Below are 113974 nucleotides of genomic sequence, written 5' to 3'. Positions count from 1 at the left end.
TAGGCCGGTAAGCTTAACATCTGTTGTGGGTAAAATTTTTGAAGGGTTTCTAAGTGATACCATTATGGAATATCTCAATGTTAATAAATGTTTAACTCCATATCAACATGGATTTATGAAGGATCGCTCCTGTCAAACTAACCTGATCAGCTTCTATGAGGATGTAAGCTCTCAAATGGACCAAGGAGAATTATTGGATGTCATTTATCTCGACTTCTCTAAAGCATTTGACACTGTCCCACATAAAAGATTGGTAAGTAAGATGAGAAAGCTTGGGCTATGGAAAATGTGTGTAGAAGGGTAGGTAGCTGGCTTAGTGATAGAAAACAAAGAGTGGTTATTAATGGGGCATACTCAGATTGGGCCAGGGTTACTAGTGGGGTACCACAGGGTTCTGTATTGGGCCCCCTACTATTTAATATATTTATTAATGATCTAGTGGATGGCTTACACAGTAAAATATCAGTATTTGCAGATTATACAAAACTATGTAAGGTAGTTAACACAAAGGAGGACAGTTTGCAACTACAGACAGATTTGAGTAAATTGGAGAATTGGGCTGAAAAATGACAAATGAGGTTTAACACAGATAAGTGTAAGGTTATGCACATGGGAAGGAGAAACAAATGCTACAATTACTTACTAAATGGGAAACTGCTGGGGAAATCAGACATGGAAAAAGACTTAGGCATCTTAGTCAATAAGAAGCTAAATTGGAGTGCCCAGTGTCAGGCAGCTGCCACCAAAGCAAATAGGGTCATGAGATGGATTAGAAGAAGTCTGGGGACACGAGATGAAAACATAATTCTCCCTCTGTACAAATCACTCGTCAGACCACACTTGGAGTATTGTGTGCAATTTTGGACGCTGGTGCTCAAGAAAGACATTACTGAACTTGAAAGGGTTCAAAGGCGGGCTACTAAAATGATAAATGGGGTTGGTTCACTACAATACCCAGAAAGGTTATCAAAATTAGGTCTATTTACTCTAGAAAAGAGAAGACTTAGGGGAGACTTAATATATATGTACAAGTATATCAGAGGGCAATACAGAGATCTCTCCAATTAACTGTTTGTATCAAGGACTGTGACAAGAACAAGGGGGCATTCTCTTCGTTTGGAGGAAAGACAATTTCTGCACCAGCATAGAAGAGGGTTCTTCACGGTAAGAGCAGTGAGGCTCTGGAATTCTCTTCCTGAGGAAGTGGTGATGGCCAACTCACTGAATGAATTTAAGAAAGGAATGGATGCTTTTCTTGTGAGTAACAGTATAGAAGGTTACGAATAACAGAATATTATAGGTAGATGGTTGACCCAGCTTAGGGGAAGGAATTTTTTTTCCCTATGGTGAAAATTAGCTTCTACTCTGTGGGTTTTTTTTTCCTTCCCCAGGATCAACAATGCAGAACAGCTGCACTAAAAATAGGCTGAACTAGATGGACATAAGGTCTTCCTTAAAACTATGTTACTATGAAGTGGAGTCTATTCTGATGGATTTCTTGTGTGGGCTTCACTTTGGTGGAGAAATAACAAAAATTGCAATCTTTCGTGAAAATTTTAGTTTGGCCTAATGCAAACAAACCATACAGATATAGTAAATCATGTAACCTGGCCCAGCCATACAGTGAGAGGGCAGAGCAAGGAGCCCTACAGTGAATCCAAAGGATTTATCCCAATATTACAGACTGTGCAGGAAACCATGATATTAATAAGGTGAAACCATCCTGCTTGGTAATTGGGGCACTATGGTATCAGCACAGCAGTCAGCCTGCCGGCTCACACTACAAGCAGTAGTATGGACAAACGCTCTTACTAAAAATGGTAGCCGCGGCTCCCGGAAGTGCTATGTCCGCACTATTATCCTTTCCGCCTCCAAGTCTATTTGGTTCCACATGGTGTGGCGGGCCCTGCAGTCCCGCGCCGTCCATTTGCTCTTCCGCGCCAGCTTCTCCATCGCTGCAGGCGGATTCACTCCACTCTTGATGCCTGAAGACCCAAAGCGGCCCCGGCGGGAGGAACGACTCATGGCGCCGAGAATTGGCACCCACAACGGGACCTTCCACTGCGACGAAGCGCTGGCGTGTTACCTGCTGCGGACGCTGGAGCCCTATAGAGTAAGACAGTCATGACATATCGTGACAAGTGTGGGGAGCCGGGCGTGACTGTAAATAAAGTTTATTGCAATGAGCAGTGTATGATTCCGGGCTGTGTCCCGGGTGCTGCCGCTTAGCCTCGGTGTGGGCCCTCTCATGCAGCACAGCGCCCCGTGGTGGCCCATGTAGCAATTGCAGTGCAGTGTGCGCCATGAGGACACCACAGGTGTACACATTAGTGATGGGGGCTACAGGGTGTCTTTGGGAGACATGGTTGGGGTATACATCTTGTCCTGTAGTGGGCAATGCCTTATACCCACTACCACGTCTGCCGTACAAGTACAGGACGTGTTTGGAGCGGAGTATCTGAGCGCTCTCCACACATGACAGGTGCTGGCGGTGTCATACAGCAGCGACCCTTATTAGTGTTGAGCATTCCGATACTGCAAATATCGGGTATCGGCCGATATTCGCTGTATCGGAATTCCGATACCGAGTACCGATATTTTTTCAATATCGGAATCGGAAGTTCCCATAATGCAAAGAGCCACTGCTGTGGCTCTGATTGGCTGCCAAAATGACGTCATCATGATGCGTGGTCTGTGCGCATCATGATGCACCGTCAGTTCGGGCCTTCCGGGGGGTCTATGCCGACTTCCCGGGGTTCTGTACCGGCCTGCCGGGGGTCTGTGCCGGCCTGCCGGTGGTCTGTACCGGCCTGCCGGGGGGCTGTGCCGACTGTCCGGGGGTCTGTACTGGCCTGCTGGGGGGCTGTGCCGGCCTGCCGGTGATCTGTACCAACTGTCCAGGGGTCTGTGCAGGCTGCGGGGGTCTGTACCGGCCTGCCGGGGGGCTGTGCCGGCCTGCCAGGTGGTCAGTACCGACTGTCCGGGTGTCTGTGCTGGCCTGCCGGGTGTCTGTGCTGGCCTGCCGGGTGTCTGTGCCGGCCTGCCGGTGGTCTGTACCGACTGTCCGGGGGTCTGTACCGGCTTGCCAGGGGGCTGTGCTGACTGTCCGGGGGTCTGAGCGGCCTGCCGGGGGTCTGTGCCAGCCTGCCGGGGGTCTGTACCGGCCTGCCGAGGGGCTGTGCCGGCCTGCCGGTGGTCTGTACCGACTGTCCGGGGGTCTGTGCAGGCCTGCCGGTGGTCTATAGCGACTGTCTGGGGGTCTGAGCAGGCTGCGGGGGTCTGTGCAGGATCGTCCGATGGGACTACAAGTCCCATCGGGAGATGCCTGCTACCATGACGGTGATTGACACATTAGCCAATGATGGGACAGTAGTAGTCCCATCATCCGGCCTATGTGTTGAATGTACAAAAAAAATACATACTACATATATGCTACATACATGCTACATACATACTACATGCATGCAACATACATACATACTACATATATACCACATGCATGCAACATGCATACTACATATATACCACATATATACTACATGCATGCAACATACATACAACATATATACTACATGCATGCAACATGCATACTACATATATACTACATGCATTCAACATAGATACTACATATATACCACATGCATGCAACATGCATGCAACATACATATATACTACATGCATGCAACATGCATACTACATATATACTACATGCATACTACATATATACCACATGCATGCAACATACATACTACTAGTGTTGAGCATTCCGATACTGCAAATATCGGGTATCGGCCGATATTCGCTGTATCGGAATTCCGATACCGAGTACCGATATTTTTTCAATATCGGAATCGGAAGTTCCCATAATGCAAAGAGCCACTGCTGTGGCTCTGATTGGCTGCAGAAATGACGTCATCATGATGCGCGGTCTGTGCGCATCATGATGCGCCGTCAGTTCGGGCCTGCCGGGGGATCTATGCCGACTGCCCGGGGGTCTGTGCCGGCCTGCCCGGGGGTCTGTGCCGGCCTGCCCGGGGGTCTGTGCCGGCCTGCCGGTGGTCTGTACCAACGCTGCCGGGGGTCTGTGCCGGCCTGCCGGTGGGCTGTGCCGGCTGTCCGGGGGTCTGTGCAGGCTGCGGGAGTCTGTACCGGCCTGCCGGGGGGCTGTGCCGGCCTGCCGGTGGTGTGTACCGACTGGCCGTGGTCTGTGCCGGCCTGCCGGTGATCTGTGCCGGCCTGCCGGGGGTCTGTGCCGGCCTGCCGGGGGGCTGTGCCGACTGTCCGGGGGTCTGTACTGGCCTGCCGGGGGTCTGTGCCGGCCTGCCGGTGGTCTGTACAGACTGTGCGGGGGTCTGAGCGGCCTGCCGGGGGGCTGTGCCGGCCTGCCGGTGGTCTGTACCGGCCTGCCGAGGGGCTGTGCTGGCCTGCCGGGGGTCTGTACCGACTGGCCGGGGGTCTGTGCCGGCCTGCCGGGGGTCTGTGCAGGCTGCGGGGGGCTGTGCCGGCCTGCCGGTGGTCTGTACCGACTGTCCTTTGGTCTGAGCGGACTGCCGGGGGTCTGTACCGGCCTGCCGGAGGGCTGTGCCGACTGTCCGGGGGTCTGTGCAGGCTGCGGGGGTCTGTGCAGGCATCGTCCGATGGGACTACAAGTCCCATCGGGCGATGCCTGCTACCATGACTGTGATTGACACATTAGCCAATGATGGGACAGTAGTAGTCCCATCATCCGGCCTATGTGTTGAATGTAAAAAAATAAATAAATACATACATACATACTACATGCATGCAACATACTACATATATACCACATGCATGCAACATGCATACTACATATATACCACATATATACTACATGCAACATACATACAACATATATACTACATGCATGCATGCAACATACATATGTACTACATGCAACATGCATACTACATATATACTACATGCATGCAACATACTACATATATACCACATGCATGCAACATGCACACTACATATATACTACATGCATGCAACATACATATATACTACATGCATGCAACATGCATACTACATATATACAACATATATACTACATGCATACTACATATATACCACATGCATGCAACATACATACATACATATTACTAGTGTTGAGCATTCCGATACTGCAAATATCGGGTATTGGCCGATATTTGCTGTATCGGAATTCCGATACAGAGTACCGATATTTTTTCAATATCGGAATCGGAAGTTCCCATAATGCAAAGAGCCACTGCTGTGGCTCTGATTGGCTGCCGAAATGACGTCAGTCATCATGATGCGCGGTCTGGGCGCATCATGATGCGCCGTCAGTTCGGGCCTTCCGGGGGGTCTATGCCGACTGCCCGGGGTTCTGTACCGGCCTGCCGGTGGTCTGTGCCGACTGCCCGGGGGTCTGTACCGGCCTGCCGGGGGGGGCTGTGCCAGCCTGCCGGTGGTCTGTACCAACTGTCCGGGGGTCTGTATCGGCCTGCCGGTGGTCTGTACCGGCCTGCCGGGGGGCTGTGCCGGCCATCCGGTAGTCTGTACCGACTGTCTGGGGGTCTGTGCAGGCTGCGGGGGTCTGTACCGACATGCTACATACATACTACATGCATGCAACATACAAACTACATATACCACATGCATGCAACATGCATACTACATATATACCACATATATACTACATGCATGCAACATACATACAACATATATACTACATGCATGCAACATACATATATACTACATGCATACTACATATATACTACATGCATGCAACATACATACTACATGCATACCACATATATACTACATGCATGCAACATGCATACTACATATATACCACATATATACTACATGCATGCAACATACATACAGTGCCTACAAGTAGTATTCAACCCCCTGCAGATTTAGCAGGTTTGATAAGATGCAAATAAGTTAGAGCCTTCAAACTTCACACAAGAGCAGGATTTATTAACAGATGCATAAATCTTACAAACCAAAAAGTTATGTTGCTCAGTTAAATTTTAATAAATTTTAATCATACAAGTGTGGGTCAATTATTATTCAACCCCTAGGTTTAATATTTTGTGGAATAACCCTTGTTTGCAATTACAGCTAATAATCGTCTTTTATAAGACCTGATCAGGCCGGCACAGGTCTCTGGAGTTATCTTGGCCCACTCCTCCATGCAGATCTTCTCCAAGTTATCTAGGTTCTTTGGGTGTCTCATGTGGACTTTAATCTTGAGCTCCTTCCACAAGTTTTCAATTGGGTTAAGGTCAGGAGACTGACTAGGCCACTCCAACACCTTGATTTTTTGCCTCTTGAACCAGGCCTTGGCTTTCTTGGCTGTGTGCTTTGGGTTGTTGTCTTGTTGGAAGATGAAATGACGACCCATCTTAAGATCCTTGATGGAGGAGCGGAGGTTCTTGGCCAAAATCTCCAGGTAGGCCGTGCTATCCATCTTCCCATGGATGCGGACCAGATGGCCAGGCCCCTTGGCTGAGAAACAGCCCCACAGCATGATGCTGCCACCACCATGCTTGACTGTAGGGATGGTATTCTTGGGGTCGTATGCAGTGCCATCCAGTCTCCAAACGTCACGTGTGTGGTTGGCACCAAAGATCTCGATCTTGGTCTCATCAGACCAGAGAACCTTGAACCAGTCTGTCTCAGAGTCCTCCAAGTGATCATGAGCAAACTGTAGACGAGCCTTGACATGACGCTTTGAAAGTAAAGGTACCTTACGGGCTCGTCTGGAACGGAGACCATTGCGGTGGAGTACGTTACTTATGGTATTGACTGAAACCAATGTCCCCACTGCCATGAGATCTTCCCGGAGCTCCTTCCTTGTTGTCCTTGGGTTAGCCTTGACTCTTCGGACAAGCCTGGCCTCGGCACGGGAGGAAACTTTCAAAGGCTGTCCAGGCCGTGGAAGGCTAACAGTAGTTCCATAAGCCTTCCACTTCCGGATGATGCTCCCAACAGTGGAGACAGGTAGGCCCAACTCCTTGGAAAGGGTTTTGTACCCCTTGCCAGCCTTGTGACTCCACGATCTTGTCTCTGATGGCCTTGGAATGCTCCTTTGTCTTTCCCATGTTGACCATGTATGAGTGCTGCTCACAAGTTTGGGGAGGGTCTTAAATAGTCAGAAAAGGCTGGAAAAAGAGATAATTAATCCAAACATGTGAAGCTCATTGTTCTTTGTGCCTGAAATACTTCTTAATACTTTAGGGGAACCAAACAGAATTCTGGTGGTTTGAGGGGTTGAATAATAAATGACCCTCTGAATAAACTTTTCACAATTTAAAAAAAAATTAAACAAAGAAATAACATTCTTTTTTGCTGCAGTGCATTTCACACTTCCAGGCTGATCTACAGTCCAAATGTCACAATGCCAAGTTAATTCCGAATGTGTAAACCTGCTAAATCTGCAGGGGGTTGAATACTACTTGTAGGCACTGTATATACTACATGCATGCAACATACATACTACATATATACCACATATATACTACATGCATGCAACATGCATGCAACATGCATACTACATATATACTACATGCATGCAACATGCATACTACATATATACTACATGCATGCAAAATACATACATACTACATATATACTACATGCATGCAACATGCATATATACTACATGCATGCAACATACATACATATATACTACATATATACCACATGCATGCAACATGCAAACTACATATATACCACATATATACTACATGCATGCAACATGCATACTACATATATACCACATATATACTACATGCATGCAACATGCATACTACATATATACTACATGCATGCAACATACATACATACTACATATATACTACATGCATGCAACATGCATATATACTACATGCATGCAACATACATACATATATACTACATATATAACACATGCATGCAACATGCAAACTACATATATACTACATGCATACTACATATATACCACATGCATGCAACATACATATATCCTACATGCAACATGCATACTACATGCATGCAACATACATACATACTACATATATACCACATGCATGCAACATGCAAACTACATATACCACATATATACTACATGCATACTACATATATACTACATGCATGCAACATACATACTACCTATATACCACATATATACTACATGCTTGCAACATACATATATACTACATGCAACATGCATACTACATATGTACTGCATGCATGCAACATACATACCACATGCATGCAACATGCATACTACATATATACTACATGCATGCAACATATATACTGCATGCAACATGCATACTACATATATACGACATATACTACATGCATGCAACATACATATATACAACATATATACTACATGCAACATACATATATACTACATGCATGCAACATACATATATACTACATGCATGCAACATACATATATACTACATGCATGCAACATGCATACTACATATATACCACATATATACTACATGCATGCAACATACATACAACACATATACTACATGCATGCAACATGCATACTACATATATACCACATATATACTACATGCATGCAACATACATACTACATGCAACATGCATACCACATATATACTACATGCATGCAACATACTACATATATACTACATGCATGCAACATACTACATATATACTACATGCATGCAACATGCATACTTCATATATACTACATGTAACATACATACTACATATATACCACAAGCATGCAACATGCATACTACATATATACTACATATATACTACATGCATGCAACATACATATACTACATACAATACATTCATACAATACATACATATAGACATACAGTACATATAACATAGAGTACATACTCACGATCACTTGTCACTTTGATCCCCGAAGCCATTGTCGTCTATGGAATAAATATTAAAATAAAGCACCAATATACTCACCCCTGATCTGCAGAAGTCCACGAGTGTCCCACGACGATCTTGCGTGGAGAACAGCAGCATCAGCTGATGCTACCGTTCTCTACGGGCTCCAGGAAACCAGTGTTGGGAGGTAGGTATCCTTCCGCCCTGTATTCCTCCACCACTGTAATAATATAAAAAAAAAAAAAGTCCCTAGTCTCATTTTATGGCATTGCTGTGTGAGAAATTTCCCATGCAGCTTTTGCCATAAAGTGTAGTATATATGTAGTATGTATGTTGCATGTAGTATATATGTTCAGGGCTGTGGAGTCGGAGTCGGTGCTCATTTTGGTGGAGTTGGAGTCGGTATAAAATGGACCGACTCCGACTCCTAAAATATATAATAAATTGGGTACAGTAATTCAATGCAGGATGTGCTGAATATTTTTTCATAGGAGTTTGGGAAAGTTATGAAATGTCCTATAAATGGCTGTTCTATTCCTGATCTAAGGCTACATTCACACAGCGTTTTTCCTGTGTTTTTTGAGGATACGTTTTTCAGCTGCAAAAGCTGATCATCTTTTTAAAAAACTGTATCACCTGAAAGGTTTTTGAGCTCATAGATAATGTTTTCAATATCAAAAGCAGATTAGAAATCTGTTCTATCTATCCATTTATCCATATCTGTCTATCCATATCGTATCTGTACCAAAAAGAATGAAAACCGGGTAGTACACCAATATATATTCTGTTCTATCTAAATATCTTGATTATTGGATCATAAAAATGATTAAATGTCTGAGGTTCACATTGTACTACAATAAATTTTTCACTTAAATATAAGCAATATGTGTGGGAGTCGGAGTCGGAGTTGGAGTCGGTGTAAGGGAAATTGAGGAGTCGGAGTCGCAGGTTTGGCTTACCGACTCCACAGCCCTGTATATATGTATGTTGCATGCATGTAGTATATATGTGGTATATATGTAGTTTGCATGTTGCATGCATGTGGTATATATGTAGTATGTATGTTGCATGCATGTAGTATATATGTGGTATATATGTAGTTTGCATGTTGCATGCATGTAGTATATATGTAGTATGTATGTTGCATGCATGTAGTATATATGTAGTATGCATGTAGTATATATGTATGTTGCATGCATGTAGTATATATGTGGTATATATGTAGTATGCATGTAGTATATATGTTGTATGTATGTTGCATGCATGTAGTATATATGTAGTATGCATGTGGTATATATGTAGTATGCATGTAGTATATATGTGGTATATATGTAGTATGCATGTTGCATGTAGTATGCATGTTGCATGTAGTATGCATGTTGCATGTAGTATGCATGTTGCATGTAGTATGCATGTTGCATGTAGTATGCATGTTGCATGTAGTATGCATGTTGTATGTATGTTGCATGCATGTAGTATATATGTAGTATGCATGTGGTATATATGTAGTATGTATGTTGCATGCATGTAGTATGTATTTTATTTTATTTTTTGTACATTCAACACATAGGCCGGATGATGGGACTACTACTGTCCCATCATTGGCTAATGTGTCAATCACCATCATGGTAGCAGGCATCGCCCGATGGGACTTGTAGTCCCATCGGACGATCCTGCACAGACCCCCGCAGCCTGCTCAGACCCCCGGATAGTCGCTATAGACCACCGGCAGGCCTGCACAGACCCCCGGACAGTCGGTACAGACCACCGGCAGGCCGGTACTGACCCCCGGCAGTCTGCTCAGACCCCCGGATAGTCGGTACAGACCACCGGCAGGCCGGCACGGCCCCCTGGCAGGCCGGTACAGACCCCCGGCAGTCCGCTTAGACCTCCGGACAGTCGGTACAGACCACTGGCAAGCCTGCACAGCCCCCCGGCAGGCCGGTACAGACCCCCACAGCCCCCCCCGACCACCGGCAGGCCGGCACTGCCCCCCCCCCCCGGGCAGCCGGCACTGCCCCCCCCCCCGGGCAGCCGGCACAGACCACCGGACAGTCGGTACAGACCACCGGCAGGCCGGCACAGCCCCTCAGCAGGCCGGTACAGAGACCCGCAGCCTGCACAGCCCCCCCGGCAAGCCGGCACAGCCCCCCCGGCAGTCCGCTTAGACCCCCGGGCAGTCGGTACAGACCCCCGGAAGGTCCGTACACCCCCCCCCCCGAGAGGCTGTACAAGGACAGAAAAGGGTTTTTCTTATTCCGATACCGGAAGTCACATAGACTTGAATGGGACTTCCGGTATCGGAATCGTCGATACCCGATACTTTTTTCGTATCGGGCCGATACCCTCTGATATTTTAGGGTATCGGATGGTATCGCTCAACACTAGCCCTTATTACTGCTGTTCAAATCTTAAAAGTAGCTGTCAATCACTGACCGTGGCGCGATCCCACCCCATCACCTCCAGAAGGGTGCCAGCAACAGTCAGCACTGTTGGGTTGCCATGACAGGGGCGTCTGGAAGGCCCCTATCTGCCATCTTGGTATTCCTATGGGAGGCTGATTTTCACAATATATTGTGTTAATCAAAGTGATTGTCCATAGCGCAGCGCGTTTCAGCCATTTTTGGTGCCGCCAGGGCTCATGTGACACCGTTATGCTGCGTGACGTGATCCCTGTAGCCAGTTAGCAGCTGGTGATTGGCTGCAGGGCTCAATGATATCATGTAAAGCTTATCACCCAATTGCGCGTCTCATAAGGATTCTATTAGGATTTTTTATTCCCCCTGAGCCCCCACCTTTGAGGCATAAATACCTTTTTCTTATCTTGGTGGAGATGTATGCAAATCGCCGCAGTCCGATGGGGGTGGCTGTCGCCTCCCCTCCCCCCCCCCTCTCCTCGACTTGCTGAACGTAATCTTCATCTGTGAATATCACAGATAATGTTGTTTTCCGTGCTTGCGCATTGCAAAGGCCTCCGGCGCTTGTGCATATAATCGGGACTGTGCATGCGCCGGTATTTTCCAGCACGGTCTATGCCCCGGAAGTCTTCACATGCAGGACACCCTTCCAGGGCATAGACCGCGCTGGAAAATATTGGTGCATGCGCAGTACCGATTATATGCTTTGCCCACAGTTGGGCAAAGCATACTGCGCAAGCGCCGGAGGCCTTTTCAATGTGCAAGCGTTGAAAACAACATTATCTGTGATATTCACAGATGAAGATTACGTTCAGCAAGCCGAGGAGGGGGGAAAGAAGGCGACTAAGCCCCGCCCATCGGACCGGACCGCGGTGATTTCCATACATCTCCACCAAGATAACAAAGCTATTTATGCATCAAAGGTGCGGGGTCGGGGGGAATCAGAAGTCCTAATAGAATCCTTATGAAACGCACAATTGGGTGATATCTTTACATGATATCACTAAAAATGGGTGACAGATTCCCTTTAAAAAGGGGGGGATCCTGATGGCGGACAACACCTCTAGTATTGCAATATAGGGAGCGGGAACAAGTGAGTGCAGGTTCAACTCTCTTGTAGGACTGAATAGAAAATGAAATTTCAAAAATAGGAATTAACTGCATCATTAAGGGGTTAAAATGGAAATCCTTGGTACACGGTGGGACTTGGAAGCTAAAGGTTGTGGTATAGGCGCCTGGACTTTACCAATGTGACATTCAGAATGTACGTCTTCCTTCAACGTGCAATAATGCAATGCAAGAAGCTCGTTTTCTTTGAGGTGGTCGTCACATGAAAGAAACGTTTTTAGCTAATTCTGATTATATAGATCTTACTAATACTTGAATTTCGAAAAGTGCCCTGATCTTCAGATATTAATAATGGATTCGAGTCCCAATAGGAAACTCTCCTTCCCATATCTACACCTAAGGGGACTGACATTTCAGCTGCTAATCCAGTGTCCTTTTGTCTTGACTGCTGTATAGACATAGAAGAGGCTGGCTTAGGTATTGAAATAAGTCAACCAGTCCCCTTTATAGACTGCTCTGCTGATGCAAGAAACAATTTTAGTTTACTGGACCTCAACGATGGTGGCAGCAGCCTTCACCGGTCACCGCATTGATACCCCACCCTCTACAGCCAGTGAGTGACTGGGGCCTGTGGTGGATGAGCTTGTTTGAACCAAACTTTTCTAAATAATGGTGAAAATTTAGTTCTTTCCACATCAATATTGTAAATCTATTTGATGACGTGATGTCGCGTAACGGAGTGCTGTTCGTCCTTGCAGGCAACTAGGCTGGGGTAAAAAAGCTTTTTTGGGGGAAAGTCTGCAACAGGGCAAATAGCAGTGTAAACTTAACATTATATCTTGCTTTTTCTGTAAGTATTATTAATAAATATTTGTCCTGTTTATTAGGAAGCGGAGATAGTCAGAACCCGGGACCCTCAAATTTTAGCCCAGTGTGATGTTGTCGTTGATGTGGGTGGAGAGTATGATCCCTCCCGAAATCGTTTTGACCATCATCAGAGGTAAAGTTACATCTATCAGTTTTGTATTTTACTTTGTTTTGTTTTTTTTTTTTTAATTCTTTTACTTCATTAATTTATTGAAATGTTGCAGATCTTTCTGTGAAACCATGAACAGCTTATATCCTGACAAGCCATGGGTTACCAAGCTGAGCAGTGCAGGCCTGGTATATGCTCACTTTGGCTCACAGATACTTGCCACACTTTTAGGAACAGATGAGGAGGACCCCATTATACCCATTCTATATGACAAGGCAAGTGTTAAGTGTATGGTGTGGTTTTTTTTTTTTGTTTGTTTTTTCTTTTGTATAATTTCGATCAGTTACTGTTGACATCCTTAAGAGAGAGCTCTTGGCCGATCGATCGCTTATTCCAACTAGCAGTGTGGGTGCTTCCAAGGCTGTGGTGTAATGGATATGCCAAAGTTCTGACTTCTCTATTTTTCCAGACTCTGACTCCATTATACAGTGGTGTGAAAAAGTGTTTGCCCCCTTCCTGATTTCCTATTCTTTTGCATGTTTGTCACACGTAAATGTTTCAGATCACCAAACAAATGTAAATATAAGACAACGATAACACAAGTAATCACAAAATGCAGTTTATAAATGAGGATCTTTATTATTAAGGGAAGAAGGAAATCCAAACCAACAGGACCCTGTGTGGAAAAAGTAATTGCCACCTACACCTAAGAACTGGGTGGGTTACCCTTAGCAGTAACAACTGCAATCAACCGTTTGTAACTGGCAGTGAGTTTTTTACAACGCTCATGAGAAATTTTGTCCCAGTCCTCTTTCAAAATTGTTGTAATTCGGCCACATTGGAGGGTTTCTGAGCATGAACCATCTTTTCTTAAGCCATTCAGAGGTGATCTTGCTGATGTGTTTTGAGGTCACGAACAGATGGCCAGACGTTCTCCTTCAGGATTTTTTGGTAGACCGCAGAATTCATGGTTCTATTTACCACAGCAAGTGTTCCAGGTCCTGAAGAAGGAAAATGACCCAAGACCATCACACTGCCACCACCATATTTTACTGTTAATATGAATTAGTATGATGTTCCTTTTCTGAAATGCTGTGTTACTTCTACATGAGATGTAATGGGACATACACCTTCCAAACATTCAATTTTTGTCTCGCCAGTCCACAGAGTATTCTCCCAAAAGTCTTTGGGATCATCAAGATGTTTTCTGGCAAAACTGAGAGGAGCCTTTATGTTCTTATTGCTCAGCAGTGGTTTTCATATTGGAACTCTGACATGCAGGCCCTTTTTGCCCAGTCTTTCTTATGGTGGAGTCATGAACACTGACCTTAACTGAGACAAGTGAGGCCTGCAGTTCTTTGAATGTTTTTGTGGGGTCTTTTGTGACCTCTTGGATGAGTTGGCGCAGCGCTATTTTTTGTTGGCCGGCCACTCCTGGAAAGGTTCACCACTGATCCATGGTTTTCGCCATTTGTGGCTAATGGCTCATTGTGGTTCTCTGGAGTCCCAAAATGGCTTTATAACCTTTTCCAGGCTGATGGATCTCAATTATTTTGTTTCTCATTTGTTCCAGAATTTATTTGGATCACGTCATGATGTCTAGCTTTTGAGGATCTTTTGGTCTACTTCACTTTAAGACAGGTTCTATTTAAGTGACTTCTTGGCTGAGAACAAGTGTAGCAGTAATCAGGCCTAGGTATGGCTAGGGAATTTGTACTCCGCTTCCAAAAGATGTGATAAACCACAGTTAATTTATGTTTTAAGGGGGCAATCACTTTTTCACAACGGGCCCTGTAGGTTAGGGATTGCAGAATTCAGATTGAAACATGACTATTAGATGAGGGGATCAGGCAAAATTCAAATTCGCCTGTTCACATATTTTCTCCTTCGTCTCATTGGGGGACACAGAGACTGTGGTGTGTGCTTCTGCCGTCTGGAGGCTGACACTAAGTATACAAAAAAAGAGTTAGCTCCTCCTCCGCCGCATACACCCTCGCCCCCAGACCGGGCGTAACTCAGTTTTTGCTTAGTGTCTGATGGAGGCACACGCAGTCTGGAGCTCCAGACAAGTTTTTTTTTTGTTTTTTTTTTCCCTTCTTTGAAGATAAGACAGGGGCGACGGATCCTATAGAGAGGGTCCGATCTCCCCAAATCATCAACGGGCGACCACGTGTGAGTAGTCCTCCACGTGTTTTCTCTCCCGCACCGAGGGACACATCTGGGACTTTTCCCCAGACAACCATTTTTCTTTTTTATTTTGTAAAGAGGGGCAACGCATCCTGATGAGAGGATTCGATTTCCCCATGAACTACAACGGGCGAGCACGTGTGAGCGATGGGCGATCCCCAACGGACTCCACGTTTTGTTCCTCTCCTGCAACGCGGGATTTCAGGTTGGCCCCCTCCACCCCTAGGTAGTGACACCAGGGGTGCAGTTGGAGGCGCAGGTGAGCCAGGGGATCGAAGCATCCACCCCCAGTAGCCTCCCCCTCCCCGCCCAGGGATGGGGTTGAGAGCACCCCAAGAGAGCCCCCCGGCGGCCAGGCTCACCTTTTGTTTGTAGGGTCACCCCCCGGAACGGGACCCTCCAGAATGCGCCGCGGGGCTGTCTGTTCCCCCGCCCGACGGGGTTACTTTTTCTCACGGGGCCCGACTCTCTCCCCGGTGGAACCCGGTGCGAGTAGTGCCACATGCGGAGTGCGGCCAGAAGTCCCGCCGGCGGCCGCGGTCCCCGCGGTATGGGGAGATCCGCAAAGCCCCGCGCGGCCTGCCCGCCCCTTCCGGTGGTAGCCGGAAGCCCCGCCCACGGACTTCCGGCAGCCCGGGGGGCGCGGCAGGCGCGCAGTGACTGGGGAGCGCGCGCCCTCCTCCCCCTCCTCGCAGGTTCCCGCTGAAGCTCCGCCGGCGGCCGCGGTCCCCGCTGTATGGGGAGGGCTGCGAGTTCCGCGCGAGGCCCGCCCGCCGCTTCCGGTGGGGGCCGGAAGCCCCGCCCACTGACTTCCGGCGGCCCGGGGAGCGCGGCGGGCACGCACAGTGACCGGAGGCTCCCGCCCCCCTCCCCCTCCTCGCATTTCCTCGCCGGAGTGCGGTCGGAAGCCCCGCCGCCTCTCTCCAAAGTGCACCGCAGTGCCCCCGGCGAGTAACGGCACGTGAAGCAGCTCGTCCACGTCTCAGGGTTTTCGCTGCGTCCAGAGCAGGAGCCCCCCATTGCACCCCGTGGAAGAGGTGGGACGTTACCGGTGGGTGAGTGCAACCCCGTTTCGAGTGCCGCACTGGTTGTCAAGGAAGGGGTTACCCTCCTCCTCCTACCCTACCCTGCAATATGTCTGGCAAAGGGAAAGCTCACTCTTTCCTATACGCTGTTTGCGTTTCCTGTGGGGTCAGGCTGCCTAAGGCGCAGCCGGGTAAATTTTGCGAAGCCTGTGAGTCGGAGCGAGCCCAGGAGCCCCCCATTGTTGCAGAGCCCAGGGGTCAGGACCCCCCAGAATGGGCAGTGTCTTTATCGCATTCTATGATGTCCCTTACTAAGGCAATTGAGTCCCTTCGGGGCCCGGGCAGGGTCAAGGATGGTGGTCTGCCAGCGCAAGACAGCTCGTCCACGTCTCAGGACCCTTCGTCCGTTAGGGGCCGCTCCAGCACCAGACAAGCTCATGGTAAGAGAGCTCGTTCTCCGTCGGCCGGGCCCTCTGGGGAGTCGGCGGCGATTTTTAGGGCATCTCGTTCCCTGTCGCCAAGCTCAGAAAGCGATCAGGACGAGGGCGAGGAGGAGGAGGAGGAGGAAGCCTGGAATCCAGAAAGCCTGGGATACCAGGACTCGGTGGACAGCCTCATTGAGGCGGTCAACCAGACTTTAGAGATCGAGGATGATGTGTCCACGACCTCAGGTCACAAGGTCTCCTTCAAGAAAACCAGGCGTCCGCATAGAAGGTTTGCCACATATCCGGAGTTCGAGGAGCTAGTCCAGAAACATAGGGAACACCCGGATAAGCGCTTTGCAATGCAAAAGGCGCTGCAAGCAAAGTATCCGTTTCCTCCTGAACTCCATAAAGGGTGGGTGGAGTCGCCAGTAGTGGACCCACCGGTGTCACGTTTAGCATCAAGATCGCTATTGTCGATACCCAGCGGTTCTTCTATTAAGGACCCAACTGATCGCCTCATAGAGGGGCTTGCCCGCTCAGTGTATGAGGCAGCAGGGTCGGCTCTGGCCCCCTCCTTTGCGGCTACCTGGGTGGCTAAGGCCATGGTTTCATGGGCAGACACTCTGCATAGGGCCCTCCAAGACAGGGATCTGCCCGCGGAAATCTTGGAGGTGACAAATCAGATATCAGGAGCGAGTGATTATCTCGTCGGCGCCGCTCTGGATGCGGCCGAGTGTTCTGCTGTGGCAGCAGCAAATGCGATCGCTGTAAGGCGAGCATTATGGCTGAGATTATGGAAAGCGGATTCTATCTCTAAAAAATCCTTGACCTCATTGCCTTTTCAAGGCAATCGGTTGTTCGGTGAAAAGCTTGATAAGCTTATCTCAGAAGCCACAGGGGGGAAGAGTAGTTTTCTACCGCAGCAGAAGAGTTGGCCGGCATTCAGGCAGACGCAGAGGCGTTTTCGGCCCTTTCATAGCTCCTGGAGGTGGACTTCGGCCAGGGCATCCACCTCCGCAAATGATGGTCAGATTAGAGAAAGGCAAGTTTCTTACAGGGCCAATCCGCTGGGTAGAGGCCGAGGCCGTTTGCCCAGAGCGAGGGGGGCCAGATCACAAAATCCTCCAGCAAAATGACTCGAGGCACTTCGTACCTACGGACGACAGAGTGGGCGGACGCCTACTAAGGTTCAGCCACGTTTGGGTCGCAGTGGCACGCGACGCTTGGGTGGCAGAACTGATATCGTCCGGGTACAAAATAGAGTTTGTCGGACTCCCGCCACGGCGTTTCTTCCGTTCCCGGCTCTCCGGAACAGAATCGCAGGCGGAAGGTCTGTTGCAGGCTATAATGACGCTACAGCGCAACGGGGTCATTGTCCCAGTGCCGAAAAGCGAAGAGACGCAAGGTTTTTACTCGAACCTGTTTTCAGTCCCCAAAAAGGACGGGACAGTAAGGCCAGTACTGGATTTAAAGATCCTGAACAAGTTTATCAGGGTCAGGCGATTCCGGATGGAATCCCTCCGTTCGGTCATTTCAGCCATGGATCCAGGGGAATTCCTGGCCTCGATCGATGTGCAGGATGCATATCTACACATCCCGATTTTTCCTCCACACCAGAGGTTCCTGCGTTTTGCGATCGGAGGGCGACATTTCCAATTTGTTGCTCTGCCTTTCGGTCTGGCCACTGCCCCCAGAGTCTTTACAAAGATTATGGCATCCAGAGAGAACGCCAAGATTCAAAGGTTCGTCGCTCGATCCCTCGACCCGCAGGATGGTTATGGCCATCCTGCATGCTCGGGGCATAACGGTATTACCCTACCTGGACGACCTTTTGGTAAAGGGGCCGTCGTTTCAGGCGTGCCAGGAGAATATCGGTATCACTCTGGATACCCTGGCCCGCCTAGGTTGGCTGATCAATCGGAACAAGTCGTCCTTGGTTCCGGCTCAGAGAATCGTATTTCTAGGCATGGTTTTCGACACCTCCCAGGGGCTGGTGATCCTCCCTCAGGACAAGGCGCAAAGGATCAAACAGGGGGTACGGAACCTTCTTCAGCCGGGCTCCAGATCCATCCGGTACGGCATGAGTGTGTTGGGCAGAATGGTGGCGGCGATGGAGGCAATCCCGTTTGCCCAGTTCCATCTCTGTCCGCTTCAACATGCGCTCTTGTTAGCATGGGACCGAAGGCTGCTTTCCCTCAATCATCGGTGCAGTTTGTCTCCACCGGTCCGACGGTCACTCCAGTGGTGGACTCGCGACTCGTCTCTGGTTCAGGGGAAACCCTTTCCCCCGGAACAGTGGTTGGTGGTGACGACCGATGCAAGCCTGCAGGGTTGGGGAGCAGTTTTCCAGAGTCACACAGCCCAGGGGCGGTGGTCCTTTCGGGAGGTAATTCTCCCGATCAACATTCTGGAGATACGGGCAATACGATTGGCCCTGCAACATTTTCAGCGTTGGCTGACAAACCGGCCGGTGCGCGTTCAGTCGGACAATGCTACAGCGGTAGCGTATGTGAACCATCAGGGGGGCACGCGCAGCCAGGCAGCCATGCGCGAGGTCGGGCTGGTACTGCGTTGGGCCGAGAAAAACCACGTGGTAATTTCAGCAGTGCACATTCCGGGAATCGAAAACTGGGCGGCGGATTTTCTCAGCCGACAGGGGGTCGCGGCAGGGGAGTGGTCCCTGCACCCCGAGGTTTTTCAACAGATCTGCCAACGGTGGGGGACACCAGACGTGGACCTTATGGCATCCAGAGAGAACGCCAAGATTCAAAGGTTCGTCGCTCGATCCCTCGACCCGCAGGCAATCGCAGCAGACGCTCTGGTGCTTCCGTGGAGCCAGTTTCGGCTCCCGTACTTGTTCCCCCCGCTACCTCTGCTTCCAAGAGTCATCAGAAAGATAAGGAGAGAGAAGGTTCCAGCAATTCTGCTGGCCCCAGACTGGCCTCGGCGGGCCTGGTATGCAGATCTGGTTCAACTAGTGGTGGACGTACCCTGGCGTCTCCCAGATCGGCCGGACTTACTGTCCCAGGGGCCGATCTGCCATCCGAACTTAGGGGCCCTGTGTTTGACGGCGTGGCCATTGAATCTTGGCTGTTAACACAGGCAGGATTCAGGCGCGATGTGGTGGCCACGATGGTGAGTGCCCGAAAGCCTTCCTCGGCGAAGGTATATCATCGGACTTGGGAAGTGTTTTTCCGTTGGTGTAGGGATCGCGGAGTGGCTCCTCTGGTTTTTTCGATCCCCAACGTACTGGCTTTTCTGCAGGCAGGGCTGGACGCGGGATTGGCTCCGAGTTCGCTCAGAACGCAAGTCTCGGCCCTGTCGGTGCTTTTCCAACGAAAGGTCGCTTCGGTCTGGCAGGTTAGGACATTTATGCAAGGGGTCGCACATTTAGTACCCCCCTATAAGGCACCGATGGAACCATGGGACCTGAACTTAGTGCTCAGGGCCCTTCAGGAGCCTCCCTTCGAACCGTTACAAGAAGTCTCCTTACCTTACCTGTCCAGGAAGGTCGTTTTTCTGGTAGCGATAACATCTATTAGGCGGGTTTCGGAACTGGCGGCTTTATCTTGTAAACCGCCGTTCCTGACTTTTTATAAGGATAAAGTAGTTTTAAGGCCAGCTCCCCCCTTCTTGCCGAAGGTTGTCTCTGCATTCCATATCAACGAAGACATTGTCTTACCCTCGTTTTGCCCGGCACCGGTGCATAGGGTAGAAAAGGCATTGCACACCCTGGATCTGGTAAGAGCCCTTAGGAGGTATGTGACAAGGACAGCGCCATTCCGCCAGACAGACTCTCTATTCGTGATTCCAGAAGGGCGGCGGAAGGGACTCGCTGCGTCCAGAGCGACTTTGGCCAGATGGGTTCGTCTGACAGTCCAAGAATCATATCAAATCAGTGGCACGCCGGTTCCGGCAGGGATCAAGGCACACTCGGCTCGAGCAGTGGGTGCCTCATGGGCACTGCGACACCAGGCTTCAGCGGAACAGGTGTGCAAAGCAGCTACCTGGTCCAGTTTGCATACGTTTGTCAAACATTATAACGTACATACCCAGGCATCCTCGGATGCAAGCCTGGGAAGAAAGATTCTCCAGGCAGCAGTTGCGCACCTCTAATCAGGGGCGCAAAATAGCATGGATTGGGTGAGCTAAGATCCCGCCCAGGGACTGCTTTAGAACGTCCCACAGTCTCTGTGTCCCCCAATGAGACGAAGGAGAAACATGGATTTTTGTGAGTACTCACCGTAAAATCCTTTTCTCCGAGACGCTCATTGGGGGACACAGCACCCACCCTATTAGCCAGTTGGCATCTGTTTATTTTGAATTATACAAATCCTTATGTAAGGATCAGGGTGGTCCCTTTTTCAGACGTATAATTTCTTGCCTGAGTTTAAGGCGCGTTCTCCTACTGCTTATGCACTAAACTGAGTTACGCCCGGTCTGGGGGCGAGGGTGTATGCGGCGGAGGAGGAGCTAACTCTTTTTTTGTATACTTAGTGTCAGCCTCCAGACGGCAGAAGCACACACCACAGTCTCTGTGTCCCCCAATGAGCGTCTCGGAGAAAAGGATTTTACGGTGAGTACTCACAAAAATCCATGTTTTTCCCTGAAAACTTGATTTGCGAAGAAATTATTCTCCATGAATTTATTAATATCCTTTATTATGTTCTGGGCTCTCTCCAAATTTTGGAACATAACAAATGTAATATGCAAAAAATAAAGAAAGTACTTGGCCACCTTTCCAATCCTCACCATCATTCATCCAGCCTATTGCCAACGCTTGCACTGAAATCCTTGGTCCTCTTATGTTGGGTTAGGACTTCTGGCTTTCACGCTTGGGGATTATTACATACACGAGCATGTAAAGTCATGCGGCACAGTTGGTCTCCTGGAGTTCTGTCTTTTTGTATCAGCTGTTCTCAGTTGGTTACTCTCCACATGTTTAAGAAACCTCCTCCTTGCTGCTTTTTTGCCAGTGATAGTTAACCACTTCCTGGTTTGGAGTTGAAGGAGAGTTCAGTGTTGGTAGCAAGCGGTAGGAGTTGTTTTCAGAAGATTTCTGCGTGGATTTGGTTTGTGTTTCTCCTAATCCTCTTACTATTTGGATTATCCCAACTATTTCTCCCTTGATTCCCACTTGGTTCTTTTGTGAGTGTATTTGTATGACTCTGGTTTTCTTTTATCCCTATCTGTCAGGTTTGTGTTATTTCATTTGCTTCTGTCCCATACCTCCTTCTATTGGGGAGGAAACAGACAAGCATGCACAAAAGAGCATAGCGAGGTACGAGACCCCGGAATCCTCACCATCAGGGGTAATCTGGGGGACATGGATACCCTAGGGTCCGCCTAGATTAAGAGACAGGTAGGATCCCATTGTCCATGTAAATTCTACAGCAATATCGTGACAGATGCATTGCAAAGTTACTTGTCTTTTAAAGTTATTTAATAAGATGAGTCAATTCCCTTAAAATTCAACATACCTGATTTTTATTGCCCTCAAAATCCTCTGTCAGATGAGCCTAGATGCCCTCCTACACATCAGATATTAAGCCAGACCCTCTGAAATCTGCCTGTGCATCCAACATTGCTCTAATAACTGTGGCCAATATAAATCTTTCGTTAGAGAAGTCAAAACATGGATGTTTTGTGTAAACCCAGGACATTTCTATTTTCCAGATGTATGAGAATTTTGTTGAAGAAATCGATGCAATCGACAATGGTATATCACAGTTTGATGGGGAGCAGAGATACAACATTACCACCACCCTGAGCTCCCGAGTGGGACATCTGAACCCACGCTGGAATGAGCTGGACCAGGACACAGAAGTAATAAATCTCATAGGGATCCTTTATATGGGGTTACCTTCGTAAACTGAGGCACTGATGTCTGTTTTCCGTGCTCGAAGTATAAGGACCTCCTGTTATGGAGACATTTTCGAGAATGTATCCAGTGGGAATGTAAGGTGACACGATCCTCCACCGTGATCACACTCCAAAAAAGTGAGAGAACGTACATAATGGTGTACAGGGACATTGTATGGAGTCATGTCACAGTTTAGGCGTGAAACCAGTAGCGACACTGTAGTGGAGTGATACACTTTATGTCGTAGTACAAGGGCGATGCAAGCAATGATGTCACCGTGCTCTCTGTGATGTCATAGCGTTGCGATGTCTCAGCTCAAATGTAACGTTCTTTCCTTGCTTTACCAGTGAGTCATTACATTGTCCATGGTCCCCTTCCATAATCCATAGTCATTGCTTCACCCCATATCTATCTGTAGCTGAACTCACATGTTGAGCCTCACAGAAGTTTTTTAATAGCTTAGCTCCCATTTATTCATTAAGGATCTGTTCTGAACATGGTGGATATTTGTGCCGTAACTTTTCATAAAATTTGTGGCAAAATCTGTATGTGTTTTTTCTATAGTAACTTTAGTTGAGGGGAGGTCGCCTCAGGGTTAATTCTTTGCAATATGTGGTTTATTTGTTTTTTTTGCAAGAATGAGAATGCTGTGGATTAATAAATTTGAAGCCTGGTTTTCTGTAGGGATCTTTTAGGACTTGTTCTAGAGGATTATTATGAATTAAAAGAAGAGCACATAGTCCATCACCCAGCTTTGCACATAGACTTGCCTCTGCACCTAGCATTCACATGGTATGTTCATCCACCCAGCTCTCCTGCTGTCTGTCTATGAAGAGCACATAGTCCATCACCCAGCTTTGCACATAGACTTGCCTCTGCACCTAGAATTCACATGGTATGCCTTTCAGCTAACCCCAGCTTACCCCAGAGTTATTTATGACCTTGTTTACTCTGGCTTGATCATATGCATCTGGTCCACTCTTAATTGTCTGACCAAGATGAGCAGAGACCACTCCTCTCTGCTTCACACCTAACTGCACTTAGTTGTACATATATTGCATAGCTCAAGTCTGCATAGACTTCAGTCTGCAGTGTGATTCCTATAAGTGTGTTCTAGAAGTGTGAAGATAAATTTTAGAATTAAAACCAGAATTGGAACTGAAGGTAACTGTACACAGTCACTGTAAACAATGTTTCTGTTTGTTTTCACTTTCACCCCAATAATCCTTCACTTTCTGCTAATTCCCCTAATCCCTACTCCTAGTAAGGAACTGTTCATCTCTTCTTCAATCCTCCCCATCCACCTCTCCTCCACCTCAAAACTGTACCTTAACATACAATCCTCTGTCACCAAACACAGACAGCCCCTCATGCCCTCTCCTGCTCCCACCTGCTCCCACTTTCTCTGCTCCTTCTCACTGCTGGTGATATCGCTCCAAATCCTGGTCCTCCTCACCACATTCCCACAGTCATTTCTACCTCCCATCCACGCTCTATCACAACCTTCCGTAACCACTCCAACCTTATACCCAATTCACCCAGCCCCCGCTTCCCCAGTCCCACTAACAGGAGCTCTGTGGAACGCTCGCTCTGTCTGCAACAAGCTTTCCTACATCCATGATCTTTTTGTTACTACCAAACTTTCCTTCCTCGCCATCACCGAACCCTGGCTCACCCCTTCTGACACAGCCTCTCCTGCTGCACTTTCATATGATGGCTTCCACCTTTCTCACACCCCCCCGCCCCAGCAGCAAACATGGCGGAGGAGTTGGGTTTTCTCCTTTCAGATACCTGCTCCTTCACCCCAATCCCACTGCCACCCTCTGTAACCCTCCCTTCCTTTGAGGTGCACTCTGTGCACATCTACTCCCCCTCCAACCTACAACTGGCTGTCATCTACCGGCCCCCAGGGCCAGCCACCACCTTCTTTGACCACTTCACCACCTGGCTACTTCATTTCCTTTCCGCGTACATCCCTACTATCATCATGGGCGACTTCAACATCCCCATTGACACTTCTCTCTCAGCTTCCACTAAACTTCTATCTCTCACTTCCTCCTTCGGCCTCACTCAATGGTCTTCTACAGCCACCCACAAAGATGGCCACACACTGTACCTCATCTTCACCTGCCTCTGCTCCCTATCTAACCTCTCTAACTCACCTCTTCCTCTCTCTGACCACAACCTTCTCACATTCTCTTCCCTCTTCACTCCATGTCTACAATCCGCACCCCACAAACTTTCACACCCTCGCAGAAATCTTAAACACCTTGACCTACACTCATTCTCTGAATCCCTCCTCCCTCTCACAGATATAAGTTCCTTACACAATGCGGATGACGCTGCTGCTCTATATAACACCACAATAGCTGTAGCTTTGGAATCTGCTGCCCCACTTACACATACCAAAGCTCGCAAAATCAACAGACAGCCCTGGCACACCAGCCTGACCAAAGAACTGAGGCAAGCTTCCAGGGCTGCTGAGCGCAGATGGAAAAGATCCCACTCCAACGAGCACTTCATCGCATTCAAACAGTCTCTCACTACTTTCAAGACCACACTCGCCACAGCTAAACAAACCTACTTTTCATCGCTCATATCCTCCCTGTCTCACAACCCTAAACAGTTATTCAACACCTTCAATTCTCTCCTCCGTCCCCCAGCACCTCCTCCCTCCCCACTCATCTCAGCTGAAGACTTTGCCTCATTTTTCAAGCAGAAGATTGATAACATCAGAGACAGTTTTGGTCAACAAACCCCAGAGCCCCTCCTCCCGACTTCCCAGCCCTCCACCTCCAAAACCAACTTCTCCACCATTACAGAAGATCGACTCTCCACTCTACTCTCAAGATCACATGTCACCACTTGTGCACTTGACCCGATCCCTTCCCACTTCATCCCAAACCTCACCACAGTCTTCATCCCAACCTTAACCCATCTCTTCAACCTATCACTAACTGGTGTTTTCCCCTCAAGCTTTAATCATGCCTCAATCACACTTATCCTCAAAAAGCCCTCTCTTGACCCATCCTCTGTATCTAGCTATCACCCTATATCACTTCTCCCCTATGCCTCCAAGCTACTGGAGCAACACGTCTACCTTGATCTGTCCTCCCATCTCTCTTCTTGCTCCCTCTTCGACCGCTTACAATCTGGCTTCCGGTCACACCACTCCACTGAAACTGCCCTTACTAAGGTCACCAATGACCTCTTAACCGCCAAGAGCAAGCGCCACTACTCTGTCCTCCTCCTCCTGGACCTGTCGGCTGCCTTTGACACAGTGGACCATTCCCTACTATTACAGACCCTCTCATCCCTTGGCATCACAGACTTGGCCTTATCCTGGATCTCATCATACCTAACAGACCGGACATTCAGCGTCTCCCACTCACACACCACCTCCTCACCTCGCCCCCTATCTGTCGGAGTCCCACAAGGTTCAGTCTTAGGACCCCTGCTCTTCTCCATTTACACCTTTGGCCTGGGACAGCTTATAGAATCTCACGGCTTTCAGTATCATCTCTATGCTGATGACACACAGATCTACATCTCTGGACCAGATATCACCTCCCTGCTAACCAGAATCCCTCAATGTCTGTCCACTATTTCATCCTTCTCTGCCAGATTTCTGAAACTTAACATGGACAAAACAGAATTCATCATCTTTCCCCCATCTCACGTGACCCCCCCCAACGAACCTATCCATTACAGTAAATGGCTGCCCACTCTCCCCAGTCCCACAAGCTCGCTGCCTCGGGGTAATCCTTGATGCTGATCTCTCCTTCAAACCACATATCCAAGCCCTTTTCACTTCCTGCCGACTTCTACTCAAATATTTCACGAATCCGTTCATTCCTCAACCAAGAATCTGCAAAAACCCTAGTCCATGCCCTCATAATCTCTCGCCTTGACTACTGCAACCTCCTGCTCTGTGGCCTCCCCTCTAACACTCTCGCACCCCTCCAATCTATTCTAAACTCCGCTGCCCGACTAATACACCTGTCCCCCCGCTATTCCCCAGCTTCTCCCCTCTGTCAATCCCTTCACTGGCTCCCCATTGCCCAGACACTCCAGTACAAAACCCTAACCATGACATACAAAGCTATCCACAACCTGTCTCCTCCATACATCTGTGACCTCGTCTCCCGGTACTTTCCTGCACGCAACCTCCGATCCTCACAAGATCTCCTTCTCTACTCCCCTCTTATCTCCTCTTCCCACAGTCGCATACAAGATTTCTCTCGCGCATCACCCCTACTCTGGAACTCTCTACCACAACATATCAGACTCTCACCTACCATCGAAACCTTCAAAAAGAGCCTGAAGACCCACCTCTTCCGACAAGCATATAACTTGCAGTAACCACCGATCGACCAAACCGCTGCATGACCAGCTCTACCCTCGCCTACTGTATTTTCACCCATCCCTTGTAGATTGTGAGCCTTCGCGGGCAGGGTCCTCTCTCCTCCTGTACCAGTTATGACTTGTATTGTTTAACATTATTGTACTTGTTTTTTTTTTATGTATACCCCTCCTTACATGTAAAGCGCCATGGAATAAATGGCGCTATAACAATAAAAAATAATAATAATAAATAATTAAAAGGGCTGTAAGGCCTATAGAATTGATGACCTATCCCTAGCCTAGGCTCTCAATATAAGATTGTTCTGGACCCAACTTAGGGCACCCCCACTTAATTGGGTACGGCAACTAGATAAAAATAGTGAACGGAGCCAGAATAGTGCACCCATTTTTTTTTTTTTTGCCCCAAATGCATGTATTTAAGTAAAAAGTAATTACAAAAAAATTACCCAAAGGTGGGTAACCCCTTATTGACAGCTAGTGGGCATAAAAAACAAAAACCTTCCCTGGCCGATGCGGTTGCTCTGTCGGCGCTGAGTCTCTTGGTGGTCATGTGACACTGGCTGCAGCGGTTATGTGAAATAGTCCGTGACCGATGATCAGCAGCAGCCTTTAAGTACTCAGCAGATGTCCGCTAATGCTGCGCCGTCTGCGCTTATTTTTCCTTGCATCTGAGGAGTGAGGGTGAAGGATTGCTGTGTGGGGAAACTAGGTAAGAGGACGCAGCACTAACACAGAACTTACCCCCTTCGTTCTCGGGATCAGTGTTGATGACTGGCTATAGGTCCTTGTCGCTGAGAACACTGCAGTAGTTTTTGCATGGTGTGTATGGGTACTTTATTATAGGCTTCCCTTTCTATAATTGCACTTATGTCTGTGTCCGTATGTTTTGTTATTTGTGACTCTCAAATTTACCTTGTAGATTGGATTTAGAAAGGCAATGGACATGGCAGGAACGGAATTTGTGTCGCGCTTGGACTTTTACCACAGATCTTGGCTGCCGGCTCGTGCTTTAGTTGAAGAAGCCATCAGACAGCGATTCCAGGTTTCATAGCCATGATTGTTGTAATTTGCTGAGACTGAAAGCGAGACTAAGGCCTCATTCACACGTCCGTATTTTGCTTAAGACTGCTGTCCGTTTTCCCGGATATCACTCATGCCTGTGATGGTGTATGGGGCCCTTCACATGTCCATGACGTCTAGCAGACTGCGAGGTCTGGGGAAAATCGCGGAGACCTGTCTGATCAAAATTTTCATTGCAAGTTAATGAGTCTGTGAAAAAAAAGTGGACCGCACTCTGATGATATACAAGTGTGGTCCGATTTTCACGTCTGTCAGAATGGAGAAGGTTCAGAAAATATCTTTGTCGTATCGGTCCATTTTTCTCATACATGGAAAAATCTAACGTGTGAATGAGGCCTATTGCTGGGTCGGAGGGGGTTTGTGCTTGTCAGTCTACCTCTCGGGGCAGTAATCATTGCAATGTCTCTTGCAGGTGGATGGCAGTGGAGAAGTGGTGGTCTTGGCCCAGGGTGGATGTCCTTGGAAGGAACACTTATTTCAGGTTGAAAAGGAAACCAGTCTGGATAAACAAATTAAGTATGTGATCTATGCAGATCAGAGTGCTAAATGGAGGGTGCAGTGCGTCCCCACGGGTCCCAACACTTTTCAGAATCGGTAAGTATTACTCTCTCATAACCTAAACTGATCAAAGAGATCGCATAAACGGCAGAATCCTAAACTATAGGCTTATGTGATAAAATTCCAGCCATCTTCCAAGAGATTTATCATGCATGTCAGCTAGACATAGTGGTCAACTAGTTATATTAGTTGAGCCATGTCTGTTTCATTCTCCAGATGGTCACCACCATTGTGATGGCACAGTATGGTAGACTAAACGGAGAATAATTGTTGGGTATTCTAGAATAATAAACTGTTAAAGGGAACCTGTCACCTGATTCGTGAAAACCCAACCATGGAAGCCAGAAGTCGATGGTTCAAGGGGTTTTGGTAGAATGAATCAACTGACAGGTTCCATTAAAAGGTTTACTCTAATGTTCCCTTTTCAGGAGCGCATTTCTCTTTTGCCTCCCAATTCCCTGCTTTGCTGAGGGGCTGTACACCTGATATGTGACAGTTCAGAACAGTGGCAAGGCTGCTATCAGGCGCAGCATAGGTGAAGTGTAGTGGGACTGATGCTGGTGGCATCCACAGCCTCAGAGCTGTGTGAGGAGGCTGTTAACAATGGAGTCTATGCAGAAAAAGAGGAGTGTGGTGGCTTAGAGTCCGCGCTGCCCAAGGTTCAAAGGTGTAGTCACAAACCAGGTTAAAGCATGAATGCGGCTTATTGTGTCGACGCGTTTCAAGGTTTCCGAACCTCTTCATCCGTACCCAACCACAATGATGAATGAAGAATGCAGCCTACACTTTATGTGCTCCATACCTAGGCAACCAGCCACTCAGACTTTGGGGTGGCCGACAACTTGTGTAACGAGCTTTACACTATTACATTGAAAATCCTCTACCAAGAACATAAGGATTTTTAAATAAGAGTCAGAATGCGAAGTTGCTTGTTTTTCACTCAATGCAATACTTGAAGGTTTATTCTAGTTGTGGTATTTTGGGGGGAACAATAGGTAACATTGTTTCTTTTCTTTCTTAGGCTTTCTTTACCAGAGGACTGGCGTGGGCTTCGAGCAGATGACCTCTCCTCTGTCAGTGGCATTCCTGGTTGTATTTTTGTTCATGCCAGTGGCTTCATTGGCGGAAATGAGACACAGGAAGGAGCTCTGGAAATGGCACGGAAAGCACTGACGTCCTAAAGCAGTTACTTTGTGTTTAAGGCGAGGTTCCAGCCACAATCATCATGCAGAGCGGGGAGTCTGGCGATTTTGTATTTATACCATGCGACATCAGTAAATATTTTTGTATTGAACACTTGTCTGTAGTATCAATTATTTTTCCCACTCCGTCTACATGTGGTTGACAGTCTGATAATATACAGTATTAACCCCTTCACTACCAAGGGTGGTTTGCACGTTAACTCCAGGGCCAATTTTTACAATTCTGACCACTGTCCCTTTATGAGGTAATAACTCTGGAATGCTTCCATGGATCCCGGTGATTCTGACATTGTTTTCTCGTGACATATTGTACTTCATGTTAGTGGTAAAATTTCATTCAAATAACTTGCGTTTATTTGTGAAAAAAACGGAAATTTGGCGAATAATTTAAAATTTCGCAATATTCCAAATTTGAATTTTTAATTCCCTTAAATCACAGAGATACGGCACACAAAAAACTTGATAAGTAACATTTCCCACATGTTTACTTTACATCAGCACAATTTTGGAACCAAAATTGTTTTTTGGTAGGAAGTTATAAGGGTTAAAAATTGACCAGCGATTTCTCATTTTTGCAACACCATTTTATTTTTACGGACCACATCACATTTGAAGCCATTTTGCGGGGTCTATATGATAGAAAATACCCAAAAGTGACACCATTCTAAAAACTGCACCCCTCAAGGTGCTCAAAACCACATACAAGAAGTTTATTAACCCTTTAGGTGCGTCACAGGAATTTTTTGAATATTTAAAAAAAAAGTATTTTTTTTGTGAAAAAAAGTTAAATGTTAATTTTTTAACATTTAACTTTTTTTCCCAAAAAAAATACTTCAGGTTCAATTTTTTTTATTTTACCAAGGGTAACAGGAGAAATTGGACTGCAAAAGTTATTGTGCAATTTGTCTTGAGTACGCTGATGCCCGATATGTGGGGGGAATCACTGTTTCGGTGCATAGCAGAGCTCAGAAGGGAAGGAGCGCCGTTTGACTTTTTCAATGCAAAAGTGGCTGGAATTCAGATCAGACGCCATGTCGCGTTTGGAGAGCCCCTGATGTGCCTAAACAGTGGAAACCCCCCCACAAGTGAACCCATTTTGGAAACTAGAACCCCCAAGGAACTTATCTAGATATGTGGTGAGAACTTTGAACCCACAAGGGCTTCACAGAAGTTTATAACGTACAGCGGTACAATTAAAAAATCATTTTTTCCACAAAAATGATCTTTTCACCCCCAATTTTCATTTTACCAAGGGTAACAGGACCCTAAAAGTTATTGTGCAATTTGTCCTGAGTACGCTGATACCCCACATGTGGGGGTAAACCACTATTTGGGCGCATGGCAGAGCTCGGAAGGGAAGCAGCGCCATTTGACGTTTTTGGCTGGAATTGAGATCGGACACCCTGTCGCGTTTGGAAAGCCCCTGATGTACCAAAACAGTGGAAACCCCCCACAAATGACACCATTTTGGAAACTAGACCCCCCCAAGGAACTTATCTAGATGTGTGGTGAGAACTTTGAACCCCCCAGTGCTTCACAGAAGTTTATAATGCCTGGGCGTGAAAATAAAAAAATCGTATTTTTTCCACAAACATGATCTTTTAGTCACCAACTTTTTTATTTTCCCAATGGTACCAGGAGAAATTGGACCCCAAAAGTTGTTGTCCAATTTGTCCTGAGTATGCTGACACCCCATATGTGGGAGAAAACTACTGTATGGGCACATGTCGGGGCTCGGAAGGGAAGTAGTGACGTTTTGGAATGCAGACTTTGATGGAATGGTCTGCGGGTGGCATGTTGCTTTTGGAGAGCCCCTGATGTACCTAAACAGTGGAAACCCCCCACAAGTGACCCCATTTTGGAAACTAGATCCCCTAAGGAACTTATTTAGCTGTGTGGTGAGCACTTTGAACCCCCAAGTGCTTCACAGAAGTTTATAACGCCCGGGCGTGAAAATAAAAAAATCATTTTTTTCCACAAAAATGATAGTTTTGCCCCCAATTTTTTATTTTCCTAAGGGTAACAGGAGAAATTGGACCCCAAAAGTTGTTTTGCAATTTGTCCTGAGTAGGCTGATACCCCATATGTGGGGGTAAAACACTGTTTGGGCGCATGGCGGAGTTTGGAAGGAGCACCATTTGACTTTTTCAACGCAGAATTGGCCGGAATTGAGATCAGACGCCATGTTGCATTTGGAGAGCACCTGATGTGCCCAAACAGTGGAAACCCCCTAATTCTAACTCCAACCCTAACCCCAACACACCTCTAACCCTAGCCCTAATGGGAAAATGGAAATAAATAAATTTTCTTTTAATTTTATTATTTTTCCCTAACTAAGGGGGTGATAACGGGGGGTTTGATTTACTATTTACGGCGGTTTTTATGTTTGGCAGCTGTCACACGCTAAAAGACGCTTTTTATTGTAAAAATAGTTTTTGCTTCACCACATGTTGAGAGCTATAATTTTTCCATATTTTGACCCACCGAGTCATGTGAGGTCTTATTTTTTGCGGGACGAGTTGACGTTTTTATTGGTACCATTTTCGGGCACGTGACATTTTTTGATCGCTTTTTATTTTGTTTTTTGGGACGCAGAATTTACAAAAACCAGCGTTTCATGAATTTCTTTTGGGTGGTGCGTTTATGCCTTTCCGGGTGCAGAAAAATTTATAAGGCGGTTTTATTCTTCGGGTCAGTACGGTTACAGCGATACCTCATTTAGGTCGTTTTTTAATGTTTTGGCGCTTTTATGCTTTGAAAACAATTTTATATAAAAAATAATTATTTTTGCATCACTTTTTATTCTGCGAGCTATAACTTTTTTTATTTTTTCGCTGATGATGCTGTGTGGCAGCTCGTTTTTTGCGGGACAAGATGACGTTTTCAGCGGTACCATGGATATTTATATGAGTCTTTTTGATCGCGCGTTATTGCACTTTTTGTTCGGCGGTATGATTATTTTTTGCTTCATTTTTATTTTTTAAGTGGTTCGCTTAAGGGGTTAACTATTGGGACAGTTTTATAGGGCGGGTCGTTACGGACGCGGCGATACCAAATATGTGTACTTTTTATTGTTTTTTTGTTTTTTTCCAAAAAATTAATTTATTGGGGAATATTTTTTTTTTTTTTTTTTTATTTAGCGATTTTTTTTAAAATTATTTTTACACTTTTTTTTTTTTTTTTACTTTATTACCATGTCCCAGGGGGGACATAACTGTCCTGTGACAGATCGCTGATCTGTCACATCACAGATCACTGTGACAGATCAGCGATCTGTCACAGGCAGTCCAGAAGGCTTCCTCATGCCTGCGCTTTGCAGGCACTGAGGAAGCCAGCTTCCTGCAGGCCCCCGGAGGTCCCCGCCGCCATATTGGATCCGGGGACCTGCAGGAAAGGAGCCCCCCGCAGCAGTGCTGCACATTGCGCTGCCGTGGGGGGCTCAGGGAAGCACGGAGGGAGCCCCCTCCCTGCCGATGCTTCCCTTAAACCTCCGGTACACCGCGATCGTGTTTGATCGCAGTGTGCAAGGGGTTAACGTGTCGGGGGCGGTCCGTGACCGCCCCTGACACATTGTGCCGGGTGTCAGCTGTGATAATTAGCTGACACCCGGCCGCGATCAGCGGCGCTCACCAGGTGGGCGCCGCTGATCGCTGTGACGTAATATTCCGTCCATGGTAATTAGGTCCAGGGTCACATGGACGGAATATTACGTCCATTGTAGGTAAGGGGTTAAATAATCAGTTAGGAAACCAGATTTAAAGGGGTTGTCCAGGCTTTGGGCATAAGTCTTCAGTCACTTTGAAAATCCTCACCGCAACCACTATCCTTATTCTCCTGTGTCGGAATTGGAAGCATGACCACAAGTATGTGATTTGCATATATGCGGTCACATGCCAACAAGACATGCGCAGCCTCGCTCAATGCAAGCGTATTGAACATGGCCGGACAAGTCTAGTCTGAACGTGGCCACAAATCACATACTTGTGATCACAAGACCACCCAGTCCCAGAACTGGAGAATACAGATAGTGCGTGCTGTGAGGATTCAAAAGTCTGCAGTCACAAATTGTCTGCAAACTTAAATCCCCAAGGCTGGATGTCCCCTTTAACGTTAAATTAGTCTCTTATGTTGTAATATAAAAGCATTGTGTCAGCATTAGTACAGTCAAAAATGTAGCCAAGGTTTAAAAGGCATTAAGTGTCTTTGAAAGCCTTTTCTTGCTATATTCCTGGCCTGAGTGGCTACACTGCTGTTTTGGGTTAGTAGGAAGACCGTTTTGTGAAACTCGGCTACTGTCTAAGTCCATCATGTGCCATCCAAGGAGGTCTAATCCATTAGTGACTGCCAATACATCTTTTTACTGACCTGAGATATAAGAGAATAGCCTCCCCATACAGATGACAATCCAGCAGCTGTCGGCTGTACACGAGAGCTGACAACTTGCTGCATCAGCCACAGTCAGTGTTGGCACCGTCCATATCTGTTTAACCCCTTAGATGCTGCTGTCAATAGTGACTACGTCATATAAATGTTTGAGTATGGTGGCTTCCTCTTTATCCCGATTGGCATCCTGAGATCATGACTGTGTGGTCCTGATGATTGCCATGGCAATTCACGGCCAAATAGCGGCCTTAGCTTCTGATGGCTGCAGTGGCCTGTTCAGAAGGGTGGTTTCACATTAGCGTTTCAAGCCACAGCGTCGGCCTGCGCATGGCTGCCGCTAATCTCTGCCCCCTGCCACGCCTCTTCCTCCCGCCTATGGGCGCATGACGCTGCATGTGACCTGCGTCCCCTATCTTTAGCACTGGGGACGCAGGCCGTGCGCAGGTATGTGTTTGGCGGCGCATGCGTCCTTTTGACGGTGCACCGAGCGCACCAAATTGCAACAGGTTGTGTTTGGCGCTGGCCGTGCGCAGGCTGATGCTGCGGCCTGAAACGCTAATGTGAATCCACACTTGGCAACATTTGGGTGGTTAAAAATACATTTTTTCATTCCTGTTATGTCACTTTGCATTAATTCCTGAAAATCACCTGAAGGGTTAATAAACAACCTGACAGCAGTTTTCAATATGTCAGGTGATGCTGTTTTTAAAATGGTATCACTTTTGGGGTTTTTAAATATATAGCACCCCCCAAAGTCACTTCAAACCTTGATATTTCCCAAAAAAAAAATAAAAATACATTTTGAAAGTTTCCTTGGAAAAAGAAAAAATTACTGTTACATTTTGAAACCTCCTAAAAGGATAACACAATAAATGAACATTTTACAAATGGTGCTGATGTGAAGCAGACATGTGGGAAATGTTGTTTATTAATGTTTTTCTGTGGTGTGACTATCTGGATTAAATGCATAATCGTTCAAAGTTTGAAAATTGCAATTTTGTTTTAACATTTTTTTTTTTAAATTTTTGATACATTGTATTTATAAGAAAATATTGACCTAAATTTACCATTTTCATAAATTTATAATGTGCTACGAAAAAGATGTCAAAATCACTGGAATTTTTTGACACGCTCCAGAGCTACCATACAAAGTGACACTGGTCAGTTTTCAAAAATTTGTCCTGGTCACTAAGGGGTTAACTTGTCAAAACCTCTGACATGTTCTGTGGTATTTGGTATAAAGACATTGGCAGCCTTTTAACCCCTTAAGGATGAGGCAATTTTATCAATTTTTATTTATTCTCTTTTCTTCCCCTCCCCTTTTTACAAGAGCCATCATTTTATTTTTTGACTTGGTTAGCTGTGTTCAAGCTTTTTTTTTTTTTTTTTTTTCATTTTAACATGCAATTGCTTGATGGCATTTTGAATGCACTGATATACAGTAGTATTGTGGAATTGCTGGGCTTCATAGGAGTTCTACCATTGGCAGACCTAGGCTAACTGATCAGCTCCCCAAAATTGGGGGTGTGAAGGCTGGCATAATTGACAGCAGCAGTTAAGAGGTTAAAAAATGCAACTGTAGTTAGTTAAGATGGCATCAGTTACAGTCAGATGCCGGCTATGTAATAAAGCTGGACAAAAGGAAAGATGATGTATGTGAACATTTTATTGGAATGACATGAAGAAGTTACCTGTGAGTGTGACGGATTCCTTTTGTATTGTTTCTCATGCCCTGCCGGTTCCTTGTGCTTTTATCTGTTGTGGATGAACAGCTGTAATAGATCCTATGGTTGTGTATTCTCATAGTGCAGTCACTTTATTAAGTGCATAATGCATGGCAATTTCATTAATCTCAGCAGTAATGGGACACAATGTAAACAGTTATAAAAAAATGCACCAGTTTGAAAGATTGAAATTGTATCTAAAAGAAAAATATGGAAGCATCAGTGAAGAACCAGAGCCAGTGGTTGTGAGGAAACGCCCGAAACTCATCAACACATTAGTTGAGGTACACACAAGAGAGAAAGCGCTCAAGATCCTATACACCAGGAAGAAGCCAACTTCCTCTCAAACACCTATAGACCCACCGCGTATTAAGGTGACTGCTAAACAAGTCTACACACCTATGCCATACATGGGAGTCAGCTATGCTGCTAGAAAGAGCATGCAAGCAATGCTGATGAGCCCACATGGAATACGCCGGACCAACATGAGAGACGAGGGCAACATTTCTGGTACTTGGAAGGTTATTCTCCCTAGGAGAGAATTCCGTGGCACTATCATTTAGCCAGAGGAAAATGAAGTGGCGAGTGGCTTGCAGCATGCCCATAGCATCTTCTGCACAGCTGCTTCTCAGACGGATTTTCTGGTTATGACTATGGCTTGTTCAATGGATCACGTTTTTTGCACTGCCGCCTGCCCTGATCTCTGCTTGTTTCCGACTATGTTTTTGCACTGCCGCCTGCCCTGACCTCTGCTTGTTTCCGACTATGTTTTTGCACTGCCGCCTGCCCTGACCTCTGCTTGTTTCCGACTGTTTTTGCACTGCCGCCTGCCCTGATCTCTGCTTGTTTCCGACTATGTTTTTGCACTGCCGCCTGCCCTGATCTCTGCTTGTTTCCGACTATGTTTTTGCACTGCCTCCTGCCCTGATCTCTGCTTGTTTCCGACTATGTTTTTGCACTGCCGCCTGCCCTGATCTCTGCTTGTTTCCGACTATGTTTTTGCACTGCCTCCTGCCCTGATCTCTGCTTGTTTCCGACTATGTTTTTGCACTGCCGCCTGCCCTGATCTCTGCTTGTTTCCAACTATGTTTTTGCACTGCCGCCTGCCCTGACCTCAGCTTGTTTCCGACTAAGTTTTTTTAACCATAAACTTGTTAATTTTAAATAAAGTCCTATTTAACAACCATTTAGCCTCCAGTCATTGTGCATTGTTACAGAAGTTTCCTCAAAATGTTAATCGGCTAAATATAATAATAATTTAACATAGCTAAATATGATAAGAAAAAGAAGGGAAAAGGGAAGGGGTGATGACAAATTACTGTACCTGTATATTACCATTAATGGCTCTATTACATCTCTATGACCACAATGTTAAGTCTGAATGGTAGCCAGCTGTCCCATCTCCTGAGATATGATGTTATATTATTGGTGGATGAAGCAATTATCTTCTCTGATAAACAATTGTCATTCACCAATGCCACGATTTCAGCTAATGACGGACATTTGGGATTTTTCTAAGATTTTAATTTTAGTAGCTATGAGGGTGTGCGCAATCACTGTCCTGAACTCGTACGGGATTAAGTCCAGGTCAAAGGCCAGAAGCTCCTGCTCTTTCCCAATTTTCTTTGGGTTACCGCTAATTTGTGACACTAGATGGGAGATTGCGTCCCAGAGCTGCTCCACTTTATGGCACTTCCACCAAACATGTAACATATCTGCGTTAGCTCCTCCGCACATCCAGCACACATCTGTGGAGTTGCTGTAGATCTTAGACAATCTGTATGGTGTGAAGTACCACCTGTACAGCAGCTTTCTGGCGTTCTCCCGGTGATTAGTGCATTTAGAGTGTGTCCTATCATTGAGAAGGATGTCCGCCATTGACCCGGGGTGATCCCACATTGCAGATCAGTCTCCCATTTGTGGAGATACGACTCCAGAGAGGGGAACGTCTCCTCCAGCATATGGTTGTAGCTTACGGACAGCGTTCTCATCTATTGCGCTGGAGCGAGGAACATTGTATATAGTTTGGAGGGTTGTGAAAATATTATATCTTTTTCTCTGTAGAAAATGTCTTATTTGTAAATATTTATAATGATCTTTATGTGGAAGGAGATATTTCTCTCTGATCATAAAGAAGGATAACAATATTTCTTTCTCGTACATGTCCCCAACCAATAGGACTTCCAGGAATTTCCAGTTTTGAATCTGGAGGTTCGGAATACATCGCCCCAAAGTCTCTATGGGGGCTTTGGAGAGCGCCAAATTGGTAGTATGCAGTTTATTGATTAGAATGCTCCACACTCCCAGCGCCGCTTCCACTGTTGGTGGCAGACACAATTTCCTATCATCGCCGGGGTTAGGTCCGGTAATGATATGAGTAAAAAAAAAAGATGCAACATTTGGGGATTTTATTAAATGTTTCTCGATTTCTATCCAATATCTGTCATCCTTATCATTCCACATCAACCTCAGTAGTTCAAATATGGCTGCCCTATAATACCTCAGCACTGAGGGAGAGCCCAGGCCTCCCTCTTTTATTGGGATATGTAGTACATCTGCTTCAACTCTATGCTGTTTTTCCTGCCATATGTATTTTAATATAGTTGTATGTAACTCTTTGAGTATTTTCATAGGGACTGTGATAGGAAGGTTACGGAATACATACATGCAATATTTGGGGGATTATGAACATTTTTGCGGACGCTATTCTTTCTAACCAGGACATGTCGTGTTGTTTCATGCGCAGCATGTCGCCTTTAATTTTTTGTCTCAGAGCCTCATAATTTAATGAGAGCATTCTATCTACTGAGGGCGCCAAGCCGATTCCATGATATGTTATATTTTCATTATCCCACTTAAAGGGGTACTTACCTTTAAGGTTTACTGGGTGTGGTGCGGAGGGTGTTAGATTTAGAATTTGGGGATATTTAGTTTATAGTTTGGTACTTGGGTAAAAGAGTCTATCACTTCCATTACTCTATTGAGCGACTCTTCGGGATTAATAAGGGATAAAATAATGTTGTCCACGAATAGCCCAAATTTGTGCTCTACATTTCCAATTTTAATACTGGTTATCCCAGGGTGTGATCTAATTTTTTCAGCTAAGGGTTCGATTGTTAGCACAAATATTAGGGGAGAGAGTGGACACCACTGTCTCGTTCCATTAATGATGTCAAATGTATCCAACATCATTCCTGAAATAAGAACTGAGGCTGATGGGATAGAATATATAGAGGGGCAATCGCTCGAAGTATATTACCATCAAACCCAATTCTGGACAGCACTTCGAACAAGAACCCCCAATGCACTCGATCAAACGCCTTTTCGGCATCCAACGATAGTAGCAGGGGTGATCATGGATGTGTTTCAATCCCAGAGAAATCTGTACAAACCAGTTAAGGATCTGCAATATAGGATGCCATTAAGTCTAATACAATATATACTTATGATATTCCTCCGATTACGGGCCGTTCCTGATAACTGACCGCTGCAGCCAATCATCAGCCTCAGCAGACAAGGTCACCAAAGCATTCAACATCATTGATTCTTTGCCAGAGACCGTTTAACTCCTTAACCCCTAAGGGTGGTTTGCACGTTCATGACTGGGCCAATTTTTACAATTCTGACCACTGTCCCTTTATGAGGTAATAACTCTGAAACGCTTCCATGGATCCTGGTGATTCTGACATTGTTTTCTCATGACATATTGTGCTTCATGCTAGTGGTAAAATTTCATTCAAATAACATGCGTTTATTTGTGAAAAAAATGGAAATTTGGCAAAAATTTTTAAAATTTTGCAATTTTCCAACTTTGAACTTTTATGCCCTTAAATCACAGAGATACAGCACACAAAAAACTTAATAAGTAACATTTCCCATATGTTTACTTTACATCAGCACAATTTTTGAACCAAAATGTTTTTTTGTTAGGAAGTTATAAGGGTTAAACGTCGACCAGCGATTTCTCATTTTTGCAACACCATTTTATTTTTACGGACCACATCACATTTGAAGCCACTTTGAGGGGTCTATATGATAGAAAATACCCAAAAGTGACACCATTCTAAAAACTGCACCCCTTAAGGTGCTCAAAACCACATTCAAGAAGTTTATTAACCCTTCAGGTGCGTCACAGGAATTTTTTGAATATTTAAAAAAAAAATGAACATTTAACTTTTTTTCACAAAAAAAATACTTCAGGTTCAATTTTTTTTATTTTACCAAGGGTAACAGGAGAAGTTGGACTGCAAAAGTTATTGTGCAATTTGCCCTGAGTACTCTGATACCTGATATGTGGGGGGGGAACCACTTTCGGTGCATGGTAGAGCTCAGAAGGCAAGGAGCGTTGTTTGACTTTTTCAATGCAAAATTTGCTGGAATTCTGATCAGTCGCCATGTCACGTTTGGAGAGCCCCTGATGTACCTAAACAGTGGAAACCCCCCCACAAGTGACCCCATTTTGGAAACTAGACCCCCCAAGGAACTTATCTAGATATGTGGTGAGAACTTTGAACCCCCAAGGGCCTCACAGAAGTTTATAACGTACAGCGGTACAATTAAAAAATCATATTTTTTCCACAAAAATGATCTTTTCACCCCCAATTTTTATTTTTCCAAGGGTAACAGAACCCTAAAAGTTATTGTGCAATTTGTCCTGAGTACGCTGATACCCCACATGTGGGGGTAAACGACTATTTGGGCGCATGGCAGAGCTCAGTAGGGAAGCAGCACCATTTGACTTTTTTGGCTAGAATTCAGATCGGACACCATGTCGCGTTTGGAGAGCCCCTGATGTACCTAAACAGTGAAAACCCCCCACAAATTACACCATTTTGGAAACCAGACCCCCCAAGGAACTTATCTAGATGTGTGGTGCGCGCTTTGAACCCCCCAGTGCTTCACAGAAGTTTATAACGACCGGGCGTGAAAATAAAAAAATCGTATTTTTTCAACAAGCATGATCATTTAGTCCCCAATTTTTTTATTTTCCCAAGGGTACCAGAAGAAAATGGACCCCAAAAGTTGTTGTCCAATTTGTCCTGAGTACGCTGATACCCCATATGTGGGAGAAAACTACTGTATGGGCACACGTCGGGGCTTGGAAGGGAAGTAGTGACGTTTTGGAATGCAGACTTTGATGGAATGCTCTGCGGGTGTCATGTTGCCTTTGGAGAGCCCCTAATTTACCTAAACAGTGGAAACCCCCCCAAATGACACCATTTTGGAAACTAGACCCCCTAAGGAACTTAATTAGATGTGTGGTGAGCACTTTGAACCCCCAAGGGCTTCACAGAAGTTTATAATGCCCGGGCATGAAAATAAAAAAATCGTATTTTTTCCACAAACATGATCACTTAGTCCCCAATTTTTTTATTTTCCCAAGGGTAACAGGTGAAATTGAACCCCAAAAGTTGTTGTACAATTTGTCCTGAGTACGCTGATACCTCATATGTGGGAGAAAACTACTGTTTGGGCACACGGTGGGGCTCGGAAGGGAAGTAGTGACGTTTTGGAATGCAGATTTTGATGGAATGGTCTGCGGGTGTCATGTCGCGTTTGGAGAGCCCCTGATGTACCTAAACTATTGAAACTCCCAAGTGACCCCATTTTGGAAACTAGACCCCCCCCACAGAACTTATCTAGATGTGTGGTGAGCACTTTGAATCCCCAAGTGCTTCACAGAAGTTTATAACGCCCGGGCGTGAAAATAAAAAAATAATTTCTTTCCACAAAAATGATATTTTTGCCAATTTTTTATTTTCCTAAGGGTGACAGGAGAAATTGGACCCCAAAAGTTGTTTTGCAATTTGTCCGGAGTAGGCTGATACCCTATATGTGGGGGTAAAACACTGTTTGGGCGCATGGCAGAGCTTGGCAGGAGCACCATTTGACTTTTTCAAAGCAGAATTGGCTGGAATTGAGATCAGATGCCATGTTGCGTTTGTAGAGCACCTGATGTGCCCAAACAGTGGAAACCCCCAATTCTAACTCCAACCCTAACCCCAACACACCCCTAACCCTAATCTCAGCCCTAGCCCTAACGGGAAAATGGAAATAAATACATTTTCTTTTAATTTTATTATTTTTCCCTAACTAAGGCTGGTTTCACATTTGCGTTTTTTAGCGCTGGAAAAAAACGCACACCTGCGCATGCGTTTTTTCCCCTATATTTAACATGGGTGCGCATACCTGCGCGCTGGTAAGCGCATGTATGCGATTTTCATGCGCTGCGTTTTTTTGGGGTGTGCGTTGGGATTTTCCAGACGCAGCATGTTGCATTTTTTGGCCCTGCAAAAAAGCGCATGCGCACATATGCGCACGTTTTGCGCTAAAAATGGCCATTATAGCCTATGGATGCGCATATGTGCGCACTGGCATGCTCATGTATGCGTTTTTTTGCATATGCGTTTTTTTTTAAAACCATGGAATTTAGGGGTTTGGGTTAGAGTTAGGGTTAGTTAAGGGGGTTTAGGGTTAGGGTTATGGTCAGGGTTAGGGTCAGGGTTAGGGTCAGGATTAGGGTTAAGTATGGTTTTGTTAAGGATTAGGGTCAGGGTTAGGATTAGGGTTAAGTATGGTTTTGTTAAGGGTTAGGGTCAGGGTTAGGGTCAGGATTAGGGTTAAGTATGGTTTGGTTAAGGGTTAGGGTCAGGGTTAGGGTTAGGGTCAGGATTAGGGTTAAGTATGGTTTTGTTAAGGATTAGGGTCAGGGTTAGGGTCAGGATTAGGGTTAAGTATGGTTTTGTTAAGGGTTAGGGTCAGGGTTAGGGTTAGGATTAGGGTTAAGTATGGTTTGGTTAAGGGTTAGGGTCAGGGTTAGGGTTAAGTATGGTTTTGTTAAGGGTTAGGGTCAGGGTCAGGGTTAGTTAGGGTTTAGGGTTTGGGTTAGGGTTAAGTATGATTTGGTTAAGGGTTAGGGTCAGGGTTAGGGTCAGGGTTAGGGTTAGTAAAGTCATGGTTTGGGTAGTGTGAGGGGCCACCTAAAAATGTTGGAAAAAAACGCAAACGCGGTAAAAACGCGCTAAAAACGCATACAAACGCATAAAAACGCTGCGTTTTTTTCATGCATGCTCATAAAAATGCTTGAAAAAAACGCAGCAGTTGTATGCTTATGTATGCGTTTTTTCAATGCGTTTTTTTGCGGGAAAAACGCGCTGCAAAAAAAAGCAAGTGTGAAACTAGCCTAAGTGGGTGATAACGGGGGGTTTGATTTACTATTTATGGCGGGTTTTTATTTTTGGCAGCTGTCACATGCTAAAAGACGCTTTTTATTGTAAAAATAGTTTTTGCATCACCACATATTGAGAGCTATAATTTTTCCATATTTTGACCCACCGAGTCATGTGAGGTCTTATTTTTTGCGGGACGAGCTGACGTTTTTATTGGTATCATTTTCGGGTACGTGACATTTTTGATCGCTTTTTATTCCGATTTTTGGGACGCAGAATGAACAAAAACCAGCATTTCATGAATTTCTTTTGGGTGGTGCGTTTACACCGTTCCACGTGCGGTAAAATTGATAAAGCGCTTTTATTCTTCGGGTCAGTACGGTTACAGCGATACCTCATTTATGTCTTTTTTTATGTTTTAGTACTTTTATGCAATGAAAACAATTTTATATAAAAAATAATTATTTTTGCATCGCTTTATTCTGCGAGCTATAACTTTTTTATTTTTTTGCGGATGACGCTGTATGGCAGCTCGTTTTTTGCGGGACAAGATGACGTTTTCAGCTGTACCATGGATATTTATATGTGTCTTTTTTGATCGCGCGTTATTGCACTCTTTGTTCGGCGATATGATAATAAATAATTATTTTTTGCTTCGTTTTTTATTTTTATTTTTTTAAGGGGTTCGATAAAGGGGTTAACTAGTGGGACAGTTTTATAGGGCGGGTCGTTACGGACGTGGCGATACCAAATAACAGGATTTTTGGGTTGCAGGCTGAGAAAATGGTGACCGTCTGAGAGGAATGGTGGAGACGCGCGCTTCCAGGGGAAGGGCGGAGCTAACCGCCTGGCTGAAATAGGCACCGCCCGCTGGCCAATAACAGGCTGGGGTGCAAGAGATAGGGGCTGGGAGGACCTGGAACGGGCGGGTGAGAAGCCCGCTTAGATGAAAGGGGCGGGAGGCATGGCAGCGTCGCTGAAGAAGGCTCGAATTGAAGTCGGGGCCTAAATTAATAGCGGCGGCCGCCTGTCAGCACGGGGTCGGAGCGGAGGTGCCGCAGCATGAGCGCTGCCGCAGAAATAACTTGTCGGGAGAAGGGACAGCTAGAAGAGAGCGGAGGCTGCCTGTAGGCGCAGGATGGCCGCAGGTGTCCGCAGCGCTACCGCATCCCTGCTCCAAGGGGAATGCTGCAACCGTGCCCTCTGAGGAGGTAAATGGGGCCCAATACTTACCCGTCCCGGGCCCGAAATCTACCTTGTTCCTGAAGGGTGTCCGCGCCTCGTCCAACCGACAGGCTCTGGTAGGCGAGTGGGTGGGAGACTGACGACAAGGACCCTTTGAATGGCTGACACGACTTCGTGTTGGCGTCCGCCTGGAAGGCTGCTGGTCCTGCTACGGAGATCTGCGAGGATACGGGGTGGCAGCACACGCCGTACTTACAGACTCCTTGTGGGAGTACAGATGTGACTATTCACTCTGTATCCCTCCGGAAAAACCTGAAAAGAAACGACGCACATCGAGGTAGATATGGGTCTAATCAAAGACCCGTGTCCACCTCCTACTGACACTAAGCTAAACTGAGGAATTCCCTGCCGGTTGGTGGGGTGTTTTCCGGCGGAGGAGGAGCTAACCTTTTTTTGTGCATAGTGTCAGCCTCCTAGTGGCAGCAGCATACACCCATGGTTTCTGTGTCCCCCAAGGCGAACGAGAAATGTGTACTTTTATTGTTTTTTTTTTTTTTATTTCCAAAAAATGAATTTATTAGGAAATATTTTTTTTTTTTTAATTATTTTTACACCTTTTTTTTTTTACCTTTATTACATTGTCCCAGGTGGGACATCACTGTCCTGTGACAGATCAGCAATCTGTCACAGGCACTACACAGGCTTCCTCCTTGCCTGCGCTTTGCAGGCATGAGGAAGCCAGCTCCCTGCAGGCCCCCGTCGCCATCTTGGATTCGGGGATCTGCAGGGATGGAGCCCCCCGCAGCAGGGCTGCACATTGCGCTGCTGTGGGGGGCTCAGGGAAGCACGGAGGGAGCCCCCTCCCTGCCGATGCTTTCCTTTAACCCCCGGTACACCACGATCGTGTTTGATCGCGGTGTGCAAGGGGTTAACGTGTCGGGGGCGGTCTGTGACCTCCCCTGACACATTGTGCCGGGTGTCAGCTGTGATAATTAGCTGACACCCGGCCGCGATCAGCGGCGCTCACCATGTGGGTGCCGCTGATCGCTGTGACCGTACTATCTCGTCCCTGGGAATTAAGTCCCAGGGCACATGGACGGGATAGTACATCACATGGGAGTAAGGGGTTAAGCTGCCTGTTCTGGAGCTGCATTTTTTTTACCCCCCCCCAATTTTTGCCTCTGTAAAAAAAATGTTTAATTAAACAACCCTTTAAATTTCCAAGCCACCCTAAGTAATAATTCTGTGTGTGAATACTGGACATAGTCTTATCTGCGACTGTTTGCACAGAAAATTGTCCTTATTGTGCTTAGCACACAAAACTTTATCTAATGAGAATCTATTTGTGGCGGAGCGTCACTTGTGATACAGGATTTTCTAGTTACATTGAATGTACAAACACTAAAGGCCCTTTTACATTTAGCAATGCACCAGTGATCCGACCAGCGATCCGACCCGGTCAGGATCGCTGGTGCATCGCTAAATGATCGCTAGTGAGCTGTCACACAGGCAGATCTCACAGCGATGCAACAGCGATGCAGCGCACGATACTCACCTTTCACACACAGCGATTAAGACGTCCTCCCGCCCGCCTCCACGTGTCGCTCGTCGTCACAGCAGGAAGCGCCCGACGAGAAATGGAGCCGGACATTCTCGCACGATCAGCAATAACCAGCGGGGGAGCCGGTCGGAGGTATCACACATAGCGATATCGCTAGCAATATCGCTATAACGTCACAAAATCGTTGACGTTATAGCGATATCGCTATGTGTAAAACCCCCTTTAGGCCGGAGAAAACCGGACGAGTGCAATGTGATAAAAAATCGCATTGCACTCGTCCTAATATTAATCTATGGGGCAGCTCCCAGCATCCGATGTTTTCTCACCTGTTTAAAACGGGCTGAGAAAATCGCAGCATGCTGCGACAGTCACCGATTCTCGGCCAAGACTCGCCAATACAAGTCTATAGGTGCGATAAAAAATCGGTTTACACACGGACCACAAATATGACTTGCGAGAAAAATGCAAGACTTCCCAGGTGACAGGAAATTGCAGCAGGCCTTATCAGGAAGTTTGGCCATGCAAATTTCACTGGCAGCCGTAAAAAGAACGCCTCCACGGATTCCTCCAGCATGGCCCTGCATATAAATGTGGAGATGGTCATAGTTCTGGTCCAGGAGAGGCCAGAACTATGGGATTAGAGAGATGCCCACTATGCAGACCGGGCACGCAAGGAGGCAGCGTGGAGAAGAATATGCACACAGCTGTTCCATGATTATGGTGAAAGATCTCGTGAGGTCCAAGAGCAAATTAGTAAGTACAATATTGTTCAATGAAACAGAAAATTTTTATTCATATTGACTGCCAAAAAAACCCTGCTAACACATCCTCCTGCAAATACTATGCCCAAAATGAAGCCTCATTCCCACTTCAAAATGAAGCAAATCTGTAGGCCTCATTGCAATGTCTGTATATTGACCTTCAGGCTATGTGGCCACGCTGCGTGTTAAAACGCACACCAAAAACCGGACTCCTTCCCAGAAATCGCGCGTTTTTTTCCGCGCGATTTCACCGCGATTTTCGCGTGCGATATTCAAGCACTTTCCAAGCGATTTGAAGCATCGCTTGGAAAGTAATTGACGGGTTGGTTACACTCGTCAAACATAGTGTTTGACCAGCGTGACCAGGTTTTTACTATTGAGGCCGCCTATGCGGCCTCAATAGTAAAAGATAGAATGTTAAAATGCTAAAAAAAAAAAAAAAATCGGTGTATATTTACCTTCAGGCGTCCCGCGCTGCCATCCCGGGCCTCAGCGTTCCCAGCGATGCCTTGTGAGACCTGCGATGACGTAGTCTCGCGTTGCTATAGCGATCTCGCGAGACCGCTAGTCACGCGAGACTGCGTCATCACAGGACCGTGCCGCAAGGCATTACTGGGAACGCTTAGGCCGGGAATGCAGGGCGGGACGCCGGAAGGTAAATATACCCCGATTTTTTTATTTTTTATTCTTTTTTTTTACAGGGGTATGGTACCCAGGGCCTGGAGGACAGTCTCCTCTCCTCCACACCGTGGGTACCAACCGCACATGAGACGCTTAACTTCCCGCATGGTGGGCATAGCCACATGCGGGAAGTAAGCGATTCTCATGCATTCCTATGGGTGCGGAATCGCGGCAATTCTTTGCGATTCCGCACAAAAGAATGAGCATGCTGCGATTTTTTCCGCGATGCGATTCCGCCACGGAAAAAAGCACAGCATTAGCACAGCATGTGCAGAATGCCATAGGAATGCATGGGGGGCGTTCTCTACACGATTTTTAAACGTTTTCACGCCGAAAATCGCAGCAAAAACGCTTAAAAATCGCTACGTGGGCACACAGCCTAAATGAATCTGTGATATCCCCAAATGCTGGCATCCTGAGGATACTGGAGTGCCCTGCTTGCGCCCTTTTGTTTCTTTTCCGTACAAAAGGGCTGATATTTGGGACATACATTATGTAAGAAATGCATACTGGATTTTGGACTAGCTGAATAATATCTGCTGTGCCCCATAGGTTAAAAATCCAGACCTCATATTCGACGAAATTAGCATTATTTACTAGTATTGCTAATTTTTCCCTTTATCTAGGTCTAACAGTTTTGGAGTATTTAAATCCAACACTGGCTGCCTACTCTAAATAATGCTTTTTTGGATGATTAAAATGTGTTCACACTCTCCAACATAAACCCTTTATAAAAATGTTCCCTTATTTTTTGCCTATTGCAGTGTGTACCTCACCTAATGTGTTGATGAGTTTCGGGCATTTCCTTATAACCACTGGCTCTGGTTCTGGTTCTTCACTGATGCTTCCATATTTTTGTTTTAGATACAGTTTCAGTCTTTCAAAACTGGTGCATTTTTTTTAGCTGGTTGGGGAGATGGTGGTGGATTCTTCACATTTCGGCCTGCTTCGGTTGGTGGAGGATATGGTGGGTGAACTTTCCGAATATCGGCCCGTTTCAGTTGGTGGTGGACTATTTAAATATCGGCCCATTTCCTGTTCCGGTGTTTCGAACAGGCATTTAATAAATGGTTTTAATAAAGGCTGAGACCTGAAACGCACCTGAGGAAGGAAAAAGCAGCAGATGCTCCAAGACCTTTCTGATATTAGAGCCTATAATGTGCTGTGAATGTGCCAGCCACCTCCTGTCTCAATCAATCACAGGGAGCAGGGCAGGAGAACAGGACATTTCCATTTTATTCGTACCCCCAGTAGACATTTCTCTATTCATTTACATATGATTAAAACAATTGTTTTCTGGGTAAAGCTGTACTGTTGGTGGCACAAAGATGTTCTTTTTACTAGTCAGCATCTACATCACCATTAGAGTTGTCTAAGGACATTAAAATGAACTTTCTCATGTGCTTCAATGGGGGTTCACAGGAACCATGGAAAAGATTTTAGAGCTTTATTTGCACCTGACATTGTCGGTGAAGAGTAGGGAACAAATACCCATCTTGTGCATTTTATGCCACATCTACTACTTTTACTAACAGTGTAGGCAAAGAATTGTTGTACGGGTTTCCTAATAGAGATTATAGAATTTGTTTGAATGCAAGTGTATTACCACCTGGAAATATACATCACGGCAACGAGAAGCAAATATAAAAGACCCCACAAACAAAAATAATTTTAATCATAACATAGAACAATCTAGACGTCCTAACATCAGCACATTCAGAACATGGCACAGAGCAGAGGAACTCGGTGTTTTCTTCCTGAAGAGATGACAGAGAGGCTCTACAAGGATGAGTGATATTCCTCTGAATCCATGACTTGGAAAAGCAGCCTCTAAGTGCAGATATCTAAGCAGAAAAGTATCACGTTTGCTGCTGAAGACCTGCTGTCCCACAATGTGTCCAGTTAAGAACGGTGACAATCAGATACACGAAGTCCACCTCCGCAGTACAGGATGCAGTTCACACTGCATGCTGCCAGGTTTATGTCTCTGTGAATAGTGACCGTATGGTAGTGGCGCTGCTTGTGTCTCCAGCTACAACAGTGCCAGTTTCAGGTGAGAAGCGTGGAAACTGTGCATTTATAAAGTAGAAGGGAACGTGGGTGAGGCGTCCAGAACTCCACAGCTGCACAGAAAGAAGAGTCAGGACAAGGAGCAATAAAACATAAAAACTATACACCGTCCATTCTATCTATCCGTCCACCAGCCTAAACTGACAGTATAAGCATTCTGTGATTATCATATATTTTTTATTCCACCACTGTGGCTTAAAGGTGCCAGATATTTTCTCCTAATCATTTTCAGCTTTACGAAATAAATAAAAATTATGCACATTTTGTGACATTAGCAGAACATGCAACTTTAAATTTAAAACAAAAACCAGCAAATAATTCCAGCGGATGCTTCCTACTTGGCCATAAAATCCATTTTATTTATATCTTTTAAAATAGTTCCATGTGGCAGAACATGGGTGTGCCTCTCCCATTACAACTCCGTGCGGCTTCCTGGCAGTGAGCAGAACCACTAAGGACGTCTAACTGGGTGAGCTGGCTATAATTTTTCTTGTTTGAATTTAAATTTAAAAGATGCAAAAGCGATTAAAAAGTGCTCTTCATTTTTGGCTTTAATTTCGTGATAAATTCATGAACCGTTTGCACCATTTTGATGAAAAAACATCAAAGAATACAACAAAACAAAAAAAAAGGGACTTAAAAAAAAAACTACAAATGATGAATTGGGCCTTTAGTGTTCTAACAAAAAAGAAGTTTAACCCCTTAGTGACTCAGCCAATTTGCAGCTTAATGATCAGGTCAATTTTTACAATTCTGACCACTGTCACTTTATGAGGTAATAACTTTGCTTTAATAGGTCCCGCTGATTCTGAGATTGTTTCTTCATGACATATTGTACTTCATGTTAGTGGTAAAATTTCTTCAATATGACTTGCGTTTATGGAAAAAATGAAAATATGGCAAAAAAAATTAAAATTTTGCAATTTTTAAACTTTTAATTTTTATGCCCTTGAATCAGAGAGTGATGTCACACAAAATACTTAATAAATAACATTTCCCAGGTGTCTACAACAGCACAATTTTGGAAACAAAATATTTTTTTTGTTAGGAAGTTATAAGGGTTAAAAGTTGACCAGCATTTTTACAACAAAATTTACAAAACCATTTTTTTTTACGGACCACATGACATTTGAAGTCACTTTGAGAGGTCTATATGACAGAAAATACCCAAAAGTGACACCACTGTAAAAACTGCACCCCTCAAGGTGCTCAAAACCACATTTAAGAAGTTAATTAACCCTTTATGTGCTTCACAGGAACTGAAGCAATGAGAAAGAAAAAAATTAACATTTAACTTTTTTTTTTACAAACATTTTACTTCAGAACCAATTTTTTTATTTTCACAAGTGTAAAAAGAGAAAATGAACCACAAGATTTGTTGTGCAATTTCTCCTGAATACGCTGATACCCCAAACGTAGGGGTAAACCACTGTTTGTGCTCACAGCAGAGCTTGGAAGGGAAGGAGCGCAGTTTTGGAATGCAGTCTTTGATGGAATGGTCTGCGGGCGTCATGTTGCGTTTGCAGAGCCCCTGATGTGCCTAAACAGTAGAAACCCCCCACAAGTGACTCCATTTTGGAAACTAGACCCCCCAAGAAGCTTATCTAGATGTGTAGTGAGCACTTTGAACCCCTAAGTGCTTCACAGAAGTTTATAACGCAGAGCCGTGAAAATAAAAAAATCCTTTTTTTTTCCCACAAAAATGATTTTTTTAGCCCCCAATATTTTATTTTCCCAAGGGTAACAGGAGAAATGAGACCCCCAAAGTTGGTGTGCAATTTGTCCTGAGTACGCTGATGCCCCATTTGTTGGGGTAAACCACTGTTTGGGCACACGTCAGGGCTCGGAAGGGAGGGAGCATGGTTTGACCTTTAGAACGCAAAATTGACTGGAATCAATGGTGGCGCCATGTCGTGTCTGGAGACCCCAGATGTGCCTAAATAGTGTAAACCTCTCAATTCTAACTCAACCCTAACCCCAACACACCCATAACTCTAATCCCCAACCCTAACCATAACCCTAACCCCAACACACCGCTAACCCTAATTCCAACCCTAACTTTAGCCTAACTCTAACCCTAATGGAAAAATGAAAATAAATATAATTTTCTTTATTTCATTATTTTTCCCTAACTAAGGGGGTGATAAAGGGGGAATTTATTTACTGGTTTTTTTTATTTTGATTAAGGGGGTGATAAAGGGGGGATTTATTTACTATTTTTCATTTTGATCACAGATAGGGCTTATCACTGTGATCAAAATGTACCTTGAATGAATTAATGCAATCTTGCCGGGTGCTGTCCGGCAGATCTCGGCGGATGCGCATGCGCCCACCATTTTCTTCCCGGAAAAAGATGGCGGCGCCCATGGAGGGGAAGCACGCGAGCTGAGGACCACTGGGAGGTACCGGGGGGGGGAATCAGGGACCCTATTTCTCTCTCCTCTGATGTGCGATCACATCAGAGGAGAGAGAAATTAAATGGCGCATTGAACTTTTTTTTTTTTTTTTGCGGTCGAAGTTATATGGTTAATAACGGTGGTATGCATGGCCCCTTCAGAAAACATTAACAAAAACAAACCAATACACCTTACCTACCCAGTGCTCCCTCGCAGCATCCTGCTCTGGTGCCAGCAACTGCAGGGCCCCGTCCCAGTCCTGCTATGCATTGCCGCATCAGAAAACATTTAAAAAAAAAACCCAAACCATTATACTTACCTTCCTGTGCTCCCGCACAGCGTCCTGCTCCGGTGCCGTAATACTCGCCGGGACTGTGCGAGTACAGAGTGCCCATTGACCTTCAGTAGCGCACAGTGTCAGCCACCGGCTTCCTGCTGCTTTCAGCGGTCACGTGTGCCGCTACTTAAGACAATATTCAGGATATTCATTTCTCTTAAGTAGCGGAACACATTACTGCCGGTGGCTGACACTGCACGCTACTGAAGAGCAATGAATACTCACTGCTCTCTGTGCGCACAGTTCTGGTGAGTATTACGGCAGCTGTGCTCTGCTTGTGAGCAGCACATGACGTCCCTGCTATGCGCTGCTTACAAGCATAAAGCAGTTTCTGGCACCGGAGCAGGATGCTGTGAGGGAGTGCAGGAAGGTAAGTGTAAAGGTTTGCTTTTTAATGTTTTCTGATGGGGTCATGCATACCAGGATAGGGTGGGGGCCAATTATAAGGATGGGGCCATGCATACTAGGACGAGATAGGGTTCCTGCATACCAGAATAAGGATGAGGGAGCCATGCCTACTAGGACAGGGATGAGGGGGGCCATGCCTACCAGGATAGGGATGAGGGGGGCCATGCCTACCAGGATAGGGATGAGGAGGCCATGCCTACCAGGATAGGGATGAGGGGGCCATGCCTACCAAGATGGGGATGAGGGGGCCATGCATAACAGGGTGGGGATGAGGGGACCATATAATACCAGGATAGGGGATATTAAGTACAGAATTTACCACATTTTTGCTTAAATTTATTTTTCCTAATTTCCTCCTCTAAAACCTAGGTGTGTCTCTTATGGTCCGGTGCGTCTTATAGTCCAAAAAATAACGGTAACGTCTTTCAAGTAATTAATTAGAATTAGGTGTCATTGTGTGTGCTTATGAGTAATAGCACAATTTGTGGTCATTATGTGACTTGTATCCTGCATTCCCACCAGTTTTCCCCTCTCCATACTCTATCTACTTTAAGCTTGGGGAGGAGAGGAGCTGCAGTGATCTCTCCAATAAACAGCACATTGAGGGATTCCTACTCTACATTCACTTTTCACCTAACACAAACTGCAGCAGCAGAAGGACACTATACAGCACAGCTCAACTGTGTTAATCTGAATCAGCTTTGATTGAGGTAAACCGTTTGTTACCGAGCTCTGCACCATGTTTTTCTGTTTCTCATTCCTCCTCCCCCTCCATACAATATAACGGGCTATGTCACCTGCTGTCTGTCTCCTCTGAAGGACAGGAGATGCTTTTTCACATTGGACAGTGAGTCAAGGAAGCAGGGCATGGGGGGAATTAAGTGTCTGATAAGGGGGAAGGAAACAGATTTCTCGGATAAGATAGATGACAAGGTTTCTTTTAATCACCTTTACTATTGATTTATGCAGTTTATTCCTTTTGAATTGCACTATTAGTTTGTTTTGCATGCCCCGTCTCCCTCTCTGACCGCATTGACTTACCTGAGGTTTCATCAATCACCAGTGAGGGAGGCAGAGACATGCAAGACCACAAGTGGGAACAGTGAACTTAGGCTCTTGGCCATACCAGGGATACATGGAGCACCTAATTAGCATATTTAAACTTTAATTTGTGCAGAACAGAACCAGCTATTAGAACACTAGAGTATGCCATATTTTTCTATAGGTGTTATATCTAGAGTTGAGCGAATATGTTCGGATTCAGTCGTCGAATACGAATTTGCCATATTCGTGCCAAATTTATGTTTGATGATCGTTTCCAAACATATTTATTATTATTATATATTAATTTCTACTTCCATTGACCTCAATGATATTTGGCTGTGTTTAGCGAATATTGCAAAAACAATATTCAGCGCTGATCTAAATATTGTCACAAAAAAGTTATCAAATCTATAGTCTCAAGTGTATTTGACAAAAGCAATGAATAGTGCACATGTTAAAGGGGTTATCCAGGACTCTTGTTTTTCTTCTATGGAGCTAAGAACTTACCAGTAGTTAGCAACTACCTGAATGTTGTGCCCTGCGACTATCTCTTTCGGCTCAGAAGAGTCACAGACCTCTCTGGCTTCCTGTGACGTCACGTCAGTCTTCTCTATTGATGGGACAACATTGCTCACATCATGCTAATTGACAGCTGGTTCTCTGCTGCCAAACTTAGGGAAGCCGATTGTCAATCAGCATGACATCAGCAGTGACAACTCGTTGACTGAGCAGACCGTAAGAATAGTAGCTGCTCTGTCAACGTGATGTTACAAGAAGCAGGCAAGTTCTTAGCCTCCCAAAAAAAAAAAAAGGTCACAGATAACCCTTTTACATTTTCAGGTGACTGACAGCAATGCTATGAGCATAGTCATTCTCAGTGTAAAAAATGAACAAAAAAAAACCAGAAAACATTTTACCACAGAAAGCAGCGCTCCCTTCTTAAATCCTGGGTGAAATTGCATGAGTTGTGGATCTTCGTCCACTTGACTTGGAAGGAAACCACTGGAGAGAAGAGAAAAAAAAAAGCATTTAATAGAATAAAACAAATAATTATCAACTTAGAAAGACCCATCTGATTAAAAAAATAATTTTTAATGCTCTTCATAATGAAAAAAAATGAAAGTGCAAAAATCTCGGAGCCTTCATGGGGGGACACAGGAAACCATGGGTGTATGCTGCTGACACTAGGAGGTTGACACTAAGCAAAAAAAGAGTTAGCTCCTCCCCAGCAGTATATACCCAACAACTGGCAGAAAGCTATTCAGTTAGTGAAAAAGCAGTAGGAGAAGCAGAGAATGTAACAGAAAGAACAGCAGTTGATACAAGAAAAAAGGGGTGGGTGCTTTGCCCCCAATGAAGGCTCTGAAAACAGATTTTGCAGTGAGTACTCAAAATCTAGTTTTCTCTCTCACTTCATTGGGTGACACAGGAAACCATGGGACGTCCAAAAGCAGTCCCAAGGGTGGGAAGAAGTATAATACCCTCAAGTCAGAGCTCAGGCCACTGCGGCTTGCAGTACCTTTCTACCAAGGTTCGCAGCAGAAGAAGCATGATTGTGAACCATGTATAATTTAGTAAGGTATGAACGGAGGCCCATGTAGCAGCCTTGCAGAGCTGCGAGGCCGATGCCTGATGGCAGACTGCCCAGGAGGCTCCCACCGAATGCGTGGAGTGTGTCATAATCCTCAGTGGCCGTGCTCTTCCTTTTAGACAGTAAGCTTCCAGAACAGTGGAATGGATCCATCGAGCAGTGGTAGACCAGGAAGCCCCCTTTGAGGACCCTCAGGGATAATGAACAGAGAATCTGAGTGCCGGAAAGGCTCAGTCCTAGACAGATAAACTTGTAGAGCTCTCAAAAGGTCCAGTTTGTGCAACAACCACTCTTGGGGGTGAGGCAGAGACGGACAAAAAGTTGGAAGCACAATGTCCTCATTCAGATGAAAACCGGACACCACCTTGGGAAGAAAGGATGGAACCGGATGCAGGACTACCTTGTCCTGATGAAGAATCAGATAAGGAGAACGAGAGGAGAGCGCTACCAACTCAGAAACCTGTCTGATTGAGGTGATAGTGACCAGGAAGGAGATCTTCCAGGAAAGGAATGTGAAAGAGATCTCACGCAGTGGTTCAAATGGAGACTTCTGTAAAAAATTAAGTACCAAATTAAGATCTCGGGGATTCACTGGTGGCTGGTAGTGGGGAACGGAGTGGGCCACTCCCTGAACAAAAGTCTTAAGCGGTCAGTGAACGGCTAAATTCCTTTGGAAAAGGACTGAGTGAGCCGAAATCTGTCCCTTAATGGAACTAAGAGACAGTCTGGATTCCAGACCCGATTGTAGAAAAGACAAGATGGATGGGAGATGAAACACCATTGGAGTGATTTGGTGACCTTCACACCAGCGGAAATGTGCTTTCCATGTTCGGTGGTAAATTTTGGAAGACGAAGGCTTCCTCGCCTTAATCATAGTTTGTATGACCTGGTCGGAGAACCCCGCTGATTTTAACACTGCGGCTTCAACAGCCATGCCATTAAATTGAGTGATTGAGAACTCTAGTGGAAGAGGGGCCCCTGTGACAAAAGGTCCTTGCGATCCGGAAGTCTCCATGGCGTGTGCACTGCGAGGTTGACTAACTCTGCGTACCAGGGTCTTCATGGCCAATCCGGGGTGATGAGAATCACGGGAATTCCTTCCGCTTTTATCTTTTTCACTATTCTGGGGAGTAGCGGTAGAGGTGGAAATAGGTACGGAAGGGAGAACTGTGCCCAATATATCGCTAGTGCATTGAGACCGATTGCTAGTGGGTCGCGACATCTGGACACAAACTGCGGAACCTTGTGGTTGAGCCTGGACGTCATTTGGTCGACATCTGGAGTCCCCCACCTGAGACAGATTCTATGGAAAACTGACTGTTTCAGAGACCATTCGCCCGCGGCCAGCCCTTCTCGGCTGAGAAAGTCTGCCACCCAGCTTTTGACCCCTGGTATGTGCACCGCAGAGATCGCTGGAACATTCCACTCGGCCCAAGACAGGATCTGAGCGAACTCTGACATCACTGCCCGACTTCGAGTTCCCCCTTGGTGGTTGACGTACGCCACCGCGGTGGCATTGTCGGACTGAACTCGAATCGGATATCTATGAAGAAGTTCCTGCCAATGTACCAGGGAAAGGAATACTGCTCGGAGTTCCAGAATGTTGATGGGGAGGGCAGATTCCTGAGCTGACCACTGACCCTGGGCCGTCAGGACCTGGAAAACTGCTCCCCAGCCGAGAAGACTGGCATCCGTCGTGACTATCTTCCAATGAATGGGGAGGAAGGATTTCCCGAGACGGATCGACTGGGAGCGCTCCCACCATCTCAGGGACTGTTTTATCTGCAACGAAATTGAGACCACTCGATCCAAGGAACGGATCGACTTGTCCCATCACGCCAGAACGAAGAGTTGGAGAGGGCGTGAAATGGAACTGCTTCCTTTGAGGCGACCATTTTGCCTAGCACACTCATGCAGAAGAGGAGGGAGAGGGGCGAGCAACCTCTCAGAGATCGAACTCCGCATACGAGAGCCAGGGATTTGTCCTTGGGTAGGAAGATCTTTGCTTGGGTGGTGTCGAAGAGCATTCCTAGAAAAATCAGGCGTTGGACCGGGGACAGAGTGGACTTTGCAGTGTTGACTATCCAGCCCAGCTGAGTGAGAGTGTCCAGGGTGATCTGCAGACTCTCCTGACATGCCACAGGGGGTGTGGCCTTGATGAGGATGTCGTCTAAATATGGAATGGCGAGAATGCCTCTGCTGCAGAGAATAGCTGTCGCCATCACCTTAGTAAAAACTCTGGAGGCGGCGGCTAAGCTGAACGGCAGTGCCGTGAATTGGAAGTGAACCCCTGAATGGCAAAAAGAAGGAATCTCTGGTGCGGGGGAAAGATGGGAATGTGTAGGTAGGCATCTTGAATGTCCACTGAACAGAGGAATTCCCCTGGTTTCATGGAGGCTATCACGGATCGAAGGGACGCCATCCTGAAGTGACGAAGGCGTACATATCTGTTCAGGAGCTTGAGATCCAGAATGGGACGAACTGAGCCATCCTTCTTCGGAACCACAAACCGGTTGGAATAAAAACCCGAGAAGCGCTCTCATATGGGATCGGAGACGATGACGCCGGTTTGGAAGAGAGTCGACAGCCTTGAAAAACCCCGGAATGAGAGAGGTGTCTCTTGGTGGACGGGACACGAAAAAACAAGATCAAGGAAGAGTAGAAAACTCTATCTTGTAACCGTAGGAGACGTCTCATACCCAGGTGTCGTCGACTACGGACAGCCACTCGTCCCGAAACTAAAGGAGACGACCACCCACCTTAGGAGGATTCCCAGGTGGGGGCGCCCTGTCATGCAGATGAAACCCTGTTGGTGCCTGACCTGGGGGGCCGGCGCTGGGTAGGTATTGAGTGCCAGGTCGGGTCTGGCTTAAAGGAGGGTCCTTTCCTTTGTTGACACACAGGGGATCTGTCTTGTTGTGGGTTGCTCTGTGGTTGGAACCTCCGAAAGGACCGAAAAGGAAAAGTGCAATGGGGCGTACGCTTGACCCTCTGTTGTGGTAGAAGCGTACTTTTCCCTCCCGTAGCGTTGGAGATTATCTTGTCCAGCTGTTCTCCGAATAGGCGAGAACCGTGGAAGGGAAGGCTTGTGAGGGACTTCTTTGATGCAGTCAGAGTCAGTGTTCCAGGCCTTAAGACACAGGACCCTGCGGATCACGACGATGTTGCCAGCTGCTATGGCTGAGCAGGCGGCTGCATCCAGAGACGCGGATACAAGGTATTTACCCGCGTGGTCGATCTGGTCCGCCAGATCAACTAGGTCGTCGACTGGGGCCCCGGCGACTATACCTCGGCGGAGATGCTTTGCCCATGCGGAGACTGCCTTAGCCACCCAGGTGGCGGTGAAAGACGGGCAGAGGGAAGAGCCTGTGGCCTCGAAGGTGAGCTTAGCCAGAGACTCGATGTGTCTGTTAGAGGGTTGCTTTAGAGAGGATCTGTCAGACAGAGGGAGTATGGTTTTTGTGGCCAGCCTGGAGACCAGAGGGTCCACCGAAGTAGACACTGCCCACTTGTTAAGCAGGTCAGGTTGAAAAGAATATAGGACACTCATGCATCTTCTTAATAATAATATTTACTTTTATATAGCGCCAACATATTCCGCAGCGCTTTACAGTTTGCACACTTTACCATCACTGTCCCCAATGGGGCTCACAATCTAAATTCCCTATCAGTATGTCTTTGGAATGTGGGAGGAAACCCACGCAAACACAGGGAGAACATACAAATTCCTTGCAGATGTTGTCCGTGGTGGGATTCGAATCCAGGACTCCAGTGCTGCAAGACTGCAGTGCTATCCACTGAGCCACCGTGCTGCTCTGGGTGCTGCCATTCCACCGCGAAGGTCCTGTTGAACTCCTCGTGGTTGGCAAAGATACGGGTAGGGCGCTTCGTATTCCTGAAAGACGCAGTCTGTTCAGGAGAGAACACAGGGTCTTTAATATCAAGAGTCTCATTAACAGCGACAATCAAACTATCCACCGTGTCACGTAGTTTTGAGCAGGGCTGTGGAGTCGGTAAGCCAAACCTGCGACTCCGACTCCTCAATTTCCCTTACTCCGACTCCGACTCCACGACTCCGACTCCGACTCCGACACATATTGCTTATATTTAAGTGAAAAATTTATTGTAGTACAATGTGAACCTCAGACATTTAATCATTTTTATGATCCAATAATCAAGATATTTAGATAGAACAGAATATATATTGGTGTACTACCCGGTTTTCATTCTTTTTGGTACAGATACGATAAGGATAGACAGATATGGATAAATGGATATATAGATAGAGCAGATTTCTAATCTGCTTTTGCTATTGAAAACATTATCTATGAGCTCAAAAACCTTTCAGGTGATGCGGTTTTTTAAAAAGATGATCAGCTTTTGCAGCTGAAAAACGTATCCTCAAAAAACACAGGAAAAACGCTGTGTGTGAATGTAGCCTTGGATCAGGAATAGAACAGCCATTTATAGGACATTTCATAACTTTCCCAAACTCCTATGAAAAAATATTCAGCACATCCTGCATTGAATTACTGTACCCAATTTATTATATATTTTAGGAGTCGGAGTCGGTCCATTTTATACCGACTCCAACTCCGACTCCACCAAAATGAGCTCCGACTCCGACTCCACGACTCCGACTCCACAGCCCTGGTTTTGAGGCCTGTGCTGAGTCCAGATCAGAATCTGACTCAGAATGAGGGTCTAACTCTAGCGTCTCTGGAGCGTCCGATGGAGGGACAGGGGAAGCAGGTGCCCTGGAAGGCGGTGATGGAGATGATGAGCTGTACAGTAAGGCAATGCAGGCACGCTTTTTTGAAGATCTGGACTTCCTACGAGGGGAATCCCTTTGGGTATGGGAGGGGTTAATATCCGACGCAGTAGAGGGGGGTAGCTGAGACCTGCTAGCAGGTGCAGGATTAACAAGTTGTTCCAAAACCAAGACCAAAGTGTGAGATACCTTGGTTAGGCCAGCTACCGACTGAGAAAGAGATGTCACCCACTCAGGAGGGGGCGCACTCTCATTGCGAGTAGTGGGGGGGCTCATGGGAAGACTGGTAGGCCCTGCAGATCGCCGGATGGGCGAGGGATGGGACCGGAAAGAGGCAATATCAAGCGGAAACCCCATGGACGTACTCCCCCCTCTGGTCAGGACCTTCGGAACGTAAAAATATATATAGATAGATAGAATTTTTTTTTTTTTTAAAGGAGCCCCTCGCTGCCACATTCATACTTGTTCTGAAGAATCCCATATCCCTCTTCGCAGATGTGGCGCTGCAAGACAAATCTGTGGTTATACCTCGGGGCCACTGGGTAGCCGTCGGTTAACAATTCCGTCTTCCTCCCCTGAGCGACAGGCTTCGGAGGGCGGGCAGCGTAGGCGGATAGTGGCAAGGACCAGTCTGCATCTTTTTTCTCCCCTGAGCGACCGACTATTGAGAGCGGGCGGTGTAGGGGGGAAGTGTCGAGGACCGGTCCTCATCTTCGGTCTTGCGGATGCCCCAAACGCTTGAAGTGTTAGGAGGCATGGGGTCCTGCCTGGTAGACACGAGGGTACAGTAGTGATGCATTCCCACACTGTGCTGCCGGTCTCTAGGGGGGAGAACGGAGTGAGCAGTTACACTCCGTCGCTCGAATCACAAGCTGGATCTGTAAAATAGGCATCATTAACAAAAAACAACAAAACCTAAAGGTAGATATGGGGCTGAGAGCAGCCCGTGTCCACCTCCTACTGACAATAAGCTAAAACTGAATAGCTTTCAGCCAGTTGGTTGGTGTATACTGCTGGGGAGGAGCTAACTATTTTTGCATAGTGTCAACCTCATAGTAGCAGCAGCATACACCCATGGTTTCCTGTGTCCCCCAATGAAGCGAGAGAGAAATGAAAATTTGATTAAGAGCCATTTTTTCCAGCATCGAAATAACCACATTGAGGGCTTGTTTTTTATTATAGGACGAGTAGTACCTTTGAATTACACCATTCACTTTACCATGTAAAGCGCTGAGAAATGTGGAAAAACTTCAAAAAGTAAAATGAGTTTTGTTCATAAATATGTAGTGAAAATGACAAGGATATCGTATACTTTAACCCCTTTACCCCCAAGGGTGGTTTGCACGTTCATGACCGGGCCAATTTTTACAATTCTGACCACTGTCCCTTTATGAGATAACTCTGAAACGCTTCCATGGATCCCACTGATTCTGACAATGTTTTCTCGTGACATATTGCACTTCATGTTAGTGGTAACATTTCATTCAAATAACTTGCGTTTATTTGTGAAAAAAAAACGGAAATTTGGAGAAAATTTTGAAAATTTTCCAACTTTGAATTTTTATGCCCTTAAATCACAGAGATACGGCACACAAAAAACTTAATAAGTAACATTTCACATACGTTTACTTTACATCAGCACAATAAATAAAGCGAATACAAAGCAAACGCTGTGTGGATAGTACAAAACTGTATGAAAGATAAAGGACCAATTTGGCCATAATGCATATATATAAATATATGAATCAAGCATCCAATCAATGGCAAATACCAACTATATAGGACAAAAACAGAAGAGATCAAATAAGATCATAAATAGTATGCAAGTAATAGATACAATGTAAATAGTCAAAAAGTGTATTAACCCCTTAGTGACGGAGCCAATTTACAGCTTAATGACCAGGCCAATTTTTACAATTCTGACCAATGTCACTTTATGAGGTTATAACTTTGGAACGCTTTAACGGATCTCACTGATTCTGAGACTATTTTTTCGTGACATATTGTACTTCATGTTAGTGGTAAAATTTCTTTCGATATGACTTGCGTTTATTTATGAAAAAGACGGAAATATCTCGAAAATTTTAAAATTTTTGCAATTTTCAAAGTTTTAATTTTGATGCCCTTAAATCACAGAGATATGTCACAAAAATACATTTCCCACATGTCTGCTTTACATCAGCACAATATTGGAACCAACATTTTTTTTTTTTTAGGAAGTTATAAGGGTTAAAAGTTGACCAGCGATTTCTCATTTTTACAACACCATTTTATTTTTACGGACCACATCACATTTGAAGTCACTTTGAGGGGTCTATATGATAGAAAATCCCCAAAAGTGACACCATTCTAAAAACTGCACCCCTCAAGGTGCTCAAAACCACATTCAAGAAGTTTATTAAACCTTCAGGTGCTTCACAAGAATTTTTTGAATGCTTTAAAAAAAATGAACATTTAACTTTTTTTCACAAAAAAAATTACTTCAGGTACAATTTTTTTTATTTTACCAAGGGTAACAGGAGAAATTGGACTGCAAAAGTTATTGTGCAATTTTTCCTGAGTACGCTGATACCTGATATGCGGGGGGGAACCACTGTTTCGGCGCATGGCAGAGCTCAGAAGGGAAGGAGCGACGTTTCACTTTTTCAATGCAAAATTGGCTGGAATTCAGATCGGACGCCATGTCACGTTTGGAGAATCTAGATATGTGGTGAGAACTTTGAACCCCCAAGGGCTTCACAGAAGTTTATAACGTACAGCCGTACAATTAAAAAAAGCACATTTTTTCCACAAAAATGATCTTTTCACCCTCAATTTTTATATTTCCAAGGGTAACAGGACCCCAAAAGTTATTTGTGCAATTTGTCCTGAGTACGCTGATACCCCATATGTGTGGGTAAACCACTATTTGGGCGCATGGCAGAGCTCGGAAGGGAAGCAGCGCCATTTGACTTTTATGGCTGGAATTGAGATCGGACGCCATGTCGCGTTTGGAAAGCCCATGATGTGCCAAAACAGTGGAAACCCCCCACAAATGACACCAATTTGGAAACTAGACCCCCTAAGGAACTTATCTAGATGTGTGGTGAGAAGTTTGAACCTCCCAGGGCTTCACAGAAGTTTATAACGTACAGTCGTAAAATTAAAAAAAATCACATTTTTTCCACAAAAATGATCTGTTCACCCCCAATTTTTATTTTCCCAAAAGTAACAAGACCCTATAACTTATTGTGCAGTTTGTCCTGAGTACGCCGATACCCCACATGTGGGGGTAAACCACTATTTGGGAGCATGGCAGAGCTCGGAAGGGAAGCAGCGCCATTTGACTTTTTTGTCTGGAATTGGGATCGGACGCCATGCTGCGTTTGGAAAGCCCCTGATGTGCCTAAACAGTGAAAAACCCCCACAAATGACACCATTTTGGAAACTAGATCCCCAAAGGAACTTATCTAGATGTGTGGTGAGCACTTTGAAACCCCAAGGGCTTCACAGAAGTTTATAACGCCCGGGCGTGAAACTAAAAAAAATCATATTTTTTCCACAAATATGATCTTTTAATCCCCAATTTTTTTATTTTTCCAAGGGTAACAGGAGAAATTGGACCCCAAAAGTTGTTGTCCAATTTGTCCTGAGTACGCTGATACCCCATATGTGGGAGAAAACTACTGTATGGGCACACGTCGGGGCTCGGAAGGGAAGTAGTGACGTTTTGGAATGCAAAATGGTCTGCGGGTGTCATGTCGCGTTTGGAGAGCCTCTGATGTGCCTAAACTGTTGAAACTCCCCACAAGTGACCCCATTTTGGAAACTAGACCCCCCACGGAACTTATCTAGATGTGTGGTGAACACTTTGAACCCCCAAGTGCTACAGAAGTTTATAACGCCCAGGCGTGAAAATAAAAAAATCATATTTTTTTTTCCACAAAAATGATATTTTTGCCCCTAATTTTTTATTTTCCTAAGGATAACAGGAGAAATTGGACCTCAAAAGTTGTTTTGCAATTTGTCCTGAGTAGGTTGATACCCCATATGTGGGGGTAAAACACTGTTTGGGCGCAAGGCAGAGCTTGGAAGGGAAGGAGCACCGTTTGACTTTTTCAACGCAGAATTGGCTGGAATTGAGATCAGACGCCAAGTTGCGTTTGGAGAGCACCTGATGTGCCCAAACAGTGGAAACCCCCCAATTCTAACCCCAACACACCCCTAACCCTAATCTCAGCCCTAACCCTAAAAAATGGAAATAAATACATTTTTTTAATTTTATTATTTTTCCCTAAGGGGGTGATAACGGGGGGTTTGATTTACTATTTATGGCGGTTTTTATATTTGCCAGCTGTCGCACTCTAAAAAACGCTTTTTACTGTAAAAATAGTTTTTACATCACCACATATTGAAAGCTATAATTTTTCCATATTTTGACCCACCGAGTCATGTGAGGTTTTATTTTTAGCTGGACGAGTTGACGTTTTTATTGGTACCATTTTCGGGCACGTGACATTTTTTGATCGCTTTTTATTTCTATTTTTGGGACGCAGAATGAACAAAAACCATTTCAAGAATTTCTTTTGGGGGGTGCGTTTACACCGTTCCGCGTGCAGTAAAATTGATAAGGCGGTTCTATTCTTCGGGTCAGTATGATTACAGCGATACCTCATTTATGTCGTTTTTGATGTTTTGGCGCTTTTATACAATGAAAACAATTTTATGTAAAAAATAATTATTTTTGCATCGCTTTATTCTGCGAGCTATAACTTTTTTATTTTTTCACTGATGACGCTGTGTGGCGGCTTGTTTTTTGTGGGACAAGATGACGTTTTCAGCGGTACCATGGATATTTATATGTCTTTTTGATTGCGCGTTATTGCACTTTTTGTTCGGTGGTATGATAATAAAGCATTATTTTTTGCTTTGTTTTTTATTTTTTAAGGGATTCGCTAAAGGGGTTAACTAGTGGGACAGTTTTATAGGGCGGGTCGTTACAGACGTGACAATACTAAATATGTGTACTTTTCAGGGCTGTGGAGTCGGAGTTGTGAAGATGGAGCTCGTTTTGGTGGAGTCGGTATAAAATGGTCCGACTCCTAAAATATATAATAAATTGGGTACAGTAGTTCAATGCAGAATGTGCTGAATATTTTTTCATAGGAATTTGGGAAAGTTATGAAATGTCCTATAAATGGCTGTTCTATTCCTGATCTAAGGCTACATTCACACACAGCGTTTTTGCTGCATTTTTTGAGGATACGTTTTCAGCCGCAAAAGCAGATCAGCTTTTTAAAAAACCGCATCACCTGAAAGGTTTTTGAGCTCATAGATAATGTTTTCAATAGCAAAAGCAGATTAGAAATCTGCTCTATCTATCCATTTATCCATATCTTATCTGTACCAAAAAGAATGAAAGCCGGGTAGCACACAGACTAACACTCCTTTTTTTTTTTAGCACCAGTCAGGTACACCTCATAGCTGCCCAAAAGGACGCCCAGGACAGGAATTGCTCGTCTTCAGTAACACATCAACATCAATTGATAGTTGGAATAAATAGACTGCATTCACCACATCTTAAGGTGCAGGCTTTATTTTCAAGTGTAGGGGTGTGCAGTATAAGGTTCTGCAGCAGCTGAGGTGTGCAGTATGAGATTCTGCGGAACAGTATGAGGTTCTGCCCCCCCCAGTTTTGATCCTGGCTAAAACCGTTTCTTATCGATATGGCGAACCCTCAGGTAACCCTAAATGAAGGACAATGGACAGGTGGCTGAATTGAAGGAATTGCTTAATCACCTATTTACCGTGACTAAAAAATTACAAGCTGAGGATTTAACTCCTGGCATTTTCATAAGGGAGTAGAAGAACTTGCTATTTTGCTTGTCCCAAAGAGGAGACTTAATCGCAGATGGCATTTCTGCTTCAATGAAACGGAGAGAGACCAAACTATTGGAAAACATGGATTTTTGTGTGTACTCACCGTAAAATCCTTTTCTCCGAGACGCTCATTGGGGGACACAGAGACTGTGGGTGTATGCTACTGCCGTCTGGAGGCTGACACTAGGTATACAAAAAACAAGTTAGCTCCTCCTCCGCTGCATACACCCTCGCCCCGATAGCGGGCGGAAACCAGTTTAGTGCAAAAGCAGTAGGAAAACATAACAATAAATTAGCCTTAACACAGAAAATCATGTCTGAAAAAGGACCACCCTACATTAAACAAGGAATTATATTAATCAAATAAACAAGAGCCAGCTGGCTATCAGGGTGGGTGCTGTGTCCCCCAATGAGCGTCTCGGAGAAAAGGATTTTACGGTGAGTACTCACAAAAATCCATGTTTCTCCTTCGTCTCATTGGGGGACACAGAGACTGTGGGACGTCCTAAAGCAGTCCCTGGGTGGGAGGACAACTCACCGATCCAAGCCGCATGCCCTCCTGTCTAAAGGTGTGCCACTGCTGCTTGGAGAATTTTTCTACCCAGGCTCGCATCCGACGAGGCCTGAGTATGCACACTGTAATGCTTACAAAAAGTGTGCAGGCTGGACCAGGTTGCTGCTTTGCATACCTGCTCTGCCGAAGCCTGGTGCCGAAGCGCCCAAGAGGTGCCCACTGCCCGAGTAGAGTGCGCCCCTATCCCTGTTGGAATCGGTGCGCCTCTAATACGGTAAGCCTCCTGAATAGTTAGGCGAATCCATCTTGCTATGATCGACCGTGAGGCTGCAAGCCCCTTCCTTCGCCCTTCGGGAATCACAAACAACGAGTCCGTCTGGCGAAAAGGTGCTGTCCTTGACACGTACCTCCTGAGAGCTCTTACCAGATCTAAAGAGTGGAGCGCCCTTTCCACTCTGTGTACTGGCGCTGGACAAAACAAAGGCAGAACAATGTCCTCATTAATATGGAAAGAGGACACGACCTTCGGCAGAAAAGGCAGCGGTGGTCTAAGGACTACTTTATCCTTAAAAAAAGTCAGAAAAGGAGCTCTGCAAGATAATGCTCCCAACTCCGAGACCCGCCTAATGGAAGTTATGGCTACCAAGAATACAACCTTCCTGGAGAGATATGACAATGAAATTTCCTGTAACGGTTCAAACGGGGCTTCCTGTAGGACACTCAGGACCAGGTTAAGGTCCCAGGCGTCTATGGGTGCTCTATAGGGGGGAACTAAATGAGAGACCCCTTGAATGAACGTCTTGACCTGCATATTGGTAGCGATCTTTCGCTGAAAAAGGACCGACAAGGCCGATATCTGCCTCCTAAGGGAACTCGGCGCCAACCCTGCATCTAGGCCGGACTGCAGAAAAGCCAGGATGTTGGGGACCGAAAAGGATAATGGCGCAACCCCGTGTTCTCGACACCAATGAAAGAAAACTTTCCAAGTGTTATGATAAATTCTCGCTGAGGCCGGCTTCCGGGCGCTAACCATTGTAGCAACCACTTCACGCCCAGACCCCGCCTGGGTCAGAATCCAAGATTCAACGGCCATGCCGTCAAAGCCAGGGCCCCTAAGTTCGGGTGGCAGATTGGCCCCTTGAGACAGTAAGTCTGGCCGTTCCGGTAGACGCCAAGGCACGTCTGCAAGGAGCTGCAATAGATCCGCGTACCATACTCGACGGGGCCAGTCTGGGGCCAGCAGAATTGCCGGGACCCCCTCTGTCTTGATCTTTCTGATGACCCTCGGGAGAAGTGGCAGTGGGGGAAACAGGTATGGGAGCCGAAACTGGTTCCACAGTAGGACCAACGCATCCACTGCGATTGCTCGCGGGTCGTGAGACCGAGCGACAAACGTGCCCACTTTGGCGTTCTCTCTGGAAGCCATCAGATCCACGTCTGGAGTCCCCCACCGTTGGCAAATCTGCTGGAAGACCTCGGGGTGAAGGGACCATTCCCCGGCCGCGATGCGTTGCCGGCTAAGGAAATCTGCTTCCCAATTTAACACGCCTGGTATGTGAACTGCTGAGATTACCGAGTGGTGCCTCTCGGCCCAACGGAGTACATGCTCTATCTTGCGCATGGTTGCCCTGCTGCGCGTGCCTCCCTGGTGATTCACGTACGCCACTGCCGTGGCGTTGTCTGACTGAACCCGGACTGGGCGTACTGCTAGAAAGTGCTGAAAATGCTGCAGTGCCAACCGCACTGCTCGAATCTCCAACAGGTTGATCGGGAGACGAGCCTCCTGAGGCGACCATTGCCCCTGGGCCGTGTGATGGCGGAAGATTGCCCCACAACCGAAAAGACTCGCATCGGTCGTGATCACCAACCATTGATCTGGGGGAAAGGGCTTCCCCTGACGAAGAGTAGAGTCGCGCGTCCACCATTGAAGTGCCCGTCGAACCTGAGGACAACCTGCACTGATGATCGAGGGAGAGCGGACTCCTGTCCCAAGCCGCTAAGAGAGCATGCTGCAGGGGACGGAAATGAAATTGAGCAAACGGAATTGCTTCCATCGCCGCCACCATCCTCCCTAGAACCCTCATCCCGAACCGGATAGTGTGAGGGCCTGGTTGTTGAATACTTCGAACTCCCTGCCGGAGCGCCCAAGCCTTGTCCTGAGGGAGAATTACCAACCCTCGGGAAATGTCGAAAATCATCCCTAGGAATGAGATCCTCTGAGCTGGGGTAAGGGATGACTTCTTCCCGTTGACCAACCATCCTAGGTGAGATAGGGTATCCAGTGTGATGCTGACATTCTCCTCGCATGCCCGAAAGGACGGCCCCTTTACTAAGAGGTCGTCTAAGTACGGCAAAACCACTATGCCCCGAGAATGTAGAATGGCCATGACGACAGCCATCACCTTCGTGAATATCCTGGGGGCCGTGGCCAACCCGAAAGGTAGGGCTACAAATTGGAAATGCCGACCATCGATTGAAAAACCGAAGGAACCTTTGATGTGGGGGAAAAATCGAGATGTGCAGGTAGGCATCCTGGACATCGATCGAGGCCAAATATTCTCCGTGCTCCATGGACGATCTCCGGAGAGATTCCATGTGAAAACGCCTGACCCTGATGAACCTGTTCAGGAGCTTTAGGTCCAGAACCGGCCTTACTGTTCGGTCCTTCTTGGGGACTGCGAACAGGTTGGAATAAAATCCTTGGGTTCTTTCGCACTCTGGTACAGGGACAATGACCCCGTTGCGCTGCAGCACCTCAATGGCCCCTAGCAATGCCTCTGCCTGGGATTCCGTTTTGGGAAGCCGGGAAAGAAAAAATCGTCTTGGCGGATCTTTGACAAATTCTATTTTGTACCCGGAACACACTAATTCTGCCACCCACGTGTCGCGCGCCACCGCGACCCAGACGCGGCAGAACCTGAGCAGACGTCCGCCTACTCTGCTGTCCTCGGGAACTGGATGCCTCTAGTCATTTCGCTGAGGGCCTCTGTGACCTGGCCCCCCTTGACCTGACGCTCTTTGTCTTGGCCATAGCGAGCTGGGGTGGAGGTACTGGCCGCTGCCATCCACCCGGGGGTGCGAAATGCTCGAAAGCGCGCCTGAGGTTGACGAAATGGCAGTCTAATCTTCTGTTGTGGAAGAAAGCTGCTTTTTCCCCCTGTAGCATCTGAAATGAGCTTGTCTAATTTCTCCCCAAATAGCCGATTACCCTGAAAAGGCAGGGAAGTCAAAGACTTCTTAGAAATCGAATCAGCCCGCCATAGCCTTAACCACAAGGCTCTCCTAATGGCGATTGCATTTGCTGCCGCTAGTGCCGCGCCATTAGCCGCATCCAAAGATGCATTAATTAAATAGTCACCCGCCATTGCGATCTGACTTGCTACCTCAGCCACTTCCGTCGGCAATTCTCTATCCTGTAGGACCTTATTCAAAGAATCTGACCATGACATCATGGCTTTGGCTACCCACGTTGCCGCAAAAGAAGGAAAGAGCACTGATCCCGATGCCTCATACACCGAGCGAGCTAAACCTTCTATGAGTCGATCGTGGGGTCCTTAATGGAAGAACCACTAGGTACTGACAACAAGGATCTTGAGGCCAGGCGTGACACTGGGGGATCCACCACCGGAGATTCTGCCCATTTCTTACAGAGCTCTGATGCGAACGGATATCTCGTTTCTAGCGTTTTTTGTCCTGAAAAACACTTGTCTGGACATTCTCTGTGCCGCTGCACTATGTCCTCGAACTCAGGATGAGTGCTAAACACTCTATGTGGTCTCCTGGCCTTCTTAAAGGATACCTTATGACCTGCGGATAGGGAGACATCCTCAATACCCAGAGTCTGATTGACCGCTTCAATAAGACTGTCTACCGTCTCCCGATACCCCGGGGTATCCAGGTCCAAGGTTTCCTCCCAGTCATCACCTGAACTCTGCTCGCTCCCAGAAAATGGTGACGGTGAGCGAGACGCCGTACTCGCGGATGCAGAGGCACCGGAGGGGCCTGGAGACGCAGTATGGGCTCTTTTCCTATGCGTCTGCCTAGAGAGAGTGCGGCCCCTGCAGGCCGGAGGCTCTTGTGAGGTGGATGAACCCTCCCAAACAGGCGAGTCTCTACCCCTATCCGGGGCCTGAAGGGTCTCAATCGCCTTCGTGAGCGAAACCATGGACCGAGAGAGTGATAACGCCCATTCTGGGGGATCCAGACCCCTGGGCTCTGTCGCAGGGGAGGGCTCCTGGGCGCGTTCGGAGTCGCAGGCTTCACATAACTTAACAGTCTGCGCTCGTGGGAACATAACCCCACAGGAAACGCATGCGGCATAAAGGAACGTGTGCGTTTTTCCTTTTCCAGACATACTGCTGGCGTAGGCCAAAAAAAAAAAAAAAATCCTATTATGGTTCGAGGGGAGAGGAGGGTAACCCTGTAGTGCCTTAGTGTGGCTCCGGGACGGGGTCGCACTTACCCGCTCCTGCGTGTCTCTCCCCGTGCTCATGCAGTCCGCCTGCTGCCTCACTCCTGGGTAAGCTGCGAGTCTTCTATTATCGCGGCCTACCCTGCTTTGCAGCCGGGGCCTCAATTTTATCTGGCGCCCCCCCCCCTGGTCATAGGGGGCGGCGCCGGATATAACGTCGCGCCCAGGGCGGAACTTCCGCCCGCGGCCCAGGCCGAAGCCGCGGGCTAAATTAGAGACGGAAGGAAGGGCGGGAAAGGGGATTAATCCCAACTGATTACCCGGGCTATTGTAAAAACTGTCCCCCCCCCCAGCCGAATGGCCGCCTGACTCCAGCAGCGGCCTCTCCGGGGGTAAGCCTGACCACTATCCCCGGCTCCGAAAAATGCTGCCCAGGGCCCTCTCCAGCTCATACCTGCGCTCCAGCTCGATAGCCAGCACCTGAGGTATTTCCGTTTAGGACGGTGCAGGCACTCTAGCTCCGACCGCCTTGCAGAGGCGAGGAGAGGGACCGTCCGCCGCTATGCAGCACTGCCGTCATGCGTTGGTAAACTAGAAAAAAAAATAGCCTGGAGAGATCCAGACTGCGTGTGCCTCCATAAGACACTAAGCAAAAAAACTAGTTTCCGCCCGCTATCGGGTCGAGGGTGTATGCGGCGGAGGAGGAGCTAACTTGTTTTTTGTATACCTAGTGTCAGCCTCCAGACAGCAGTAGCATACACCCACAGTCTCTGTGTCCCCCAATGAGACGAAGGAGAAATACAATTTTTCTGGCAGCTGTTTATGTGGACCCAAGTCATCGTATATTGCTTGATGATCAACAGCTTACTAAAGGAAAAGAAGCTCTGACTGAGGTAGCAGTTAGGATGAGTGGCCTACAGGAGGACTGCCAGGCGCAAGAGGACTTGTGTCCTGACAGTGCTACTGCTGCCATATCTTCATCCTCATCAGATGAGGAATTTGACTTTGACAAGTATTTGGATGATATGGAGCATGCAAAGCGTTGCTGCAAGGAAAAAGATTTCACTCCGTCTCCTATAGCAAGCAGATTGACCATTTTTCAGCAAAATATTTCACTTGCTCTCAAAGAAAAAGAAAAATTCAACAGTTCATCAAAACTGACTGTGCATGAGGCAATTCCTTTATACTTGGAAATTGTTAGAGATGTTGCCCATGTGGTTACGGCTTTGCCTCCAACCCAAGTTAGTGTAGAGAGGTTGTTCTCTAGCCTTAAAATTATTACGGTAGGTCAGATTTGAGGTCATCTATGAAGGAGGATCTGATGGAGGCAATTCTATTTCTTAGAACAAATTCATAGACTGCACAAATGTTATTTAGTATGTTTTTGTTGAAAACTGTTTTTTTGCCACTTACATAGTTTATTACATAGTGTTATATATATATATATATATATATATATATATATATATCTATAGATATAGATATATACACACACCGTATTTTTCCGACCATAAGACGCACTTTTTTCCCCCAAAATTTTGGGGGAAAGTGGGGGTCGCGGGGAAGCACGGAGGGAGCCCCCTCCCTGCCGATGCTTCCCTAAACCCCCGGTACACTGCGATCGTGTTTGATCGCAGTGTGCCAGGGGTTTGGTCCGTGACTGCCCCTGACACATAGTGCCGGGTGTCAGCTGTGATAATCAGCTGACACCCGGCCGCGATCATCGACGCTCCCCCCGTGAGCGCCGCTTGATCGCTATGACGTACTATCCCGTCCATGGAGATAGGGGCCCGGATCCCATGGATGGGATAGTACGTCAGATGTCAGGAAGGGGTTAAGTCAGTATGATCAAAGTGGTTCCAAAATGATTTTTTTAATGTCAGTAAACTAAAAAAAAAAAAAAAAAAACTGATCCCACCCCTCCCAAAAAAAAAGGGAAATTGATTTGTATCGTCATTTTTGTTGGTTCTTTTGCAAGGCACATACGATTTGATCACGTGGGGAAGTGAAGAGTTGTGCTGGACAAAAACTCGAAATTCTGGATTTTCAATTTTCTTCTTTACAGCATTTACCATAACACTGACTAGTTTAATATTTTCATAGGTCAGACTTTTGCAGACTTGGCGATACAATGTATTTTTATCTATTGCTTTATATTTGTATTGGGAAAGCTGCCGGGTGGAAATGATCTTTGTTCCTCCCAGCAGCCTCCGGCTTTCAGTCAGAGGTGCAGCCGGCTCAGCAGTGAATCAGTACAGAGCTGGCTGTCAGTCAGTGCCAAGGTGTGGTCCCAGCCGCTGCTAACTATGTACTGAGTGGTGGTGACTAGAGTTGAGCGATACCGTCCGATACTTCAAAGTATCGTATCGGATGGTATCGGCCGATCTTTAAAAAAAGTATCGGTATCGCCGATTCCGATACCGGAAGTCCCATTCAAGTCTATGGGACTTCCGGTATCGGAATAAGAAAAACCCTTTCCTGCCCTTGTACAGCCTCTCTGGGGTCTGTACGGGCCTTTCGGGGGGCTGTGCCGGCCTGCCAGGGGGTCTGTGCAGGCTCCGGTGGTCTGTGCCGGCCTGCCGGGGGGCTGTGCCGGCCTGCCGGTGGTCTGTGCAGGCTCCGGTGGGCTGTGCCGGCCTGCCGGGGGGCTGTGCAGGCTCCGGGGGGCTGTGCCGGCCTGCCGGGGGGCTGTGCCGGCCTGCCGGTGGTCTGTGCAGGCTCCGGGGGGCTGTGCCGGCCTGCCGGTGGGCTGTGCCGGCCTGCCGGGGGGCTGTGCCGGCCTGCCGGTGGTCTGTGCAGGCTCCGGGGGGCTGTGCCGGCCTGCCGGGGGGCTGTGCCGGCCTGCCGGGGGGCTGTGCCGGCCTGCCGGTGGTCTGTGCAGGCTTCGGGGGTCTGTGCAGGCATCGTCCGATGGGACTACAAGTCCCATCGGGCGATGCCTGCTACCATGACAGTGATTGACACATTAGCCAATGATGGGACAGTAATAGTCCTATCATCCGGCTAATGTGTTGAATGTAAAAAAAAAAAAAAAAAAATTACATGCTACATACATACAACATGCATACTACATACATGCTACATACATGCTACATACATGCTACATTCATACTACATAAATACTACATGCAACATACATACTACATATATACTACATACATACTACATATATACTACATGCATGCTACATACATACTGCATGCTACATACATACTACATGCTACATACATACCACATATATACTACATACATACTACATACATACTACATGCATGCTACATGCATGCTACATGCTACATACATAACACATATATACTACATGCATGCTACATACATAGTACATGCTACATGCATGCTACATACATACTACATGCTACATATATACTACATGCATGCTACATACATACTACATGCTACATACTACATATATACTACATGCATGCTACATACATACTACATGCTACATACATACTACATATATACTACATGCATGCTACATACATACTACATGCTACATACATACTACATATATACTACATGCATGCTACATACATACTACATGCTACATACATACTACGTATATACTACATGCATGCTACATACATACTACATGCTACATACATACCACATACATACTACATACATGCTACATGCTACATATATAATACATATATACTACATGCATGCTACATACATACTACATGCTACATACATACTACATATATACTACATACATACTACATGCATGCTACATACATACTACATACATACTACATACATACCACATACATACTACATACATACTACATACATTCATACATATATACTACATGCATGCTACATACATACTACATATATACTACATGCATGCTACATACATACTGCATGCTACATGCATGCTACATACATACTACATACATACTACATGCTACATACATACCACATATATACTACATACATACAATACATTCATACAATACATACATAGACATACAGTACATATAACATAGAGTAACATACTTACCAATACTTGTCACATTGTTCCCCGAAGCCATTGTCTTTTCCGGAATAAATATTAACATAACAAACCACAAAAATACTCACCCACGATCCGAAGCAGTCCACGAGTGTGTCCCACGACGATCTTGGGTAGAGAACTGCAGCATCAGCTGATGCTGCCGTTCTCTACGGGCTGCAGGAATCCAATGACGGAAGGTAGGTATCCTTCCGCACTGTATTCCTCCGCCACTTAAAAAAAAAAAAAGTTCCCTAGTCTCACTTTATGCCATTGCTGTGTGGGAAATTCCCACACAGCAATGGCATAAAGTGAGACTAGGGACTTTTTTTTTTTAAGTGGCGGAGGAATACAGTGCGGAAGGATACCTACCTTCCGTCATTGGATTCCTGCAGCCCGTAGAGAACGGCAGCATCATCTGATGCTGCCGTTCTCTACCCAAGATCGTCGTGGGACACACTCGTGGACTGCTTCGGATCGTGGGTGAGTATTTTTGTGGTTTATGTTAATATTTATTCCGGAAAAGACAATGGCTTCGGGGAACAATGTGACAAGTATTGGTAAGTATGTTACTCTATGTTATATGTACTGTATGTCTATGTATGTATTGTATGAATGTATTGTATGTATGTAGTATATATGTAGTATGTATGTAGTATGTATGTAGCATGCATGTAGCATGCAGTATGTATGTAGCATGCATGTAGTATATATGTAGTATGTATGTAGCATGCATGTAGTATATATGTAGTATGTATGTAGCATGCATGTAGTATATATGTAGTATGTATGTATGTAGTATGTATGTGGTATGTATGTAGCATGTAGTATGTATGTAGCATGCATGTAGTATATATGTAGTATGTATGTAGCATGTAGTATGTATGTAGTATGTATGTGGTATGTATGTAGCATGTAGTATGTATGTAGCATGCATGTAGTATGTATGTAGTATGTATGTAGTATGCATGTAGTATGCATGTAGTATGTATGTGGTATGTATGTAGCATGTAGTATGTATATAGCATGCATGTAGTATATATGTAGTATGTATGTAGCATGTAGTATGTATGTAGTATGTATGTAGTATGTATGTGGTATGTATGTAGCATGTAGTATGTATGTAGCATGTAGTATGTATGTAGCATGCATGTAGTATATATGTAGTATGTAGTATGTATGTAGTATGTATGTAGCATGTAGTATGTATGTAGCATGCATGTAGTATGTATGTAGCATGCATGTAGTATGTATGTAGTATGCATGTAGTATGCATGTAGTATGTATGTAGTATATATGTAGTATGTATGTAGCATGTATGTGGTATGTATGTAGCATGTAGTATGTATGTAGCATGCATGTAGTATATATGTAGTATGTATGTAGTATGTATGTGGTATGTATGTAGCATGTAGTATGTATGTAGCATGCATGTAGTATGTATGTAGCATGCATGTAGTATGTATGTAGCATGCATGTAGTATGTATGTAGCATGCATGTAGTATGTATGTAGCATGCATGTAGCATGCATGTAGTATGTATGTAGTATGTATGTAGCATGCAGCATGTATGTAGCATGTATGTAGTATGTATGTAGTATATATGTAGTATGTATGTAGCATGTAGTATGTATGTAGCATGTAGTATGTATGTAGTATTTTTTTTTTTTAACATTTAACACATTAGCCGGATGATGGGACTACTACTGTCCCATCATTGGCTAATGTGTCAATCACTGTCATGGTAGCAGGCATCGCCCGATGGGACTTGTAGTCCCATCGGACGATGCTTGCACAGACCCCCGGACATCAGCACAGCCCCCCGGCAGGCCGGTACAGACCCCCACAGGGTGCACAGACCACCGGCAGGCCGGCACAGCCCCCCGGCAGGCCGGTACAGACCCCCACAGGGTGCACAGACCACCGGCAGGCCGGCACAGCCCCCCGGCAGGCCGGTACAGACCCCGGGCAGTCCACACAGCCCCCCGGCAGGCCAGCACAGCCCCCCGGCAGGCCGGCAGAGACCCCCGGAAGGCCCGAAATGACGGCGCATCATGATGCGCACACACCGCGCATCATGATGACGTCAGGCCGTCAATCAACTGAACTTCCGATTCCGATGCCGAATTCCGATATTGAAAAAATATCGGAAGTCGGTATCGGAATTCCGATACAGCAAGTATCGGCCGATACCCGATACTTGCGGTATCGGAATGCTCAACACTAGTGGTGACTAAAGCCGTTGCGGTCACACCTTTATGACTGACAGCCGGAAGCTGCTGGGAAAAATATAGTTAGTGTCCTCCTGGTAGCCAGGCTATCAGTGTGGTGGCTGTGTGGCTTCAGAATGCCATTAACCTGCAGATTAGCCCCAGGGTTTTTATTTTTTTTCACATAGTTCCCTTTATAAAATTTTTTTTTACCTTAATAGTGGTGTGGAATTTATGAGCCTTTGATACTGTATACTGCCTATAGTGAAACGGACGATCTCCCATAATGCCCAATTATAGGGTGGGCATCATAGGATTAAAAGATGGAGGCAATGGGGCTTTCAGTAGGCCCTGACTAACATGACAACTCATTGGCACCCCACCATTATGTCATAGAGGGCCAATAGGCATCAGGGGAGAATTACACTGGATCACAACACAAATTACAGTGTCAAAATAATTGGAGCTCGCTCAGATCTCTGTGGTTACAGACAGGTGCCGGCTATACAACACCGCAGCACCCATAGTGTATGGTGCAGGCTCAACTCATGAGCTTGCTCCACTCAAGCACACCCAATATCCACTGTACATGCACAGCGAATGTGTGGAAGGGGTGTAGAAGGAGCAGACAAAAAAAAAAAATCAAATCACAATGAGTCTGGTTTCTCTCTGACAATCAGTGGTATATGAAAGTGACATCTAGGCACAAATGTCCCCTTCTAGTGAACACTGCAGACATAACGAAGCACCACATGGCAAGTCTATGTAATGCAGTGGCCCCCTGTCCAGACACTGAAGGGGAACCCCTCCATAATGTCCAAATGCTCTAATGCGGCATAAGAACAGGGGTCACATTGAAGCCCCATTCGTATAATCAGAGCGTTACATACAGTCACCATAACAAGGCTACATTAAAGTCTTACCAAGGAAGGAGCTCAAACTTAGGGTTGTTCTTAGTGCGGTACACGGCTATGGCGGATTCACTTGTCTTATCATTTGGGTTTTCTGAAAGGGAAATTCATGCGTGAGACAGACTTCAAAACTAATATATAAATTAGGACCGTCCCATGGCCAGTTTGGCCAACAAGCTCTGCCCCTGCTTCACTTGGACCGGCTCCGTCTTGATTGAAATCCTGCGCACGTGCAGAACAGGGAAGTGGCCGACTGCAACAGAAAAACTGCTCTGCGCACTTGCAAATGCTGCGATTCTTCTTTGGCCAAGCTGTCCTACCTGGAGATGTGTGCAAGACTTCCTCCGAAATTATATTCATCTGTACAATATTTTGAGACACGTGTGTGAATGAGCCCCAAATACTGGTATAGTAAAATGAATAAATCCCACCTCTAAGCAGCACGGCCAGCCTCTCGCCAGTAGGGTCCCAGACCATAGACTGTATTTCACCACCAATTCTGTAATATATAATGAGACAAGTATTATAGTGACAGTGTTGTTACAGCAGTCTCCTGTCTTTTACACTCACCTCACTTCCCCATCTTCTCTCTCAAAAATTACTTCAGACACATCAGCGACTGGGGTTGCACGTTCACTTCCACCAACAAGGGCTTGTGCCTCCCCTATTTATTGTAGGACATGGACAGAGAATTAAGAAGTACTTGGAAATGGGTCCCCAAATTAAAATTTAATATTTTTGATCTAATACTGGAGGTACCAGGTAAGAAGAGGCTGCTCACACTGCTGTCCACTATGTCTATATGAGCTAATACTGGAGATACCATGGTGCAGAGGTAAGAAGAGGCTACTCACACTGCTGTCCACTATGTCTATATGAGCTAATACTGGAGATACCATGGTGCAGAGGTAAGAAGAGGCTACTCACACTGCTGGCCACACTGTATATCTTTTATGTCATTGAAGGTACCAGGGATGTTGAGATAAGAAGAGGCTGCTCACATTACTGTCCCCACTGTCAATGTGATCTAATACTGAAAATTCCAGGTGGACTGTGAGGTCCACTCTTTCTTTCTGAATGCTGAACAACTGATGTGACCTGTAGATTACATACAACTTCTACTATCAGTCTCCAGGTCACAGGGATGGAGACTCTACTGCACATACTCAACTCTTAGGCACTGGTTGTATTAATAGTCTAGGGCAAACTTCTGTCAGTGTAACAAGATGGCGGCTATTTAATTCTATAGCGATTACCTCCCTAGGCAAAAGAATTGTGATTTGCTAATTAAGTTATATTTCTGGAGAACCGCTTTAAGAACGATTTTGTGAAACAGATAAGTTAGTCTGTTAAACACTTACCTGCTAACATAGAGAATGATAAACTGTATATTACAGACTCTCCTTTCACAGCAAATAGCAAACGGCTGCCATCTGGGCTCCAACATCCAGTCTGTGTTGGGGAAAAACAAGGAAAAAAACAAAAATAATTAGCATGGCAAAACAAAGGAAAACGGTAGAAAATTGTAGGTCCCCCCTCAAACAGACCAGACCTGACCTGACAGCGGCCGTTGAGTGTTGGCCAGCGCTCACACGTCCACATGTATGTCTCCCATACCCTGGAAAATGCCAACATTGATATATTGATAAATCACCAATGGAAACATCGCTCCAAGGCACAGTAATTTCAGCTTACCGGAAGACCGCGGAAGGGGTGGCAGACAGCACCTTACTGCCGTCTGGAGACCAAGACAGGAAAGTGACACCACCCCCTCCTACCCTCTGTAGGGGTACGCAGCTCTCTATAGCGACATCCCACACCTGTAAACACACAAAGAAAACCCATGGCTGCAGCATTAGGAAAGAAAGATAATCTAGTAAGATTATAAGCAATGTATATAATATCATACACTGGACCACATTGGAGTCAGAGTGCATTTACATGGTATTTCCAGCATATGTTTGGCAGATATGTCGGGAGCTTTCACTGCCCAAGTCTAAAGTATCCAACTGTCCGACCAATGCCTAAATAGTGCCCTCTGGGCCTCCTCCAGATCTGTATATGTAATTTTTACTTTTTTCCCTGCAGAGAATGATCTAGTTTACTTCATTATTACATAATACCATAGTACTGCAGTATATATAGAAAGTTAAGGTACTGTCACACTTAGCGATGCACCAGCGATCCCGACTAGCGATATGACGCGGTCAGGATCACTGGTGCATCGCTAAGTGGTCGCTAGTGAGCTGCCACACAGGCAGATCTCACCAGCGACATCGCTGGGGTCGGGGGTCGCTACTTACCTGTCACACTAGGCGATCCTGCGTCCTCCCGCCCGGCTCCACGCTCGTCTCTCCACAGGAAGCGCCGCAGGAAGCTGACGACGAGAAACAGTCCTGGATGTTCTCGCGCGATCAGCGATAACCAGCGGTGGAGCGGTCGGAGGTAAGTATCAGACACAGCGATATCGCTAGCAATATCGCTATAACGTCACAAGCTATAGCGATATTGCTAGCGATATCGCTTAGTGTGACAGTAACTTTAGAGTTTCCTAAACACACACAAAAAAAAACGGTGTACCAGCATGGCAGTGACGGGAGCCTTCTTACAGGCTCCAGTTACATTGGCTTTCTTTGATAGTGTCGGGGAGCCATTACTAGAATTGTGCTATTTAACGAGTTAATCAGCAGCGAACGGAGCTTTACAAACAGTTGACACCCGCCCTAAAGGTAGCTGACTCCGCTCCTGATTCCACTTCATACCCCAAAACCCCATCAACCTTGACACACTGGCAGAAGAAAATTGAAATCTTACAATTACAGAATACTTTACAGTAGTCTCATTCATTATCGTCACAGGCAAGATTAGAATGACAGATAAAGCCCCAGTAGGATGCATCACTGACAGTAAGTGATGACACCGCTCTCACTCCACCCTCCCAATGACCAGATCACAGCAGGGGTAGGAGATCCTTGTGTTCAACGGATTAGGTTCAGAGTCTATCACTGTATATGCGGCTGCTGAAAACAACACACAAGTCCACAAATGTGTCTTCAATCATCTGATAATTTAGAATATCAGACAATTTTAAATCTATCAACTCCTGTTGATGCCAAATTAAATTGACTTCATTAATATTAGCTGACACTAAGAACAAGATGGACACAATCAAATACCTGTTTCACGTATGACAACAATACACAAAGGTCTAAAGGTCTTCATCAGGATTACGACAATGGATGTCCAGTACTGCCTGGATAACTCACCAACATGGCGGTGTCCACAGGAGATGCAGACAGGAGCACTCCACCTTTAGGAGACCAAACGACGCTAGTGACTGGACTGTGACCTGGATGTGCAAGGATCTGAGCGCAGCCTGAGGAAGGCCTGGCAATCGCAGACATAAAAAAAGCGCATTAATAACCAACACATGCAATTATGGGAGAAAGGTGTGCAGTAAAGAATGTGAGACGTATTTCTCTGTCACAGCAAACCTCTGCCTTCTTTGGTTTAAGATATTGAGAAATGCCCACACATATATCCTATTGTCTCTCCCACTTGGGACAAGCACTGCTCCCCCAGAAGTCAGTGCAGAGAACCGCTAAGGATTGGTTTACACTGGACACGTTGTGGCCATACACAACTGTCGCTCGGTTACAGTCAAGACATCCAGCAGTTGTTTAATAACCTGTGTAGCCTGACTGACAGGTTCCGATGTGCACAGAGTGATCACCAATAATTTGTGTAAACCGGACCTGTGCTGCTGAGAACAGTCGATGTGCTGCCAAAAATGATGATTTTTAAGGAAGCTTAGAAATCATTTCACCTGATGAATGAGACAGGCTCTTGCTCCGGCAGACTTTAGGTGTGTGACACGTAATATTATGTTTCCCCTCTAGTGACCTACAGGAATTATCAATGGACTACCTTGCTTTTCCTGATACCAAGAGGGTGAGAAGATATTGCATTTTCTAATGTAAGAATTGTTACCTTGTGGACAGAGAGGTGGGGTCGATGTGCCACACCAGGACACAGCTCTGACATGCCACAGCCAAGATGGAGGCACAAAACGGTTTCCATGCCATACTCGCCACATCTTTCTGCAGACGGTGCTTTAATGTTGGTATTGTTGGGCTAAAGACATAAAGCAGAGATATGCGGTAAGTAACATAGTATTGCATAAAAGACACTTTAAGAGGGTTGTCTGCTCAAATACAAGACCTGTAAGCGCCTGTTTCTTTATTGCAATTGCCTGGGGTTTTTTGGTCTAGTTTTGGCCTAGTTTTCCATCTTCATGTTATATATCTTTGCCTGTTTTTTCTATTTATGTTTGTTGTTGGAAGAGTTTGGGGGTTTCTAGACGTTTTTGCGATTCCTCAATTGCAACTTTTTAAAAAGGCACAAGCTCTTCCACAAATGTCCTCCTGTTCTACCCCAGTAGTGATTTTCTGTATTTTTTTATCACATTTTTCACCATTTAGTGAAAACAAGTAACTTTTTTTTAGACTAAAGTTGCAAAATGGATTAAAACCAAAAATTAAGACCATATTGAAATTTAGCTTTTAATTGTCTAGAGCAGAATACTAACCGAGCCCACACATCTTACCTTCCTGTGGTATATATTCGGATGGAGTCATCTACAAGTGCCAGGGCAAACTTATTGGTGTGGGGATGCCAAGCAAAAGCTCGGAGAGAACAACCAGTCCTAATCCACAAAACAAAAAGAAAGAAAAAATCAGTGTAAATCAAATTTGGGCCTGCTAATAGGCAATATCTGACAAAGCCTAAAACAATCCTGCACGTCACAATAACAATTTCAATATAAATTTATAATACAGTCAAAATACCTGGTTTTCTGTTTTTTTTCCTGTTGCAGCTCCTGACTCACAGTCCTCTCTTCCGATACATTATGTGGCTTCTTCTATGGGCAGTGATCACGGGTAGTCTGAGACTCTCCACTTGATCTGGGCTGGTCCATATAAGAGCAGGGGGTTGTCTCAGGCCACACTATGCGCATGGTGCTTCGGTACTCTCAGACACTCCCCTGCTCTAATATGGACAACCCCAGAGCTGAAGGGGTGTCTGGGAGCCATGTAATGTGCATGGAGAGGGGACTAGGCATCAGAGGCGCTGCACCAGAAGAAGGGCGACACTGGGCATTTAATTAAGGCATTTCTTATGAAATTTAATTCTGAGGTGGAGGGTCACTATAAATCCGCAGCTACTCACCAGTCACAAGCCTGAGAGAACGCCGCTGTGAGATCCTCACTCTTCATCTGTGGACACAGTCAAGTGACACAAGAAAGAGCACTTAGTCGCTTCTATAGCTCCATTATAACAGACAACATCCATGTGTGCCACCTCTTCCCGAGGAAAGTAGGACTAGGAATCCCCATTCTCAGGATCGGTGGGGTCCCAGCACTTCTACCCACTGATCTGACATTTATGGTATTCGGAATTTATAGATAATTCTAGTGTAAACCCACTAACACAAAACCCCACTATTATACTGCCCTGGGCTCAAATAACCAGAAACCCTCATGCCAACAATCAAGAACTCAATTTTGGCAACATTATTAATTTGCCAAAAGGAATCCTGTAAGTATGATTTTACTATGGAAAGTAGTGGTAGAGCTATAGGAGTCCGAGTATAACAATAAAAATGTTACCTGTCTTTTAGTTATCTGATAAGACAGAGGAACATGCAAATTAACCAGTGTGTTGGGGGTGTGTGAAGGTATTGCTAAGTGCATCAACACGCCCACAATGACCTTCCAAGCTAATTTGTATGTGGCTTCAATGAATGACTTCTCAGTTGTGAATCATTGGATTACTACAAGGCAGACACGTTTTTATAGTTGTACTAGAACAGAGCCATACCTCTAGTTTCAGCATTTAATCTCAAATACATTAGAGGCAACTTACTAAAAGGTGTGGAAACAGTGATCCATGGAAAGAAGAAACCCAACGGCACGCAGCAAGAAAACAGCATGACAAGCGTCTCAGTAAAGGGAGCACTGCAAAGACAATCACATGTGATAGGAACTGAAGGAGTTAAATTGGGTTCTGTCTATGTTGTATTTTCTTGTTTAGACTCATCTTTCCTGTTCCCTTGAGAACTAAAACCAGATAACAGATGAATTCCTGTTTTTCAGCCTACGTGGCTTCCTCTGTCTTGTTGAAACCAGTTGTGAAATTGGTTTATACTACGCATGTCTGTAAATGTTTAACTTCTTTGCTATAAAGAATGGAAACCTAACTGATAAGCCAGAGGCGTCTCAGCAGGCTTCCCGAGTTGTACAATACAACGTAAGTCTGTGTTATTCTTCTCGACGGAGCAATCAATTAGAGACATATGGTGTCTCACACCCAAGAACATCGGTCCTTCAGGTGAAAGAGGTACTCTGAGGGATCCCGACAGTTTCCTGGCGCCCGAAACAGGGACCTGATATAGGCACCTCTCCAAGACTACCCGATCTACAGACCATTCCAGTTACTGATGAAATTGTGAACAGCAGACCTAAACACCTGGCCAGGTAAGAGATCAATTCTTCTCTTCTCTGCTCTTCATAATCTATCATTGTAACTAAGGTCCGTATAAAGGGGAATCTAGTAGAGGAGGGGGCCGTAGGATCAGGTCTATATAAGAACTCTGAGGAAATCGGGTGTGATATGCATATGTAATTTTTGCTCGAATGAGAGGTCATTGCAGATTCTGTCTGTGTACTGCTATCTTCAGGAGAAGAACTGATGCAAATCATAATGGGTATGGTGATTGGACATTTGCAGGAACAACCCCAGACACCAATATAAGAAAGTTTCATTATGCCAAAAAGGGAGATCAGTGGTGGATACTGTTAGCATTGAATACACATATCCCATTGAGTAATACGTTGAGAGGTCAGACATTACGGAATATAAGACTAGGTGAACAGTTCATATTACAAAGCCCAGACGGACAAGTTTTCCACAATAGAAGATTCCGTGTTAGGAATCAGGGAGGTTGTTGAGTGGCTGCTCTGAGTTGAAGGATTGTGGAAAGTAGAAAATAAGCTGCACAGCAGGTATTCGTTCAAAGAGTGGTGATATTGCCTAACTGGGTCATGTGACAGCGTCCTTTCGGGGAGGTCACCGCCTAAGCTTAAATCAACACCCTTTACGAATAAACCTTGTAACAGATAAGAGTGTGATTGAATGAGCACAGGATAACAATATAAGCCTGTGACAAGATATGACTGAAGAAACCCAGTGAATGGATGTCCTGTTCACATCCCTGTGTATCGTGGGAGTGCTTCTGTTTGCAGTGTATATAGCGTATAAGTATACGAAACATATAATACAAAGAGGAACAGAAACTCCATTCAGTCTGTTAGCACCTTAGGAAGAAGGTAACGAGGTATAGTAGAGCTGAGTCTTGAGCTTACCCAATACACCACCTAAGGCAGGGGACTAACAGAAGGGATAAGTGATACGGGACAGGAAAATGGGAAACAGTCAGGGGAAAACAGTGGTAGAAGGAAAATTGTTAAGTGAGATAATAAAGGACAGATGTGGAAGTAGTGCAGCAAAGGACCTAAAAGCAGTATTAGAGCCTGAAGACCCACCTCTTCCGACAAGCCTATAACCTGCAGTAACCACCGATCGACCAAACCGCTGCACGACCAGCTCTACCCTCGCCTACTGTATTATCACCCATCCCTTGAAGATTGTGAGCCCTCGCGGGCAGGGTCCTCTCTCCTCCTGTACCAGTTATGACTTGTATTGTTTAAGATTATTGTACTTGTTTTTATGTATACCCCCCTCACATGTAAAGCGCCATGGAATAAATGGCGCTATAACAATAAATAATAATAATAATAATAATAATTAAGAGAGTTTAAGTTAAAAGGTAAAGAAGCTCTAGATGAAGAAAAGTGGAAGGAGATAAAAGACATAAAATCAGGAAGAATTGCAGACAATGAGTGGGGGGAACAAGTGGAGGCATGCATTAAAGTATCACAGGTTGCTAAGCGAGAGAACTGGGCATATAATGACAAAACAAAACGATGGATTCGTCCCAAAGAATTTAGCCCTGTGTCAGAGAAGCAGGAACCACCACCATATCCTGCCCCAGCCCGTATAACAACCCCACCTGCAGCACCGGTTATATCACTGCCCACCGGACTGTGCCCTGATGTACAATCACCATTATCTAGCAATGGCAATCTAGGATGGACTTGTAATAATTGTGGTCAACAAAATCCAGACAGGAGAGAGACGTGTCTAGCCTGTGGAGCACCCCGTTACCATCACCCTAGCAGATTAGCCCCCGTTAGGACCCAAACACGCCCTTTCAGGGAAACAGATGAACAGGGTGTTACCCGCACCAGACAGATTCAGACTACCCATTATACTCCATGGTCCGCTCCAGAATGTATGGCATTATTGTCTAATGCTCCAGATCCCACTACCTTTCCTATGGGGTTTGCCCGGTACATAAGACAAGTACTGACTGTACACAGAGGGACCTGGTTGGATGGGGAAGACTTATGCAGATTAAAACTACCAATAACTACCCAAGGGGAATTTTCACAGATTGTTGGACCAAATAGACCCGCTGATAATGAGCAAGAAGGTAATCCTCGAACTCAGGCTTCGAGAGAGCCCTTTTTAACTGCCCTTGACAATTTTATGCAGACGAAGCAGAGACAGAGAGGTAACATGACAGCCATACCGCAGAAACCGGGACAGTCAGTGACCGATTTCTTTCGGATATTGGAAACGGCGTTCCAAGATGAGGGTCTTGATACAAATAATGAGGGGGTATCACGACTATTGGCAAAAGCCTTTATGGAAGGGTTGCTCAAAGAAATACGAGATCCCCTGAAAATAAGCACCCCTGATTGGAGATCAGTACCTGATGTCCATGGATTAAGACAAAAAGCTATGGGCATTGAATTAGATTTGCAGGAAAGGAAGAATGCACCACCGGCTAAAACAAGAGTAGCGGTGACCCAATTTGACAACCAAGGACATCCAATCAATGAGGTTAGGAGGAGAACTTTTACATGTCATTACTGTAAAAAGCCAGGTCATTTCCAGAGAGATTGCCGTAAACGAAAAGCGGATAGAGAATCTCAGCCTAGGAGGGAGGAACCTACTAACTGACTAGGTGCAGTTAGAATGCAACTTGATTCTAGGGAACCAGTAGTTAAAATCAAAGTAAATGGAAAAAAGGTACCCTTTCTAGTAGATACCGGAGCAACCTCTTCAGTGGTTAATGACAAAGTAATAACTCCAGATCTCCTTTCAGAAAACTCGACCTTTGTTTCAGGATTTAGTGGACAATCTAGCTTAATCTCTTTTAGCAAACCTCTGCCAGTTAAAGTAGGACCGAAAATGTTTCTGAATAAATTTTTGTTTGTCAAAAAAGCACCAATTTGCCTATTGGGAGTAGATGTACTAAAGAAACTGCAGGCAGACATCAAATTTACTGAAGATGGTACAGTACACCTTACCATTCCAGATGAGGAAGGGGATGCTATTGAGGCTTGCATGATAATTCAAGCTCTCGAGTCACAAAATCATGATGACACCACATCACAACCATGGGACCCAGCCCTAGACGAATTACCTGATACCTTATGGGCAAAAGGGAATGCGGATATTGGCTTACTTCCCGTATCCCCAGTTGTGGTAGAGGTGCCCGCAGACACAAGATTGCCACAGCTGCGGCAGTACCCTATCAGTGCCCAACAAGAGGCTGCTATTGAGGCACAAGTCACTGATCTTGTAAACAATGGAGCATTGGTGTCAATTAAATCACAAGCTAATACGCCATTGTTTCCTGTCAAAAAGAAAGGAGGACCAGGAGATGCCCCGAAATATCGCATGGTACATGATCTGAGAGAGATAAATAAGGTCCTTGTTCCTTTGACACCAGTAGTACCTAACCCACACACGCTATTGGCAAAAATCCCTAGTCAATCGAAATGTTTTTCAGTGATTGATTTGTCAAACGCATTTTTCTCAGTGCCCCTCCACAAAAGCTGTTGGCATCTGTTCGCTTTTACATTTAAGGGCAAACAATATGCCTGGACCAGACTGCCACAGGGCATGCAGCATTCACCCACACTGTACACGCAGGCATTACAGTCTGTGTTGGCCGGCTGGCCACACCCACCCGATGTTGTGCTCTTACAATATGTGGATGACCTGTTGCTTTGTGCACCTGATGAGGCTAACTGTAGAATCTATACACTTTCACTACTGATGTTTTTATCAGACAATGGATGTAAGGTCAACAGAGAAAAGTTACAGTTTTGCCAACCAAAAGTCGTATTCTTAGGACATTGTCTATCACACGGTACCCGACACTTAACCAATGACAGAATTACAATTGTACAACAAATGAAGGAACCGACAACCCACAAGCAGTTGAGAGCATTTTTGGGTTTAGTTTCGTCTTGCCGCCAATGGGTCATACATGCTAGTGAACATATGCAGCCACTGTATGATTGCATCAACACAATACCTTTCCAACTAACTGACATTGCACGAGACTCATTCCAGTATCTGAAGAAGGCCATAGTGTCAGCCCCAGCATTAGGTATACCTAACTATGATATACCCTTTCAACTGATGGCCGCTGAAATTAGAGGGCATGCTACTGGCATTTTGACACAGAAACATGACAAAAAGAATAGACCCCTTGCATACTATTCTGCCAAATTAGACTCTGTAGCACAGGGAACACCATCCTGTGTCAGAGCAGTCTCTGCAATCGCATTGCTACTTGACAAAGTTTCTGATATTGTACTGGATAACCCACTAACTGTCTGTACCACACATGATATATACGGTATCCTAAATCAGGTTTCTGCTAAACATATTTCTATGGCTAGACAACTCAGATTGCAATGTGCCTTGCTTATGCCTCCTAATGTTACGTTTACCAAAACTCAGAATCTGAATCTGGCTACATTGTTGCCAATTGCAGATTCTGAAGGGGGGGATATAGATGAGAACACATTATCGCTTTCTTTTGAGCCCCCACACGAGGTTGAACATGATTGCATAGAACTGATGCAGCAAGAAGTTGTTGGCTTGCCCAATGTCACAGACACACCATTGTCAAATCCAGACTTTATATTTTTTGTGGATGGCAGCAGATATGCCGATGAAAGTGGAAAATTCCACACAGGATATGCGGTAGTGTCACCACATGAGACTATTGTAGCAAAGGCACTTCCACCCCACATGTCCGCACAAGAGGCTGAGCTGACAGCTCTGAATGAGGCATTAAAATTTTCCAAAGGACAAACAGCAAATATCTACACTGACTCAAGATATGCCTTTGGGATAGTACATGATTTTGGGGTTTTGTGGCGCACAAGGGGTTTCATGACAGCAGCAGGAACACCCATAAAACATGCCACACTGATCAGAGACATCCTCGAGAATGTGGCCCAGACACAGGGGGTGGCCGTTATGAGGGTGCCAGCACACACCAGAAAAGACAACATGGAAGCAAAAGGCAACGAAAAAGCAGACCAGGCGGCGAAGCAAGCTGCCTTGGGGACTCCAGAAAAAGTAAACATAGTGCACAAGGATGCATCAGAATTGTTTACAGACTTACAAAGGTTCCAAGAAGACTTCGCTCAGACGGACAAGGAAACTTGGGAAAAGATGGGAGCTGAGAAGACGAACGGAATGTGGAAGAAAGATCAGAAGTACTGCTTGCCTAGGGTTTTGTACCCAAGGATGGCAGAAGCAGTTCACCTTCCAACTCACATGTCCGCCAATGGAATGACGCGCCTAGTCACGAAGGTTTGGATTGCTCCTGGGTTTGGGAAGGTGGCGCAGCTACACTGTACCTCCTGTCCCATATGCCTAGCACACAATCCCGGACAGGTAGTGAAAACTCCACGGAAACACAGTCCTAGGCCGTTATATCCCTTCCAGAGACTACAGATCGACTACATTCAACTCCCCAGAAGTGGACCATATGAATATGTTCTGGTGTGTGTTGACATGTTCTCTGGATGGCCAGAGGCCTACCCGGTGAAAACGGCTACAGCTCGAGCCACTGCAAAGAAACTAGTGATGGAACTAGTACCACGATTCGGTGTTCCTGAAACAATTGAATCAGATAGAGGCACACATTTCACTGCTGAGGTAATGCAAAATGTAATGCAAATGATAGGTGTAGAACAAACATTTCATACACCCCATCACCCACAGAGTTCAGGGAAGTTTGAAAGAATGAATGGGACACTAAAATTAAAAATACAGAAAACCATGGAACAGACCCATAGACCATGGCCAGAGTGTCTTCCGTTAGCATTATTCTCAGTAAGGTACACACCCACGGGGAAAACTAAACTGTCACCCTTCGAGATATTGTTTGGAAGACCACCAAACACAGGGTTGTACTACCCACAGGTCTTAACACTCAATGTGGATAATTTGACAAGTTATGTAATCCAGTTGCAAAAGCATTTAACTCAAATGCATTCTCTAGTTTTCTCTTCCATTCCAGATCCAGATAGTGTGGAAGGAACTCACTGTCTACAACCCGGTGATTACGTATATGTCAAGAAACACTCCAGAAAGACCCTTGAACCCCGATATCAAGGACCTTACCAAGTACTCCTAACAACGCCTACTTCTGTTAAGTTGGAAGGACGACCAACCTGGATCCACGCATCGCATTGCAAACTAGCCACAGGAATTAACAAAGCATAAGAGTGCATAATGTTTTGGTTTGGTTTTGTTGCATTATCTGTAATAATGGTAGCTGCGTGGGACAGTCTAAATTCTCCAATGTCCTTGAATAATAAGTTTATACAACATCATAAAAAATTACTGAATGATTGGTCAAATGACACTCAGTCTCCAGCAGATTGCTGGATCTGCACACATTCACCAGTATCAGCCACCAGTATTCCGTTCCTTGTAATTCCTGTGCCACCCAAGGAATTATTTGCCTGGACCAGTTGTTCTGATACACTTGCTAATAATGCCACAAATAATGTGAAGTTATGGAACACAACGGTTGGTATACCCATTGTGGGATGGGTAGGATACCCTTGGTGGCAGGGTAACCTTTCAGGAAGTAATACACACCTTCAATATCTGGCATATAAAGGGGGGGCTTGGGTACCTAGGAATAGAACCCGGTTAACCTACTTGGGACAAGTTCCAACGTATGGTTTACAAGTTAGCTTTGATGTAACTTCCCATTCTACTGATGCCTTCAAACCAATGTTGCTAGAAAGAAAGTTACATAATATGTCATGGGAGTACTCCAATTTATTTCCCCAGGGCACTAACGAAACTTGTATTAATATTCCTGGTAATATGCCTTGTAACGAGTCCTCGGAATATAAGAAGGGAACCTCCCCTTGTGGAAACCCTGATGCAGGTTATTGTAGTCCTTTAGGACAATTTTCACCTTGGTGCATGCTCCAGAATGCATCTGCGTTCATAGATTTAGTTCATAGACTGGTACTACAACATTCAGCCCTATGGGACCTACCTAGTGACATGTACTGGGTATGTGGAGACAATGCATATAAATGGTTGCCAGCAGGGCTGTGGAGTCGGAGTCGTGGAGTCGGTGCTCATTTTGGTGGAGTCGGAGTTGGAGTCGGTATAAAATGGACCGACTCCGACTCCGAAAATATATAATAAATTGGGTACAGTAATTCAATGCAGGATGTGCTGAATATTTTTTTTATAGGAGTTTGGGAAAGTTATTAAATGTCCTATAAATGACTGTTCTATTCCTGATCTAAGGCTACATTCACGCACAGTGTTTTTCCTGTGTTTTTTGAGGATACGTTTTTCAGCTGCAAAAGCTGATCATGTTTTTAAAAAACTGCATCACCTGAAAGGTTTTTGAGCTCATAGATAATGTTTTCAATAGCAAAAGCAGATTAGAAATCTGCTCTATCTATATATCCATTTATCCATATCTGTCTATCCATATCGTATCTGTACCAAAAAGAATGAAAACCGGGTAGTACACCAATATATATTCTGTTCTATCTAAATATCTTGATTATTGGATCATAAAAATGATTAAATGTCTGAGGTTCACATTGTACTACAATAAATTTTTCACTTAAATATAAGCAATATGTGTGGGAGTCGGAGCCGGAGTCGTGGAGTCGGAGTCGGTGTAAGGGAAATTGAGGAGTCGGAGTCGCAGGTTTGGCTTACCGACTCCACAGCCCTGGTTGCCAGTAGGGGTAAAAGGTGCTTGTACTCTGGGTTGTTTGACTCCAGCTACCTTTGTTATTCCGAATGACCAGTTGAGTACTCAGAGCATACCTAAACACACGTTGTACAAAAGAGCTGCTGATAATACACCTCGCCTCTCTGGAAGACCACACATAGTGCAGATGAGTGTGGCCAATAAAATTGTTAGCTCTATTTTTATCTACCCTATGATCACTCAAATGTGGGATAAATTAGTTAGAGCTACTGATTATTTAGATGACCAAATATGGGATATATTGGATATACTGAACACCACTGTTGCTGTTCAAAATCAGCTTATCATAGTCACTAATCAGCATACCATAGTATTAGATTATTTAACTGCAGCACAAGGAGGTATGTGTCAAGTCATCGGACCCGCCTGCTGTCATTATATAGATCCTGACAAAACTTTAAGATTAAAACTAAAATTAGAGGATGTTCAAAGACTCAGAGATCAGTATGATAAAGACAATGATCGCAATAAAGATAGTTGGTGGTCAGATACCTTCTCCATTTTGAATCCAGCCAATTGGTTTAAAGGTATAGGGGGTTGGTTAGCTGGAATTATATTAAACCTACTACGTATCTTTGTTTGTCTTTTCGTAATATATGTATTTTTAAAATTTGTTTTTTGGTGTTTAACTGTGTGTAAGAAAAGATACAGAAACAGATGAGAAAGATGAATTAATGACAGAACCCTTACCAAAGTTGATAATTGTTTCCTTTAAGTCTTAGGTTGACATCTCATTTCTGACATGAAGGAGCGTACTCTTGTGATGACAGACGTGGCCTTAGTAACTGGGGGATGGAGAGGGTAAAAGAAGATATCTGTCTCCCTCGGGCAACCCGTCGGCCTGGGATAGTACCTGGTGAATAGGACACTATCAGCTGTCATTACAGGATCCAGTGTTCCAGATTTTGAAGAATGAAGATGTCAAAGGGGGGACTGATAGGAACTGAAGGAGTTAAATTGAGTTCTGTCTATGTTGTATTTTCTTGTTTAGACTCATCTTTCCTGTTCCCTTGAGAACTAAAACCAGATAACAGATGAATTCCTGTTTTTCAGCCTACGTGGCTTCTTCTGTCTTGTTGAAACCAGTTGTGAAATTGGTTTATACTACGCATGTCTGTAAATGTTTAACTTCTTTGCTATAAAGAATGGAAACCTAACTGATAAGCCAGAGGCGTCTCAGCAGGCTTCCCGAGTTGTACAATACAGCGTAAGTCTGTGTTATTCTTCTCGACGGAGCAATCAATTAGAGACATATGGTGTCTCACACCCAAGAACATCGGTCCTTCAGGTGAAAGAGGTACTCTGAGGGATCCCGACACATGTAATCAAGACACTATACCGGCTGCCTAGAAGGTAAAACCTGTGCCCACTTTATGGTGAAATAGATAATGACTCGCTTTAGCATCTTGGCCACCTGGCATGCAGATCTTACCTTCTTCCTCAGAATTGGATATCTCCTCCAGCAGTCCAGCAAGTCCCGTTTGGTGCCTGGAGGGAAAACAGAGGATCTACATGATCCACAAAGATCAGCCTGAGAATCCTCCACATACCAAGAAGCACTGGACTGGCACAAGATAAACAATGAGGTGGACACACACCATGCGTTTAGGCAGCGATTCCAGACTGTCTCCTTGTGATGTATAAACGCTGAGGTACTGCCTAGCTCCATCCGGCCAGGAGCCTTCAGGGCATCGAGAGGGATCATGAGTTCAGAAACATGGACCATCTGTTGGGACAAACACCGGGCAACAGGATGACTGCAGAATTAACAACAGCTATATGTCTGCATTATCTCATCTGACAACAAGGATTTCTGATCTGCTATGGGTGTGACGTTATCACTGCATGATCGAGCACAGCTCAGACATAATCTATGGGATTCATAACTAAAGGAAGCCACTGTTTTGTTTTTTATTCATTTTAATCTGTCAATCATTTAAAAAAAAAAAAAAGTGTGGCAAGGAGCTTCCTCTTCAGTGACAGCAGACCACCAGGAAATACTGGAAGCAGAATCCTCTCCATTACGGTGACGTATTCTTCAGTATTAATATTGCTCACACATTCATGAAGTGCTGATCGTCCTGAAGGGTGTCCATTTTCTTATGAACGGCTACTGTAATAGTTAATTTTAGCTATGGTCAGTAGGCGTCTGTGATATGCCCCTTTTATTAGGTCGTCAGGTTTCTTGGATCTCAGCTATAAGTAATCAACATCATCTACAGAAAACAATAGATGTCTACTGGAAACATGAAAAAACACCCAATTCTTTGAACGCCAAGAGAAGGCGAGCTGGCTCCAATCGACCACAAGAATGTTATTCCTAACTCCACTTAGAAACAGGGGAAGTCTGAAAAGGCACTTCACTGAGCTGTCATCAATGTATTTACACACCCATGCTACCAAAGGGCTGATTAATCATTGCCACTGTGTGCCCGAATCACCAGATAATGTTCATTTGTGCAGATTTCAATACACTGACATCAGAGAGGGGGGTTAAAAAGGGTTTTCCAGTTTGAACAAGTTACTACCTATTCTGCAGACAGTCCAAAGTTAAGACGACTAAATGAAGATGAGAGTACAGCACTTGAGTATTTCCATCAGTCCCACAGACTTTAGTGTAGGATTGTACGTGTAAAACCCCAGCTTGATTCAAATGGGCGACAAGAGACCTTGGATCTGGAGATTAGTGTAAGTCTATTTGGTCAAATATCTAATATTTTGGCTGTAGAAGTGCAAATCACTTTAAAATGACATCTGGTGACATACATAGCAGGTATAGTGTGGAGAACCATTGCCCAACTTTTGGAGAATCAGTGCCTTGTCAGTGGCAGATAACGAGGAAATAGTCATGAGCCCTGACAGAGCAGTAGTAGTGTTCACCCACCAATCTTTAGTTTGGGTGCATGTTGTAGCATCTAGAGATCCAAGGAAACATTACAGAGGTCTGATATTGCCCATCATCTAGCAGTTTATGTTCTTCAGCAGACTATCCTCACATGACCCGTTCTTGTAACACAACCTCTTACCGCAGTGTGGAAGGAGGAAGGTGGGCTCTTATCCGCTAGCCAGGGAATCATTGAATTGTTGAATTCATATAGTGAGACACTGCCACGAGGCAGAGGTGGAGGGAACAGGTCCAGGGAGCACATCTTGATCTGTGTATGACAGAGGGGAACACATGGGGCTAAGAGCATCATTAGGTGGAAAATAGCACACCAGCCTTGCATCATACCAGTGGTAACATTGTGTGCATCCATAACTGCTGGGAAGAAATGGTTGAGCATCTCCGCCACGGACATCATATTAGGCCAACACAAAATGTGCTAAAAGAGTAAAAGCAGCAATACTTGCATCGCCAACTCCCACTGCTCCCAACACTGCAATGGATCGGACACAGGGATACGTGACTGCTGCAGCCAATCACTGACTAAGCAAAACCTATAGCACAAACAGCCAAGTGTGATGTCTAAAGGCATTAATACAATTGATAAAACAAAAAAAAACAAGGAAAAATGCCAGACATGCGGGAACATAAATATATAATAAATCTTTACTGAAAAACCATTAAAAAAAATTGAATTTTTTTTACTCTATGCTTTTTAATGGTTTTCAATAAAGATTTATTATATTTTTATGCCCCCTCTGGCAGGCATTTTTTCTATTTCTTTTATATCTCAATCATTGGCTGAGGTGGGATATAGCTGCGGACAACGAATGCTCAGCCGTCACTGTGTGCCGAGAGGAGTCAGGAGGTAGAGACCAGTGGGGTCATGGAAGCATTGAAACAAGAGGAGCAGGAAAAACGGGGATGATGGAGGCAGCCATCTCTAGTGGTGTGTTGTTTTTTTTCTTTTTTTTAGAACGACATAAAAATAACTGGTTTAACCCTTTCTCAACTATATAACAGAAATACGCATGCATGCAAGGAATGCAAACAAGCAAGTGCCCCCAACATGTTTCACCGTAGAAACGGCGTCGTCAGGGACACAAGCAATAATGTCTTTTCATTATTAATGTGAAGGCCTCGTTTTTCTCATTAATAATGGCGCCGCGGGGTGCTAGATTAGAAGCAGTGGCTCCATTTATATGCACATTACTAGCAAACTAGAGGCAGGTTTCCAGAAATAGTTCCCTCTGCACCCTCACTTGTCCAGGTGTTAGAGGAAGGCCTGTCAGTGAGGGGCACCTGGCGGGGTCTCCCCTTCTGGGTGTAATATATAGGGATTTATATTAGAGAAAGTAGTGAGGTAGAAATGACCCGGGAGGGTGCGCACAGTGTACAGAACCACCGCTCCCTGCAGCTGTACGGTAATCATATCGCGCGCACAATCGCGATATAACGCCACGTCACACCGCACCGACCTGAGGGAATATTCAGAACCCGCGCCTCCGGACCGACGAATCAAATCTGACTGAGGGCAGAGCTCGGAGCGGGGACGCGCAATGATGACGTCAGGTCAGCGGCGCATACGTTTCACACGTCACGTGACTGCAGTGAAGCCTTCAGAGTATTGGGCTCAGTGGGCTGCTAGGGAAGCGACTAGAATGGAGTTGATTTTTTGAGGTTATGATGTCACCGGAAGGGGCGGGGCGTCCTTCAGTTCGTCCAGTATGAACATCCGATAGTAGGAAGGGTGCGTTTTGATGCTGAGAAAATGAGGGGCTGCACCATGGAGCCAGGTGAGGAGAGGACTGAGGGCTGCACAGTGGAGCTATGAGAGGAGAGGACTGAGGGGCTGCAACGTGGAGCTATGAGAGGAGAGGACTGAGGGGCTGCACCATGGAGCCGGGTGAGGAGAGGACTGAGGGGCTGCACAGTGGAGCTATGAGAGGAGAGGACTGAGGGGCTGCAACGTGGAGCTATGAGAGGAGAGGACTGAGGGGCTGCACCATGGAGCCGGGTGAGGAGAGGACTGAGGGCTGCACAGTGGAGCTATGAGAGGAGAGGACTGAGGGGCTGCAACGTGGAGCTATGAGAGGAGAGGACTGAGGGGCTGCACCATGGAGCCGGGTGAGGAGAGGACTGAGGGCTGCACAGTGGAGCTATGAGAGGAGAGGACTGAGGGGCTGCAACGTGGAGCTATGAGAGGAGAGGACTGAGGGGCTGCACCATGGAGCCGGGTGAGGAGAGGACTGAGGGCTGCACCATGGAGCCGGGTGAGGAGAGGACTGAGGGCTGCACCATGGAGCCGGGTGAGGAGAGGACTGAGGGGCTGCACAGTGGAGCTATGAGAGGAGAGGACTGAGGGGCTGCAACGTGGAGCTATGAGAGGAGAGGACTGAGGGGCTGCACCATGGAGCCGGGTGAGGAGAGGACTGAGGGCTGCACAGTGGAGCTATGAGAGGAGAGGACTGAGGGGCTGCAACGTGGAGCTATGAGAGGAGAGGACTGAGGGGCTGCACCATGGAGCCGGGTGAGGAGAGGACTGAGGGCTGCACAGTGGAGCTATGAGAGGAGAGGACTGAGGGGCTGCAACGTGGAGCTATGAGAGGAGAGGACTGAGGGGCTGCACCATGGAGCCGGGTGAGGAGAGGACTGAGGGCTGCACCATGGAGCCGGGTGAGGAGAGGACTGAGGGGCTGCACTATGGAGCCGGGTGAGGAGAGGACTGAGGGGCTGCACCATGGAGCCGGGTGAGGAGAGGACTGAGGGGCTGCACTATGGAGCCGGGTGAGGAGAGGACTGAGGGGCTGCACCATGGAGCCGGGTGAGGAGAGGACTGAGGGGCTGCACCATGGAGCCGGGTGAGGAGAGGACTGAGGGGCTGCACTATGGAGCCGGGTGAGGAGAGGACTGAGGGGCTGCAACGTGGAGCCGGGTGAGGAGAGGACTGAGGGGCTGCACTATGGAGCCGGGTGAGGAGAGGACTGAGGGGCTGCACCATGGAGCCGGGTGAGGAGAGGACTGAGGGGCTGCACCATGGAGCCGGGTGAGGAGAGGACTGAGGGGCTGCACCATGGAGCCGGGTGAGGAGAGGACTGAGGGCTGCACAGTGGAGCTATGAGAGGAGAGGACTGAGGGGCTGCAACGTGGAGCCGGGTGAGGAGAGGACTGAGGGGCTGCACCGTGGAGCCGGGTGAGGAGAGGACTGAGGGGCTGCACCTTGGAGCCGGGTGAGGAGAGGACTGAGGGGCTGCACCGTGGAGTCGGGTGAGGAGAGGACTGAGGGCTGCACAGTGGAGCTATGAGAAGAAAGGACTGAAGGGCTGCACTATGGAGCCGGGTGAGGAGAGGACTGAAGGGCTGCACTATGGAGCCGGGTGAGGAGAGGACTGAGGGGCTGCACCGTGGAGCCGGGTGAGGAGAGGACTGAGCGCTGCACCATGGAGCCGGGTGAGGAGAGGACTGAGGGCTGCACAGTGGAGCTATGAGAGGAGAGGACTGAGGGGCTGCACTATGGAGCCGGGTGAGGAGAGGACTGAGCGCTGCACCATGGAGCCGGGTGAGGAGGACTGAGGGGCTGTACTATGGAGCCATGTGAGAAGAGGACTGAGGGGCTGCACCATGGAGCCGGGTGAGGAGAGGACTGAGGGGCTGCACCGTGGAGCCGGGTGAGGAGAGGACTGAGGGGCTGCACCGTGGAGCCGGGTGAGGAGAGGACTGAGGGGCTGCACCGTGGAGCCGGGTGAGGAGAGGACTGAGGGGCTGCACCGTGGAGCCAGGTGAGGAGAGGACTGAGGGGCTGCACCGTGGAGCCGGGTGAGGAGAGGACTGAGGGGCTGCACCTTGGAGCCGGGTGAGGAGAGGACTGAGGGGCTGCACCGTGGAGTCGGGTGAGGAGAGGACTGAGGGCTGCACAGTGGAGCTATGAGAAGAAAGGACTGAAGGGCTGCACTATGGAGCCGGGTGAGGAGAGGACTGAAGGGCTGCACTATGGAGCCGGGTGAGGAGAGGACTGAGGGGCTGCACCGTGGAGCCGGGTGAGGAGAGGACTGAGCGCTGCACCATGGAGCCGGGTGAGGAGAGGACTGAGGGCTGCACAGTGGAGCTATGAGAGGAGAGGACTGAGGGGCTGCACTATGGAGCCGGGTGAGGAGAGGACTGAGCGCTGCACCATGGAGCCGGGTGAGGAGGACTGAGGGGCTGTACTATGGAGCCATGTGAGAAGAGGACTGAGGGGCTGCACCATGGAGCCGGGTGAGGAGAGGACTGAGGGGCTGCACCGTGGAGCCGGGTGAGGAGAGGACTGAGGGGCTGCACCGTGGAGCCGGGTGAGGAGAGGACTGAGGGGCTGCACCGTGGAGCCGGGTGAGGAGAGGACTGAGGGGCTGCACCGTGGAGCCAGGTGAGGAGAGGACTGAGGGGCTGCACCGTGGAGCCGGGTGAGGAGAGGACTGAGGGGCTGCACCGTGGAGCCGGGTGAGGAGAGGACTGAGGGGCTGCACCGTGGAGCCGGGTGAGGAGAGGACTGAGGGGCTGCACCGTGGAGCCGGGTGAGGAGAGGACTGAGGGGCTGCACCGTGGAGCCGGGTGAGGAGAGGACTGAGGGGCTGCACCGTGGAGCCGGGTGAGGAGAGGACTGAGGGGCTGCACCGTGGAGCCGGGTGAGGAGAGGACTGAGGGGCTGCACCGTGGAGCCGGGTGAGGAGAGGACTGAGGGGCTGCACCGTGGAGCCGGGTGAGGAGAGGACTGAGGGGCTGCACCGTGGAGCCGGGTGAGGAGAGGACTGAGGGGCTGCACCGTGGAGCCGGGTGAGGAGAGGACTGAGGGGCTGCACCGTGGAGCCATGTGAGGAGAGGACCGAGAGGCTGCACCGTGGACCCTTGTCCAAATGGGAATGAGGAGTCGGACGCAGGAGTCGGTGTGATGCTCTGAGGATGTATTTTGGAAAGGGGTTGATGTTACTTGAGTGGTGCTGCATAGGGAAGATGATGGTGAGGAGTGTGGGGAATGGTAACCCTAGAACGCATACCTGGGGCCAGGGTGGATTTGATTTAAATCTAACTGATTTAAATCACGATTTAAATCACTAGTCGGTAAGGCTTGATTTAAATCAGTGATTTAAATCAAAGTTTCTACCTAAACTAGTTCTTGCTACTTTAACATGCAAGTAGATGAAGATTTTTAGAATCACTTTTTATATTACTTTTTTCTCCCCAGTTTAATGGGTTAATCATTCATATTTGGACACCACTGTTCTGTTGTACTTAGGAAGGAGAAAAATAATCCTGACCTTAATAACAATTTAAATAGATTTATTCAACTGAAACAATAACAACATTACAGCATAAGTTATTTGCTTAAACAAACATCCATGTTTGTTAACTAATTTGGCTAAACAAAATATATCTATATTTTAAGAAACTTAGACTGTCAGCCCAGCCGACACATGAAAAACTTAAATACTACTGTCCCTGCTGTCCTCTGTAGCTCACTTGTCGTCATCTTCATCATCATCATCTTCTTCTTTGTTCCTATTCATAATCTGGAAAAGAAAAACAAGCTTTCCTGCTTTATTGGGTCCCAACCGATTTCTCAATTTAGAATGAATGAGTCCAAAGGAAGAGAATATTCTTTCAACGCCTGCAGAAGAAGCTACTGCTGTTAAAAGTGAAATCATTACTTGAACAGTCTCTAAATCCAAGCGCTTAAGTGACTTCCACCAGTTTACTGGTGTGACCTTCCTTAAAATATCTTCAGCAAACATATATTTCTTGAATGGTTCCCCCTTAGCTCTGAAGTTTATTATAGTTGGCATTAAAGATGAATGATTGCTGGATACCCATGTCATAGCTAACTCCTCTTCCTGAGCACTTAGGTTTTGACCCTGATATTGGATATTGACAATATTTGCCAAAAAATGAGCTGGAGTCAGTGCTTGTCCCATTTGTTTGTTTACTGCTTGTAATTTAATTCTGTCCATGTGTAGTTCTGTTTTTAAGTGTTCACTCAGTTCCTTCCAAATTTCAACAGCATCCGCAATAAAACAGCTATTTTTCTGTATTTTGTTTAAAGCTTGAGAGATGGGTTTCAGGAAGCTCAGCATATGTTCAACATTTCTCTTAAGCCCAATGTTGAGGATTTTGGCCGTGACAGTGCCATCTATTTTATCTCGATTTTCTTCACAAAGTGTCATCAGAATAGGCCAGTTTTTGATATACTGCTCAAAACAGTCCACCACAGAGTTCCATCTAACATCTTGTGGGAGCGTTAGCTTGGTTCCACCCATCCTTTTCAGAGCTGCTGCAGCAAAATGATTATTACGGAAGTATTTAGCAATTTCAACAACATTAGCCTTTATTTCTGGAACACTTAAGTCTTTGGCTAAGAGGTGCAGCAAATGAGCACTGCAACCATATGTTATTAGCAGCTTTGTATTCCCTCCCTGCTCTTCTAAATCTCTTCTCATCTTGGATACGTTTGCAGCATTGTCAGTGACCAAACTGCGTACTAGACATTTGACTTTTTGTTCACATGTCCTTATAGCTTTTACTGCCACTTGTAAGTATTCTGCTGTGTGTGCATTTCCTGACGTATCAGTTGTTTACTTTACCTTCTTCTGTTGTTATACAAGCACATACAATAGGATCATTGTGGACATTACTCCACCCATCAATACTTAGGTTAACAATTTTACCCTCCAGAGCTGTTGCACATTGCTCCATTTCTCTGTCACACTTGATCCAGCAGTTTCCCTTCAACATCAGCTCTGCTGGGTGGACTGTATCCTGGTCTCAGTGACTGAACCATATTAATGAAATGTGGGTTCTCAGTCAGACGGAAAGAAGAGTTCGTTGCATAAATAAACTGGGCAATTTTTTTATCAATCAACTCTTTTTCTAATCTGCTAGTTCTTATCACAAACCTATCTATGGTGGTTCCAGGAGGTAAAGGTTTTTTCTTCCTTTTGGGTGATGGTGATATGTGGCTGTGGGCGTCTGATGCTGCTGCTAATGAAGCACTATCCTGGATGGATAACTCTGAAACTGTAGAACAGGATGATGGTGATCTTGGAGGTGGATAGTTTCCAGAATCCATGAATTCCCCTAAACAAAAAAAGTCAATGCTGTTATTTTATTGTTTATACAATTTCTGCTTATTGTACACAACACATCACTGCCCCTGCCCCAAAAGGAATATTTGTTTTTCTTCATAACTGTACCAAATGACAGTAACATGCAGTAATAATAAGAAATATAATTTTTCTCACACATGACAGTTCAGTCTTTAGAAATAGGATTCAATAAAAATGTTTACCAACCTGAAGATCCTGCCTGTTCAGAAGTGTTTCTTTGGTCATCACCGCACTTCTCATGATGTTGCCTCATTCGCGCCACCAGGCCTTGCATCTCTTTGTTGCATCGTTTGCATTTTGCACGCATGCCTGCCTTACCGATAGGCGAAGGAGCTTCATTAAAATATTCCCAAACTGGGTCTCTCTTACGGCCTGCTGCCATTATAAGGAAAGAATGTAATAAACCTCAGATCGTACACACAAACAGATCCAGACTTGTCTGTCTGTGGCTATGCTGCAGTATTGTGCTCATAGTTTCACTTTCATTTTCTTGTCTGCTTGCCCTTCCTCCTCCTCACACTTAGATTCACATTCTTCTTGTGTTGTGCAGATCTATTCCACTCAACAATCAGAAACATATTGTCTAACTTCTTGGACTTGGCACTGAAGGGGTTGATTCTGTATTCATAGGTTTGTAGAACAATAGGATTAAGGTCTTTTTCTCAACTCTGTTCATGTTGTAACATTTTTGCCGTGAAGAAGAGGCTGGGACCTCTGCAGAGTCAAATTCAGTTTTGAGAACTGCGTAAGTAAAGCGAGCGTCTGTGATAATATAGGAGAGAAACTGCCCACTAATCCTACAGAAACCTCTGGAAGAGCATGGCATTGTGAATGTTACACATATACAGCCTTTATTCTACTGAGTTAAACAACTCAGCTTTATCTCATGATGGAAGAACCTTTGGATGGTAAAATATTTTCCTCAAAAAGCAGTTTATTGAAAAAAATCCGATTTAAATAAAAAAAATCCGATTTTTAAAAAAAACATTGATTTTTATCCACCCTGCCTGGGGCCTCGCAGGCCCTCCCTGTTAATTGTTTTCTATTTTCTGCAAGATTACTTTAGTTAGAATTTTGAAACTCTAGGTATTCCTCAGGTATATAGTTGTTTGTCATTTCCAGTTGTTCATTTTTATGTTACAGGCATTTCGGTATAACAACTCTTTTTTGTGAATACCCCATATTCACATACCTGGGGCCTTTTAGGCCTGTCTTAGGTTTACATGTGATCCTAAGTCTTTTTGTCTTCACTGTTGCTGGGGAAGACTTTGACTCAGTCTTTATGACTCTGCTGTTGCTATGAAGAGAATCATAGAATCGTAGAGTTGGAAGGGACCTCCTGGGCCATCTGGTCCAACCCCCTGCTCAAAGCAGGATTCGCTAAATCATCCCAGTCAGATGTCTGTCCAGCCTCTGTTTGAAGACTTCCATTGAAGGAGAACTCACCACTTCTAGTGGCAGCCTGTTCCACTCATTGATCACTCTAACTGTCGAAAAGTTTTTTCTAATATCTAATCTGTGTCTCCTCCCATTCAGTTTCATCCCATTGCTTCTAGTCTTTCCTTGTGCAAATGAGAATAAAGTTGATCCTTCTACAATGTGACAGCCCTTTAGATATTTGTAGACAGCTATTAAGTCTCCTCTCAGTCTTCTCTTTTGCAAACTGAACATTCCCAAATCCTGCAACCTTTCCTCATAAGACAGGGTTTGCAGACCGGTCACCATTCTGGTCGCTCTTTTCTGAACTTGCTCCAGTTTGTTGATGTCTTTTTTAAAATGTGGTGCCCAAAACTGGACACAATATTCCAGATGAGGTCTGACCAAAGAGGAGTAGAGGGAAATAATGACTTCACGTGATCTAGACTGTATGCTTCTGTTAATACATCCTAGAATTGCATTTGCCTTTTTTGCTGCTGCATCACACTGTTGACTCATATTCAGTCTGTGATCTATTAGTATACCCAAGTCTTTTTCACATGTGCTGTCACTTAGCCCTATTCCTCCCATTCTATATATGCTTTTTTCATTTTTATTGCCCAGATGTAGTACTTTACATTTCTCCCTGTTAAAAACCATTCTGTTAGTTGCTGCCCACTTCTCCAGTTTATTTAAATCTTTTTGAATCCTCTCTCTCTTCTCTAGTATTAGCTATCCCTCCTAGCTTTGTGTCATCAGCAAATTTAATCAGTTTACCCTCAATTCCTTCATCTAAATCGTTGATAAAGATGTTGAACAGTACAGGGCCCAGGACAGAACCCTGTGGTACCCCACTTGAGACATTCTTCCAACTGGATGTGCAGCCATTTACGACCACTCTTTGGGTCCGATCACTAAGCCAGTTATGAATCCACCTAACAGTTGCCTTGTCCATTCCATACTTAGTCATTTTTTCAATAAGGATTGTATGAGAGACTTTGTCAAATTCTTTGCTGAAGTCAAGATATACTATATCTACAGCATTTCCTTGATCCACCCAATCAGTGATACCATCATAGAAGGAAATTAAGTTAGTCTGACATGACTTATTAGTTACAAACCCATGCTGACTCTGTTTAATCACTTCATTCTTATCCAGGTATTGACATACATGTTGTTTAATAATTTGTTCAAAGATCTTTCCTGGTATAGAAGTCAGACTCACCGGCCTATAGTTGCCTGGGTTCACCTTCTTCCCCTTTTTGAAGATAGGAACAACATTTGCTCTTCTCCAGTCTTCTGGCACTTCTCCTGTTCTCCAAGAATTTTCAAAGATTATGGAGGGGTTCAAAAATTTCTTCTGCTATCTCCTTCAGTACTCTGGGGTGTAATTCATCTGGACCTGGAGACTTGAATTCATTTAGGTTAGCTAAGTGTTTCCTCACTATCTTTCTGTTTATAGAGATCCTGGATTCTTCTATTCCCTTAATAGGACAGTGAATAACAGTTGATGTTACATTTCCTTTCTGAGAGAAAACAGATGCAAAATAGGAATTTAAAAGTTCAGCCTTCTCAACATCCTGTCTTACCATTTCATCATTTTCATCCTGTAGATTGTGAATTCTGCCTTACTACATGGTCATGTGATCTTGGGAAGGAGGCTCCCTCACAACGTCATGCGTCTCTGACATCATCATAGGTCCTGAACACTGTTCATTGTGTGCTACTTGCTGAAGAGACTTTGGAGGAAGGAGTCAGCTTTCTTGTTTCTTGAAAAAGAAACTTTCTGAGTTCCATAAATCCAAAAGCTTCTACTGCACCTAAAAGAAAGTGGTGACCTGCTGAAGGTGAGAGGAGGGGTCTGCACTTTACCCTTAGCACACACACTAACAAAGAGTGTACAACCCTGATTGTAATCTTTTTTTTTTTTTTTTTTTTTTTCCATTTTAGTTTACTGACTTCTAAAGTTACAGTGGCACAGTCTACATCCAGGGGTTTGACTGACCAAGAAATCGAAGCAATCATTTTTGATAGTGATGAAGACAGTGAACTTTCTTTGTCTGATGAAGAGTACATGCCACCAGCTAATGTCTCTACTTCATCGTCCAGTGATTATTCAGATGATGAAGAAGTAATGGATCCAGCAGAATGTACAAATAGAACATCCAAAACTAATGTTTTTTGGAACAGTACTGCTGAGGTTCTTGGACGAACCCCATCACATAATATTGTAAGAGTTTCTCAAGGAACTGTAGGAATTCCACAATTCTTGTCCAAAAGAGATATGTTCTGTAAATGTTTTTCAAATGGTATTGTAGATGAGGTAGTTTTGTGTACTAACTTAGAAGGAAAACGTATCGCTTCAGGAAGAAAAAAAACATGGAAAACTATAACAAAAGAGGAACTTTATGCTTATATTGGCCTTACTCTTCTGGCAGGGAGTACAAAATCATACGATGTTCCTATCAGAGAACTCTTTATGAACCCTTTTTCAGATCCACATTACAAAGCTACAATGTCAGTCAATAGATTTGAGGATATTCGGAGAAGCCTTTGTTTTGATGACGAGAACTCGTCCTGTCAGTTGTTGCGGTCATTAGTAAAGTAGAAAAGGAACCTTTGAAAAGAGATATTACTGCAGCATGTTTACTGCAACTTTTAGACAAAAAAACATTATTATAAAGTTATATCGAATGCGTATATTGGGCGTTTTAAGCCCGTTCAGTTACTCTTTTGTTTTTTTTTTTGCACATAGTAATGTTTTGAATTATTCACATCTTAGGCTGTGTTCCCACTGGCGCTGGGGTCTGCCAGGAGGTGATCCGTAATGGATCTGATCTCTTGGTAACTCCAGTTAAGGCTGCTGGAATGCTGGGATTCCGCCAGCCTTAGCTGGGCATCACCAGGAGGTCAGATCCATTACAGATCTCCTCCTGGCAGACACCAGCGCTAGTGGGAATGCATCCTTACTTTTCAATTTTCAAATAAACTTTGAAAATTATTTTTGTTTGAGTTATTCCATGTTATTTGCACACGGGCCTAAAAGGCCCCAGGTATGTGAAAGTGTAGATTTTTATGGTCATGCGTTCTAGGGGTAAGGTGCTGCGCAGGGAAGGGGGATCATAAATACTGGTTTGCTGCACAGTGAATGGGGTGATGTAACTCCCTTGTACATGAAATAGAAAAAAACAGCTTTTACCCAAGCTCTAGGAGCACGGAATTGCTGGGACCAAATGTAAATAAAATATGAAGAAAAGCCAGCTTCTTGGAAAACACAAAATTTATTGAAAAATAGGTAAAAAATGAAAACATGCTAAATTGCAGAGACAGCATAGCAACGTGTTTCAAACACAAGAGGCCATGTGCATCTGAAACGCGTTTCTATGCTGTCTCTGCAATTTAGCATGTTTTCATTTTTAATCTATTTTTCAATAAATTTAGCAATTTGCAAGAAGCTGGATTTTCTTCACACCTGTAAATGTCGTGTGGCTGTGTCGGCAAGTGCGTAATGTCATTCTCGTGGGGCTTTGTGTGTGGGGGGGGGGGAGTGCTTTTTGTTTTTATTACTTATCTCTAACGTGACTTAGTTCTACATATTGTTTTGTTTTTGTTCTAAAAATATATTTATTTTTCTCCTTTTTGTTAGACTTATTTCTTTGTGTTTTTAATAAAACTGTTTAAGAACTATGGGTTGAATTTTTATTTCTATATTTCTAAATCTCGGGGTATGTTCACACACTGAAATGTGTTGGGGAAGCAATCTGCAGCAAAGTCCTCCCCAGTACACCAGCACTAAATTGTTCAGATCTCACTGACAATTTATTTCCTGTCCTCAGCAGCATTTAGCACATTTTTCTGACTACAAGAGGCAATTTTTTACCCCCAAATTTGGGAGGAAAATTGGAGTGTGTCTGAATATAGCTTATAAGGGGGGGGTCACAGGAGGCAGGGTCCCTGCTGCAGGAAGTGGGGCGAGGCTGGAGGACCTTAGCCAAGGTCCCAATCTGTGCACGCGCCGCCTGAGGTGGCCGGTTTCCTGAAGCCCGACCACTTCCTCCAGCCCAGGACCTGCAAGGCTGCGGGTCCTGGGCTGGAGGAAGTGGGGCGAGGCTGGAGGACCTTAGCCAAGGTCCCAATCTGTGCACGCGCCGCCTGAGGTGGCCGGTTTCCTGAAGCCCGACCACTTCCTCCAGCCCAGGACCCGCAGCCTTGCAGCACTGGGACACCCGCTCCTCCAACCCAGGGCCTGCAGCACCATCCTACCGCTTTCATGCAGCACGGACTCTGCCTCCTGTGACCCCAATCCACTGCTCCCCATGTTAGCTACCATAAATACGGGCTGTAAGATCCTCATTTTCTCAAATCTTTTTTTTTTTTTTTCTTTCTTTCACCAAAATTTGGGGTTCGAAAAATACAATACATTTTTTAAAAAAAAAAGGTAAACAAAAAAAAACAATCGCTTATGTAACCAATTTCTTAGATCTCGGTGGTGTTTCTCGGTGTACGTCGGCCTTCTGTGGTCACTTACCATTCTCTGTGACCCGTACAGCCTGGTCCGTTTTAGAAGCCATATAGGACAACATTTTTTTTTTTTATGGATGTTTATTAAAGAGCCATCAGTTTCTGAAGGTCTGTCTTCGGGTGCCCCCACTACTCCATAGCACATACTTTGCCAGAGGTCATACTACATATTTTACAGAGGGGTAAAAAAAATCCCCTTAATAATTTTAAAGAGTATTTTTAACCAAGAAGGACATAATGTGCAGTAACTCAAATCTATGTACATAGCATAAATTAGACCTGGGAATAGCGCGCACGCTGGAGATCCGGACGTCTGGCATGTGGACTGAGGCAGCCAAAGGGCCTGAAAATTGTGGCTCACGGGCTGCACCATGCAATTGCTTTCACGGCGACCAAGCTTGCCAACCGTCCAGGAATTCCATGAGTCTATAAAAACATGGCAATTTTTTGCCTTGTCTAGAAAAAAAATTTGAAGGTGGCCATGATTTTTTTTTTTTTTTTTAATTAAGAAAAGTATGCAGATAATTTTGAATAGTGAATGCAGCTATTGTCTTCATATCATAATTATATATTGTAGTTGTGTACCATTTACAGCCATAATGATTTTTCAATGTGTCCATAATTTTTTTTTTTTTTTGCCTGTCTGATTATTTTGTTCTGGACAGCCAATTAAAAGGTCAAGTTGGCAACCCTACCTGTGTCTCAATATATGGTGGAGGAGGCAACCCTGCCTGTGTGAATCTATTGGAGAAGATGACAGCTGGTGGCTCCTCCCGCTATTTGGCACAAGCAACTGAAAGAAGAAGCGATGATGTCGCTACATTGCGTCTGCTGTGCAGAATGTGCGTGCACACAGGAAAGAGGTGCAGAACAGCAGGAGAATGGGAACAAGGTAAGTATTTTTTTGTGTATGAGGTCTCTGGTATATAGGGGGTCTGTGAGTGTATATAAGTGGCTATGTGTTTGAAGACTCATACTATATAGAGGGCTGTAGTGATCATAATACTTCTTGGGGTGTTGAGGATTATACTATGTATGGGGGCCCATGAGAACCATTATACCATATGTGAGGCGCTGTGAGGACTTTCATACCGTGTGCAGCTGTCTGTGATGACCGTCCTGTGTGTGGGGAAGGCTGTGAGGACCATTGTTACTGTCTGTGGGGGGATATGGGTGCCATTACTATGTGTGTAGGGCTGTGATGACCATCAAACCATGTATGGGGGTGCTGTGAGATCCATCATACTGTGAGGCCATCATACTGTGTGTGGGGCCATCAAATTATGTTGGGGAACTGTGTGGCTGGGGCTGTAGAGCATTGTATGTTGTGGGGCTGTGGGGGCATCATATTGTTTGTGGCTGGGGTTTTGGGGTAATCCTACATTGTGGGGGCATTGTACTGTGTGTGGCTGGGGCTGTGGGGGCATCGTGCTGTGTGTGGCTGGGGCTATAGAGCATTGTACGTTGAGGGGGCATTGTACTGTGTGTGGCTAGGGCTGTGAGGTAATCGTACACTGTGGGGGCATCGTGCTGTGTGTGGCTGGGGCTGTAGAGTATTTTGTGGGGGCATCGTACTGTGTGTGGCAGGGGCTGTGGGGTAATCGTACTGTGTGTGGCTGAGGCTGTGGGGGCTTCGTACATTGTGGTGGCATTGTAATGTGGGAGGGCTATGGGGGAATCATACTGTGTGTGGCTTGGGCTGTGGGGTCATCCTACATTATGGGGGCTTTGTACTGTGTGTGGTTGGGGCTGTGAAGGCATCGTATTGTTTGTGGCTGGGGTTTTGGGGGCATCGTACATTGTGGGGGCATTGTACTGTGTGTGGCTGGGGCTGTGGGGGCATCGTGCTGTGTGGCTTGAGCTATAGATCATTGTACGTTGTGAGGGCATTGTACTGTGTGTGGCTGGGGCTGTGGGGGACATCCTACGTTGCGGCAGTGTACTGTGTGTGAGGGCATCGTACTGTGTGGCTGGGGCTGTGGGGTAATCGTACATTGTGGGGGCATTGTACTGTGTGGCTGGGGCTGTGGGGGCATCCTATGTTGTGGCATTGTACTGTGTGGGAGCATTGTACTGCGTGGCTAGGGCTGTGGGGTCATCATATATTGTGGGGGCATTCTACTGTGTGTGGCTGGAGCTGTGGGGGGCATCATATATTGTGGGGGCATTGTACTGTGTGTGGCTGGAGCTGTGGGGGGCATCATATATTGTGGGGGCATTGTACTGTGTGTGGCTGGAGCTCTGGCGGTATCATATATTGTGGGGGCATTTTACTGTGGCTGGAGCTGTGGGGGCATCATATTGTGGGGGCATTGTACTGTGTGGCTGGGGCTGTGGGGGCATCCTACTTTGCGGCAGTGTACTGGGTATGGGGACATCGTACTGTGTGGCTTGGGCTGTGGGGGCATCGTACTGTGTGGCTTGGGCTGTGGGGGCATTGTACTGTGTGTGGCTTGGGCTGTGGGGGCATTGTACTGTGTGTGGCTTGGGCTGTGGGGGCATTGTACTGTGTGTGGCTGGAGCTGTGGGGGCATTGTACTGTGTGTGGCTGGAGCTGTGGGGGCATTGTACTGTGTGTGGCTGGAGCTGTGGGGGCATTGTACTGTGTGTGGCTGGAGCTGTGGGGGCATTGTACTGTGTGTGGCTGGAGCTGTGGGGGCATTGTACTGTGTGTGGCTGGAGCTGTGGGGGCATTGTACTGTGTGTGGCTGGAGCTGTGGGGGCATTGTACTGTGTGTGGCTGGAGCTGTGGGGGCATTGTACTGTGTGTGGCTGGAGCTGTGGGGGCATTGTACTGTGTGTGGCTGGAGCTGTGGGGGCATTGTACTGTGTGTGGCTGGAGCTGTGGGGGCATTGTACTGTGTGTGGCTGGAGCTGTGGGGGCATTGTACTGTGTGTGGCTGGAGCTGTGGGGGCATTGTACTGTGTGTGGCTGGAGCTGTGGGGGCATTGTACTGTGTGTGGCTGGAGCTGTGGGGGCATTGTACTGTGTGTGGCTGGAGCTGTGGGGGCATTGTACTGTGTGTGGCTGGAGCGGTGGGGGCATTGTACTGTGTGTGGCTGGAGCGGTGGGGGCATTGTACTGTGTGTGGCTGGAGCTGTGGGGGCATTGTACTGTGTGTGGCTGGAGCTGTGGGGGCATTGTACTGTGTGTGGCTGGAGCTGTGGGGGCATTGTACTGTGTGGCTGGAGCTGTGGGGGCATCGTACCATGTGTGGCTGGGGCTGTGGGGTAGGCGTACATTGTGGGGGCATTGTACAGTGTATGGCTGGGGCAGTGGGGGCATCCTACTTTGCGGCAGTGTACGGTATGTGGGGACATCATATATTGTGGGGGCATTGTACTGTGTGTGGCTGGAGCTGTGGGGGGGGCATCATATATTGTGGGGGCATTGTACTGTGTGTGACTGGAGCTGTGGCGGTATCATATTGTGGGGGCATTGTACTTTGTGGCTGGAGCTGTGGGGGCATCATATATAGTGTGTGGCTGGGGCTGTGAGGTAATCTTACATTGTGGGGGCATCGTGCTGTGTGTGGCTGGGGCTGTAGAGTATTGTATGTTGTGGGGGCATCGTACTGTGTGGCTGGGGCTGTAGGGTAATCGTACTGTGTGTGGCTGAGGCTGTGGTGGCATTGTAATGTGGGAGGGCTGTGGGGAATCATACTGTGTGTTGCTTGGGCTGTGGGGTCATCGTACATTGTGGAGTCTTTGTACTGTGTGTGGCTGGGGCTGTGAGGGCATCGTATTGTTTGTGGCTGGGGTTTTTGGGGTCATCGTACATTGTGTGGGCATTGTGCTGTGTGGCTTGAGCTATAGAGCATTGTACGTTGTGGGGGCATTGTACTGTGTGGCTGGGGCTGTGGGGGACATCCTACGTTGCGGCATTGTACTGTGTGTGGTTGGGGCTGTGGGATAATCGTACATTGTGGGGGCATTGTACTGTGTGTGGCTGGGACTGTGGGGGCATCCTACATTGTGGTATTGAATTGTGTGGGAGCATTGTACTGCGTGGCTAGGGCTGTGGGGTCCTCATATATTGTGGGGGCATTGTACTGTGTGTGGCATCATATATTGTGGGGGCATTGTACTGTGTGTGGCTGGAGCTGTGGGGGCATTGTACTGTGGCTGGAGCTCTGGGGGCATCATATATTGTGTGGGGCTGTGGGGGGCATCATATATTGTGGGGGGCATCATATATTGTGGGGGCATTGTACTGTGTGGCTGGAGCTGTGGGGGGCATCATATTGTGGGGGCATTGTACTGTGTGGCTGGAGCTGTGGGGACATCATATATTGTGCGTGGCTAAGGTTGTGGGGGGCATCCTACGTTGTGGCATTGTACTGTGTGGCTGGGGCTGTGGGGTAATCGTACTTTGTGGCGGCATTGTACTGTGTGCGGCTGGGGCTGTGGGGGCATCCTACATTTGTGCATTGTACTGTATGTGGGGGCATCGTGCTGTGGTGTGGCTGGGGCTGTGGGGGCATCCTACACTGGGGCATTGTACTGCATGTGGGGATATCGTGCTGTGGTGCGGTTGGGGCTGTGGGGGCATCATACATTGGGGCATTGTACTGTGTGTGGCTGGGGCTGTGGGGGCATCCTACATTGGGGCATTGTACTGTATGTGGGAGCATTGTACTCTGTGTGTGGCTGGGGCTGTCGGGTAATCGTGCATTGTGGGGGCATTGTACTGTGGCTGGGGCTGTGGGGGAATCCTACGTTGTGGCATTGTACTGTGTGGGAGCATTGTACTGCGTGGCTAGGGCTGTGGGGTCATATATTGTGGGGGCATTGTACTGTATGTGGCTTGAGCTGTGGCCGTATCATATATTGCGGGGGCATCATATATTGTGTGTGGCTGGAGCTGTTGGGGGCATCATATTGTGGGGGCATTGTACTGTGTGGCTGGAGCTGTGGGGGCATCATATATTGTGTGTGGCTGGGGCTGCTGGGGGCATCCTACTTTGCGGCAGTGTACTGTGTGTGGGGACATCGTACTGTGTGACTTGGGCTGTGGGGGCATTGTACTGTGTGTGGCTGGAGTTGTGGAGGCATCATAAATTGTTGGAGCATTGTACTGTTTGGCTAGAGCTGTGGGGGCATCGTACCATGTGGGGCTGTGGAGTAGGCATACATTGTGGGGGCATTGTACTGTGTATGGCTGGGGCTGTGGGGGCATCCTACTGTGTATGGCTGGGGTGTGGGGGCATCCTACTTTGTGGCAGTGTACGGTATGTGGGGACATGGTTGCTGTGGGGGCATTGAGCTGTGGGGGCATTGAGCTGTGGGGGGGATCATATATTGTGGGGGCATTGTACTGTGTGTGGCTGGGGCTGTGGCGGTATCGTATTGTGCGGGCATTGTACTTTGTGGCTGGAGCTGTGGGGGCATCATATATTGTGTGTGGCTGGGGCTGTGAGTTAATCGTACATTGTGGGGGCATCGTGCTGTGTGTGGATGGGGCTGTAGAGTATTGTATGTTGTGGGGGCATCGTACTGTGTGGCTGGGGCTGTGGGGTAATCGTACTGTGTGTGGCTGAGGCTGAGGGGGCTTCGTACATTGTGGTGGCATTGTAATGTGGGAGGGCTGTGGGGGAATCATACTGTGTGTTGCTTGGGCTGTGGGGTCATCGTACATTGTGGGGGCTTTGTACTGTGTGTGGCTGGGGCTGTGAGGGCATCGTATTGTTTGTGGCTGGGGTTTTGGGGGCATTGTGCT

At 46.0% G+C, this 113974-nt stretch overlaps 2 protein-coding genes and 1 long non-coding RNA gene across 3 annotated transcripts; 2 read left to right on the top strand and 1 right to left on the bottom strand.

Moving 5' to 3' along the window:
• Window positions 1-1837: 1837 nt before the first annotated feature.
• On the top strand, window positions 1838-30132 carry MYG1 (MYG1 exonuclease). The gene is made up of 7 exons (XM_073546195.1): window positions 1838-2113; window positions 13247-13359; window positions 13451-13610; window positions 22649-22798; window positions 28120-28242; window positions 28693-28874; window positions 29860-30132. The coding sequence occupies exons 1-7, from the start codon at window positions 1892-1894 to the stop codon at window positions 30017-30019; spliced, it is 1110 nt and encodes a 369-aa protein (XP_073402296.1). The 5' UTR covers window positions 1838-1891; the 3' UTR covers window positions 30020-30132.
• A 19016-nt stretch (window positions 30133-49148) lies between these two features.
• Window positions 49149-96816, bottom strand: AAAS (aladin WD repeat nucleoporin). Its single transcript, XM_073546194.1, has 17 exons — window positions 96664-96816; window positions 95328-95456; window positions 93900-94027; window positions 93734-93789; window positions 83967-84058; window positions 83271-83317; window positions 82648-82746; window positions 82032-82175; window positions 81308-81428; window positions 79737-79861; window positions 79599-79659; window positions 79403-79493; window positions 78612-78705; window positions 78473-78540; window positions 78054-78135; window positions 54677-54761; window positions 49149-49627 (listed from the first exon to the last, which is right to left on the bottom strand). The coding sequence occupies exons 2-17, from the start codon at window positions 95448-95450 to the stop codon at window positions 49484-49486; spliced, it is 1560 nt and encodes a 519-aa protein (XP_073402295.1). The 5' UTR covers window positions 95451-95456; window positions 96664-96816; the 3' UTR covers window positions 49149-49483.
• A 35-nt stretch (window positions 96817-96851) lies between these two features.
• LOC141049611 (uncharacterized) lies at window positions 96852-107054 on the top strand. The gene is made up of 3 exons (XR_012220397.1): window positions 96852-96981; window positions 105348-105581; window positions 105685-107054. It is a non-coding gene; the product is annotated as an uncharacterized lncRNA (long non-coding RNA).
• The last annotated feature ends 6920 nt before the right edge of the window (window positions 107055-113974 follow it).

The sequence above is a fragment of the Dendrobates tinctorius genome, unplaced genomic scaffold (genome assembly GCF_039654945.1).
Source record: "Dendrobates tinctorius isolate UK_male_01 unplaced genomic scaffold, ASM3965494v1 ptg000145l, whole genome shotgun sequence".
NCBI classification, from domain to species: Eukaryota; Metazoa; Chordata; class Amphibia; order Anura; family Dendrobatidae; genus Dendrobates; species Dendrobates tinctorius.
Note: the sequence above shows the minus strand (reverse complement) of the source record. Positions and strands in the feature narration are given on the sequence as shown.

Excerpts from the sequence above, each read along its gene's own strand:
- MYG1 (XM_073546195.1), top strand. The coding sequence starts at position 1,892 with ATGGTGTGGCGGGCCCTGCAGTCCCGCGCCGTCCATTTGCTCTTCCGC. Across the intron at positions 22,799-28,119 it reads AGCTGGACCAGGACACAGAA|ATTGGATTTAGAAAGGCAAT; the intron begins GTAATAAATCTC and ends TTTACCTTGTAG. Across the intron at positions 28,243-28,692 it reads CCATCAGACAGCGATTCCAG|GTGGATGGCAGTGGAGAAGT; the intron begins GTTTCATAGCCA and ends TGTCTCTTGCAG.
- AAAS (XM_073546194.1), bottom strand. The coding sequence starts at position 95,450 with ATGTGCTCCCTGGACCTGTTCCCTCCACCTCTGCCTCGTGGCAGTGTC. Across the intron at positions 79,862-81,307 it reads CTGTGGACACCGCCATGTTG|GTGTGGGATGTCGCTATAGA; the intron begins GTGAGTTATCCA and ends GTGTGTTTACAG. Across the intron at positions 78,541-78,611 it reads AGAGAAGATGGGGAAGTGAG|AATTGGTGGTGAAATACAGT; the intron begins GTGAGTGTAAAA and ends TATATATTACAG.